Source organism: Rhamphochromis longiceps, linkage group LG15, assembly GCF_057381845.1.
Source record: "Rhamphochromis longiceps isolate RC_006_pf linkage group LG15, R_longiceps_female_GT1.1, whole genome shotgun sequence".
Lineage (NCBI taxonomy): Eukaryota > Metazoa > Chordata > Actinopteri > Cichliformes > Cichlidae > Rhamphochromis > Rhamphochromis longiceps.
This window is the reverse complement of record NC_140571.1, coordinates 14,650,157-14,765,371: the sequence shown is the minus strand read 5'-3', so window position 1 is coordinate 14,765,371 and position 115,215 is coordinate 14,650,157. Positions and strand designations below refer to the sequence as shown.

Here is a 115,215-nt window from a genome sequence, read left to right as displayed (position 1 = left end):
AAGGTTTCTTGTCTAATTCGTCTAATTGCTGCAAGTGCAACCCCCCTGCTGGAACTGCATCATGTGTTTTCTAAAAAAGGGTGAATAATGAACCTTGATGTCTATTCAGGTGAGGACGTGAGGGGGGGGGGGGGGGGGGGGGGGGGGGTAATCTGTTGTTAACATTACACCACAGTGTATTGTTTATGCCTCAGCTGCCACAAATCATTAAAATCATTACACATTATTAAAGGGCAAACTTTGCAGATTGCCACTCTGTTAGTTTCTTCTCATTAGTCTTGACTGACAGCCATGGTATTATGTAATCAGCAGGGCATGCTTCCACACATTCATTCTTTTTTTTTTTTTTTTTCAGTACAGTAATGGACTCACAACATAATCTTTTGTACTTTTGGTTCAAGACTTCAACCCCACTGGGAGCCTGGATTTGGATGAGCAGAGCGAAAGGACAAGTCTAAATGTGTTGTGCCGAACTTCGGTGACGACACACACAGAAGGCGGTTGCGGGTGAGGGTTGGGGGGAGGGCTTCTAGGTCTGTCAACATGCGCCCAAGCCTACACGGAAAGTGGTAAACCAGTGTCAAGGAAAGTAGTAAAACCTGCGGCAGGTAATTACTGTAAATGAAAAACAAATCTCCAGCATGCTTATTGATGAGTGTGGGATGGAAAACCATTACAAGTAAAATCAATCCAATTTAACACTGGTTTGAGACCTGCAGTCAAACAGTGTCAGAATAATACAAATAAAGTTTTATTTGTACAGAATTTTTCAAAACATGACTGTAAAGTGCTTTACAGACCACAAGCCATGTCAGTTTGTGTTGCTGATCTGATTCAGGGCTGCTAACCTATCCCTGCTATCACTGGGAGAGAGGCAGGATATACTTTGGACAGGTCACAGGGCTAAGACAGACAAGCATTCACACTCATACTTACACTTCAGTTAATCTGACATGCTTGTCTTTGCTCTGTGAGAGGAAGCTGGTGATTCCACAGAGGACCCGCACATACATGGGAAACAAAGAGTCTCCAGCAGGGCGATAATTTAAACCTTCTTGATAGATGCATATATGAAAGTTGTGGTCCAGCATCCTGCCCAAGGATATTTTGAGATGCAGACTGGAGGAGCCAGGGACTGAAACACCAGACGTGCAATGAGTAGATTACCTCTCGAGCCCCAACCACCTCTTAGGTCACTTCTTCTTTGGTGACTAGCAGATTGGCACGGTCACCTGTGCTTTGCATGGAAGGCATTTACTGGTCGTGAAGTGAAACCAGTAGTGAAAAAGTGATCATGTGCTTCCAGCTCATCCCTGATCCAATATCTCATTCTTGATGATCAGCATGTTTGATTTAGTGAAGATTTTAGCCTTGCTGACGCAGCCGGTGCCATTTATCCAGGCTTGGGACCAGCAGGGAGAGTACACTGACTTGCTGAATAGAATAATAAATAAAAAATTAGAAATAAAATTAAATACATAGGGCTATAAAGAAAAAGAGAGGGCATAAGAAACGTTTTTATAGAAAAGCTTTTTTGTAAAAATTGCCTTTAATAGCAAATTTTGGGGAAAAGATAACAAAAAGTCTTGAAACATGTAATGCTTCAGTTAATGGTGAGGCCCCTGTAAAGGGTTAAAAGTAGATACTGAGTTTGCTAACCTCAGTCTTCTTGTAAAGCGCGCTCCAGCTGCAAGTCTCTAACAGAAAACGTCTTTAAGGTGGCTTCTGTAAAGAGGTGGGCTGTGGGAACAGTTGGGGGGGGCTCTGACATTGGTTCATGAGGTCTGAGTACATCTATAGTGTAGGCTGGAGTGAGGCCATGTCATTTAGAGCCAGGTGAAGTAGGAGATTTACTTTTGGCAGAGACCAGAGTATTGGGAATAGCCTAAATGTGATAAGATGAAGGCATGGAGGGCATTTACAATGTCTGCTTCAGATAGAAAATATTTCTTTTAACCCTTTTATGACAAGTGATCATTCGTATGTCAAAAACAGAGCTGAGAGTCAAAGATACAAGCAGAGGACAGATATAACCTGCTCATTAGCAGTGTTGGTCAAGTTACTTGAAAAAAGTAATCAGTAACTAATTACTGATTACTTCCCCCAAAAAGTAATCCCATTACTTTACTGATTACTTATTTTCAAAAGTAATCAATTACTTACTTAGTTACATTTTAAAAACACGATTTACAACCTGAAGAGGTGATAAAGCGACATATCTTTCAGCCCAATTCTACTTTTTCTGCATAATCCATCATACAAAATGTAATCAAATGGAAAAGTCTCTTTTTAAAACTTGTTTTATTAGTTTTAATCTTTTAACTTTATGCATCAAGCAAAAATTTAATTATATGCAACATTCTCTGACTGGAAGAAATTTGTTTAATATTTAAACCCATTTTCTGCACATTCCAGCACATAAAATAAAATATATATATTATTGTTTACACTCACTCTTTCAGTAAAACACAGCAGAAAATAAATAAAATCAAAGACTAGCGGTCCTGTTGCTCTATTTTCACCTGTAAAGCAGAAGTGGAGTAGGCGGAGGTTTACCCTGGTGCAGGTGTGCCGCAGGGGTCAGTGGAAGAATCCGCGAGTTTCTCTGTGAGTTTCCCATTACATCGTAGCGCACTCAGTGCTTGCTTGGAAGTTTAGGGGTTTTTTCGCTGTAAAAAGAAGTTTTCTTCCCACGCACAACAGACACTAATGTTTTTGTCACTTTTTATGGAATCAAACTCAAAATAAGGTCAGTACTTCCACGCTTTAAACCATAGGTGTCAAACTCTGGCCCGTGGGCCAAATTTGGCCCGCAGCCTAATTACATTTGGCCCATGAAGCCACACCAAATTACTATTAGAGCTGGCCTACTGGTATTATACAGCTAATATATATATTGTTTAGTATCAAGCTTTGCTTGTTCCATATTCAGTTTTTCAGCAAAACGTGTTTGACTCCATAAGAAAAGATTCATTCTTATATCTGGAGGAATAAATATATTTCAATAAATATTAACGTTCCAGTTTTGAATTTTGGCCCACTGTGTATTTGAGTTTGACACCCCTGAATGCTGCACGCTCATACTCTCTCCGCACTCCATATATTATCCATTGTTGATCTGCACACAGCTGTTGTCAAAAACGTCGCACTCGCTTACGTCACTGTCATGAGACCTCGCGAAAAAAAATATCACGGTTTTAGTAACGCAGCGTTCCTACGGGAAAGTAACGGTAATCTACTTACCGGTTTTGCGATAGTAATCCCTTACTTTACTCGTTACTTGAAAAAAGTAATCGGATTACAAGTAACGCGTTACTGCCCATCTCTGCTCATTAGTGTATAGTCTATTTTTCCAGAGTAAGAAGATCCCACATAGAGAAAAGATCAAGAACACATGGACTATTTTTATTTAACCTGTGGATAAAATATTAATGAAACTGTCTTTTCAATCACAGATATATCAGATTAGGTGTAATAACTCTAATCATGGTGGGGTGGGGCAGTAGTTAGCACTGTTGCCTCACAGCAAGAGGGTCCTGAGTTTGAATCCAACAACTGGCCAGGGGCTTTTTGTGTGGAGGTTGTTGTTCTTCCCATGTTTGTGTGGATTCTTGTTATCTACTCCAGCTTCTGCCCACAGTCCAAAGACATGCACGTAGTGGGTAAGGTTAAATAGTGATTCTAAATTGCCCATAGGTGTGAATATGAGTGCAAATGTTTGTCTGTCTCTCTCTGTGTTAGCCCTGCGTTAGCTTGGTGACCCCTCCACAGTATACCCTGCCTCTCGCCCTATGGCTCCAGCCCCCCGTGCGACGCTGAAATGGATAACATTATCCAATGTTAAATCAACCAGTTGAAGGATTATTTAAGAACAGGTTCATGTTTTCATGTACTGTAACTCTTGCTTCCTTCTTCCACAAGACTTGAAAGGAATTTGTCAATCTGACTGAAATGTCTCAACAACTACAGGATGACAGGCTTTCATAAGACCAACGCTACTAACTGATTCAGATTTTTTCAGATTTTTCCCAAAACAAGTCCAAAAGCCTGCAAAAACTAAAAACACTCCCATGAGCCTCTGCTGTATTCATGTTAAGTGCTGACTAGAAACGCTGCTTGCAACACTGTAAACTGTGGCGATTGCGTGCTGATGTTAGCATTTACCTCAAAGCGGTGCAGCCTCGCGTGCTATATTTTCTGACCTTTTAAAGACAAAAAAAAAACCAAGTGACCAACTGCTGAACAAATGTATCCAGAACGCCGTGCTAGTGACTGTCAGCTTCCTCCACAGTAGAGTTTAAAAACGGACTTTTAAAATGAAGACAACATATTTCTTTCATTGCAACTCAAAAGATTTCTATTGCATAATTGTTTGTTATCAAACCTTTTGATGTTACTAGCAGCATCTTAGTTTGGGGGTTTGGAGATAACCTGAAACAGAGCCACCGTGTTCTTATGTGGAGATCCTTCGACAGATACCCCAATAAAGAAAAAACGAAAGCTATAAACTGAGGTCTACATTTTGGAAGAATTTTGAATCGTGCAAAGAATGTGCAGAGTTGGACTGTCAGAGAGGTACTAATAGAGCCCTGGTTGTTTTTGAGGCTTGTGGCTTGTTGTATTACACAAGTTCTTCCTGTTTTTGTTCGCCATTTGCTAAAAGATTATAGATTAAACAATTGTCTCTTACATATGACACAGGATTCAATGTGAATGCCTACGGCATATGATTGCTGTTGATTTTTGTTTTTCTGTGCTTTCCTATGGAAATGGGTAATAAAAGTACTTGCAGGACACTAATGTCACGGTCCTCCTTTGTTTTGAACTGCCTTCTCCCTTTCTCTCTGTCTTTGTTTTGCTACTTATCTTACCTTTCTTTCTCTATCACTGATTTCGTCCTTGACAAAGAACCCCGCCTGGCCCGCTCTCGCCCCCACAAACCTGCAGATATCAGAGAGCACTTACCTGAGCTCAAACCTGTGGAGAATCTGAGAATCCTCACCTGAGTCTGTGCCAGTTAAAGTCACAAAGAGTTACCTGTATTAACATCGGCCTGAACTTTGTGGTACCTGGAATACCTGTGAAGAAAACAAGAGACTCGCATCCTTTGCATGAATAATAATCTCCTGAATTGTGGCACATGCTTAGCTTTTGTTAACCTGAAAGCATTCATTACAATTATTAAACTTTTTCCAGTGCAGTTTAGTCTCCAAACACTTTGACACCTAATGTTGGTGGGGAACTGTTCAAGCTGAACCCTCCAAAGTGAACATGCACTTCTTGAGTTCTTCCCCTGTGGAAGGAGGCTTCTGTCCATCAGCTTCCTCCTATATCTGTGTTTTATTTTCTGGGTTATTTTCTTCATGCATGCATATTTTTCATGCACAGTTTACATTTTGCACATCCTCACATTTTTACTGAATAGTTCTGTTGTCACATATATATTTCTAACTTTTTTATTTGCACAAGTTGCCTTTATCTGATTTCTATAGTTTGTATATTTGACACTGAATGTCAAAATACTGACACCACTTCTGTGCATGCATGCACTTGCTTGTCAGTATAGCAGATTATGATGATTTTTTTGTGTGTTTTTGTGTGTCTGTCTTGGTGTTCAGTATTCAGCTGGATAAATCAGGCTCACTTTCAATCAGTTTAAATTTGGAAAATTAGACAAGAAAATCAGCTCGTCAAGGAAGGAAAGAGTGTTAACACCGCGTAGAAAGGAGGAAGGAGAGGTGGCATCAGCTCATCTGCAGTCACAGACAAGAGGAACAGCAATTCGCAGAAAAACCAAATCCGCCCATGTGACAGAATCTGGTTTCCTTCAGCTTTAGCATGTGTGCCAGAACACGCTGTTCTCTCAATGAAGCTTGTTAGCGCGTTATGCAACATGTCTAGAAAAGAGAACTCTGGCCAAAGTAGTCACTCTCCTCCTTTCTGTCATTAATTTAGACACTAATGATTGCACTGCAGGGTGATTTAGCAGCAAACAAATGTACAGGCATTTGTGAAGGTCACAGATACACAGACTGGAACTTGTTTAGTTTGTAATTGTTTTTATTGCATTCTTATATTCTTTTTACTTTGTTACTTAAAACTGTTCAACCAGACGTTTTATGGCACCAAAACACTCATTGATAAAGATTACATACATTGCTAGCTTACTTTATGTACAATTCAGCATACAAATACAAAAAAAGATTATCAGAAAAGTGCTTTAATGTAGTGGAAGAAGAAGAAATATGCAAAGTGAATTAGATTCACAAAAAGCAAACAAACAAACACACAAAAATCATAGTGAACATATATTATACTATACGGTAAATATCACCATAACAAACAACACTTGAGACGAAACACAGAAATTCGTAGCATATTTTCTCCACAGCAAACTGTGTTCATAGCTTCATTGTGATAGACTAAATATCTATCATCGTAACTACACCGAAGTTAATACTTGTACTCTTAACAGTACTACTGAGAATGTGCAGCCATAAAGGCGTCACATAGCTGACATTTATCCAAAGTGAAAAAGTGAACGATAAAAACACTGGACTTTGTGCACCAAGCTTGGGTTGCTGCTGGCTTTCAGCTTTGCTCCCAGTAACTCATGCCTGTGAATTATTTCTGTCTACAATATTTGCAGATTGTGACAAAATCCAATCTGCAGAGCAGATATTAAGTCAATCAAACGTAAGACTCCTTTGCATAGGAAAGTTCCTCAAACACAGGCTGGCTGCATCTCCGTGACACGACATCGTGTTGACGCGTCGACACGGACTCCGACATGGCTCTCTGGCGGAAAGGCTGCCGTAGATTGACAATGTCTGATTCCTGGGGAATGCATTCCTGAATTTGGATGCACTGAGGATTAGAGTCATAATTTACAGAGGATGGACGAGACCTGCTCCTCATCTCCTTTACAGTCAATGAGCGATACTGTGGGGGGGGACCCACATTCTGCACCGCCTGTTCGTATGATGGAGGGCTGCAGGGCTGCCTGCTGTCAACATGCTTGAAAACTTCAATCGCAGACAGAGGGCGTGGTCTATCCACAGGCTCGGCCGGTGGATCAGCTTCGCTCTGTAAGTCCTCCTGGAGGGTTTCGCAGGGGAAGGCGTTTTCCTTCTGTGAGTCTCTTTTCTGGCTGTTTCTGCTAAAGGCTCCTAAGCTCCTGGTCCTCATTAAGACTTTAGTGGCAACTCTCATGGACTGAGAGCGCTTCCTTTCTTGTGGTTTGGAAATCTCCTGCTGTCCCTTAACAGCCACTGAAGGCTGGCTGCTGGCGTTTGCCTTCCTCGAGCATCCTGGTGACACCATTGGGGAACTGGTGAAAACAGAGCTCTCTGAATGGTTAGAGGTAGTGCTTTCGAGGGAAGAGCAAGAACAGTCTTTGCCCATGAAGGGCTGCAGATCTCCATTGGAGTTGTTCAATTTTAAGAAAGGCATAGTTGGCCTGGCTACGCTACGGCCTCTGAGCAAGAAGGAGTCATCGGAGATCTGCTTTTTCAGAGGCTGCTCGGCAAAATCTGCCTTTTCTGTGGAGCAGTCCTCGTGGCTCCTGGCGTGGCTGCACAGGCCCTTGAGATCGTCCGAGAGGAGGATGATGGGCTCGGAGCACCGGCGGTTGAATTCTGGCTTTGTGTTGAAGACAGCATCGGACCAAGAAGAGGTTGTCGTGCTGGGGCTGGGTGATGAGGATGAAGAAGTAGAGCCATATTCTGTAGACGTGGACATGATATTCTCTCCCACCTCTGCATCTCCATCTGGGTCTGTGCTATCATACGCAGAGTCCTGATGCTGGGAGGAGACAGAGTCTGTCGAGCAAGGAAAGGAAGACATGATTAGAATCCATTTAATCTCATTTACCTCTGTAAAAAAGGCCCATAAAGGTCTCTCAGCATTATTGGGGGCTTTATTTGCTAATTAATTTACCTTCATCTGTGTCCAGTAAGACTCTGGTATTCTCTCCAAGAATGTCACAGTTCTCAATCAGGAACTGAGTAAGATCTGTCACCTGCAGAGAATCACACAAAGACAAGCAAGCATTAGTAAAATGAATAACAACAACAAAGTCAAGGGATTCTGTAGACAAATTCAGTGCTTCACTTGGTCCAAATACTCGGCTTGTTATTAGCACCTAAGTATGTGCTAGTGCACTCCCACTTATGAAACCGCTTGAGGTTTTTTGCACTGTGAGCCGCGAGGCTTCAAAGCGCTCAAAGTGAGAAAGTAAATTCATATCACATCTTTTTACCTTCTGCATCTTCTCCTTCTGCTCCTCCAGCGAGGTGTCATCCAGCTGCAGCAGCGTGGGGCCGATGCACACCGCCAGATTGTAGGCATCCATCTTGTTGATGTCTGCGCTCTCCAGGATGTGATGGAAGACGCAGATCAGATGCTGCAGGAGGAGTCTGTTCAGCCCGGGGAGATCATCTACCACCCTAGCTCGCGGGTAGCAAAAAAAAAGGAGAAGCAGGAAGGAAAAAAAAACAAAAAACGGTTAGCTTGCCGCTCTCTTTTTTTAGAGTCTCTTCCTTTTTTAAAACAGTAGACAGACTTAAAAAAGAGAAGTGGGCTATGTTCCGGTCAGATTGTATAGCGAACATATGGAATGATTAAAAACTTCCCTCAAAACCACAAAACCAGTCATGAAAAAAAAGAACATAACTGTTTTTTTTAAAGATATAAATTCTTTTTTTGTGTTTTTTGTTTTTTAGACAGGCAGTGCCGAGGCTCATTAGCAGACATCGACTGCTTACTTTGTGATTTCCAGAGTTCTCTGCTGGGTGTCTTCAATGTCCAGAGCTGCCATCCACTTGTCATAATAGTCAGATCTTAGCAGGCTGCCAGGAAGCTCCTTCAGAAAACTCTATAAATAGGAGAAAGGCATTGATTAGGCACATGTATATTAGAGGCTGTGCACTAGCATATTAAATATAATCAAGACCACCTATTTGACAGCTTCCTTGTCAAGCGGTCTAACATATTTAAGGAATTACTGCTGCTTTCTTAGAAACTATAGCAGAGGGTAAAGCAGTAGTAGTGTGGCCGTTGTGGTAGCAGTGGTTAAAATAACCTACAGCCGTAATGCTTCTTTATCAGTGATGTAGAAAGTACTTTAGCGCTAATATTAATCGTGGATTTGCACATACGTGGTAACGCTAATAGTATGCGCAGAACATGTGAAGTGCGAGCGCCTCTCAGTATGCAAACGTACTTTGAGTAGTCCGACGAGCAGAACGACGGGCAGCTCGCCCATGTCCACACTGCCGCCGCTGTTCAGCTGCTCTCTGATGTCTTTCATGCTCTTGATGTTGCACAGCTTTCGAAACACTCCCTCTGTGGAGGGGCCTTTCTTCCTCAGCAGCACCAGCAGCTCCTGATGAAGCAGGACGGGAGAGAAGGAAGATGAGATTATCATATATGAATTAAAAAAAAAACAAAAAAAAACACACCCACAAACACAGCAGCTCTGCATGTGTGTGTGTGTGTTTTTGTCTTGGCTTATTAATGTGCACCGTTTGTGCGTGCACGCATGCTATCATATTGTATTCAATCTTCAAAGCATTAAGAAATCATTTTAAAACACAGGCTGCTAACATCTTGAAACCAATGCACAGAAAGTTCTCAAAGTGAGCTAAGCTACTGATATGACATCAACTCTGACATTTATCAAAGGGCAACTTACTGTGACTGGTTTGGGAAGTGAGCAATCGTCTGGGCATATCTTGTGGAGGGGCTCTCCAAACAGCTGAATCTTGTTTTCTATTTCTGGTCGCTTTTTGCGGCCCTTTGACAGCCTCCTCCTCACCACGTTCCACTTGGTGTCTGTTAGGAGCAGAAATGTTTTATCCATTTAACATTTTATACTCATAAGACACGGCAACAAAGGCAGACGTGCAAAGAGTCAAAGCCCCGAGTGCCAAAAACAAGCTGTACTCGTTCTCTCTTATCAGCGGCTAGATTTCCTCTCGTCTGTGGTTGTTCTCTTTGGTCTCTTCTCTGCACATGGCACATTTAGCGAGGCACTCCCTCCCACCAGAAAAAAAAAACACCGTAAAGAGATTTTCAAACTCACCAGTGGGCTGTCTCTGCCTCTCCTCTTGATTATTCAACTGCTTCGACACAGCGCAGATCTTTGCGTTGCCCTGGTGACAAAATAAAGAAAAAGTGGCATGGTGAGCAACGTGGAAGAGGAACATGAGCATGCAACAGTAGCCAAGGGAGGGGTTGTGGCTTTTTTTGTGTCAAATTGCACGCCTTCTAACACGTGAATGAACAAATGTTAAATTAGTCTTTTAGATGTTCAAAAGACAGATTTCTAATTATTTTCAGCATTCTAATATAATTATTGCATTAATTGTGCAACTTATCAGTATGTTTGCACTTTCTGCATTTAACATACTATGTTTATTATGTAACAACTGTCCACTGAGCGTTAGCGCAGAGGCACAGCTGTTTTTTACCAGCAGGTGTCTATTTTGAACATTTTCTACCATAAGAAGCCAGAAAAACTGGGATTACTTACATCGAGTGGAAACTCAATCAATTCTTCCATGCCACCTCCTGTTAGAGTTTTGGTCTGTGGGAGAAAGAAATGAGTAGTTTTTCTTTAATAACGGCTCTTAAAAATGTTTATGTTTTTTAAAAAGAAATGTGGCGGAGCAGATAGCGAGACTTACTGTGATGTTGCCACTCAACACCTTCATCAGGACGTCTGGAGGAAAAGAAGAAGAACCGGTCCTCGTTTTTGCTTCTTTAATTTTTCTGCAATGACGATGAAACACTTAGAGGAGTGGCACTCACTGACTGTTTATCAAGTCTGAATTTTGAGTTTATAAAGCAGTAAAACAAAAAATAAAATGATGAAGTTATTGTGGTTCAATGGAGCCTCAAGAGATTATTAAAGAAATACAGTTTTACATTGTTACAAATGCTGCCTCGATGTTTGCATAACTTAAGAAGCCGATATGAATATGTGCAGAACAATTACAATAAGTGGCAGAAGTGATCGAAAAATTTCACAATGCTTTTTATGAATGACGATAAATGGGAGAGCGCCTGCGAGAGTTTGCTGATATAAACAATGATCTTGTTCTTACCTGTGAAGAGTATCTAACCAGCGTTCTTTCACCTCAGGCGAGCTGTGGGCAAAATAACGGCATGGTATGAGTTACTAATCCACACAGAGCGACTGAAACAAGCCGGCAGATTACAGTGGGAGGAATGACACGAAGTGCGGCCCTCGCGGTCTTTTAACAGCTCTGTCGGAAAGTGTAACTCAGTCATGGGAACAGGAAGCAACGTCACGGCGGGCCCCGACCAGAGACATCTTCCACTTCCTCATATGCTTGCTGTGGCTTCGTGTCCATCAGTGGAAACACGCCGACGAAACAGACGAGCCTACGTATATACACCTGTGCGCTTTCACCTTTCATGACCTGATTTAATGCCAGGCGCTTTAATTATAAACTGTCTGCGCACAGGCGACGGGAAAGTGTCAACAAACGAGGCCGCGGCCTCTCACGGGATCCACGGTCGACTCGGTGTGAGTGAGCAGGAGTGAAAGTTTCACACACTGAATCATCACTAGAGTCCGAGCATCCAATCAGAGAAACAAATCGTCTCATTTTCAAACAAAACAACTCAAAACCTACTAGTGCATTCATCACTTTCTTGGAATACAGCACCAGCTGTGAAACGGCTCTTGGTTTGATTCTAATAAGTTTGCGAGAAACGTGGGAGTGACTGCCCCAAATGAAGCATTTCTAGACTTTAGTGCCGTTTGGTGCTCTTCATCATAAATTCACTGAAGAGAGAAAAATCTCCTTTGACTCCTTTAACAAAGAAAATGTCTAGACATAAAGCATCTGATGTGTTTTATCTTTATTGTAAAGGCCAGCATTTCCAGATAAAGATCATCTGATGTTAATTCCCTCCCAGCTCCACACTTCCTATTTTATAACCTTTTTGTCTTGTGATGCTACTCTGCGGACTTTCTACTTGCCACTTCCCTATTTCATGAAGGCCACAGATCATCTGACCTTTTACTACATATGCACGAGTGTGCATTTCATAAACTGAATGACCGGCAAAAAAAGCAGTCTGCCGAATAAGAAACAGAAAGCTTATAGTTGCAACAGTGTTTTTATATTGCAATACACTCGTATTTTCTCCTCCGTCAGTGCTTTAACAGATTGTTTGCCTTGATGTCTCTCTGTAATCTTTTCTTGAAGAGCTCATGTGGCCTTTTGGAAATTTTATTCTGGCCCATTTATTACTTTTGGTTTTCATCAAATTTCACTCCATCTACTCACAGCTGTGGTTTACGACATATGCAAATACTGAATTAAGCAAAAAACAGGATAAGCTCCACTGCGCCTGAAAGCTTGCACAGCATGGCAGCACAAAGGTTAAGCTCTGAGAGGTGTGTGTATCTGTTTGCCAAGAGGCAATTTATTTTCAAATAAACTTGCCACACTACCACTGAGCCCTGACTTTAGACCGTAAATATATTTTGTTTTATTAAATTCTCCATATTGCCAACAGCTGTCCTCTTTAAGCTTGTGAAAAAGGCTGTTGTGCTGACTAATAGTAACCAGAAGCCTATACAGTCAATTAAATTAAGTCTGGTCTCTAATCTGATTCTCAGTTCCCACTGTGGCCTTTCGTCAACTCAACTTTGAAACCTCTTTATTGAGATTATCCATCTATTTACTTCTGCTTATCCAATTCAGGATCACGGGGCTCTGTAGCCTTCCCCAGCTGCCACATGGCGAGAGCCAGGTACAGCCTGCAGGGCTAACACAGAAACACAGACAACAATACTCATTCACACCTCCAACTCATTAATCTAACCCCACTAACTGCATGTCTTTGGGCTGTAGGAAGATGTCAGAGTACCCAGAGACAGACATGGTGAAAACATGCAAAGCCCACACAAACAGACCAGATGGAGGATTTGAACCCAGGACCTCCTCGTGGTGTGTCATTGTGCTGCCTTATTTAGATTACATATTTCAATATTAAAGGTTTACCATAAAGAAGGAAGAGCAACAATCAAATGAAGATCCACATGTGAGCTGTGATGTTTAGACACGTGTACCCAGGTATTTGAGTGTACAGTGAATCAGTGACTCAACACTAAATATGCTTGGCCATTTCCATGTGAGTCATTCACTGTGTGTATGAGTTTGTGTGTGCGGGGAGGGGTAGGGGAGCTTCTCACCGGAAACACACCAGACAAAACGTGAGATCCCAGGCCAGGATGAGGGTCAGCCTGAGGTCAATGTCACCAATCAGTCCATCCTCTTCCTCCGGTTCATCCTCGAAACTGTAATGCCAGACGTCCTCAAGACTGACTCTATGCTTCAGTCGGTAGCTGGCAGGCGACCTGTCGAAACGGGAATAAAAATAAAACCAACACTCCTCTAAATAATTTTCATTAATTTGTTTCTAAACGTGTTGTTTTCTCAAGATTACAAAGCAGGTTTCAGTTCCATAATTTTTGGATGAGTGATTGATTTTCTTCCCTCCTGTGAAACCATTGAAAAAATATCTTTTATATGAAATAGCGCATTTCCTCTTTGTGAAAACATTGGCACTGAACACAGAAATAAAAACACGGAGAGAAAAAAAAAGGCCGTAATTTCTCCCGTGACAGCTTGTTTTGAAAGTTGGTCCTTCATGCGAATAATCATTGGTTATTTCTGCGAAATAATCAATGATCTACTCTTGCACCTGAATTGCGGACTGATTGCTGCACTTGGTCAAGCAACAATGGTCACATGCTAAGTGTCAAAAAAAGGGTCAAGATTTCGATTATCCCCCAGTTTATTAAAATAGATACAAGTTTATGACAAATAAGAATCTAAAAAAGAAAAGGTGACTCATAAGAGATTAGAGAGGAATTATTATTTGAAAAAAATAAAAAAAGAAGGAGCTGGGAGGTGTTTCGGTACTAAAACAGAAGGAGAGACGCGATGCACTGATAGAAGTAAACATGGGTGCTGTTTATGTGCACAGCTGTTGTTGTTTTGATTTGGCAGAATTTGGCAGATTTCAGCCAGTACTGTTTGCCCAAAGTCAGTTTCCGTCAACAGTATCTTACTATAAATACACAAAGTGTGTCGTCATAATTTCATCACAATAACACATATTGAAAATTGCCAGCATTTATAGGCAAACTATAGGCATGTAAAGTTATGAAATCCTCTAGAGTACAGACACCTACTTAAATGAGAGATCCATGATGTTAATAAGTTTTCTATGTGGGACTGTGACGTGTTCTTAATTTGGAGTCTGGCGCTTGAGTTTACATTTCTGTTTAAACACAGCCCATCTGTGCACACTCTGCATTAGATTGGTATAGATCTAACAAACAAAAAGAACTTAGAGATTGTTTAAAGGTGTTGTTACATAAGTTATTGTTCTGAGACTGTCCTCCCCATGAAAAGGTTGTTTTTGTGTAAGCTGTTACAATGACCTGATAGCAATGAACATTTGGCCCAAATGTGGTATGCAGTTCTCTTGCGACCCATATGTGGCCTCCACTGATTCTGAGTGAATCTGGATGCACTCTCTCAGCCGCAGGCACACCTTATACAGGTCAGTTATCGGGCGGTTTTTCACATTAGGGCAACATCTGGGCCTCTCAAGTCTTGCTCATGCTACAGCTGAATCAGACGTTCCCCAAACGTGCCTGATATCTGGGTTCACATCTTAAAAGATAAACAAAAGCTGTGTGAACTGGGTAGAGTTACCACCACTGGAATCTAACACAACACAGCTGTGTAACGTGTTTTTAACTGTTTGAAAGGTTGCATTTGACATCAAAATACGATCTCCTCCTGACTATTAAGTGACCAGGTTTTGTGCTGCACCTTAGCCATAGTGGTTCTGAATATGAACCTAACAAGACCACGAGTGAGAAAGTGAAAGTAAACAGCAAAGCGGAGCTAAACTTTGGCCCGAACTCGAAGCGCGGATCAAAAATCAGGTGTGCTCGTGACACCTACACCTCACCATCCACCTACACGCTGCTGAAACGCTGAGATGGGCTGTTTCACATTGTAGGAGAAATGAGAAAAAGTGGCCTCCGACACCTGCTGTGTGCCTGTTTCTTCACAGCAAACTAAAAAACACACACGCAAACACATAATGAATAATAGTAGCACACAATCATCTCTAGATGTAATGATCTCATAGATTTATAGGCTCAAAAAAGGCTGCTATGCTGTATGACAGTGGTGTGCCAGCTGTGTGTCTACAGGAACAGTAGGCAGGTTGTGGTACAGAGATGAGTGTGATGTCCTCCCACTCATTAGGTATAAAACTTCCACCGTGTTTGACAAACAGATCTGATCTGACTAAGCCATGTAAACAGTGATTGCCTGAAGGTGTATTTAAATGCTGTTTACATTTAAAAAAGAAAGGAAACAGAGGTTTACTTATACGGAAAAACAATAACTAGGATGTTTAATGGTGAAGAAAAGGTGCGAGTAAGTGTTCAGAACATCTCAGGGTTTTCAAATTTGAAGAATTTTAAGAGTGATTTGAGCCACACAAGCACTTGTGAGAGTATTGAACCAGCAGCTCTGTTGTTCGCTTCAAAGCTGAAGCGAAGGTTAAAATAACTGTTGAGTTTCCCCTAATGTGACTCCACTCTAAGGGAACCACCCAACTCTCTTCTTCTACTAATTTAAAATAAGAGAAACGACTCATAAACAATGTCTGTTGCTGGGAGATTCCCCATCTCTCCGAGTAGAGTCCAAAAATACACATTTTGTTTTCACTTCCTCTTTCGCTCTCCCATTCCTACTGTACAAACACATGATGATTTTCAACAGAAAGTTGCTAAAACAACACAGTGGCACTTTCCTTAGTTGTGATTTATTTTTAAATCTCCAGTTTTACAAGCAGAAACTATCTGGGTTTCATACACACACTCCTGAAAATATCTGATCATCACAAGCTAAAATGCTGGGGTTTTAGATTAATAATATCTTACTTGAGTTTGGCGAAGACAATCACGTCGCTGAAGAGGAACAGGTGTCTCTCCCTGGTTTTTGAGCCCTCGGTGACCTGAACGCACTCGTCCAGCAGCAGCTCTCCGTTCTCGCTGGCGAGGCCGAGGACAAATGGACTCTGCTCCACAGACACCCAGCAGGGAGCCTCCTCCCTGAGCCAGAGGATACACACCAAAAAAAAGGAGTGGGTGACGGGGAGAACCCACAACCAAACGAGTCTAAATATGGTGATTTCCACATGGAAATGAGACTGATTTTGCATCTGAGAAAGATCAGGTTCATTTAACAGCTGGAGCCTGATGTATGAACAATAATATGACTTTTTCATAGAAGAATAGGCGTATACATGTAAGTCAATCCTGATAAGGTGAAGCACAGGTGAAAAATAAAGTTAGATGTAGTTCAGGATAAATATCAAAAACTCATATATACACTTACCGGCCACTTCATTAGGTACACCGTTCAACTTTCTAATCAGCCAATCCCAGCACCTGACATGGTCAAGATGACCCTGCTGAAGTTGAAGCCAACGACGGGGAAGAAAGATGATTTAAGTGACTTTGAATGTGGCTCTTGTGGTTTTGGTAACTGATGGGCTGGTCTGAGTATTTCAGAAACGGTTAATCTACTGGGATTTCCCCCCCACATAACCATCTCATCAGGGTTTACAGAGAATGGCCCATCAAGTTAAAAGCAGTTTTCTGGAAGAAAAAATCCTTTGTTTCAAATCCTTTTTTGTTTCAAAAAATCTTTGAATCCTTTGCCAGACAGAGGTCAGAGAAGAATAGCCAGAGTGCTTCGAGCTAATAGGAAGGCAACCATAACCCAAATAAATACTCAGTGCAACCAAGATATGCAGAAGAGCGCCTTGACGCAGAGGGGCTACAGCTGCATAAGACCACACTGGGTGCCACTCCAGTCAACTAAGAACAGGAAACTGAGGCTAAATATAAGAAAACTTTGTTTGATGACACCTGATCTCTGTTGAGACATTTAAATGGACGGATCAGAATTTGGCATAAACAACATGAAATTATGTATCAACAGTTCAGGTTGCTGGCGGAAGTATAATGGTGCATTTAGCCACCACAGTGACCAGATCTTAGGACAATAGAACATTTTTGGGATGTGGTTGAAAAGGAAATTCACATCTGGATGTGCAGCTGACAACTCTGCAGTAACTATGTGATGCTGTGTCAATGGAAAATTGTATTTAGTAGTCAGTATAATCTTTTAGTGATATAAGTTTGCATATGGTAGAATACTGCATGTAGTTATTTGTATTAGGAAATATTCAACCAGATATACTTAGATATACTTAAATATTTTCCCTAACATGCTGTCAAGTCAATATGGACCCAAATCACAGAGGAGTGTTTCCAGCACCTCGCTGAATCTGCACTACGAAGGGTTAAAGCAGTTCTCAAAGCAAAATTAAGCCCAACATGGTACTATAAAGGTGTACATAATAAAGTGGCCATTGACTGTATAAGTATATGTATATATTCTTTTTAACTCTTCCAGGCTTCTTGATGAATTTATTTAAAAAAAAAAAAAAGGAACCATGCACAAAGGAATATGCACAACATCGTAAATGTGGCTAAAAAAAAGATGAGTTTCTACTAAAACAGAATCAGACTTAAATTTTATGCATCTGTCTCCAGATGTTTCTGATAAAAATGAATATTAATCACTTCAGGAGAACAAATTTCCATAGAAATGTATAATTCATATGTAACACGCTGCATAAGTTTTTCACCAGAAACGTATGAAAGCCGATGGTTAAGATGTGAATTGGTATGCATGAAACTGCCTTGTCATAAGAGGACATACCAGAAAATGAAGAATGAGTTAGTGAATCCATAACTACCGCTATGTATGTTTAATTTTACTCTTAGGCTACTTGCGATAATAAGTAATTTGAATTCTAAGGAAATACAGCGTAAGTGCAGAAAAAATGGATGATTAGAGCCTGCTGAGCCACCCACCCCTCGTTTTTGAAACTTTTCTGTAGGCACACTGTCTTGTAAATAACACCACAGGGTCACATTACTAATACTTAGTGGACTACGGCATGTTTTTCAAGTGGCATACTTAGAAGCTGATGCTTTAAGAGAGACCTGGCATCATGGCAACAAAAGTCACATACCACATAGGTATATAACATAATAATATCCTAATAATATCCTAAAAACTTAAATTTGTCACTGCTATTGTGTTTTCTGGTTATTTTCCAATATGGGTAACACAATAAACCACTATTTGTCTGATCAATTTCTTCCAAAGCGCTGTTCCTCCTCCAAATATCACAGAGAGCAGAAATGATGATCTAATTCAGAGAATAAATGTCAGATGTGTGCATAACGGCATCGCCAACCCTGCTTGATTGATCTTGGATCAATAAGGTCATCTTATTCTTTACAGACAAGTGGTCTGATATCAACTTACTAACTAAAGTTTGGTTATTTGTTCAGAAATGACATTTACCAACACAACTTAAAACCTGACTCACATATTCTTATCTATGCATAGACGCTGGTTTTCTCTTACTCTTCATAAATACCATCTACCTGGATGGAGGAGTTTGTCACATTTACTTCACTGGACTAACTACTGGTGTTAATTAATGGTAAATGGTAAATGGCCTGTATTTGTATAGCGCTTTACTAGTCCCTAAGGACCTCAAAGTGCTTTACACATCCAGTCATCCACCCATTCACACACACATTCACACACTGCTGATGGTAAGCTACATTGTAGCCACAGCCACCCTGGGGCGCACTGAATTAATGTACAAATAACACAAATATTTGCGGTCAGATAACAAAAAATGAATGTAAAAAGCCAGCATGCTCATGTTGTTGCCTCCCTGTTGTGTCTAGAGTGAGCCTGTGAAGATGACAAGAGAGTAAGAGCAAGTAAGAGTTGTTTGTTCTAAATGCATATGAAACCACATTTAGTGGTTGATCGTCCCACTTGGTCCGGGGGAAGAAATTCAAATTGTTATAGTAGAGGTACTTCCCCTGACTGCTGGAGATGACACATTAACTACGGGCATATAAACTGTGGGAGAAGCTTTGTGTTTGTACTTACAACAGGATAAACCATAGAAGTGCAATAGTAAAAGTGTGTTAACACGAGCATGCCACTGCTTTGTTTGTTTTGTTTTTGTTAAATTTCAAAGATAAGTTTTACAGACTGGGACCACTTTTTTTTCTTAGTAAATATTGATGTAAAATCAGAAGATAAATGCACTTTACCTACTCTTGCTTTGCTAATTAGCCAGGCTACACAGGCAAAAGATAGCTTTGCTTTGTAGCTAGCTGCGCTTGGTTAAAATGAACCTAAATTTGTGTTTTGTGGACTAAAATTGAAGGCACGAGGCTAGATTAGATATTTGTCTACTTGGCACACAGGTCCATAAATGTATTTTGTTGTTTCTAAACATCAAAACTTTGAACAAAGCTAAGCCAGCTGCTCCGCTAAAGCTAACACAGACCTAGCCTGCTAACCAAGCTAGGCGGGCAACACTGTTTTTTTACTGTTCTACTGCTTTTTTTTTTTTAACATATTCTTTATGTTCTAATATTTCCATTCATTACAAAGAAGTCCAAATTTAGCAGCACTGAAGTAAACCATTCACAGTGACCCTGTGAGGTAGATGGTCTAAATCAGGTATAAGAGGTGTAATCATGCCTGTTCAACTGTGCCTTACTAGAAATATCTAATCAAGCCAGTCACATGGTAGCAACTCAGTGCATCTAGGCATGCAGTCATGATCAAGACAACCTGCTGAAGTTCAAAACTGAGCATCAGAATGGGGAGAAAAGACCAAAATGTTGTTGTTTTTTTATGTCACAGGTCACAGGGGTCAGACTGCTTCCAGCTGATAAGAATGCAACAGAATGCAACGGTAACAACTCATAGGTTCTTGAAGAAGATGGGCTACAGCAGTAGAAGATCACACCCACACCAGGTGTTACTGATATTATCTAAGCTAGAAAACTGAGGCTACAATTCACACAGACTCACGAAAACAGGACAACAGAACAGAAATACTCAGCCTAGTCTGATGAGTCTTGGTCTCTCCTGTAACATTCATATCGTAAGGTGAGAATTTGGCATGAACAACAATAAAGCATGGATCCACCTACCTTGGATCAACACCTCAGGCTTCTGCTGCTGGTGTAATGTTGCGGGGGATATTTTCTTGGCACATTTTGGACAACTGAGCAACTGAGTGATGTTTAAACACCACAACCTACCTGATTATTGTTACTGACTGTGTCTGTGCCTTTATGACCACAGTATACCAATATTCTGATAGCTGCTTCACTAGATTACACATTGTGTTACTGAGCATAAGAAGGGCGTCCAACCCACTACGAGCAAAGTGTACCTAATAAAGTGGCCTGTGAGTGTATATAGTGTCAGAAAGACGTGAAAACTGGTCGAAAATGGGAATCTGATACAGTGAATTGAAGGTACTTTTTCTTAGTTAAGCAATAAACTAGAGTATTATTTTGAAATAGTCACGTGGGGGAGGGGTTGGGTTTTTTTGCTTTCATCGCACAGCATTTCTTATTAGCTAACTCAGGAGCCTGGTGTTTAAATATGTTCAGCTTTAAACATCTTTATATTTAATAAGTATAAAACTATTGATTCAGTGTCGTTAGAACTATGATTCACAGCTTTATTTAACACTGTATTTTCACCCCACTACATCATTAACACATATATATGTAGAATCCAATAATAACATAGTGCTTAACTCTGTGAAATAATATAGCTGCATATGTCTGGTTCTGCCTCTTCATGCTGAGGTATACTCTACGTCAGTGGCAGTCCCACCATAGTGAAACTGACACCCACGAAGTCCAGCCCCCTCATGGAAATGCCTGATGTGTGTGTGTGTGTTTGCGTTTGCGCGCTGATTAGTTGAATGTGTGAGAGTGGGATGTGTCTGACATTTCTCTTTCTGCTTTGAAGGGATCGCCCACTGCGTGCTTTGGTGGTCTTCACATGACAACGTCTGACGAGTGTGATCGTTATAAGGTTAAATTTTATAGCCGAATCAAAGCCCACGTGTCTGAAATGCCCAAAGACAAAAAAAAACTGTCAAACTGAGGGTTTGTTGAGAGGAGTAAAAAAAAAAAAGCTTTGCATTGACAACATATTTTAATTATTCAGTTTTCTATGTTTGAGTCTCATCTAAGGCCACGTTTCCATCTATTTAACAACGTTTTCAGAAAACATTTCAGGTTATTTGTCGGCCTAAGCTTACAATGATAAGATAAGCTACGTTATTATTCCAAAGAAATGTCCGCAGGTTGCTAAAACCCCTCAGGATATGAGCTCAGCGTGTTTAAAATAGCAGCTGTAGCCGTGAATTAATTTCTGTTTTAAAAGATTATTTTAAAACTGAGAGATTATTTGGCTTCTTGTACACTCAGCGAGCAGTTATCGCACAGCTTCTAAAATCAGTCATCCAGTGTTATTACTGAAAGAAACTGCTTTACGGGAAACATAGAAAGGACCTTTTGTGGTTCATGAAATTAAACTCAGGGACAGGAGTTAAGATGTTGCTGTAGTAATATCTGGAAGCACGCTGTTTAGTTTCATATTGAACTGATTGCTTGTGCTGTCAAAACAAGGAGGTGCTGGTAATGACCTCCTGTTGATTTATTCAAAAAGGTCAACTTGTTATGGGTGAGAATAACCGGTTCATTAGGTTTCCTTGACAGATCGATATCGTCCACGCTGCTCGCCCCTCACAGCCCGGTCATGGCCGAGGTGAGGAGCCACAGCACATGTGCACGTTGTTGTTTCAAAACCCTGCTGTGTAATTCCCCGTGGGGACATCTGTGTTTGTGGCCTGAACAGAGTAGGCAGCGTGGCCTGCAGGGTGACAAAGCGTGACACGTGGCGGGATGGAGGGGAAGTTAGTTTTTTGCTTGTCTGTATAATAGTGTGAGGCTATTCTCTAATGAAGAGTGTGCTGCCATCTATAGGGTGGAGGCGACAGTGAGGCTACTTCTTCCTGTGATTGCTGTTTTGATTTTTGAATTTTGGACTTGACTAAACATTGGAGCCTGACTCTCTAATTAGATCAAACTGAATCAGACAGCCAAGTGAAAAAGAAAGCTTCACGAGACTCTGTATGTTTCTGTATGACTTTACCAGTTACTTGTTGCTTCAGGTCATTGAGGTTTGCGGGGATTTGTTTTATCTTTTGTTGTAGATTTGCTACTGTGTTTGGGAACATTCTTCTGCTGAATGACCCAATCGCACCCAAGATTTAGCTTTCTGTCACCTAAATCTCACATGTGACTCTAGAATACTTTGGTAGACAGAGGAGTTAATGGCTGACTCAATGATTCATAGCTACTCGGGTCCTGTGGCTGCAAGACAAGCCCAAATCCTCACACTTCCACCACCGTGCTTGATAGCTGGTATGAGGTGTTTGCGTAGACAATACAATACAATTCTCCAAACATGGTGCTCTGCACTCCAGGTTGATTTCTGGGAAGGTTGTAGTGAATGCTCCAGCACACTTGCCATTAATCAGTTAATCAAATGCATTTGATTGCACCTTTACTGGTACTTATCCTCTTAATCGCTATGGAAACAGTACTTTTTTCAATGTTTTGACATTTTTAAGCTAAGTGTTCCATTTCCATCATAAAAACAAATACATAACTGTGCATCAGATAATTAGCCTTACTTGGCGCACACTTCCTTCCCTACGAGTTATGCTGAGCTGTGCAGAGACTGTCGCAGCAGAAAACTGTAAGGCACTGTTGTGCGTACAGCACTATGATCAGAGTGTGTTAAAAATGACTCCAGGCCGTACAAGAAAATAACAGTTGCACATGTGTAAATGCATCTAATAAGAGAGTCTTTTGCACACCTGATAGGGGACCATGGCATCCCCAAAGCCTTCCCAAAGACCAGGGATGGAGCTGAGCGCCGTCTCTGAGCCAAGTGTCTGAGGTGCTGTAAGAAAGCAGAAGTGATAGATAAACAAAACCTTTTGTGTCTGCCGGGAAAATAAAAATCATTAACTCGTATCTGTCAACATTTTGCTGACAAGACACAAGAGACACAGAAGCATTTCAGTCAGGGAAGAAAACCGCAACAGAAGGTTTGCTGATTTGCGAAATTTAATAACGGATACACTTTATATTGGGCCGCAATCAGAGATGGCAGAGATGGCGGAGCTGTGACCGCAGTCAAGCGTATATTTAGACTGAGGAAATAACTTATTCCCTAGTGACCTTCCACCTGCAGACAAACGAGTACAGGAACAGCTTCAAGAAAGGCAGCTTAATCGCTTAAAATAGCTGCTCAGTCAGAGGTTCCATTAAAGTAAATACATTTACCAAGAAAAGAAATGAAAGCAAACAACACAAAGTACTTTCATTTACCAATTTCCACCCTTCAGAGGGTGAATTTTACATTTCACTGCTTAAAGTATTGAGTACTGAACTTAATCCTGCATAATGCTCTGGATTCCAATCAGAAGGTCGTCCCTCTCTGCTCTAACAAGTGAATACATGTGGACAAATAAATGTTTGTAGGGGACAGATAAAGGCTTCTTCTGAAGACTGAAGGATTCAAGTGCCTTAGCACAGAATATACAATGTTCAAATATAAGGAATTGTACGAGATAGCCAAATGTAGGAATGAGTTCCTGTGTGGTTCAGTTGTCATCTATATTGAAGGCCAAACATCTGTGTGCAATAATAAGATTTTTTTTTTTCTCGTGACAAAGGACAACCGAGAGAGGATTTGAAATTCAAGACTACGCTTCCATGAAATTAGTCAGCACCGTGTGCACTGAATACGTCTCACGTGTTTGCATGAAGGAGGGGCCAATGAGAATCTGTGTGGAAAGCGAAGGTAAACTGAAGCCATAACTACACATACGAGCTCTGAAATCTGGGTCAAACACTTCCTCCATCACATATCAGCTTCAGTCTCGGTAGTTTAGGACGCTGATTGCCTGATTGTATTTTCTCACTGCAGTTGGTGTCGAGGTTTTTTGCATCGGGCCGTGTAACGATCTGCAAATAAAAACAAATCTCACGTGAACGCTGAAAACGCTGAAAGAGTTGCTTCAGGTGATAAAATTGTCGACACAAGTCATTGGACACAAATATGAAACACTGATTTGAGTATTAAAAAGGTTTGTTTTATTGCTCTCAAGGCATCGGCGTAACTTTGTGCTGAACATTGGGGGGGTCAAGATCTCTGTCTAAATAAATAAATACATCTGGGTAAATATAACCCCCCTAACCCCCCTGGAAATTACGCCTCTGTCTCAAGGTTTGATTTTATTTTTTAGATTTAAGGCACATTTATTTACAAAGTTCAGATACAAAAAAATATTTATTTTCCTGGGTTATCAAAAACACTTTTGATCATTTTAAATCTATTAATATGACTAGAAAAGTTAGACAACATAACAGCTAGACACTCACTTGCCATTTTATTAGGTACATCTTGGTATTACAGGGTTGGACCTCCCTGTTTGCCTTTAATTCTTCGTGGCACAGGTGCAAGGTGCTAGAAACATTCATGGTGTGTAATGATGGTGGAAGCAGCCATCAGAAGGTAATTACACTGTACTCATAAAAGGATGAACAAGGTCAGCGGCATGCTCAGACAGGCTGCGGTGGTTAAATAATGCCCAGTTAGCATTAAGGAGTTTAAAGTGTACCAAGAAACTGAAACGTTGACTCAAGCCAGGAGGGATCCGTGCTTTCATGTTGTTCGCAGCAAGTTACATTACAAAATGCAAGAAATCAGGGAAGAAATCAGGGCTCATCATACCAGATGGCATTTTTCTGATCTGCTCTTGTCCAGTTTAGTGAGCTCATGTGAACTTCTGCTGTTGTAGCGCATCTGCCTCACAATTTGATGTGCTGTGTGTTCCGAGATGCTCTTCTGCATACCTTGTGAGTTGGTTTGAGTCACTGTTGCCTTCCTATCAGATCAAAGCACTCTGCCCATTCTCCTCTGACATCTGACATCAACCAGAGATTTTCACCTAGTGAACTGTCGCTCACCCGAGAGTTTCTCTTTTTCAGATCATTCTCAGTAAACCCTAGAGATGGTTATGTGGGAAAATCGAAGCTGATCAGCTGTTTCTGAAATATTCAGAGCAGTCCATCTGGATCTGTGTTTGAGGATTTCTCTTTTATTTGCTTGTTTATTCACACATGTATATCTTCCTTAACTTACTTTTCTTTTACTTAGTTGCACTGATGGATGAATAGTCTATTTCTACTATTTCTACCTTTTTCTTGTAAACAGCTTTTCTTTGGGGAGTTTTGAATGCATTTGAAGAGTTTAGAGGAACTTCTGAAGTTGCCTAATAATTGTTGGGTAACACTCCGACGCACTTGGACATTTGTTCATTTGCGTGAAGGAAAACAAACAGTCTCTCTCCATCCTTGTTATGGCTCCTGCGGATGATGATGTTGCGCTCTAATTGCCAGACAAACTGAGAAATTGGATGAAGCAGAGTTGGAGATGAAGGAGAACAACAACACAAAACAAACAAGAGCTGGAACTCTTAACAAAGTGTCTCTCTCTGGCCTCTGTCCCTGCAGCTCGGAGTCCGCCGACTGATGACGGACGCGACGGAGGACACAGAGGCTCATTGTTACCTGAATCCTGGAACCACAAATGCACGCCACTAAGGGACCAAAAGTGTCACCATTAACAAGCTGTAGGTCCCATCTAATGGAGATTTGCTTTGTTTTTAGAGTCTCTGCTGTTGTCTAATAAACACTTTTTTTTATTCTTTTTGGAAAAGCTGATAATATTTCTCTCTCACAGTCAACAAATAGACCAACAGCACCCACCCTCTGAAGTATCTCACGCTCGGCTGTTTTCTTAAACACACTTGTTGGGAAAATCTTCCGTTACCGAACGTTTGATATTTACAGAGGAGGGTCCATGTGGGGCTAATTTCTCTTGATCACAACAATAAGAATAAGAATATCAATGCACTCAATATTCATTCTATTAAGAATTAATAAAGCTTCTTGTTACCAGGGAAACGATAAATTAATGCTTTTTATTACTATGGCTGTAACTTGGCTAGGTTTGGGTATAAAACCAAATAGTTTTGAGTGCCTAAGCCTATCCAGGAGAGATCATAGGTGTCGGTTCCGGAAATATTATTATCACAGTTCAAAGAAACAAGCGTGCATTGCTTAGTAGAGACAGGAAACAAAGCAGTTGCCACAAAAAAATGCGATTTCCTCTGTAAACAGCATTTTGTGTGGTGATGCCTTGTGTATACTCTTGCCACGGCGAGAGTTGAAGTGTAGGTTGGGTTATGGTTAGCCATTTCACAGTAAAGCGGATTCATCTGCTCGGGTTCAGGATAAAGTGAGGGCAAAAATACTCATCAATGGGGGCAACTGCAGTGAGCAGAGAGCCAGCCTGTTGTGATTTGGCGCTGTATAAACAAAACTGAATTCACTTGAATTGTATAAATCAAAACCTCCAAATCCAATGATGTCCTCTATGTTATGGAATTGATTAAAAGGCACTTTTAAAGTGCTTCTGTGTGTTGCCCCGATCTACATAGCACACATGCTGACCTCATATAAGCCAGTTTGCAGGTTTAGACCCTGTGATTGGCTGTTTCAACGTCAAGCCTTAAAAGGGGGTTAACATATTTCTGCTGTGAGGATCTCTCATCTTTGGAAAGACCTGCCTAAATTCACCTTTTGGCCAAATTAGAGACCTCACTGATGCAAATTTGCAGGTTTAGACACTAAGATTGGCCCCTTCTGACTGCTTGTTACCAAACTTTCTTTCATGAAGGTCCATCATCTGTTGACGGACCTGGCTAAGCTGAGCGAGCTGTTAATCGCTTTTTAAACAGAAGAGTTTGAAGTTTAAGGTTTTCATTAGAGATCAAATGTAATTGTTCCCATATTATAAAGCTATTTGGTTTATCTAATTTTGACTTAGATGAAGATCCGGCCAAATCAGTGAATAATCAGTTAACAAACTGCGGTAAACCTGAAAGGCTCGTAGATGTTTTCTTGCAGCTTTTCGTGCTTCTGTTGCATCTGCACTCCGTGGAAGCTCTGAGAGGCTACATCGCTACACCTCTCACTTGCCACACGCCTTTGAACCTCATCTGGAACGACCAATTTTACCTGAACCCTCCCACTCACCCACTTTCTGTCATGTAATCACATTTCAGCAGTCAGTCAGTGTTGTGATGTTGTATTTCCTCTCTGCGTCTTTGATCATAAACCCCTCACAGACGCATAGGAACTGATCAAAATAACTCTTCTTTTTGATATCACAAAATTGTCACGATTATCACCTTTGCGAGTAAATAATGGGCGCATACTTACGGGATGCAGTGAAGCTGCACCATCATCATAGCTTCCTCTCCTCATTGCTCCAATTCCATAATCTGAACCGTCCATCCTGGTGTCTCAGATCCCAGAGGAAGCCCTCGACCCCTCTGTTGTCCTGTGCTGTAGTCTGTGTTGTCAGTTTACAGTTTCCACTTGGCAAAGCAGAGGAGAAGCAGTTTGCGTCCCGGTTTGAGGGCTCTGCTGTGAATGTGGTGGGGGAGCGCATCCACAACAGCTTCTTCTCTAACTGGTGCTAATGAGGGTTTGAACAATGGAGGCCAGGCTGGCACACAGAAGAAGAGCGAGGGGGAGGGGGGGTGTTTGTGGCTGACCTGGGCCTGCAGTGCCACTCTAACCCCCCCTCGCCCCCTTAAAACCTTTTTCCAAGCCACCACTTCCTCCGTCTGATCATCCCAGACTGTCCCGTTACGCTTCAGCGAGGCAGCTTCCTCCCATAATGAGATCGGCCTGCATCCTCTCATGGCCTGCTCGTCCTCATTTCCAGACTAACGAGGGTGAGATACCGTGACAACAGGTTCCTCAGAAAAACAAGGCCTCACAGATCGGTCCCACGTCCCTGTTAAACATATAGAGATGTACTTCTGAATGTTTATAATGAAAATCAAAGCCAATTTTTAGCCAAGTATGTATTTAAGTCTAAAATAATTCCATTCCCAGAGTGAGCGGGCAAACCTAAAGAGTGGTGCAATAAAAAGTAGCCAATCAGAGTCAAGCGGTAGACACACCTCCTGTTCTGCTTCTCACGCAAACCACAAGTTAAAAAATAGATAAATTATCGTGTGATGATGTCACAGTGCAGGAGTAAAAGTTTGTTTTCTGTTCAAAAACGGATGCTTTATTTGAGTTAAAGAACATTTGCCAGTGTGGTTACAGTATGTGTGTCGCAAAGCTTTGAAACAGGAAACAAACAGCAAGTTCCTGTGGAAAGAGCTATTGTTTTATAGCTTCACATATCCATCCTGACCTCCTCCATTACTCTATATCATAAACTGTATGTGAAAGATGGAAGTAGCCGTATTCCTGACTCTCACTTTTCAGGGGGACTTGTGCTTTATAGTATTGTGGCTGTCCCTATCTTGATCTTTTTGAAACAGAACTGATTTTGCCTCGGTTTTGGAGCCAACCATGGAACCCATGCAGCAGGCAAAGCTTTCTTTCCGGCATGGAGATATAGTTGGACACATCAGCGGTGAAGACTATTACTTGGATTAATCTCTGATGCATCCATCGGAGTATGACTGCTAGATAGAAAGCACATCAGCATTTTAAAAAAAAGTGCTTGGGCGAATAAGGCATCTTGTATGAAGTACTGAAGAGTCCTCCAGAGTAGAAAGGCTCTATACAAGAATAAGTTCATTTAAAATCTTTTATTTACACATGGGATCCTGGTTGCTGTCTGGAGGTGTCCCAGTGAAGCAGTTACCCTTCTCCCACTAAAGACATGAGGGATTAAGCAGTGCTGATTACTTAAGAGGTTATACTATCAAGTCCTATAAGCTCAATGAGTCTGTGTGGATAAGAGGAAATCGAAAATAATTTCAAACTTGTGCATCATATTAAGCCCAACATCGCCATGACATTTGTAGCTGTCGCATTGAAATGTAATTATTATGTGATTGCAATGTTGAAAAATTTGGTGTTTAATCTGGATTCATGTTGTGTTGTCGCCACCTACTGGTGGGCCTGAGTGTGGCGCTTTGTGGTGCGCATGCTTTGGGGTGAGGCTCAATTAAGAGCACGTGTCACCAGAGACTGAAGGCTCGAGCCACAAAGAGAATGCTGGCCTGTGTAAAGGGTGGAAATATAGAAAATATGGACTACAATTGCTCATGAATGTTCAGTAGAAAGGCGCACACGGTATGTTGGTGCATTTACTTTGTGTGTATGTTTTATTTGAGTTGTAATTTTTGTTCTGCTGATGTAATATCCGTGTTTTTCATTGATCATTTCACCATAGTTTTTCACGGTGTTTGCTGGTGAAAAGAAGATTAAAATACTGGCTGAACATCAGTTGGAGCATGGCCCTTTATTCTACTTCGAACATGAAAAACCTTCAGGAGCAGTTACAGTGAAAAACGTGGCCTGTTATGGAGCAAGCAGCCAGAGCCCTGCACGCCATTCTTCCAAGACGGCAGCCCACGTGGAAGAGTAGACTGTGAGTTCTTACATCAGCGAAACGTTTGAACTGCATAAAGAGATCTAAGAAAAGGCCAAAAAGAAAATTGTATGGTGTAGATATTGTACATTTGTTCATTTATTGAAAGTTTATTACTGTGCTGTTTGATATTTAAGGTAGTGTACTCTGGGTAAGTTTCCTTTTATTGTTCTAAGTTGTTGGTTCAAAACATTGTAATGGAGCAGAGTACACAAGAAACTCATATCCTTGAGCAAATACTTATAGCCTTAGAAGATGAAAAGGCACAGTTAGAAAAGAAATTAGAAACTGAACTTGAAGATGCAGAAAGAGAAGAAGTTGAAGCACGCATAGGAGAAATTTATGGAGACCTTGAAATACACAAAATAGGGCTGCCTCAGCCATCATCTAAACCTGACGCAGAGGTGAGACGGACAGACCGTCAAAGGCAACTAACAGAAAAAATGCGTGAGTTTAAACAGACAGAGATAACAAGCAAAGAAAGAAAGTTTATGTCAACATATTTAAACTTTAAGGCAGAAATTCAGCTCACTAGGTCCAAACTTAAAGAAGAATGTTCTAAAGCAGAATTAGCTGAAATGATCAAGTCAGTAGAAAAATGTGAGTTAGACCTACAGCAAGATTATGTGGCTTTACGTGCACTGACTACACCATCTCAAGATATGAGAAGAAAGATGGATAGCTGTACTTCAGTTTCTGCTGAGATGATGATACTTCTGAAAAGGCGTTACTGAGATGTTGACAAAGAGTTTGATGCAGGAGCTATAAAAGAATCACTCCTTCAGTTACTCCAAAGAGAAGGTGCAGAATCAATTTATGGCTCAACTGTGTCTAGAGCTGGAAGAAATAGCCAGCACAGCCATAGTCAGCAAGGAAGTCATGTATCTGCAAGGAAAGCAGAGGCAGCAGCACGACTGGCATCAAAGCAAGCTGAAATAAACAGAGAAATGGAAATATCTGCCCGGAGAAAGGAGATATTAGCTCAACAAGAGCAATTGAAAATGTTGGAAAATCAAAGAGATCTTGAGGTCATTCAGGCAGAATACAATGTATATGCTGAAGAGGAATCAAAAATGAATGCTGAAATAAGAAATTGTGAAGTAAGGAGTACTTTGTCTTTCAGCCAGCTTCCTAAACCACTTAGCAGTCCCCCATGCACCCAAGTTCCTCAGAGCACTGCACCTCCTCACTCTGAAGGTAAATTCATCCTGACCTCACAAAGTGTTCACGCCCCTCACTATGATACTCAAGTGGTGCCAAAAGAAAGTGAGCTCTCTCTGGTGCAGGCATTAAAAGAGTCCTTAGTAATGTCTAGACTCCCAGTGCCAGAGCCGTTTACATTTACAGGAGACCCACTTAAATTTGTTGAGTGGAGCACTTGCTTTAAGGCGCTTATCGAGACTAGCTGCACAGATTCAGCCCATAAGCTGTTCTACTTGAAGAAGTACATTGGTGGAGAAGCTCTCTGTGTTTTAGAAGGGACATTTTATCGAAGTGACGAGGAAGCTTACAAACAAGCTTGGGATGCTCTGAACAAACGCTATGGACACCCATTTGTAGTTCAAAGAGCCTTTAGGGGAAAACTAAGCAGTTGGCCAAAGATTGGTCCAAAGGAGTCACTTAAATTGAGAGAGTTTAGTGATTTCCTCATTTCTTGTAAGAATGCTATGCCTCACGTCCAAGGTCTCAAGGTTTTAGATGATTGTGAAGAAAATCAAAAAATATTGCTGAAACTTCCTGACTGGGCCACAACCCGCTGGAATCGTTATGTCACAAAATTACTGGATGAAGAAAAGGCATATCCAGGGTTTGCAGAATTTGCGGACTTTGTGGCTGAAGAGGCGCGTATAGCATGTAATCCTGTTTCTTCTCTGTTTGCCTTAAAAAACACATTTGAAAAACCTGAGAAAGAACAAAAACGTCTGAAGGCCAGTGTCCTGGTGACATCAGCAAATGGGTCTAAAGATGTGAAGAACACAACTCCAGTTCAGAGCCAAAGAAAATCAAAACCCAACCCTTCCTCAACTCAGAACAAACGGAAACTTGAATGTATCTGCTGCAAGCAAAATCATTTTATCTATAAATGTGCAAAGTTTACAGCAATGCCGCTTGAAGAAAAGAAACAGTTTATTAGGGACAACAATATGTGCTTTGCTTGTCTGCGAGTCGGCCACATTTCCAAAAACTGTCGACAGAGAGCAACATGTAATGTCTGCAGACGAAGCCACCCTTCTCCTCTCCATGAAGATCCTCCACTGGGAGATGAACCTGAACCACCATCAGAAGAGGAGAATGCAGCCACCGTATCGTGCAGTGTGAGAGTGGGCAACAATGATTGCACTTCAATGATTGTTCCAGTGTGGCTTTCTTCATCAGCGAAGAATCAAGAGACATTGGTTTATGCTCTGCTAGACACCCAAAGCAGCAACACATTTATTGACCAAGATATTTGTGAAAAGATACAGGCAAGCAGGGAACCAGTGAAGCTAAAGCTGACAACAATGACTGACAGGTGTTCGATTGTACCTAGTCAAAGAGTGGATGGACTGAGGGTAAGAGGGTACAACTCAGAAAAGTACATTGACTTGCCACCAACCTACACTCAAGAGTACATTCCATTGGAGAAACACACTATTCCAACTCGAGAGACAGCAAAGAAGTGGCCCCATCTACTTAGCATTGCAAATGAAATGCCAGATCTCTTGGACTGTCCTATAGCTCTTCTCATCGGTTACGACTGTGCAAGAGCGCTAAAGCCAAGGGAAGTCATACCAGGAAAGGATTATGATCCCTATGCAATAAAAACAGACTTAGGGTGGAGTATCGTGGGAGCCATTAAGCCATGGAAAAGTTCAATGGGAGCAGCAGGGATCTGTCATCGTGTCACAGTAAAGGACGCCTGCTTCTGTGATTAAAGCACTTGAAAATGACTTTCTGGACACAAACCATAAAGAAGGGAGTGTATCTCAAGAGGACATTCAGTTTCTAGAGATGCTGAATGAGAACATTCACTACAATGAGGAAGGCCATTTAGAAATGCCTCTGCCTTTTAGAGAACGCCCACAGCTTCCAAATAACAAGCAGCTTGCAATGTTTCGCTTGAAACGTTTAAAAGGAAAAATGGATAAGAACCCAAAGTACAAGGAAGACTACATCAAGTTCATGAATAGTGTCTTTAAAGATGGTGATGCAGAGGAAGCAGATGGCACATCAGGTAGTAACACATGGTACATTCCGCACCATGGCGTGTATCATCCCAGGAAGCCAGAGAAAATTCGAGTTGTTTTCGATTGCTCTGCTAAACACGAAGGCATCTCTTTAAATGACCACCTACTCACAGGCCCAGACTTGATTAATGCTCTGGCAGGGGTTTTGTGCAGATTTCGAGAGCATCAAATAGCAATTATGTGTGATGTGGAAAAAATGTTTCATCGCTTCCATGTCAACCCAGAGGATCGAGACTTCTTAAGGTTTCTGTGGTGGAAGGACGGGAATACAGATACTGAGCCTAAGGAGTATCGCATGCGAGTGCACATTTTTGGAGCGGCATCATCACCGGGATGTGCTAACTATGGCATGAAGTATCTCGCCAGGGAACAAAAAAAGGACTACCCGCTGGCAGCCAGATTCATTCACAAAAACTTTTATGTGGATGACGGGCTAATCAGCATTGATTCAGTCAGGGAAGCCAAGCAGCTGGTCTGTGAAGCACAAGAGGTCTGTGCAAAAGGGAAACTGCGCTTGCACAAATTTGCATGCAACAACAAGGAGGTCATGAGCATTATCCCAGAAACAGAACGAGCCAGCAAGACCAAAGATGTAAACCTGAACTACTCTGTAATTCAAATGCAAAGTGTGCTGGGAGTAAAGTGGAACATAGAGGCTGACGTGTTCTCATTCAGTGTAGCCCTCAAAGAAAGGCCAGCCACACGCCGAGGAATTCTAGCAACAGTTGCTAGTGTGTATGACCCGTTAGGTTTTCTCTCACCCTACATTTTGACAGGAAAACAAGTACTCCAGGAAATGTGCAAACGCGGAGTGGGATGGGATGATCCTATTCCTCCGGCACTAGAGACCAAATGGAAAGCATGGCTCGGTGACTTGGAGAATCTAAAAAGGATTGAAATACCAAGATGCCTTGTTCCTGAGAACTTTGGCAAGGTCAAAAAAATTGAGCTGCATCATTTTTCGGATGCCAGCAGCAGTGGCTATGGACAATGTTCATACATCAGGATTGTTGCTGATAAGAACGTGCATTGTGCACTGGTCATGGGTAAAGCCAGAGTGGCAACCACAAGAATAATCACTATCCCACGCCTTGAGCTCACTGCAGCTGCAGTTTCTGCAGCTGTAAGTAACTTCCTCAGGTCAGAGCTCGAGCGGAAAATTGACGAGGAGTTTTTCTGGACAGATTCTAAAGTGACGCTTGGATACATAAAAAATGATGCTCGTCGCTTTCATGTCTTTGTGGCAAATCGAGTTCAGAAAATAAGAGACTCTACTGATCCGAAGCAATGGTTTTACATTGAATCTGATCAAAATCCAGCTGATCACGTGTCTAGGGGCCTCAAGGTGGCAGATCTGCTAAGCTCGAATTGGCTCACTGGACCTAAATTCCTATGGGAAAGGGAAATTGTCACAAACCAACATTCCCCTAATCTTCTTGTTGGGGACCCAGAAGTAAAGGTCCTGAAGACAAATGCCCTTGAAGAAAACAGCTTTCTTGAGAGGTTCTCAAGATTTTCCAATTGGGATACAGCTCTTAACGTTGTGGCAAGAATTAAAAGACTTGCAAGGAGAGATAACTCAGGACCCATTAGTGTAAAAGAAAGACAAATGGCCGCTTTTGTACTCCTCCAGGCAGCACAGAGGGAAGTCTTTAAAGAAGAGCTCAAATGGTTCAGTCAAAACTCAGCTGGACTACCAAAAACTCATAAAATGTATCAACTTGATCCTATTTTGGCAGACAACTTGCTTAGGGTTGGAGGAAGGTTGAGAAAGTCCTCAGCATCATTTGCATTGAATCATCCAGTAATCCTTCCAAAGGAAGGCATTGTCACACAACTTGTTCTTGACCACTGTCACAAGAAAACGCAACACCAAGGCCGAGGCCAAACTCTGAACAAACTCAGGGAAAGTGGCTATTGGATCATAGGTGGCAGTAAGGTAGTGGCCAAATACATTAAAGGGTGTGTCAATTGTAGAAAAGTGCGTGGGCCAGCTGAAGAACAACGCATGGCTGACTTGCCATTTGACAGAGTGGATCCTTCGCCCCCATTCACCTACACTGGAGTTGATGTTTTCGGTCCCTTCTACACGAAACAAGGTCGAAAGGAATGGAAGAGGTATGGCCTATTGTTTACGTGTTTAAGCTCGAGAGCCGCGTACATTGAGATGTTGGAGGATCTCTCCACTGACGCATTTATAAACGCTTTAAGATGCTTCATAGCAATCAGAGGCACAGTCAGACAGATTCGTTCTGACCAAGGGACAAATTTTGTCGGAGCTAAGAACGAGTTCAAGAAGGGTCTGTTGGAATTAGACAAGGAGATGATTTCTACTTATCTAGCTAAAAACCAGTGTGACTTTCAAATGAATGTTCCTGAAGCTAGTCACAGAGGAGGCATTTGGGAACGACAGATCCGCACTGTTAGGAATGTCATGAGTTCTGTCCTAGCCCAAGCCACAGGGAGGTTGGATGACACCTCATTGAGAACTTTCTTCTATGAGGCCATGTCAATTTTGAACCATCGTCCACTCACTACTGATACAATCAACGACCCCAACAGTGCTGAGCCTTTGACGCCTAATCATTTGCTCACAATGAAAGAGTCTGTGCCACTTCCGCCTCCTGGTAGATTTGTAAGAGAAGATTTGTACGCCAGGAAGAGGTGGCGGAGGGTGCAATATTTAACAGAGTTGTTCTGGAGCAGGTGGCGCAAGGAATACCTAACCAGCATTAGTTTAAGACAACGATGGCATACTCCTAAACAAAATGTACAGGTTGGAGATGTAGTGATTTTAAAGGAGGACAATATTCCAAGAAATGAGTGGAAATTGGCAAGGGTGGTTGAAGCCAATGAAGATGATGATGGTTTAGTGCGGAAGGTTAAGATCCAAATAGGGCAAAAGGATCTGGGAAAGAAAGGTGAACGTTTGAAACAAGTCTCTTTTCTTGAGAGACCAGTTCAGAAACTAGTGGTACTAGTTAAAGGGTCTAAACTACAGTGAAGTAGTACAAGGGTTAAGAACACAAACATAATATGTGATCTATAAGTTTATTTAAGAAGTGTTTTTTTTTTTGTAACATAAGTTGATGTTTGATTGTCAATTTATTAAAAATTACAGGATTTAATTTTGTTTAACACTTGTAAATAGAAATCCTTTGTAATTTTGGTGGCAGTGTAGCTGTCGCATTGAAATGTAATTATTATGTGATTGCAATGTTGAAAAATTTGGTGTTTAATCTGGATTCATGTTGTGTTGTCGCCACCTACTGGTGGGCCTGAGTGTGGCGCTTTGTGGTGCGCATGCTTTGGGGTGAGGCTCAATTAAGAGCACGTGTCACCAGAGACTGAAGGCTCGAGCCACAAAGAGAATGCTGGCCTGTGTAAAGGGTGGAAATATAGAAAATATGGACTACAATTGCTCATGAATGTTCAGTAGAAAGGCGCACACGGTATGTTGGTGCATTTACTTTGTGTGTATGTTTTATTTGAGTTGTAATTTTTGTTCTGCTGATGTAATATCCGTGTTTTTCATTGATCATTTCACCATAGTTTTTCACGGTGTTTGCTGGTGAAAAGAAGATTAAAATACTGGCTGAACATCAGTTGGAGCATGGCCCTTTATTCTACTTCGAACATGAAAAACCTTCAGGAGCAGTTACAACATTCATGCCCATGATGAGTGTATGTAAACCTCTGACAACAACTCTTTATTTCAACACAATAAATACTCACAAAGCTAATCACCATTTCTCACTGTGCCACTTTTCAAGGCCATAATCAGACAAAGAAATTAGAACAGTTTTGTTCTACTACAAAACATTAAATAAATAAAGACTATATTCTTGCCTTTAATGGTTTCTATAGACGAACGATGAAAAAAAACAACTTTTCCCAGAAAACTTTTGTTTTGCTAGACAAAGAACATGAAGGTTTTGTGATTCAGAAAAATGTTTTTCTTGCTCTCCTTTCACAGCTGTGGCTGTTAACCTGTGGTTTTTGTGGTTGATTGTCGGGCCAATCCCTTTAACTTGAAATCATGCTTGCCAGTGTACTGTGGAGGAGAAAATGTTTTTTCAGCACATAATAAATGTCATTTCTCTGGCAGAGAGAACCACTCACTGTAAAAAGTCCCCCAGCTCAGGTGCTATTTTGATAGAGCTGATGGTATCTCACAGCAGACAGACTAAACATCAGGACATCACGAATGCCTGAAAGTGTCTCGAGATAATTTGAAGATATCATTTCTAATCTGGCCACGTAACCTCACACACTTACTTCCTGCTTTATATTTGAAAAAAAAGATAGACAAACACAAACTAGTCCATAATAGTGAAGTGGAAGAAAAATGATGCTTGGTGTTCAAAAAGTTTTACGAATAACAGGGCTCTCATCCCCTAGCCCTAATTACTGGCGATGTAACACTAACTGAATTCTGTTGGGCTGTTTCTACCACCTTCGCACATCTACAGACTGCAGACTCTGACTTTTTTGCACAATAGCTCCAGTGCAGTCAAATTAGATGCAGGGTGTCTGTGAACAGCAGTTTTCAAGTCTTGCCACAGGTGCTCAACAGGATTTAAGTCGGGCTGTATGTTTAAGGTCAAACCTCCTCCCCATTCTCAAGTCTTTTGCAGCCTTTAATAGGTTTTCTTCCAGGTTTGCCCCGTGTTTACATCCATCCATCTTTCCATCAGCTCTGAGCAGCTTCCCTTTCCCTGCAGGAGAAAAGTGTGCCCACAGCATGATGCTGCCACCACCATGTTTTACAGCTGGGATTGTGTTTTCAAATCAATGTACAGTTTTGCATAAAGGCCCAAAGATTCAATTTTGGTCTCATCTGACCAGGGCACCTTTGCTGTGTCCCCTTCATGGCTTGTGGCAGACTTCTTATGGCTTTCTTTCAACAATGGCCTCTGTCTTGACGCTCTTCTATAACAGCCAGATTTGGGGAGTCCAGATTTTCCCACCTGTCAATCTCTGCAGCTCCTCTAGAGTTAACGTGGGCCTCTTGGCTGCTTCTCTGATTAAAGCTCTTTGATTGGCCTGCCAGTTTACTGTAGGTGGCCTGCCATATCTTAGTGTTAAAAGCTTGAGATATGGTTTTGCACTTTTTTCCTACGTACTGTATGCTAACAGCCCCGTTCACCCAGTTTATTTTTTCATTTTGCCCTCACTCAGCACTGAAATCTCAAACCTTCCTACTATGGGTCACAGACAGAAATCTCTTTATTACACCTGTCCTGCAAGAAAACACAAGCTCCAGAAACTCCAGAATTAATTTATCAGCAGGGAAACATTCACACAAACAAACAAACAGGACCTTTGCCTTTCTGTAAAGATTTTGAGCTGGCCACGATCCTGGAGGACTCTGTTTAGTCCTGTTTGGAAAAGTTTCCATGCAGTTATCAAAAGCTCAGCATGTGGCCAATTCAGAGGAGGCCTCTGTTTTCATGACTGGTTTGATCTTTCCTGTCTGCTGGCAGTGATGGGCTTGTTCTAAGAATGTACTAATTTAGTCCATTTAAAAAGTTTTACAGTTTATTGTTTTTTTTTAAATGGTATAAATTGTGAATACATGTGTAAGAGTATCACATTCGAATCAAATTAAAAGTAATACATGATTGATGATGTGTTTAAATATACTAGTGTGCAAAAATGATTAAACACAGAAACAGAATGTACCAAAAAGAAACAAAAACAGTAGATTGGAGCAAAGACGGGACTATATATGAGCACACTGAGGTGAAATTAAACCAAAACAACACACAGAAAAATAACCATCCATCCATTTTCTTAAATGCTTCAATTGAGGGTCACAGGTGGGCTGGATTCGTACACCCTGGACAGGTCGTCAGTCGTCAGAGATGATAACATTCATACTTAAGGCCACTTTAGAATCACCAATTAACCAAACAAGCCTGCATTTGAAGTACCTGGAGAGAGCCGCGCAGTGGATTCGAACCCACGACCTTGTTGGTGTGAGTCAACAGTGCTAACCACTGCAACAAAGAGCAAATGATTAACACGGAGGTGCGACGACATTTAAACGAAGGCAGAGAGAGAAACATGAAAGCCAACAAATATAAGCAAGTGCATTGCAAAAAGCTATGATAGCTAAGCATTCAAAGCATTTTCTGGTGAGTGTTTGGCGTCATTGTAATATTCCAGATGAAGACCAGCGAGATGCAATTAAGCTCTCCTGCTGATTTGGATGATGAGGGAAACACTGAGCTGCTTTGTGGCTCATCAATGCGGCCTATTGTCAAGAGAGGTTACATCATCGCCAGCACATAAACAAAGACCGGCTACACATCTCACTGCTCATCTTCAAAGAGCTTTGATAGAAACACAGAGTCCAGGATTTTGGTGCTTTGGTACACTAAGACAGAAATGTCGCCCTCTTGGTCACGTTCAGTCCGTTTGTTTTTTCTGTGCATGTGTGTGTAAAGCGCCTTGAGGTGACTTTTGTTGTGATTTGGCGCTATATAAATAAAATTGAATTGAATTGTTTGTGCATGCATGTAACTTCACACACACAAAATCTGTGGGAAACTGTTTGGCGGTCTGCACAAGCATCAAGCGTCAAAGCCTCTGCAAAAAGCTTGATTAGCATACCTGCAAGCTGATCGTGCATGACTTTGATAATTATCTTTTTTTTTTTTTATAGAAGCAGTAACTGTTTTTAGACCATTCTGTGAGACGGGAACTATATAGGGAACAAACTGTAAACAGCAAACAGTTGCTCATTTACACTGGAAGGTCAATGTGTATCCTCTCATAGCTCAGCTTTTGCGCTACAGGAAATAATACATCTGCTGTGCTTCACTATGCTGTGAAATTTCAGTTGTTTAGAGACACATTTACACAAAAATCAAGGCACCACAAGTCATTTGAGGAAGTGCCTCTATAAGCTTTCTAAACCCCAGGAGCTCTAGACAAATCGTTTAGCCACTGATCACCATTTCAGAAGCTATTAAGTTATTAGACAAGCATTAAGACACGAGACGAAGCCTCGCATTTCTGCTCTGTGAGGAAACTTTATTGCTTTGGTTCATGCAGCTGTTGAACCCTCAGACAGCTGCATGGTCTGAATAAAAATGCGAGAATCCTGAGAGATTTTGAAAATAATTACAATGAGAATAGACCGGTGTTGGAGCCTTTTTCTCAGTTAAGATGGATCTGGTCTTGTATTAATGTTTCTCATTAATTTCCAGACACTTCAGCTACACTTAAATGTGAATGAATAAGCATGATAATGAGATAATAAAATGTCAAGGAAGGGTGCGTTTATTTTAAATATGCGACACGAATGGCGTCACTGAAGATCAGAGTTCCCATGTTTAGTATTTAGTTTGCGCTCTTTGGGCTTTAGGTAGGGCTTCTGTGAGGATCAGACTCGGCCTTTGAACCAGTAAATAATCATGTCTGGTTGGAGTTTTTCCATCTCATAACTTCCTAATATTTCTTTGTTGAACTGTTCTTTTGCTAAAGTCATCCCAGCCGTCTTATTCTTTGAGGTTATGGATTTTTCGCTCCTTCACACCAGTTCTTTTTAAAATAGTTGTCAAGGATTTGTGTTGTTCATCTTTAAAGTAAACTTCTCACATGCTCTATTCACAGTTTTGTGGTCCAGTCTTTGTCAACCGATTTGAACAACAATTTTGATTTTTGTACTTCCGATCAATTATTCTGTTGTACTGCAGACGCACAGAGTCAGTCCCTTTTAAATTATTAATGGCACCCAATAATGATTAGTTTTTATAATCAAGGCTTTGTTGTTGTTGTCGTCATTCAGACGTATTATTACATTTCCACACTGATGAAGTGATTTATTTATTTCAGAAGAAAATATTTAACTAAATAAAAAACAATTTAACTGGGTTTCCCCAGTTGTGATGAAATTTCGTGGCACAGTCTGGGCTGACAAATCATCACCGCTTTCCCCAGAAGTTAGCTGTTAGTGTGGCAACATAGGGATTAAAACACTGATGATGAATCATTTATATTAAGACATGCCTAAAAAACCCACAACAATGGCCACTATGCCAAGAAACAATATTTCATAATGAAAAAGAAAAAAACAAAACAAAACAGGTTTTGAGTTGTTTTATAAGTTTATTAAAAATGAAACACTGAAATGTCCAAATTACATAAATGTTCAAAGACTGCAAGTCTCGTTTTAAAAAAATGAAATTCCAGTGTCAAGCTGAATTCCAGTTCGTCTGACGCCTGTGAACAGTCCTCACATGCTTTCTCTCTGAGTCGAAGTATTTGGACACACACTGGTCGAAATACGTTCTCACAGTCTCACGCATAAGTTACAAAATCAGCAAATGCAGTACAGAGCCTGCAAACGTATCACATGCAGGCAAGTTATTGTTTGAAAAAGAGGACAGCGACAAAGATACATTCACTGATTGTGTGTGAGTGTGTGTTCAAAACGTAGTCGTGCAGAACGGGCAGACTGGTCGCAGCTTTTCTCAAGAGCTGCTCATCCAAACAACACGAGTCAAGAAACGAGACAAAATAGCAAAAAAAAAAAAATATCTGTACAGTTTTGATGTGGTTTTTACCTCTTCAGCTTTCTTTACGATCAGTTAAGACCACATAGATGATGACATTTGGTAAAAGTTTCTTACTGTAAAACTTCCCCAACACACACAGAGTGGTGCAGGCTGCGGCCACTGCAGGGGAAACACTGGCAACACAGAATTAGCCCAAATATGTGAACTGCTCATCTCAGTGAACTCAAATGCAACACTACGTGGTACCCTGGCCCACGTGGGTTAGACTAATGGTTGTTGGGATACATGATGAAGTCAGCAATTTCTCAAACATTAGTGAAATGACTCCTAATTAATTTGTTTATATAGAGATAGGCATGGAGGCCCTGGCAGGTTTATTATTGGAGATGGTGGAGGCTTTCTTCGATGTGGAGCCCCAGCAGGTGTACACCAGCCTGTCGTGGTTGTTGCTGCTCTGCAGTACTTTGCGTTTATGTTTGCTTTGAGTTCCACCCTGAGACGAGCCCAATTTATTCTTTTGGCTGGATCCTTGTTCCTGGAGCTGAATATGGATGGGGTTTGGGGCCTGATGGGCTGTGGTAACGTGGACCCCAACTCGGTTTCCTCCCAGCTTGTGGTAGGTTGAGAGAAGCAGCCGGTGGAGCTCCCGCTGGAAAGTCTTGTTGAAGTAGAAGTAGATGAATGGGTTGTAGATGTGGGAGCTTTTGGCGAAGAGGGCGGGAAACACGAAACCCTCCGGAGCCATGTACCGGTGCTCCTTGTGGAAAATGAAAAGGAAGGACACGACAGCGTAGGGAGCCCAGGCAATTACAAAACCCAAACTGATGCAGAAAAACATCTGGAAGGGGAAGCGACAGAGTAAAGAGGGTAAGTTAGTACACTGGAAACTAATCAGAGACCTGATGAATCATCTCTGACACACAAATAACTTGTTTCCTATGAAACGATCCATTTTCAAACAAAGCAAAGATCATGTGGTGCAGCAGACTGAATATTTCATGTCTACACTTTCCTAGTAACGGATCTCGTACGGTCATGTGAATATTGACGTGTTCAGGAAAAAATTATGGCACTAATTCTATTTTTAAAGCGACACGAGTTTCTTTTAAATATAACGATATTTTTGTTATTTTTACCTTCACTTTATCTTTTCCATCTCGTGTGGTTGGAATGAACCCATTTCCGTTCCCTTAAATATTAATAGAAAAAACATAGCAGAGGCAACTCCTCCCTACAACCTCTTGGTCATCTGGGCCTCACACTGTGTTCTGGGCCTCGTGGGCTCTCTCCTGGTACTCTGGATTTCTTGAATTGTTTTTCAAGGTCAGCTTTGACCTCGGGTGCTAATAGTGAAGGTCAAGGTCAAATGCTTAACCAACCTAGGTACTCGTATCCCCCAAGGTTTAGATTGTTGTAAAATACGAAGACAATCGATAAAAAATTGTGAGTAATATAAAGTTGGTTTGTTGTGACCTCGACGGGATTTTCAGCAAATTTAAATCAGCTTGAGCTGTTATTGGTATCTACCATCACAAAGAAATGTGAAATCCTGTGGACAGTAGAGTGCTAACAAACACAAATAGACAAACGGAACTGATTACATCCTCCCTTCCATTCAGAGGAAGAATACATCGATTGATGTGGCTGAAATGTATCTGTGATAAACTGCAGGACAGTCAAACATTCAAAATCAAAGGTTCTACAGACAAAAGACAAGTCAAGTATAAAGTGTGACTCAACTTGGAGAGACAAGAGGCTCAAATGTTTAGTTCTGAGATAACGCTGGAGGCTCTTCTTCCAGCTTCAAAGTCTCTAACAGATACATGTCATTATCAGCTTTGTTCAAAACCCTGTTACATACCAAGATATGCTGTTGCCTTAAAACTCCAAGAAGATCTAAGTTTAGATCCGATCTCCAACCACAATAAAAATGCACAGAGGGCTAAATGAAAGCAATGAGTAATGACTGATGAGTAAAAGATGTGAATGCCTGTACGACCTTCACAATGCATTAGTACTGTGATACCTCTATAACTGATAAAGTCTGATCTAATGCCACGAGGTCAAAGTGAGAATTTTACAGAAAAGGTTCGAAATGATAAAAGCTCCAAAACTTAAAGAAAGATGCTTCATTGCTTTCTTTATTACCTCCTTTAAGATACACTGGACCATCCCATATGAAAGGAAAGGAGATATAACTGGCAACTAGCATGTAAATACTAATTATTAGCCTGTTTTTCATTTAATGCCATACCCTGCTGTTGTAATATTCATGGTTCACACCCAGCCTGGTTTTGCTGCAGGCCTCTTCCTGTCAGGAGGGACTTCTTCCTTCCCACTGTCACCAGCTGCTAATATATTGCAGGGTTTTTACTTTGCAAGATAAAGCATATTGAGATAACTCTATAAAGACAGTTTATTTAACTCTAATTCTTATAAAGTTTTTGCCTTGTGTGCCGAACATAGTTTTACATGTAAATGGAAAAAAAAATCTCTCTAATTTCTCTGGATCATCTGCCTCCATCTCCATCCTGCCTCTAGCATCCTCCTCTGTTACACCTCTGCACATCCTGCATCACTACATTCTTGAATCTTCTCTGTGGTGTTTCTCTTTTCCTCCTGCGTGCCACCTCCTTATTCAATATCCTTTGCTGCATGGTCACTTAATCATTTCCCCAGTGTGAATAGACAACATGAGCTGAGCTCAATATGAAAAGCATCTGGTTTCACTTTATAGGCTAGTATATATTAATTTTTCTTTAAAATTACAGGTGTGGTATTTGAGTGATGTTTTTCACGGGATATTCGGGTTGTTCTCTTTCATATGACCTGACTAGTTTGGTGTAGTTATCTGATGATGAGGTCAAGGATCAGTTATCAGGAAGAGACACGGGTGGTCATTTTTGGCACTATTCGACCACTGATGGAGAATTTCCTGTTGGTGTGCACCCAGCAGCAAATTCGAGCGCTGCCTGGACTGGATTCTCTCAACATTCTCAGTTCATGTGTGTTTGTCAAGTCTGCAGATATAATGTAAAGACTGAAGCTCACCATGGAGAGCCGCTTCTCAGCGCGGCGCAGGTTGTTGCGGATGCCCCTAGCAGACAGCAAGTAGGAGAAGCGGGACACCTTGTAGAGGATCCTGCACTGCGACACCACAATGAGGAGGACGGGAACCAGCGTGAAGCAGGCAAAGGAGCAGATGACATAGAAGGCATCCTTGGCGGAGGTGTGATAACCCTGCCAGGCGATTGTGCAGGACAGTCCGTAAGGCTCGGGGACGTACTCGCCCCAGCCGAACAGAGGGAAGCTGGACCACACTGTAGCAACCAGCCAGATAGCACAGCACAAGAGGCGGATGTTGGTTCCTTTCAGCCACACAGCTACAGCAAGAAGGCAAAAAAAAGGATAGAGACTGCAAGATTGGGGGCATTTGGGACATGAGTTACATGAAACTACTACTCTTAGCATCAAATTCTTATTAACTAACAACAACAGTCCTCACCGTAAGCCAAGCTGTAGCAGGTCTTTAGGTAGCGGATGATGCTGATGGCAGTGATGGTGAACATGCCGCACAAGCCGAAGGTGTAGCAGCCGAAGCCGTAGTAAACGCACGTGATGTTTTCTCCCAGCCAGGCGTGGTGGAAGGAGGACAGGATGGCGAGCGGGTAGAAGCAGATGCAGCTGAGGAAGTCGACAACAGCCAGGTTGACGCACAGCAGCTCCGAGCCCACCATCTTCTTCCTCCTGAGGTAACAGATCACCAGCACCAGCCCATTCCCCATTACAGAGAGCAGAGCTGCACCGGGAAGAAGGTCAGAAGGAAACTGCTGCATTCGTTTAGCATTTGGCCTCTTTGGAAGCAACACTATTTTTATAATTGCTATGACCAAAATGTTAGCAAACATTTAGAAAGTTTTTGAGACAAAGCAAAAAATGTTTACATATTTTATACCTTCAAAAGGGCATCGTTATTACTTTAAAGTGAGCGTATCCCATGGAAAATGTTCCCATCAGATATGCCAATGTCAGTTTTACTTAAATAGCACATTTAATTACAGATAATGTCAATGTTGTTTAATATAAAGATAAAAACATAGGCTCACAATGATGCCTCAAGGCAATTTAAAAAAGCAATATAAAAGTATACATAAAAATAAAATACAACACACTTAAACTCTTAATGCCGAGGGTATCATATTTGATAACTGAGGCTTTCTGACTACATCAGTGCGATTTGTTTTCCCCTGAAAAAACAAAATAAATTCCACAAAACTCACATAAGCAAATACATTTTGATTTTTTCAGCCAAGATTCCTGTTTTGATCACTGTGTTTCAAGGACAACAAATAGGAACAATTTTTTTTGTTCTTGACTTTTTGGAGCAGCAACAAATATTTCCCTCTTATTTTGCGATATCCAGCTGTTAATATGAGTGTTGCTCATTAGTTTGAGAATCACCTGATGTCGGCAGATGTTGTATACTTGTGTGGAAAATCTAAGAAAACCATCTTTAGCAGAATAACCTTCTTATGGGCACTTTGCACTATTTGCCCAGCAGTCTGACATGCTAGGAGTTCATTTTTAGGTCGTACATATCAAAGTGAGAGCCACCATGCAGAATAACTGGATTATTGACGTCTTAGAGGCAAACCGAGCACACATTTATATGAGTGACAACACAATACAGGTTAAATCCTTACTTATAGTTACTGCTATTGCAATGCACACCTTCAGCGCTCCTAGTCAAGTGTAACTAGTTTAATGAGCGACTGAGCCCTGCAGACAAATAAAAGTCAAATATAAGATCTGAGAAGTTCACTGAAAACGAACCAATGGAAAGAAAAAGAAAAAGAAATGATTAAAGTTTAAATACTTTATATTTAGTGGAAATTAAAGCACTTTTTATAACTTAAAGGCGTGAATTAAGCTTATCAAAAAAATAGTCAACAGCATTTTTGTTTTCCAGGTAAAGCAGAAATAGAGAGAACAGATAACTCAGCATACCGATGGAGAAGATGGCCAGTCCCACGCATATGTCAGCAGCTGGGGTCAGTTTGGAGGTGAAGGCGGAGGTGGTCCGGTTTCCATCAGAGGAGTTCAGAGGCATCGGTCGCTGCTGCTGGTGTTGCTGATGCTGCAGTGGCTGAAATCCAGTCCTGTTTGTCAAAGGGAGATGAGGCTGACTTTCTTTTATGCATGGGGTTCTGTCGCCATGGTAACTCAAGTGTGTGATGTCCGTCAAATACACTGAGGATGGGGATCCAGGAGCTCTATAGACAAGGACGTTATAAGGACTTTGGCTTAACTTGCAAATGCCACCACAATATCTCCAAGAGCCTGGGCTTTAACAGCCTAACTAGCTATTTTTCCATTTATTCTAAGGTATTATAGTTTAGTTTATTTTTAATCCTGCAATATTACGATTCCTTAACATTTTGTTGACTTCAACTTAAAACCACATCAGAGAGCCAGAAACTGCAGTTCCTCCAGCGGCCAGTTGAAGCTGGGTCTATAAGAGTCAGACTTCCACATTAAAAACAAAAAACTTAAGAGATTAGATGAACTTTTCACAGCGTGGTACAAAGACTGGTTTTCATTCTTTGTGGCTTATTTCTGCCCTCACAATAACTATAGAGAAGGTGGTGTTTTATAACTGAAGGTGGCATGGCTGCTTTCATTTCCACCTGTAGGTGGATCATCGCAAGCTGTGTTTATGCTGTGGTTCCTTTTGAAGCATTTTTAATGGGAGTTTTTTTTGACTAATATAGACCATCTGGGACATTTATGATTCTTTTTTGGTGAGTGAATATTAAGTGTTTTAGTAGTTTGGTGCATTAGTCACCCTCTCATCCAAATATGACACTTCTGGCCTCAAAAGACCAACATGTCACCATGCAGAGGTCAGAAACTGATAGGTGACGTCTAGAGATCTCAAAAACCTGCGCATGGCTCACACACTGTGAGCCCAATGCACAAAATTGTATTTGCTAAACTTTTCGGAAGATTAAGTGGATTACATGCAAGTGTACACTCCTGAAAGCTGTGTTGCAAAACCTGTTAAAACTAGGACCTGCTGTTTCAGCTGCTAAACGGAGATTCACTTGTGGTTCTTTTCGAGCCACACATTTCTTGGGAGACGTGTCCGTCACCTCATTTTGCACATTTTAATATGTAGACATGGTGAAGATGGCATGCTGAAGTTCAAACTGAGCATCAGAATTGGGAACAAAAGTGATATAAGTGACTTGTATGGTTGTCAGACAGCCTGCCTCAGACAACCATCTTTAGGCTTCACAGAAGATGGCCTAAAAAAATGAAAACATCCAGTGAGCAGCATTTCTCTGGGTGAAGATACCTTGTTGACGTCAGAGGAAAATGGCCAGACTGCTTTGAAGTGAGGAAAACTGAGTAACCCAAATAACCACTCACTCATCCAAGATGTGCAAAAGAGCATCTCTGAATGGACAATACGTCAAGTCTTGATGCAGATGGTGATTGCAGCAGGAGTGACACCCGGTGTGGGTTTCCTGTGTCAAGAAAAGGAAATTGAACTACAGTTCACATGGGCAACACAGAATTGGATAAATGCAAGCATGAAAGCATGGATCCATCAAGCCTTGTATCAACTGTTGATGGCGTAATAGTGGGGGGGGGGGGGGGGGGTTCATTTGCATGTCGGAGGCTACCTGGTTATTGTTGTTGACCCTGTCCACCCCTTTATGACCTCGGTGCAATCATGTTCTGATGCCTGCTTCACAAAGGTTAGAACAAACTTCTGGTGAGCTGATTTCATGAGCCCTTCAAACCAAAAACCAAGTATTTAAAACTTAATGATTCAGATAATTGATCTACATTTGAAAATCCTTAATTTTATGCTAAGTTCCCATGTATTTTCACTCCTGTGCAGCAATGCTGGTATAATAGCACCACATCAGGGCTGGTTCTGGTCCCCGAGCTGCACAATAGGAAGCATAATAATCATCACTGTTGCTTATGGCAGGTCGAGGCACCATCTGCTGACCTCTATGAAGAACTGCAAGAAAGCAAAAAAGTCAAAGGAGGAAAAAAAAAAAAAAGACAACTGGAGGCTTTGAGTAGAAAGATAAAGTAGACTTTATTTAATGGTGAAACCTAAATAAGATCTGTGATTACAAAACAGGCTCCCCATGTAGTTTCTTTCAATGTCACAGAGGCTGGAATGCTGTACTGACAGAAAAGGCATCAGAAAGACTTGACCTAAAATATAAAGCTTGAAAACTACGAGCTTCAGAGAGAGTCGAGAGAAAGAAACCCTCTCACGAGTCGTTCCTACAATCCAATGGCAGTTACAATAGTTTAATGAAGACGTTCAGCAGTTGTCAACATCAGAAACTGGAGAATAAAAGCAATCGTGACTTCATGAAGTCTGTAGAAAAGAGACAGTGAAGAGGCATAGATGGTAAAAGAAAGGGTTTCCTTTGTTGCACTACGTCATAAAGGGCCTCGTTTGGTTAGGACATAAAAATACATGGTAGCACGAAAGCCTTCTGTGCATCAAATGTCTAAGACGCTTGGAAGTCTTTGCACTGACTACACTTTTCTCAGACCACTGAAATGTTACGCTGTACATTAAATCAGAAACCAAGTGGCATTTTCCCTTTAAGTAGCCTCCAAGCTAACATACACATATACACCCACGCGACAAATATACACTCAAGCGCATCCTGCATCCCCATCATGAGCCAGCTGCAAAAAAAAAAGGGAAACATCCAAAAATATTCGGGTTATCAATACACTGGAAAAATATAGCACTGTAGGTCTCTCTCTTTTCATTTTTAAAGGAATAGTTTAGCAGCTTGGGAAATATCAGAGTAAGAGGTGAAGATTGGTTTGAATAAGCAGCCTGAAGCTAATAAAGTTCACCCACCAGCTTCTCCAACTCTAACACCGCAGACGTCTGCATGGATTAAACAAACCACATCTCTTTTTAATTTTTAAGCTTTGGAGGTGCTGTTTGGGTGGATTTTATTTCTCAGGGTAGAGCCAGGCCAGCTGCTTCACATTCACCACATATATTCAACCTCTTCCCCTCGCCTTAAAAAAAGAAACAATGCTGAACTCCTCCTTTAAAACTCCAGTTATTAAGAAAAATATTTCCTTTGTTGAAAAGCTCTTTCTCAATACTTTAGTGTAAAGGATTTTATAAACACAGCTCTGCATTTTTCAAATCGGCATCACCCAGATGAATACAATTTTACCAACACCTGAAACACAAAAATAAGTGTTTAGTCTTATTGTTCATTAAATTCATCGTCTCAGGCAGAGTCATTTACAGAGCGCTCACTCTATATCTGGGATTAATATCTCTATCCATTTTGGCCATCTTTAAAAAAGGAAATGGTTGTGTTCTTTAGCTTTCCTGTATCTTAATGCACACCAAATGTTTACTTTTTGGGTCTGGTCCCAAACACCCCCCCACCCCACCCCACAAAACAAAAAATAATAATTTTTGCCGTTCTCTTAAGTGTTGGCAGCGATGAGGAAAAAGCACATTAAAAATAGACATCTTTAAATAGCTGTTCAGCTCTTCTAAGTGCAGCACAAATCGGAAACATTGAATTCAAGTCATCGTTATCTCCTCCCCCGTCTCCGCGTATCATACAACGAATATACCGAAAAGAAACATTTTCAGTTAAGAAACTAAATGTGAAAGGATAAATCTTTGATCAGACAAATAAACAGTATACTGCAGCCACACTGTAACATCCAAAAATAGTCTGAAGTTGAAATATAGATTTTTTTTTTCTTGCCAAAGAAATGCTGGCGTTCACTCTAAGTAGATTTCATATACTGCTGAGGTGTGATTTGTGTTTTTACGTCTCTGTTGATCCTACCCCGGCAGTCCTGAACGCAGCATCAAACCGTTACAGAGTAAAACACTGACGTCCGGTGTCATTTGGCACATGGGGTGCTCTTGCTGACAGCTGCGGTGGCGTCGGGGTCTTTGTTGTCTGCGGTAACGGCAGCGGCGCTCCTTTCCTGGTCCTCGTGGTTACTGTTACTATTATTGTTGTTGTTGTTGTTTTGGACACTCAGAAGCCCGTGGCTGTTGTTCTGGACCAGCGGCATGTCACCGAGCTTCAGCTCCTCCAGCTTCTTCCACAGCTCTTCTCTCTCCTGCTCCTTCTTCTTTTCCCTGTGAAACCACAGTATTTAAAAACAAAAACTAAGCAAAACACCAGACACCAGTGTTGATATCACCAAACCAATAATTTTCATCACAGTTTTAATCAAAACAACCTATTTTTCCCTAACGAAATAAAAACTAATGCATGAGGACAAAAAAATATGATGAAATTCATAAAAACAAGATGTTCTGGAGAGATGACATCCAATCTGAACTAATTAAGCTGTGTAGTAAGATCAGATGCACACATTTGATCTGACCCTGGGGAATCAGGAGAGGGCTTTGGCTAACAACGTGACAAAACGTGAACACCTGAGAGGAAGTGAAGAGACATAAGGACACATTTCACATCTGATGTCAAGGAAAATAACAGACTAAACTGTGTGTAGCAACGTTCACTGGTAAAAACAAGGTTTTACATTTTATACTTTAGTCAGTTATTATATGTAGTTGACAAAAACTAAAAGAGCATAAATGTCCAAATTATAATTATGATTAAAACTAAATGTCTTGATCCTCTAAATTCGCATTCATTATTACAAGCAGAAATATTGTCAGCCATGCTGGATATAATACTCGTTTTCTTCCTTTTCCTCCACTCTGCTTCTGGTTGCTAAACATTAAATGAATTTGCATGAGGAGGCGTGAGTTTTACTTTGACCTGCCGACACTCGTCTTCTGCTCCCATTCATTAAAACGCCTTCTGCTGTGTCGGCTGTGCATGAAGTGATCTGTTCACGCATGAATGTTTGGCAGTGACTAAACGACAGGTGAATGTTGTGCAATTAATGAATAATCCTGTGGTGGGAAGAACACAGAACTTGGGTGTAACGATAAATGCATAAAACAAACCAAAATGACCATTTCTTCACTATTAAACATTAAAAAAAGAGATGAGATCAGCAAAAACATTCTAAATGATTTCTGAAGTTATGTGTCAGAGGCTGCACAGCATTACTTTAACACTTCAGAGACATTTTTCCTTTAGATAACAGAAACACGACAGGAAAAAGAGTGTTTGAGTCACTCACCGTTGCCGGTCTGCTTTATAGGAGGACGTCAACTCATCGAAAAGTGTGCAGTTCATCTCCATCAGCGTCTTCAGCACATTGTAGACTAGAGCTACGATTGTCCTGCAACACAACAGAGACTGCCATCAGCAACACAGCTGTGAAATGTGCATGAGTGGATGTCATATTTCGCTGTAACTGTGCAGAAAATCTATTTGCTGGTGAATCATTCCCAAACCAGCCAACACTAGTTTTCACACACATTTCTCCATCTCCTAGTGACTTTACATTTTTGTTAGAAACTTCTGTAGTTTTTGTGATGCTCAGACCTTGTTTTAATAAATAACTGGATTACACACACCCTAAAGTTTTGTGTGTGCGTGTCAACAAGTCTCTAAGTGCCAAATGGCAATTGACAACCTGAATCGAGAAGTGCGAGCGCAGCTAATCATAAACAGGAAGGCAAATCAGCTGAATGAATTAGCCATATTAGCTTTAGCTTCACCGCTTTTACAGTGAAAACAGTACAAAGCGATGCAGAAACACGTGTGAGCTACATCCTACTCGTAAATGTGTGTGACAGGTGACTGTTGGCTTCAGGAAAGCTTGAACAATATTCATTGTTTTAAGCTTTCCAAGTTAACCACTCATAATCAAAATCCCTGTAAGCGGGTTATAAGAGCATGCACTGTTCTCAGAGAGGTTTGTAATACTTTGACCTCCAAGATCTATGCTAAATGATGTGTGAGACGTGCCAGACATGATGGTGTCTTTTTGTCTCGCCTGCCATGTGTACATGTCAACACATTCTTAAGAAAAGCTCACGAGAGCAGCCTTAACACAGACACAGCAACAGGTTTCAGTGCACATTTTCATAGATGAGGTTGAAAGCGGTCCTTTGACTTTTATTCATTACATAACAATTGTTTCTAGCGCGCGGCGATCACGGTACATACGGATTCCAGTGTTCTTTGGAGATTCTGTACAGGCTGCCAAACATGATGGGAAGGATCTTGTCGATGTTCTCTTCGATGAGGCTGAGGATGTACTCGTTATTCCAGAAGTAGAGCGCCCGCTCTGCTACCTGCAAACACAGAGAAAGAAGAAAAACTCCAGTTTAAACAATGAAAGCTGACTGGAATTTGGGAGTGTTATGATAATGATGCTCAGAAAGTAGGGGACCAAAGCCCTTTCAGACATGTGCCTCTTGCATAAATCCAGCTTTACATGGGTAATTTCTATGTAGCAGTCATGATAACACGAGAAAAGCTGTTGGTTTATAAGACACTTCAGGCTAAACATAATTCAGTTTTCTTATTTCATTAAGGGTTTTACACCACTTTTACATGTGCACTGCAGCCTATAGGTTGAATCAAAGAACGTAAATGCTCAACACAATTTTATCAGACATTCGATTCATTCATTCAGCAGCAAGGTCTACGCACGGTCTTTGTGAGACAATTAAAGAGAACAGTCTGGTGATTTTCATAGCTTTCAAGTGGCCATTGAGTGTCCTGCTTCCTGCCCTGACTAAACTAAACAGAGCCACGGTTCTCAAAGGAAGCGTTTGTGTGGCTTGTGATAAGTAAAGCATTAACTAATGTACTAGCGGTTCATGTTACACTACAGAAACACAGAACAGACCATCTGAGCATTTCCCTTCAATATTTAACTCCTGTTCTTGCCAACATAATGATCTAAGCCTTCCATTACTGAACAACCACAGCTGGGTTCACAGAATTAACCCGCAGAATTAAAATCACCCTGAAACATCCCTTAGTTACGCTGCTATTGGCTTCGGTTTCCAGGGGATGCAACTACTTTCTGGTATTATAACTAGCTTGTGTTCTTTTGCTCTATGTTCCTCTTTTCACTTTCCCCTCATTCACCAGCCAGTTAAAAGATATTGCTGCCCATAACCCAGTCGGGTGATACAGGAAGTCTTTTCGTGTTAAAGGTTTTTTTCTCCCCACGGTCACTGGGCTGATCATAGGGGGCTACCTGATTGTTAGGGTTTTCCCTTGTAGTGTCTTTAGCTTTCAATAAAAAGAGCTATGAGACAATCGTTGTAGTAAACTGGTGCTACAGAAATAAAACTGAATTAACTGAAATATTAACAGCATCTAACTAATGATTAATAAACTATAAATCAGCAAAATACAAAATTACTAACACAAACCACCACTACCATCAAAAAAAAATATTACAAATATTAAAAATGTTTGATGCACTTTTTCTTTAATGTGCTGGTCCTCAACCCTGAAACAGCACTTCCTGTAGTAAGAACATGTTGGGCACAGATGACCACCTTCTGTACTTCTTATGAGCAACACCACCTTTCGTGTGTGAAAAACAGCTTTAAAGATAAACTTTTATACTGCAATATTTTTAAAAGCATACCTGAAAATGTGGATTGGTCACACATTTGGAGATCTGCTTGAATAGTGGCTCCTGGATCTTTTTGAACTGCGTTGGTTCGATGACATCCAGAATCTCTTCAATTTCGCCAAGAAACATCACCTAATTGGACAGGAGGTGCAGAATATTGAAATGTGGCTGGCAGCATACAGATTTTTAAACGTGTTGTCTATTTGTAGACATGCAGACTACCTCTTTCTGGCTGCAGGTTTTAGGCCAAAACTTCAGCAGACCACGGATCACCTTTGAAAAAGAAACAGAATATTCCTTGAGTTTTTCTCTCTCGTGTCAATTTGAGTGGGCAGCTTTTAGCATCCACAACACATTTCTCTGCAGTGTAGACAAATATAGTGCCTAGTCTTTGTGCTTTCAGTGGGAGAAATGATTAAAGAAAAGAAAAAAGTACCGGCTCGGTAAGCGTAGGATCCTTCTCCAAGAACTGCACCACGCAGTAGGCAAGCTGAGGAGCACAGATAAAAATAAACACAAACAAACCCAAAAATTGCATCAGACAAAGCAGGCATCACACCATTTGAAAATAATATAATTATTTTAATGAATCCACACTGTGTTGAACAAAGCAGTGAATTCTTAAATAAGTATTTTAATTTCCAAGCCACTAGAAGGTGCTGCAGTACAGAGATTACACCATCGCCTTGCTTAATCCTCCTGAGACAAGCAGCTTCATAATTCAGCTATAAACAGTCTAACAGTTTCTGTGCAATGGCACAAATCAAAACCCCCAATAATGTTTCCAGGACATGGTGAAGAGTTTCCTCTACCTGTGCATGAAAAAGAGCCAATCCTTTAGCTGTGTGTAACGGGATGAGCACCTTCATCAGAAACTGCTTGTGCTCGGCTTTCAGAGGCAACGCAAACCCGTTGATGATACTGCAAACATAGAAACAGCAGGACAACGTTAGATTACACACAAAACAGCAGCATGAACTGTGAGAATAGAGCAGAGCATGGCTTTAAAAAGGCCTGAAGAGCCTTTTACCTCAACATTAACAAGTAAAACTAACTCGCAGGTTATTGTAACTACACAAGATAGTGATACGTTTTCTTGTCACTGGTTGGCTGTATTGCACAAACCAATGAGGATTAAAACCCATTGAGACGTCCAAGTGGGCTCAAAAGTTATGACCAGGTCAAATTAATCTCATTCACTACCAACTGAGGGTGTCTGAGTGCTATGACTGCATGGTCAGTATTAACCACGGCCATATTGAGCAGGAAAATATGTGAGCACACCATCACATCATCGTTTTACTAATGTGAGGCCACAACCACACCTTTGCAGTGTGGGAGTCAACCAATAGGATCGCTCCCTCCATGATCACCACCTTCTATCAGGTAATATGCAACATACAATATTTCAAGATCATTTAGCATTTCATGATTATTTCTATGGTTTGTTATGCACAATTAATCAACACGGAGAAAGTGATGTTAACGACTTTGCTAAAATTGTTGAATCAACACATCAGGATCAAGGATTTGGTGGAATTTTAAGTGGTGTCCATGCAGGTTATGTTGTATGTGACATTGATCTTGAGCACAATTTTGATGAAAACCCTTTAGCTGATCACTGTAAGTGTGACTAAACTATGACCAATGGTAGTGGTTATTATGAATTGGGGATCATTTTATGGGTTTAACATCTTATATAACAAAGAAATCTTTCTTAGAAGTTACAATTTCATTCAATTCATAGATCAATAAACGTGTCTGATGATCAGCTTTAGTGTACAGTTACTGTGTAACTTTACATCACACAACATTTTGTCACTCACCTTCCCAGGATCTCTAACAGTTCAGCAACTCCATTGAAGTGTTCGGTTTCATATATGAACCTGGAACAGCAGCAAACACATTGACGATTGAAATTATCAAACACGTCACAACTGTGAAAGCAGAGCACCCTGATCAGAACAATTGATTAGCACCGCTCCCAACGCTCCGCTCCTTTCAAATGCTATCACTCTGATTTGGGATCCAAGTTGGGTAAGTACCATTACACTGATATTTCATGATTCCTAATCAAGAATACAAACAAAATTATACCATCATAGCCTTTATAATTAGCTAATTTATGATTGGAGCCTAAAAATAAACCCACAGAAAACGGGCATCGCCTGCATACTTGCAGCCAAAAGGAAAAAGCTAAATAAGTCTAATCTATGTAGGCAATGAATAATTATCTGGAAAAATCAAACATATTTGGCTTCACACTGGGAGGCTCTTATGTAAGTAAATGATCCATGCATCATTTAGCTCGTCTGTTTCGTAACACATTTCCATCTAGCTGTGCAGACCTGGTATGTACAGACAGAGCCTGACAACTGTGGCACTATTTTTATCCTCTACGGCAGATGGTCAAAGTGGGTGCACCCGTTTTGCCACCTTGCCTGTTGGAAATGACATCAAGTGTCCCCTGTTTCAATCATCTGAAGCTCATTGTCACGCAGCAACAGGAGCAGTAAGGACACAACACACTGCTGCCAGGAGTAAGTGACACCTCCAACTGAACCGTTTTACTTCTCCTGGTGTTTAAGGCCTGGAGTGAATCTGAGTGAAGACTTTAGCTCACTTTGTGCAAGAGGTGGTCAACTGAACAGACCAGAAACACTAAAACTGAAAAGAACTGACTGAATACATTGCTCATCAGTTTTTCAAAAATCTATCAAAAAACTTGCTCAAAACTAAAAATTTTTTACTTTTTTTTTAATATATCCAAATTTGAGCTGACACACTAGACTTCTCTAAGAAGTTAGTCAAACATAACATTCAGCCAATAAAAAGAATGTGCATGTTCAGGAATTAATTGCTGCAATTTGGTATCTTAATTTAAAAAAAAAAAAATTTGCTTTACTATTTTTCTGCTTTTAAAACTAAATAAATAAATAAATAAATAAATAAAACAGCTAATTTAAAAATTCATGGACAACAACAATAATTATATTTTAGCATTAAAAATATAATTTTGATTAAAGAGCTTCTGCATATAGGTAAATTAACCATTACACAACATGATTTTGGTATTTAGAAAATGTTTAATTTAGGGTAGCTGTTGTTTGGTTCTAATAAATTTGTTGTATACCGCTGTAATACTTTTTCAGAAGAATATTTAGTTGATTTTATTGGGGACAGCTTATTCTGTGAGATATAAACCTTAAACCTCTGGTGCAGACGTGGAGAGCTGGAGTAAAGACGGTCAAGTCATTCCTGTTGCACTCCTTTGAAGTCTGCTTAAAGCCTGGGGTGTGCAGCCGGTGAATTGTAATGTAAAGTCATGCTGACGAACCCAGGGGGTTTTCTGTACGGTTGTCCGTATCCTCTCGTTAACAGTCAGATGATGAATTTGCATCACTGACAGAAGTGCAGTACCAAATACACCAAGACTCTCACCTGTTTAACAATCCCCTCAACATATCATGGTGTTAGAGGGGAATACATCACCACATAATGTAGCGCAAAAATGTTCATAGTATGCAAGTACATTTTTTTCATTTGTTCAATTTTCAACTCAATTCCATTTAATTTTATTTGTATAGTGCCAAATCACAACAACAGTTGCCTCAAGGTGCTTTATATTGTAAGGTTAAGACCCTACAATAATACAGAGAAACCCCAACCATGAGATGATCCCCTATGAGCAAGCGCTTTGGCGACAGTGGGAAGGAAAAACTCCCTTTTAATAGGAAGAAATTCAGGCAGAACCAAGCTCAGGGAAGGGAGGCCATCTAGCATCATTTGTTTGGGGATCGGGTGGGAACTTTTTTCATATTTGGTCGAACTTATATAGAAGAACCGTTAAGGAGAGGAGGCCAAAACAATATCTAATGATACCTCAAAACAGGTTTGTATTGGTTTTGTGCCTCTTCTTGTTTTGTTTAGTCAGAAATAAATGAAGATGATCTGATGACCCAATACTACACAAGTAAAGAAACATAATAATTCTTATTCTTGAAACAGTAGAGAAAAATATCAGATCTAAATACGTTGTTTAAATCAGATAACAAAACAAAAAACCCAAAACCCCAAAACAAAATGAAAACAAACTTTAAAGGTTTTGTGTCTTTAAGAGAACCTGCTAAAAGTAAAAACAAACAAACAAAAAAAACCCCCACAATAATCTTGACATTTATTCATTAAAAAAAAAAAATCTCATTAAATGTGAAAGATTTTAGTCTGTTTAGTGACAACCAAAAAATGTAAGTGCTTTTTGGGTTTTTCCATAGGGGTTTACAGTGCAGCTGCTTTCCTGGCCCAACTCACTACAGATCAAATTGGGCTACATGTACTCAGTGAAGTGCTATAAAACACCTGTTCAAATGTATCCATTAACAGCTGTTAAACTTTATCCTTTCTTCTTTTTCTTCTCACTCTTTTTAAATTGTAAATATAACAAAAATTATCGTAAAAAGACAGTACATAATAAGTTATAGATGTTCTTAGGTCTATTTTATATGCCCTTAATTTGCATTATATCCCAAAAGACTTTTTGATACCTTAACTAAATTTAGTGACTGGCTTATCAGGTTGAAACAAAAGCTTAGTCCCCCGAGAAAGTTCTTGTGTAAGACTACATACTTCACGGGAAGCTACTGCCTGTTGGTTTCTGTCCCAGAAGGCCAAGCCTCTAGTCTAACTCAGAGCAACTGGCTAATGACAGGTAAAAACAAATACAGGGAACAGGTGTTTGGATCTAGAGACATTCTGATTACAGGGATTTTCCCAGCTCAAAATGGGCCTCTAGGAGGTGACTACACACATGAATGACCGATGTGCATATATTTAAGATAACTTATTTCTGATCATTAAAACCAACCTCTTGTATGCTTGTGGTTACTGCTTAATTGGCGTGTTTTTTGGTGATTTTCTGCCACGTGTTCTTTAAAACCACATATAAGAAAAAATATGAACTAAGACACGTTTTCTGACTGCTGTTAACTCACCGCAAGAAAATGTTGTTAATCTGCTTCCTGATGAAGGCCCGCAATCCCAGGAACTTTCCATAAATTCGATGCAGGATGGTCTTTAGAAAGTCCCGCTCCCTTGGGTCCTCACTGTCAAACAGCTCCAGCAACTTTAAAGAGAAAGAGAAACACTTGAACACTTAGCACAGTATTATTAGGCCTTCTGAAGGTCGGTTGGTGGTCGTCACTGGTTGGACACAAAAGCGTATATTTTTAAATGCTGTGACGTGCTCCTCTGATTAATAATAGTCACGGTAAGATATAATCAGTCATCTTTTGAGTTTAGTTCATGACGCATTTCATCTCACTATGATACTACTATATGACTCATTCAATACACTGCCTCTGGTGTGCAGTGTGGCTCAATTTTGTATTTCGTAAATATGTAATGCTTTCTTCTTAATACTGAAATGTTGTGAAGATCACACACTGTGATAGCAGTTCTGTGTACCTCTTGGCTGTGTACAGCTTATTTTTGGAGATTTAAAAAATAAATCATTAAACTGGACTTCTTCATTCTGTGTGTGCGCGTGTTTTGTTGAGTGAAGTTCTAGTTCTAGTATGTTACTTAACATTAACTAGCAGAGCTATGTGTGTGCTTGTGCATTGCACCCATACAGATTATTAGTGCTGGACAGTATTTTTAGATTCTAGGGAGCTGTTTATTTCCGTGTATCATTTTTGCCCTACTGAGGAAAGTGAGCTGGGTAATTGTTTCGTTCTTGCTCATCTTAATTTTTGCATCATATGACAAGCTGGAAGTAAGAAAGGCGTTTAGTTAATAAAAGATCCCTCTGGATACACTCCACAGTACTCCTGATGGCCAAAAATAGTGCACGCTTAACTGCATTCAGCAGCACATCGCTACTCAAGGTGGCTAACTTGAAGTCTACCCACTCATCCAAAGATGTTCACTTCTGGTGAAAGAAATCCAACGCTGTCATAGTCAGAATTCTAAAAAAAAAAAAATAAAAATCATATGATGTCGTAGTGGCTATCAACTGGCATACTGCTTATGATTCGGTAATCAACTTGCTATTTCTGTATGTTGTCTGGTGCAGAGCAGCTACTCCCTATCAAAAAAGGGTCAGTTTACAGTCAAACTGCTCACAGAGTAAAGCAGCAGACCCACTCTGTGTAAAGAAAGGGGGAGGTGTATATTCAGGTTATAATTCTTCATGGCTTTCATCACATCAAGTGACTGTTTGACACTGCCACATTGTCTCTTGACACATCTTATTATTAAAAACAGATTAAAGTGACTTACATTCACTGAGCCAGCTGTCACCTTAAATTATGCAAACATATATACATAAGAGACAACACATGAGGTGCTTAACCAGCTACCAACATCTTCTCTAACAAGCACAGAGCATGTGTGAGTGAATTCTCTATCATTTAAACAGATTTGAGAGCCCTGGTGTAAAGCAGCCACTTGCATTAACATGCGATGACTCATTATTACAATACTGTTGAAGGGAGCCAAGCCGATGCCACCGAGTTCAAATGGAGTGTTTTCAGGCTCTGATCAGCTTCGGGACATGGCACTCATCTTCCACTAGCATGTCATCAGCACCTCGGTGACAGAGCTGACATCTATTTTTAACTATATCCAGAAAAAGGGTTTCACATGTTGTTCTTCTGCACGGTGCTGATTCACATTCATTCAGCTCAGAACCAAAAATCTGGCTGTTAAACGGCACAACCACTTTCTCTATGCTGCAAATGAGCAGCTAGCTATTAGGCTTTCCTCTGGTTCATTAGAGCACATCCTGGTCATTCCCATATTTCCCAGTTTGTTTCAAACTGTATAGATCACAATTAAACATGAGATACAACAGACAAACTATGGATCATGAAATGTTTGTTTGGTTTAATTTACTTTGAGTTATTTTGAAATGAAAGCAGCTGGTCAGACCACTTCAGCAGGATGCTGAGAAAACAGGAGGTCTAAAATTCTGAGACTCAGAAATCTTCAATATACTATCACAGTGCCTTCACCAGCTGGTTAATGTACTTAATGCAAGATATTCAACTAATGGATACATTTACACATTATATAGTTTATATTTTGTGTGACATTAAGAATAGTCAAAGTCAAAATTTCGAGGAAAAAAGGTCAAAAAGTGGAGATTAAATTTGTTGTTTTTGAGACTAACTATTACTGATTGATTTTTGCTTTTGGGCCATGCATTGTGCTTTACGTGGGGTGGCTGCTAAAGTGGGGTAACCTCCTCTGCAGCCACACCCCAGTGTTTGGGGGACAATCGGACCAACGGCACATCTAGCTTTCCCCTAATACAGTGGGGCAAAAAAGTATTTAGTCAGCCACCGATTGTGCAAGTTCCCCCACTTAAAATGATGACAGAGGTCAGTAATTTGCACCAGAGGTACACTTCAACTGTGAGAGACAGAATGTGAAAAAAAAATCCATGAATTCACATGGTAGGATTTGTAAAGAATTTATTTGTAAATCAGGGTGGAAAATAAGTATTTGGTCACCTCAAACAAGGAAAATCTCTGGCTCTCACAGACCTGTAACGTCTTCTGTAAGAAGCTTTTCTGTCCCCCACTCGTTACCTGTATGAATGGCACCTGTTTGAACTCATCATCTGTATAAAAGACACCTGTCCACAGCCTCAAACAGTCAGACTCCAAACTCCGCCATGGCCAAGACCAAAGAGCTTTCGAAGGACACCAGGAAAAGTATTGTAGACCTGCACCAGACTGGGAAGAGTGAATCTACAATAGGCAAGCAGCTTGGTGTGAAAAAATCAACTGTGGGAGCAATCATCAGAAAATGGAAGACATACAAGACCACTGATAATCTCCCTCGATCTGGGGCTCCACGCAAGATCTCATCCCGTGGGGTCAAAATGATCATGAGAACGGTGAGCAAAGATCCCAGAACCACACGGGGGGACCTGGTGAATGACCTGCAGAGAGCTGGGACCAAAGTAACAAAGGTCACCATCAGTAACACACTACAACGGCAGGGAATCAAATCCCGCAGTGCCAGACGTGTTCCGCTGCTGAAGCCAGTGCATGTCCAGGCCCGTCTGAAGTTTGCCAGAGAGCACATGGATGATACAGCAGAGGATTGGGAGAATGTCATGTGTCAGATGAAACCAAAGTAGAACTTTTTGGTATAAACTCAACTCGTCGTGTTTGGAGGAAGAAGAATACTGAGTTGCATCCCAAGAACACCATACCTACTGTGAAGCATGGGGGTGGAAACATCATGCTATGGGGCTGTTTTTCTGCCAAGGGGACAGGACGACTGATCCGTGTTAAGGACAGAATGAATGGGGCCATGTATCGTGAGATTTTGAGCCAAAACCTCCTTCCATCAGTGAGAACTTTGAAGATGAAACGAGGCTGGGTCTTCCAACATGACAGTGATCCAAAACACACCGCCCGGGCAACAAAGGAGTGGCTCCGTAAGAAGCATTTGAAAGTCCTGGAGTGGCCTAGCCAGTCTCCAGACCTCAACCCCATAGAAAATCTGTGGCGGGAGTTGAAAGTCCGTGTTGCTCGGCGACAGCCCCAAAACATCACTGCTCTCGAGAAGATCTGCATGGAGGAATGGGCCAAAATACCAGCTACTGTGTGTGCAAACCTGGTAAAGACCTATAGTAAACGTTTGACCTCTGTTATTGCCAACAAAGGTTATGTTACAAAGTATTGAGTTGTATTTTTGTTATTGACCAAATACTTATTTTCCACCCTGATTTACGAATAAATTCTTTACAAATCCTACCATGTGGATTCATGGATTTTTTTTTTCACATTCTGTCTCTCACAGTTGAAGTGTACCTCTGGTGCAAATTACTGACCTCTGTCATCATTTTAGGTGGGGGAACTTGCACAATCGGTGGCTGACTAAATACTTTTTTGCCCCACTGTATGTACAGACTCAGTTGTTTCTGAAGTCATTTCTCTTTTCTGTTGTTCAGGATTTATTTGCTCTGAGTCCAATTTCAACAGCTTTACAGTTTCACATTACCTGGGAAAACAATGCAGACACAGCACCCATGCATAACTGCAAACATGACTCACTACGTTGAGGATTGAGTGGAGTACAAATTTATAAAATATACATAAATCGCAGAAAACCGACACACTAATTCCAAAGTAGCTATCCAAACTATCTGCAAGATGTTGTGCTGATTTCTTTAAAGCAGGACTGCTTCATAGCACCTGCTAGAGTAACAACATTTCTCCATCAAAGTGATGAAGTAACTCAATTTGTCAGGAGTCATTTTCAAAGGTTATCCACCAACACTTTCTAATGTTTACTTTGTGATAAATGTATGTTATGAAAAAATGTTAACTTATGTAACTGTAACTAAATATTTTATTTATAAGCCAAAACCAAAACAGTGATTAGTCGTTTCCATGAAAATACCCCGAGGGGGTCGGAGCAGCAGCAGGGCTGAAACAATAACTTGATTGACAGAAAATGAATCGCTCTGATCTCTCAGCTGAACTTTATTACACCAGATCGACTATCAGTGATGACAAAATGTTATGTGGATGTTAGGGCTGAACGATATATCGCATTTGCGATAATATCGCGACATGATCAAGTGCAATTTTCTAACCGCAAAGGCTGCGATTATACTCTGGACATGTCCAAATTCATGGGCTGCATCCTCCTGAGGCCGCATTTGTAGACCGATTACGTCACAGCGACGTGCCGAAGGCTGTCCAAATTACTACCATATCCCAGAATTCATAGCGCGGCCCAGCCAAACTCCAGTTTCCAGCAATGGCGGCCGCTACTAAGTTTTAAAATTACTCATACTAATCTTTCAGGGTCACAAAATAAACTTTTAACATATTTTCAGGCGAGAAAGTAGTTGTGTAAACATCAAATATCTGCTCGGTTTATCAAGATATCCCATATTTGCAAAAGTGCTTCGACGTTTTCAGAGGCGTCTGCTACCCACCAGCTCGACAGCTAGCCGGGAGCTCGAGGGTTACTGATGCGGCCGAGAACGGCACAACTCCCGGCACATCATTTTCAGATCACCGCGGAGTTTCGCTGCTCGGGTTAAACGTAATATATAAGTCACTTAGACAACCTAAAAATGTTATTGTTGGGCTTTTTTCAGTGTTTTGTTTGTTCGTGAGTAAATCGGTTTGGCTGAGATTAAAGTTATTAGATTAGATAAAAGAAAACTTTATTAATCCCCCGGGTGGGTTCCTCCTTGGTTTTCACACAGCTGACTAAACGTCAAACAGAAAACTTATTAAACAGAAGTATGAGACAGTCGAGAATTTACACCAGTGTCTGGTTATATTTTAGATAGCAAGAAGCAGACGGCCGAGTTCATTAAACTCCACCGAGACAGCGGTGACGCTAATCAGAACTAGCCTTCTGATTCAGAAGGCTAGACCGTCCAATTTCACGCCTTTAAATTTTAAAGGCGTGTTTGTGTGTGTGTTTATACAATTGCTATTATGTTTGCACTTTATGTGTAATGTTACTGACTGCAAAGATCAGTAAGATGTGTGTATTTTTTATTTATTAGTTTTATTTATTTAATATTATTTTTTAATTGAATGACTGTCTAGTAGTTCACAGATGTCGAAAAACTGAGTGTGGTAAAGCCACTGATTTTTTTTATGTATATTTCTGCAATCTGCACATTGTACTGACTTTCATTTTAATGTTTACACCAGGGTTCCTTGTCAGCACTTTATGCTCAGATGTTTGTAAGCTAAAAATAAACTATTGTGTATGTTCAAATATACTGTTGTGATTGAAGAAGTTAAATAAAAATGTCAGTCATCAATTCATGCATCACCTCATGTCATCATAACAGAGGTCTGTCTTCCAGGAAAGAACAGTTTAAAATTAATGTAATATAGTATTGGCCATGCTATATGATGTATTGCTTGTCTTTGTTTAATAATACAGAAGACAAAGACCTTAAAAAATAATCGCATATCGCATCGCAATCGCAATATTGGGGCAAAAAAATCGCAATTAGATTATTTTCCATAATCGTTCAGCCCTAGTGGATGTGAACATTGGAGGTTTTTTTAAATGAAATGAAAGCATGCTATTCAGACATATTGTTTGTGCCTTAGGTAATATAAATATTTAACAATGACAGGGTGACACTGGATAAAGTCATCGGGAGTATTTTTTCCACAAATAAGGGAGGTCTATGTCAGATTTAATTTCATTAACCACTGAATATGTAAAGGAATATATGACAATATTATGAGTCTGCATAGATGACAACCATGGAAACCAGTTATTACTGAATTTAGAGTACATGTTAAAAAACTGGGCCCCTCTGATAGACCTGTCCAGGTATGCTGAGACAACATGAACAGAGACGTACTGTACATGCAAGATGAGTTAAAAACTGACTGCAATGACTTTCAAGTGAAACAACAGCTTTCTATTTGCGTATAAAACCTCAGGCACTCACTGACACTGACCGGACAATGTCACATTAACGGCTCAGCTGTACTGCATGAGAATGACACGGCACTCTGTGTTAGCAGATGTGACTTCAGTTTTTGGGCGTTTTGGAGGTCCTTATTGATTGTCAAATAAATAGCAATGCATAGCTGCTAACAGGGATATCATATTATTGCACCATGCTCATACTTGTGGTTTCTCTCACTTCTTTAATTAGTGCCTCCTCTCCTCTGGCCATCTGCCTCCTGCCTGTGACCCGTGGTGAGAGGACTCTTCAAACAATTAGTCCATCTGTATTCACAAGCTGTTTTGGTTATTTAAGATGACCACACTTTAGTGTGCGATTCAAAACATCAAGTCACATTGTCACATGAGATTTTAATCAAAGGTAGCGCCAAATATAAATTAAAAACAATATTATCAACACTTTTAGATCTGGGATCATAAATGCAGCTGTAGTTGAACGATAAAAAATTATTTATGATGTAGCTGTGCCAAATGTCACAATGAACTGACACCACTGTAGCATGAAGCTCCAGATATTCTGTTAAAATATCTGTTGAAATGACTCCTCCAGTCAGGAGGCAGTTGCAAGCCCAATTCCCCCCAAAAACTAAAACTAAAACTATTTCATGTATGTCACGTTTGCAAATCCTATTGTTTTTACTAACTACCTGGTTATTGTTTGCATTTACAGTTGGGACATTACATGAGATCGTTTTATTTTAGGGCTTTTTTCTGAGTATTGTTTACTCTTCTTCAGGATTTGGTGGTTTTGCAGAACTCTCACTTTCAGTTTTGGTACACTTGCACTATTTTGACATCTAAGAGGGAGTTCTGCTTTCCATTTTTAGCAACCTCTAACTGGTTACATACCATGCTGTAGGTGTTGGTTGATTGCCACAAAGCACTTGTATTTAATTCTGACTGACTTCGTGTTTGCCAGATGACGATGAAAACTTTAAAAGTTAGATGAAGATGATGACCCTGCAAATGCACTTTCTTCAAACATGTCTCAGTTTTTCCACCTTCAGTCGACTGCAGAAATGCTGTGGCATGGCTCCTTGGGTTAACCACCTTACTTTGCTCTGCTACATCAGGCTGAGGAATTACTTTGTCAGTTAACTACTATAAATCTAGCCATGTTAAATGAACAGTTCTTAACATCTTATTATATATTGTTTCCAATATGCAAAATGCTGAGAATATTACAAAATTTACGCCTTCCTTCTTTCTAATTTCAACAATTTGCAAGCATTTAAACAGGGCCGAGTTGTACCCATTTTTTTTGACCTGAGTGGTTTTTGTCATTCTGGTCAAAGCACAAAAGCAATGAGGAAATACGACAGATACTATCAAACTCCTCATAAATAAGCTATGAATGTAACCATCTATCAAGTCACTGAACTGCAAGCCACGAACAATGGTCTGGTTACATTCTGGACATGCTGCAAATCGATTACAGGAGTCACACAGAGAAACAGCCATATAGTCTTACATATAGTCTTACATAAAACCAATTTACGATCACCAATTAACCTACCCACCATGACTGAATTATGACAGAACACTGTAAACCCCGCAAGTACAGGGAAAACATGTAAACATGAAACAGAAAAGCCCAAACCAACATACTGAAACACCATACCACCGGGGCAAGAAGATCGGCAGAATTCAGTCATAAGGAACTGCACTCCCCAAATTTTCCAACCACAAGCTAACAGTTAGCTTTACATGCATTTCTTTTTATCAGTTTGTTTTTCCCCCTCACTCTAAACTGCTGTGTTTCGTTTTCTGTATAGTCCACACCCATTTTAACGGGGGAAATGGGTGTGGACGTTCAGTGATGCAATAATAGAAACATGAAATATTAATAGAGTGCAAATTAACTGCAGGGTTTATTTTAGGTAGGTATGTAACTAAGGTGTAACGACTAAGTTACGGCAAAGTACAAAGGAAAAAAGTTTTATCAGTATAAGACACAATAAGAAGAATTTTTCCTTGTGTGGTGTTGGAAGCTCATGATTTTGATCATGCGTTTCCTTCCAGAGAGAAAATATTCTTGACCAAAACTAGTGAACCTCTATCTCTTCCTCTAGCTATCCAAGCCTCTTCTGTGTTTTATGAGCACCTTAGAAGTATCTTTGAATACTCAGTCTCATGCTGTGTGTGTATTATGCTAAGGGCTAACAAAGCCTTGCCTTTACTACCACCCATACATCCATCCCACACTCTATGCTTCAACCACAGTACGCTTTCCTTAAGAGTAAACAACTGGCAGCTATTTAAAGCTCACAAACGACACACTCGCATCATGGAAAGTCAGAGCAGGCACCTCGGATGTGCCCCAGCCAGCATTCCAGACCTTGTGGTTCCTTTTAGTTGCTGCTTCACAAGAAGTGAAACATTCCTGCAGTAGGTGGGTACAGATCCAGGACACATGGAGACGAGCTGCAACATATTAACAGTCTGATTCATCTACAGAGAGCACTGAAACCTGTGAACTCCCAAAACACATCACAATGGGCTTTAATGACTCGTGTTATATTTAATCACGCACACAAACTCCAGTAAGATGAGACACCACCTGTAACAATTAGCAGAATCTGTAAATGGTTGCAAGAATTACCTGATCAATAGTTTTTGTCACATTCAAGCAAAAACAGCAAAAATTATAAGTGTCCATTCTTCCTCCCTCTCCACCTCTTTTTGCAGCGAGGTGCTCTCAAACATTCCCAGAGAAATGCTGTCCTGGATTTGCCCTGGAGTCTCATACCTCTCACCTGAGCAGAGATCAGGTACCCAACCTACCCTACCTCTAGACTGAGCGCATCAAAGGAAGTTCATTTCGAATTATAACGTGAATATGCTAAATAACAAAGCAAATAAATAATTATCAAGGACCAAACTATTGCTAAAAGACTTAAAACACAATGGCACTTTCATTTTTTCTAATATGTGCTGGTCAATAATATACAAGCGGAGAGAAATCAGTGAACTCTATATAAACAATATCAGAAAAATGTTCATCAAGAAAGGTTACCATCATTTTTTTGTGAACTGCTAAAGCTGCAAATGTTGTGTTGTAGCAATGCTCCACACATAATGTTCACAAAGGTTTATGTTATCTTGTCTGGTTTTAATTTATTGACCTAAACACACAATTTCTTATTTCTTTGAAATCCCTATAACCTGGTCGTGGTATGGTAATTTAGAAACTGCTTATTTACATCATCATCATCATTATTATGAAAGTTGTCTGAAGTGTTCTTTGGAGGGGACACATACCTAAAAATAATCAAAGGCCTTTAATATTACAACTACACTAATGAAAACAGTGGTTGGAGACTGCTCCTTTTCCTCTAGTGTTGCCAACTCTTGAACCACTTTAGACGTTGTTGCTTTGGAAATGATTTCTTTGAAGACATCTTGCTTTAAAAAAAGGTCTGCAGGCCAGTTTCCATCTGTAATGGGACTTTTTTGTGTCAAAATGGCAGTAACACAGAGTCAGTGTGCTATCAGTCTTCCACTGAATGGAGCCAAGTTAGCAATTGGATTCAATTGAAGCCTGAAAGCATCTGCAGTCAGTCTAAGTTGGACAATGAAGGTTTGGAGACAGGTTTCCTCCCATCAGGTAACCTATGAAATCACATCAAAGCAGCAGGTCTCCACAACTACTTGCAATCAGTAAAATAAATAAAAAGAATAATTCAATGCACCTTCTTTTCAACAAACAAAAACCCACCTGCAGAACAAACTTCTGATCAATATATCTCTTTGCAATGCTGGGTTGGAAGTCTGGATTCTCCAAGAAGCGCAGAAGAAACTCATAGACCAGCTGGAATATCAAGAAAAATTCCAATTTAAATAGGAATATGCATTTTGCAGAGGTTGTGACATAAAAGTATTAAATCAGAGTGGTTCAAATCAGAGAGTGAAACACAAGATCCTTACTTGTATGTGAGGCCATGCAGCTTCCAGAGTGGGCTCATCCTCTTCTGGGTCAAAATCCGGATTGTCACTTGGTGGGAGAACCCGGAAAATATTGGTGCAGATCTGCATGGGAAAGGGAGAGATTCATTAACTTAAAACCAAACCAAATGAAAGTCGAGGGTTTAACTTTTAAGGAGTACATGGAATACAATGCAGCAGAAGAACACAACATTATTCACACGTGTTCTTTACTTCTAAGCTTCTCACAGTGCGACCTGGATTTTCTGGCTTCTCTCAGCTTTTTATGTCTACAGGTTTTTTTCTCGTCTCCATTTTCCCACAAAGTTTTGTTGTGTTTAACCAACGATGCATTTAGTTCCCTGATACTAGCTACCTTATTCAAAATCTGTTACTATAATTGGCTTTCACTAATGCTAATTCTCACACCCCGCCTTGTTTTCTTTTATTTATTTATTTTTTTCAATCGAACATTGTAAAGTAGTGCAAATGATCATCATGTCCTCATAGTGTGACAAAGCTCTTATTGAGTTTAGGTACAGATATTTTGTATAAATATCAAACAACTGATGCTACCTGGTGAACCAAAATAAACTCTATAGTCCACTGCTGTATGGCCTGATTGGAGAGATGAGATCTTAGTGATAAGATCAGGCCAGCTAAAACAGCAGTAGAGAAAGGCATTCAGGTAGGTTTGTGTATTTTGTTGATTGTTTAACATGATTATTTTTTAACTGAAATATCATGGAATTATTCAATGAAATCCTTAATCTATCAATATAATTAAAAACCAAGTGAAGGTGCTGGCCAACACAGGGAACGTCAATGTTTTTGAACACGAAGCCTGTCTCGCTGGTCTGCCCCCTATGCAGGTGCAGGCAAGAGATGAAATGAGAGCTCAGGCTCAGAATAACAGTTAAATATTCCTTCACGGGATCAGAGTTGGAAACCTTGTGAGTTTTATTTCCTCTACATCAATGCTGTGTGTTAAATCTACACTGCAGGTATGTTTTAATTGAAACCCTAATTTTGCCTCTTTTGTAAAATTTGCCACTTGCACAGACTACCTTGTGAGCTCTACACAGAATGATGCAGAAGTATAAATTAAGCTTTAGTCGTCTTGTCTGCACTGAATAGTGTTTGATTGGAGCTTTTTTTGGGGGGGGGGGGGGGGGGAGCTTTGCTGTAAAGGATAAGGGTATGCTTGGTTATAACGCAAGAGCAAGAAGAAGCTTTGTAGTAAAAATGAATAAAAAGGCAACCGTTTTATCCTCATTTCTTTATTCTCCATACTTGTACTTCTGCTGCCAATACAGGACAGCACCTGCAAAAAGCCGCTGCCAATTCTGCATGAGGTGCAACCCCTTATTAAAATTCTATAGCAGAGACAATCACCGGTAGACAGGTCACCGTCACCTTGTTATTTTTAGCAAGAGTAAATTTGAGAGTGACACACAGGGCAGCAGGGTGCTGGAAAAGCTACCATTATGTGATTGGATGCACACTGTCACGCTGAAGTGATAAAGACAACATCAAATTAACTATTGGCAGCTGGAAAATCCAACTGACACTAATGGGAAAGGAAGGCAGCAAAGAAATTTAAAACCAGACAGTAGCCCAAATTCTGACAAGCTCAGTAATCCACTGAAAACTTTCTATCCAAATGCAGTTATTACATTTACACAGCAAGTCGGAACATTACTGACATCTTACTAGAACATATAATTAAGGTTTGTTACACAATGCTATCAAATAACCAGATTCTACATGGATTTGAAACTACAATCTATAAGCCTTGCTCTGTTTCTGGGACTCTGTCATAGTCCCAGAAGAACTATAGTAAAGTTACAGCACTTTGATTGGTTGTGAAAACTGCAATTATGCTTACACAAGTTTTCCATTTCATACCTCAAGAGGAATGAAGAGTTGTAATTATGTAGTAATTATTGATCTACAGATTGCAAAAATGAACTGATACTGATGTTTAAAAAGAATTAAAATTCTAATGCTAATTTTTTTACAGTGCACTTCTTCCTCAATAACAACTATATCTGACCTTTTATTTATTTATTTTTAAGTCTTTTTGGCTTTTATAATTTTGCCACCACAAAATTAATGTCACCTTACACATAGGCATCGACCCCTGACCGATATCAGACCCATCCAAAGCAGCAGTTCTGCACAAGTGTCTTAAACTAAGATGTGCAAGATGATCCCACCCTGCTTCAATAATGTTGAGGTCCGGGCTCTGGGGAGGCCAAACATTGACTCATAGGGCTCCACTGTGTTTTTCTATCCAGGTATGCTTTTAGTGCACTGGGATCACTGTAATGCTGAGAAATGAAGCCATTGCCAACCAGATGCTTCCCAGATGGTACTGCATGTTGTATCACAGTGACCTCCTCAGTACATTATTGATTATGATTTATTTGGACTCAAGTTTCGACTTACCACTAGATAAGACCAGTTTCTCATGATTTTCAGGCCAGTTCTTGTGCAAATTGAGATACGTCAGCCTTTTGCTTTGCATCTGTGGTAGATAATTTTTGGGCCTGCCACTTCTTGTCCTGTACTCGTCCATTCCCCCAAAAAATTTAAAAGGAAAACCTGCACACCATGCCTATATCTGTCAAGTTTTCTGCCTGATAAACTGCATCATCTTTGGCATTTATCATTGATTCCACCAAATAAATGGCCTGTAATAAAAACAAAATTTGTTTTTGTGATAAGCTGCTAGTAACAAAGTGCCTAAATATATCATTTAAAATTGGTTCTTTGCCAAGTTGTCTGTTGTGTGCAGACACAAAACCTTTTCCTTGAGTTAAGTGCCCTTTTTATGCTTGAATGATTTATATTTAAGTGCTTTAAAAAAAAAAAAAACATTCCTCTGAAAATGGTCAGGTACAAGGACTGAAAATGAGTGAATGTCCAAAATAAAAAACTAAAAAGCACATAGGAAAAAAGTGTTGATTATGTGTAGCAGAGATGTACATTTTCTGTGGTTATATGCCGTTTTGATTCTTGTGAATGCAGATTTTCCTTGTGATCCCTTGAGGAAAGTTATAAGGCAGGAACGCTGAGATGGACAAAATTAACAGTTTCTCTCAGAGTGAAATGATTGCTGCCAAAATTCCCATCTGTCACTGTCAAAAACCTCACTTGATGCATTTTTTATAGGTCAGCGTCTTTGTGGAAAAACATTCACTTTTTATTTCGTGCATGTGAAGCTCCCTTCCGTGACTTGCTCGGCTGTCTCAGAGTTGCCTTTGGTTTTAAAGCCCCTTAAAACATTTCTAAATAAAAAAACACAATGGACATGACCAGATTATAGTCTAAAGCTTCAAGCACATATGCCCAAGAACATGAACAAATGATGATTGCTCTTGCAACAGTACAATCTCTTTCAATTCGATTTATAGCCAAAATGTATACTTTGTTTTGTCCATGGAGAAACAGCCTGAAAGCAATCTAAATTACTCAACTTGGACAAGCAAACAAAACTCTGGACAGCCAGTAAACTCTCCACCCCACTTCTAAGAGATGAAATATTGTTGTTTATTTGTCAGAAATTTTGTAGCCTAAGACAGTGGCTCAAATACCTATCAGATTACATGTGTCCTGTTTGGTGAAGGGGTATAGGAACAACACTTTTTAAAACAGATTTTATCGAACCTACTTTACGATAAAGAAAGGGCTTAAAAAATGCTGAACATCTTTTATATTGGATTAATGCCGATTTAATCTATGGAGGTTTTTACAGGATTTGTGTCGGCTGAATCTCAGGCCAAGTCTCTCTGAGCTTATACAGAGTTGGTGGGAGTGTCCACTGAGCATGGTAACCTTCAATAACAATGCTTAGGTTACTGTGACATCCAGATGATCCAGCTTTGATTTCATTACTATTTTAGTCTAATTTCACTATTAGCTGAAAGGAATGTATGACGTTCAATCTGGTGATGCCACAGCCCATCCCCTTCAAGGATGAATGAGCCCTTCAGCTCGCCACTGTTCCTGTACTGTGCTGGTATTTGCCTGTGTGTCCTTCCTGTTTCATTAAAAGAAGTCTGATAGTGTTGTGCAGCTGCTTCTGTGAAGATGAAAACACCACCTGGCAATTGAAACTCCTTTACATTAAGCATCTTGTGCATTCTTTAGCCAAATGCTGACAAAATATTGGTAGCCTGAAAATGTTATACTTCTTCAGTTGGAGATTCAGGTTGATTGTTCTTAGGAACAGTAAGAAACAAAAACATTCACTATCTGCCAGACCCAAAGTATCCAGTGTATTTTGGTTTCTAAGCTAAACAGGAAAAAAAAAAAAGAAGATTATGTTTCCCTGTTCACCGACTCATAATATGGCCTGTCAAATTTCAGAAAATAGAGAAAGATGTCCATCACTTGTTCCAAGAGGTAACATGCAAAACCATATTTGGGGTCATTTGCACAGGAACCAGAAATACTCAAATTTAATATACTGGACCTAGCAAGTTTTAGCAAAACCTAGAAAATCTAGGTAATCTGTTTTTAAGCCATCTGGAAAAGAATAACTTTCTGTTCAACAACTAGAAGTTAAAGAACGGATAGCATATCTATATTAAGTGAGGACGTGCTTCCAGCTCCTAACTACTCTGGTTTATTAAGGCTGTTGTGTTTTTAACATGTTTTAATGCTCTGTATATTGTTCTATTTAATCTGAACAAGCACCTAAAAAAAGAAAAAAAGAAAAAAAAAGGGAATGGTCACCGTTGGCCTCTCTCGGTTTTTATTACCACTATTCATTTTAATGCTCAGTTTTAAAACCTTACGAGGTAACGACAGCCCAGCCCATGCAGCAGTATGTTGATGGTAAACCTTATATTGTGGATGGCCTATCTTTGGTCCGGTTACAGCATCCTGCCATGCGATTGCTTTTGTCTCTAACCTTCAGGAAACCATCACGTTAACTTTTATCAAGTGGGAAAAAAAAGTTACCGTTCATCCTCTAGCTTCACTGTGTTTATGTTATGCTAACCATAGCTGTGTAGCTAGGCACCACATAGCACATCATTATATACCAACTAGCCCAACTGCAGCAAAACTAAAAAAGTCACTGCTGTTATTTTTGTCTTCAATTATGTCGGAAGAGAAAGCAGAGCTGTACGTTAGAATTTTTTCAGAAATCTCTCAATCAGAACATAGTATATCATGTTTGGGTAGAAACTAGTGAACCAACTTCCTGCTAACTTCTAACTCTGTTAAATGTAATAAATTCTGTTTTTGTGGATGCCTGGATGTTAAACTTAATTGTTACACCTGGTAGAGCTGCAATGCTGATCATTTTATTAAAGATGAAAGAATTTAGACAGTTTTTAACTCTCAGTGTTGCTGCAGTGTTTGCTTGACTTTGGGACCTGAAGAGGAGTTTGGACCCGGAAACGGCCAAGGACGTCAGACTTAAAAGACTAGATAAAGAAGAGACTCATTCAGGTGGTGGCTTATTGTCACGTCTCCAACCTCATTCTTGCAACGAGCCAATTGGCTTCATTGTCTTTGCTGCTCCACTTCTGCACACATAAAGACCACTAAAACACTTCTCCAAAAAATAAATAAATAAAAAATTCAAAGCTGAGCTGTTTACAGCCAATAGCAAATACATAAAACTTAGTGATTCTATAGTGACTCCAAATGATTAAACATGGAGGTACCCACGGTTGATCCTCAGTGCAAATACAGCAGCATCCAAAAGTAGCTTTAAATACATACAACACTACATGCATTTCCATCCATTAAAAGACACAGACGCTGTGTTATTTAGTCAAATTCACAAAAGAACACAATAATGGTGGATTAATCTGTAAGAGGAACATTACACAACATATCGCCACCTACTCAGGTTTTTCCAGCAATCCTGAATAATTAGGTACAGGCACATCACATAACCTTATACTTATACCTTCTGCATGATAATTACATGCAACACAGCACATCCAGGTGAGCAATAAACTTTCCCAAGGGGGCACAATTAGGGCTCAACTATAACAGCTACTCTTCTCAGTAGCAGTTTAATATTGACCAGAATTGAGTTCCGCTTGTAGATGTGACCCTCCACAACATCCCTTTTTCTCATGTAGCCTCTTGTGGAAATGAATTTCCACTTATTAAGTACATAAAGATTTACAGCTTCAGGTCTGACCAGATCCGAGGATGCATCACTTGTTTTTAGGTAACTTTCCAGATGCCTGTAAAATATAGTATCCTATAGTAGGGTTTCTGCCAGTGTAAATTATAAGGTCCCACTGGACTCTCAAACATGACTTTGATATATTTGTATAATTTAGAAAAAACGTTACAACCTTCAAGTCAGCAGATCTATCTTGTTGCTTGTACACATGTAATGTATTTTTTTATTTAAACATTCAAAAATGGTAGAAAAAAATAAAGTTAAAAAAAAAAAAAAAAACATTTAAGGGACCCAGAAAATATGATATGGCTTAATACCATTGTGTCTATTCAGCTGAAATCAGTCCACTTATGTCTACTTCAATTAGATTAAATATGACAGATGAAGGATGAAACTTGTGCATCTGACTTCCTCATCGGTCCTCTAGCAGAAACACTGATCTGTAGACTATGCTGAAGTTGATAAGATAGATAAATGACCTCTATTAACTTTTCTTGGTTGGAGACAGATCATTGACTGAGCTGAAATCAGATGACAGCCAAATGCCCACAACATTCAAGATTAATGAACAAGGAATAATCTGAACCACTGGTAGTAAGGTATTTAACATCTCAGAAGAGCCATAACTTCATTGGCTATTCTTTGTCCTGATTCACACCGTCTATGTAACATATTTCACCACGCAAGCAGCAGGCATGCTTATTTAATTCCCCAAGTCACCACACAATATTGAAAAATAACTACAGTTGGACAAAACAAGACAAAATACTGTAGGAGGATGGCAAATATGGGAGGCGAGTGAGAAATTTTCACGCAGGGGAAAATGAAGCATGTGAAAGTGACGTAGGAGGAAAAAAAAAAAGAAGCTGTTCTTAAGTGACGGTGGTGCAGCTGAAACCAGCGTAGGCTCGCTGATGATGGGAAGCTGGGTCAGTCTTAGGGTGAGCGCAGTAGCAACCAACACCTAGCAACACACAGGATGAGAGAGGGGGAGGAGGATGTGGCAAAAGTGCAAGCACTGAATGCAGTGAATGAAAAATGTAGGAGATCAAGGGAATAAAAGGGGAGTTATCTCATTTTCAGCTAAACCTGCAGTCTTTCCATATGACAAACTAATGAAAACTGTCTGACAGAGGTGAAGTAACACTAATTATAGAGCTGTCAGAAAAGGCAAAAACCACCTTTCACTCAGATGAGAAATCTTCCTGTTGTACTCCTGTGATCAAAGCAGTCCTCTCTGCAGCAGAATCACTGCCATCACTTTAAACACTCACCTCTTCATTATCATGTGACGCCAAGCATGGAGTATGCAGGAGAGCTATTATCAAACCAGTTTTCTGATAGTGCCGCTGCTATTTGTCTAACCTCTTTCAGAAGCCTGTCTGTACAGACAGCTGTGAACTAGGCTTACCCTTTAAGCTCAACCCATGTTTCTCTATTATAAGCAGCACTGACAAATGAGATTATAAAGAAATGACAATGCCAGGAGTGTTTAAAGTAACAAACCTGATAACCTGCTGGTGAGGGCAGGTTATCAGGTTGGCAGAGATCCAACCTTGAAAGAAAGCATCCCCCTTTTGTAAGAATTTATCCAATTCAAGGTTACAGTCTCATAGTCCTACAATGGCTTGTTTTTTTATTTATTTATTACATTTTCTGGTCCCTCAACTCGGTCCGGTTCCTAAAGGAGCTGAGCAGAGGTTTGTTCACCTTCTGGGTGGAGCCCAGACTTCCACACTGCAGCCTGACCACCTGTTACTTATCACCCTCATTAATAACCTACATTTATGGACCTGTTTGTGCACCCAGTCTCTGCCCGATTGTCTGTCTGGAAATCACACTTACCTATGTTACTCATGCAAACTTGTCGATTCCCTGCGCTAACTCCTTTGTCTCCCTGCTTCCTTAGGTGAAGTGTGGACCATTTACCAGAATCAGCTACCCATTTTGGTCGAGCTGGTCCACTTCTCACTTCTGCAAGCACCTTTAGCGGGTTCACCTTCTCAACTCACCTGCCTGCTCCGATGTTCTCTGCTCTTGCGGAAGAACAAAGTAGTGGCCTCTCCCTCAGGATTTCTCCCTCAGCTTTTTAATGCTTCTTTTCCACTAGCACCTACTCGTCTCAAATTAACTCAACTCTACTCTTTTTTTAGGGTTTTTCATTAAATGGTAGTACCTGGTACATTTTTGTTGCCTATTCGGCCAGGGTTCCAAGGGAGCTGAGTCAAGCTGAAAATGTTAAGTCAAAAGACTGCATACCACTGATTTGGCCAGGGACTGACCTCATTGGATGAGTCATGGGAGCAACTTCTCTACAAGAATCAAACCCGCCACATTTGAAACTCGGCATAAATAATTACGTATTCCTATTTTCAGTTTCTACTATAGAAGTATCTACTGAACAATTGTCTAGGCCATGAGCTAACTACTGTAATTTTTCACATTTGTCATGTGGGAAAAATTTGCATATTGTTGAAACTCAATTTCTTTTTCTCATAGTAAGATTTGTCAGGGATTAAATGCATACTTTAAATGTGTCATTACACTGATAAAAAGCAGAGTTAGACTGGTCTGGCCCAGTTAAAATCAAAGTGGGCTGTATGCCTCAATGTCCTACATTGTTTTGTTGTATTTGTGCTGCATACAAATGAGGTCACGGGAACTTTGGACAGCCTTGCTATAACGACCCCACTGACAATGTAGTTGTACTCAACTGAAATGAAACACTACCGAAGCAGAGTTAAGTTAAAATGAGTTCAGGTAACCTGAACCCTCTGCACTCACACTGAATACACCTTGTGAAAAATCATGGGAAATAACTCCTCGAGTCTCCCAGAATACTGGCTCTCTCCTCCTCCGTGGTCTGCCCCAGTTCCCCAGAGTCATCTTAAAGTCATCTCTCAGTTTATATTTAAACCTGTTGATACGCTCTTCTTGACTCGTGCATTTGAGTCTACCATTAACTACTGGTCTACATGGCCCATGACATACAGGGGAGGCTGGGCGCAGCTGTCACTGATTGATTGGTGTCTTACTAACCATGTTTCTACAAACTAAAACGCTAAACAAATTGCATCAGCGTTGACATTTACTGCTATGAAACGGTCATCACTACATTTTGATTTGAGTTGTTGTTTTTTTTGTTTTTTTAAATTGCTCTCCCCGCTTTTCATTCAAACACTTTTCACACATCATGATTGAAAAAGTGCAAAAGCATATTTTGCACGCATCGGATCAAAGCATATTTTAATGAGCAGGCAAATAACTAATAACTTGTATATAAATTATAAATTAACCACAACAGCTATTGCTTTTTAATGGCTTAATATGATTTATTATGATGACTCTAGGAGTGAAATTATAACACATTCTTTTGTTTTGTTTTTATTACTTTGAATTAATATGAAGCAATCTCTCATGCCAGGCCGAGGCAGATGGCAAAATAACCATCTAAAAAGCTTTTATTTACCACGAAACTGTGGATATTTGCCATGTGTGCATGCATATGCGTTTAGCTAGTCAACTGTGCCCTCCCTAGAGACATGGAGCAACATGGAGGCAAGACAGGTGGCGCAAAGATGGTGTTAAGCAAGTAGATCACAACTTGCCATTACTGTGAGAGCATTAAAAGTTTAACCACAAAAATCTGAAAGTCAGCGTAATATTTCTCTTTTAATGGTGAGGAAGCTTGAAGTTTGTGTGCTGTGCAGTTGTAAACAAGTTTTGCTTTTTTGGCTTCTTTTTCTGTTTTAGTTTCAAAAATAGAACAGAACATAAACTCTATGTGTTTAAAGACACATTGGGGTTTGGCAATGCATTTCATATTTCTATCAACTGAATTATGATGACAAGAAAGAAAGACACCAAAGGAAAAAGAAAATATGAAAAAGAAAAGAAAAGGGTCACCCAGACAGAACCAGGTCACTGCACCCCAGCCACCGCAAACCTATGTCTATATTTTTGTTCTAGATCACCCACAACAGCATAAAGAGGAGTGGCCCACAGACCGGCTGTACTTCTGACACTGCCTCCATCTGACAACAGACACTCTCTGCAGGTAGAGAGGCAGTCCATGGACTGCCAATGGACTTCCCACGTGCTACTACCGCTAAACCATTAACTGAGTAATTGCACTGTTAAAAACACCTTAAGAGTTACAAATTTCACATAAATCAAACCCTAAATCAGTAGCTTTAAAGCATGACATGAACTGCTGCCCACATTAGTAAGTAGACTCCTCGACTCAGCTGTGCCTGTGCTCACGGGTATCCATCATGATGATCTGCAGTGTGGAGTGAATCACTGCAGCAGTGACTGTTGTGTTTCTAAATGCTGCACATGACTCATTACTGTACTGTGGGAGGAAATCGGGCTGCTCAGGCCACCGGCTGCAACCACAAGTCTATACCATGATAAAACCTAGTATGTCCAGCTCACTATTCTTACCTTTGAATCATACAGTGGGGCAAAAACGTATTTAGTCAGCCACCGATTGTGCAAGTTCCCCCACTTAAAATGATGACAGAGGTCAGTAATTTGCACCAGAGGTACACTTCAACTGTGAGAGACAGAATGTGAAAAAAAAAAAAATCCATGAATCCACATGGTAGGATTTGTAAAAAATTTATTCATAAATTAGGGTGGAAAATAAGTATTTGGTCACCTCAAACAAGGAAAATCTCTGGCTCTCACAGACCTGTAACGTCCTCTGTAAGAAGCTTTTCTGTCCCCCACTCGTTACCTGTATGAATGGCACCTGTTTGAACTCATCATCTGTATAAAAGACACCTGTCCACAGCCTCAAACAGTCAGACTCCAAACTCCGCCATGGCCAAGACCAAAGAGCTTTCGAAGGACACCAGGAAAAGTATTGTAGACCTGCACCAGACTGGGAAGAGTGAATCTACAATAGGCAAGCAGCTTGGTGTGAAAAAAATCAATTGTGGGAGCAATCATCAGAAAATGGAAGACATACAAGACCACTGATAATCTCCCTCGATCTGGGGCTCCACGCAAGATCTCATCCCGTGGGGTCAAAATGATCATGAGAACGGTGAGCAAAGATCCCAGAACCACACGGGGGGACCTGGTGAATGACCTGCAGAGAGCTGGGACCAAAGTAACAAAGGTCACCATCAGTAACACACTACAACGGCAGGGAATCGAATCCCGCAGTGCCAGACGTGTTCCGCTGCTGAAGCCAGTGCATGTCCAGGCCCGTCTGAAGTTTGCCAGAGAGCACATGGATGATACAGCAGAGGATTGGGAGAATGTCATGTGGTCAGATGAAACCAAAGTAGAACTTTTTGGTATAAACTCAACTCGTCGTGTTTGGAGGAAGAAGAATACTGAGTTGCATCCCAAGAACACCATACCTACTGTGAAGCATGGGGGTGGAAACATCATGCTATGGGGCTGTTTTTCTGCCAAGGGGACAGGACGACTGATCCGTGTTAAGGACAGAATGAATGGGGCCATGTATCGTGAGATTTTGAGCCAAAACCTCCTTCCATCAGTGAGAACTTTGAAGATGAAACGAGGCTGGGTCTTCCAACATGACAATGATCCAAAACACACCGCCCGGGCAACAAAGGAGTGGCTCCGTAAGAAGCATTTGAAAGTCCTGGAGTGGCCTAGCCAGTCTCCAGACCTCAACCCCATAGAAAATCTGTGGCGGGAGTTGAAAGTCCGTGTTGCTCGGCGACAGCCCCAAAACATCACTGCTCTCGAGAAGATCTGCATGGAGGAATGGGCCAAAATACCAGCTACTGTGTGTGCAAACCTGGTAAAGACCTATAGTAAACGTTTGACCTCTGTTATTGCCAACAAAGGTTATGTTACAAAGTATTGAGTTGTATTTTTGTTATTGACCAAATACTTATTTTCCACCCTGATTTACGAATAAATTCTTTACAAATCCTACCATGTGGATTCATGGATTTTTTTTCACATTCTGTCTCTCACAGTTGAAGTGTACCTCTGGTGCAAATTACTGACCTCTGTCATCATTTTAGGTGGGGAACTTGCACAATCGGTGGCTGACTAAATACTTTTTTGCCCCACTGTATGATATTTTGAGTATTACTCTCTTATCTTTGCATGCTCCAAGTGCTGGCTCACAGGGGGTCGTGTGATTGTTCTAGTTTCTTCTAATATAGTAAGGTCTTTACAATAAAATATTAAGCACCTTGAGCTGACTGTTGGTATGGTAGTGGGGCAATAAATAAAACTGAATTAAACTGAATCTCTGAGAGCAGTCACACCAGACAAGGAACAGAAGCACATATCTTATCTTAAACCCAGAGTGAAAACTAGCACATTCCAAAGAATGTTTTCATCTTCCATGACTACCAAAAAATACCTTCAGCAAGTTGGATTTAGTCTAGTGAAACTACGCAAACTTTTGTTTTAAAATCAACTGCCCCAAAATAACAGCAACATGCTGAGACTTATGTTAGGTAGGTGATAAAGGAGCTTTGCCCTATCTAGTATATTCACACCAATCGTGACTATGTGCATAGTTTCCTCCCTGAGGACCATCTAGAACCCGGGGAGGGAACAAAACAAAAAAACAAAAAACAAACAAACTATACCATACTTACACATTTAGCAATTCATGCTGCAATTTAAATGATGCAACAAAGTTCCTGACTGCGGAAATGCAAATGTGCAAAATTAAACCCTAAAATGAGAAACACTTCTACCCTTAAAGTAAATAAAATCTGAATTCTTAAAAAACAAAGAAATGTATGGGCTGTATTCAAACATTAAGTGTTATACAGCTACCTTTTCTGTAGTTCATCACAGAAGAGGTTTGTTTATACACAGTGAGAAGTGCCGGAAGGGTTGAATGTTTGCTTTGAGGAAATCAGGGGCTGGGCTGAGACAACCCACAGGCCAGTTCTAGTCCTCGAGCCGTATTTTTCCCATATGTGTTCTACTTTAACAAACACTGCTCAACTTGTATTCAGAGGAAGGTGAAAGAGCCTGAGAGCAGGGAAGAGGAAAGGGCAGAGAGTAAGAAAACTTTAAATAAATCAAATAATATTGTGCTCTTTCTGTGTTTACAATATGGCCTTTGTGCTTAAAATGGAAAAGGGTTTTGCATGAGGACAGGAGCATGCACCTCGTGCGTTGCTGGCACGCCTGTCTAGACACAAGATCAGCCTTCATTTTTAATCCTGCTCAAGTGTACAGGATGTTACACCGGGACACAGATGAGCCATCTATTCTATTAAATAATTAGCAGGTGGGGATTAATTGCGGCTGTTGTTTAGGGAATTGCATGAGGTTGTTTGAAATGCATATGTGCAACCTCACCATGTTCGTGATCTCCGGGTATGCTGGCTCCACCAGAACGCCCCTGTTGGTCGAAACGTAATCCACAAGCTCGTTAAGTGTGGCCCTCTTGATCTCCTTGCTTTTCAGGTCAGTGACTGAGTCCAGGAAGTCAAAGAGCATGCAGCACTGTTGGAGTTTCTGGGTGAACAGTTCTTGCTGCTCTGTGGACGGGGCATCTGAAATCACACAAAAGGAGGAAATACATTGATTCACTGCTGATATAGTCTACAAAGTGTTATTTTATTCCCCATTGAAACAAGTTATAGATAAGAGTCAATTTGGGATAATGATGTAAATGGTGTGAGTTGTTTGTGTGACAGGACATCTGCCTAGGCTGATTTTTGTTCTCGGCAATTCAAAACAATACAGTATGAGTAGTACACAGCTTCTCTGCTGATCAGACGGACAATACAACAAATGTATTTGCCATGCAGAGGCAACCTAGTCATCATTATCAGATATCCCTAACTCAGCTCTGACTGTGTGAACAAAAGCTCCACCCACATGAGGCAGTGGATGAGCTGACAAAGGCCATGTATCAGATCAATTTCAAAATAATCTTTATTTAAGTCATGCAAAGCTCTAGTAGAGTCCATGTGAGCAGTACCAGAATAAAACAGATCTACATCCTCCATGTGTATAAATATTCAATATATATGTTGCACTGATTTATTGATCACCAGAAAACTTTTGTAAATCGATTAACTTTAAGCCATATTTTTATGCAACTACTGCAACCTATGCTGACACCAGAAATCCTGAAATGAAGAGGGTTCTTATTATGTGATTCATACAGTGGCCATGAGAAGTCAAACTGACTGCAATTTAACAAAACACAGACAAATAGAAAGAAAAAGAAGAAGAAAAGAAGACCCTCCCCCCCCCAAAAAAAAAACTCTAAGAAAGGAAGAAAGAAAATAAGAATTTGGGCTGTGCGATATGACAAAAATCTCCCAATATAAGACATCTATTGTCCCGATAACGATATAAATCACAAAAATGTAAGATTTTCTGTAAATTCTGTGAATCTCGGGCAGCTCGACTTGCGTGAAGTGTTTCCAGCTGGGCGTCGTGTACCTGGAGTAGAGTGTTTTAACCGATGCATGAAACAATACATTTTTAGACATAAGTTGTAATGGCCGCAGTTTTCTTTGTGAGTATTTATTACACAGCGTGCTGCGGGGAAAAGTCTCAACAGGATCTTGAGCTTTATTCTGAAAGGTTTATGTGGAAAATAAACAAGCGGTCTGTAGTGTGGTTATATTAAATATAAGAGAAAGAGAGAACTTTAAGAAATTAATATAGCCACTACAGTGACCATTAAAACGGTGAAAAAATATTGGCGTAAAGTTTATTTTTGCTGCACTTCTAATGTGTTTCATTCAATTTCTATTGTGTTTTGTGTGCTCTTATAGAGCTTTTCCATTTGCTGTTATGTTGCTAAGTTGCAGTGCATATGCCCTCAGGGCCACTGTAATATCTTATCATATTTGATAGACAGAACAGTTGAAATAATAAATTACCAAATCATTAAAACTATAAAATTGCAGCCTTAAAACACGCAAACACATTTGTGGTCTCTCAGTCTGTTGCTACAGAATCTTTTAAACAGAATGAGCAGCCAGGGTGAGAGACTGTGTTATTGAGTGATATTACATAACTGAACAGGCAATACCCCCATGAAATGGTGAGACATGTGGAGATCTCACAGTGAGGCAGAGCCAAAAAATTCACAATGACTTTGACACGTAGTGAAAATTTTCCAGCAGCGTTGACGAGGTACTTATACAACTGAACTCTGCTGGCCAGACCACTGGCTGCTGTTCAGAGTGAATTCAATATGGAAGTGTAACTGTACCAATGCTTACTTGTTAATAACGACTTTGCCTTAATGCCAATTTTCCAAAGTATCAGATCGCAAAGGATTCCATACAGAAAGGGCAGACAGAATACCAAACTGGAACAAGAAAGGTAAAAGGGCCATGATGCCCCCTGCAGCCTAAATGTGCTGTGGTTAAAATGACCCATGGATAGCTCCCATTTCCTCCCAGTGAATGGTAGACATGTGTGAGCCTGGGTGCCATCACACTGGGCAGTCATGCTAGATTTAAACACACAGTATTATCTAGGGAGTGAGGAGCACAGAGTTAAGCCTCCAAGAACGAGCAATACAGCTTATGTACAAAATAAATACGGTAAAGTACGTTTCTCAGTTTCCCCACTGCAAATATTTTATTTGTCAAGTAATGACGCGTGGGGCTATTGTACTGATATACAACAGCAGTTACCTGATGCTCCTAAGACTTAGGAAGTAAATGATACAGTACTTTCAAGAACAAAATAAAGAGTTTGCATGTCAGCTGAGTCAAAGTAATCTGGCCTGACTTAAATGACGTATGCACCACTTTATACAGAGGTGTCTGGATGTTAACCTGGAAGTAAAGACAGCTGATGACTAGAAGTGATAGCAACTTGTACAGATATGGTGTTCAGTGGTCACTAAGCCTCAAAGTACCAAACATTTTTGCTTTTTTGTTCCTTTTTGTTTGTGTACATCCACCAACAGAAAAAGAAACACTCATAGGGAAGCAACAGACTGATACTGAGGACCACTGCATTTGAGGCCAGCCAGCAAGACAACCTGCAGTGAAAATATGAGATTGGAATAATCAGGGCTAACTGGTTCCCAGCAACTGTCATTTCAGCTTAAAAGGATAGTAAATCATTGTCTTGGAGGGATTAAAAAGAAAGAAAGAACAGAAGGAAGGAAGGAAGGAAGGAAGGAAGGAAGGAAGGAAGGAAGGAAGGAAGAACACTAGCCTCTGGACTAGTGCAGACCTTTAAAGCAACTTAAAAATTATATTCACTGGGGTTGAGGCAGTTTATCTTGGATAAACAGTGTGTGTGTGTGTTCGTGTGTATGTGTGTGTGTGTTCGTGTGTATGTGTGTGTGTGTTCGTGTGTGTGTGTGTGTGTGGGGGGGGGGGGGGGGGGGGGGGGTATCATTCAACTTGTTTCTATTGTTAATGATCACAGGGTTTGTGGGCTGTGAAGTTTTATTTCCCCCAACCAAACTGGAACATCCCAAACAAGTTTAAGAACCAGTGGGTTGAGGTTAGGTGACTGACTTCATTGTTTTTAAACTGCTTTTGGGGGTCAGTGCTTATTATTCTGAAGCAGCACACAATCATTTTTAGAGCATTTCACTGAATCTGAGCAGAAAGTACAGCTATCATCAATAAACACCAGTCACCAAGTTCCACTGGCAGCTATAATCCCTCCAGCATCACACTGCCTCCACCATGTTTCACAGATGATGGGATATGCATGGGATAATGAGCCCTTGCCTTCCTTCTCTATACGCTTCTCTTCTTCCCATCATTGCTGCAGCTTCAGTGTCACCCATACAAGTCATCCATTTATCTATCAATATGAAACAAAGGTATTTGCTAAACGCACCTCTGTTCCTTTGAGTCTAAAGTTAAACGTTCTTCAGTGCATTATTAATATTTTTCTCTCTAAAGCACAATTCATTTATGATTTTTCATGGTCATGCAGAAAATGACAAAGCTCTCTGCCACTGCTTGACGGAAACAGAAACCCTTCATTGTCTGTTTTCACATACTCAGAATATGTTTCATGTAAGAGATTGCAAAAAAAAAATTCATCTCTTTAGAGGGAATTGTCTTTATTCTCCCAAGACCAAGGATGGCTGGGCCTACTAGATACAGTCTGACACTGTGGATGCTATCCCCAATGTGGAGCTATTTTTGCCTTTCGCATACAGATGCATTAGTGCACAAATTCCTTAGGGTGCTTACCAAGGAAGGAAATATTTCCATTAGAACCAAGGAGCCATGAACGAGAACAAAGAACATGAAAGCATCTGCGAGATCAGACAGAAATACCAAATTAATCAAGCTGCCAAAGATGCAAAGTTTAAAGCAGCAAACACTCCTTTTATTCTTAAAGATAAAACAGGACTCTTGTTGTATATCGAGTGACTTTAGTATAGCCAATGGTAGTCACTTTTTTTTTTTTTTTTAAACACTAATCCTACACAACTTTAGAAAATCACTTACACTGTCTTGATGTAATTTAAACGGCATACATGAGTCACAAAGTGAATCTGGGCTTGAAAAGAAAAACAGATATATAATTATTCCTTAGAGTCAATTTTGGTAGCTCAGTAAAAAATTCATAAATGGCTTTAACTGTGTCTCGGCTGATCTCTGCAGGCACTGAACTATTGAATCTTCTGAGTATGAATGCCTCTACTGAGTGAATTTTGATGGCTGAACAAAAAGAGCCCTGAATTATAGGTTTAACTATTCATTACTGACCTTTTTGAACATCTTCAAAAAGACAGAGGGCCTTTAAATTACAGAGAAAGGAATCATGATTACTCAGCATTACACAGCAGTTAAGAATAGATGTCATTATTTGAGAAAATACGTTTAAAAATAAATAAATAATAATATTTAAATCCAGAGATTAATTCCAAAAATATACTGATGATTGGTTTGCTGAAAACTCTAATACTGAAGTAAGACAGCATGTCATATGCTCTACATTTAGCAACACCAGACTAAATGTTGCCGACCGCTGTCATGAAGAAACCACATGTTGCACAAAACTGTTAGTAACAGTATTTTCTGGGCTCCATTTTACATTGGTCAAATTTCTTAAAGCTTCTGTAGACAGACAAATACCACAAAAAAAAAGAAAAGAAAACAAATCTGAAGGATTTGTCACTGTTCAAGCGTTTTTGAGCATCAGACTTAGAGAAACAAAGCAAGTTTGGTCAGGAATGTGTCATTGTTATTAACAAACTCTACAATTACATCAGTTTTTGCAGTAGTAGTATTATTTGCAGAAGTATTTGCAGCAGTGACTTTCTTAAAAGCAGCAGTTTTGGGTTGTGACCAGTGTAATGTATTTTCAGTATCATCTTAAAGACACTTAAATGTTCTGCATGAACAACTCAGGCTGTTTCACAGAAACACTGTGCACTGTGGAAGAAGAATAAAGACCAGATTTGATGACAAAACAGGAAATATGATCTCAGCTCCACAACCACACAACTGCAGAGTCTAAACACGGCATGAATTATTCAATTACCCACGAACAGATGAGCCACAAATTAAAGAAGAAAAAAAAAACTTAATGAAGAAACACTAGAAATGAACATGCTACCATATGGAGTAGAGGTGTTCACTGAATAGCTCGACAAGAATGAAAAGTCATAAAAAAAATATTCCAAATAGTGCCCACGTTTTACTTTTAATGTCAAAAACCTTCTCCACTATGCACATAGACTAAACATGTTTAGACCTTTTGCATTCATAACATTAAACTTAACTGTCCTTTTACCAAAAAACAAAAAAGACACCATAAAATGTTAGGGTGTGCGTGCACAGAGAGTCAACACACAGTCATGGTTTTACAGAAAGCTATGGTAAAAGGAGATGAAGAGCTGAAGTGGAAGCATTGTACAATTAATTGCACAGATTGTACAAGTTCAATATTCAATAAGAGAAGCATCCGTTCCAGCAGAGTACATAATTACATGCACCCAGTGATTTATGAGCATGAGGGCTCTCATTAATATGCACACAGGGCAAATATCTTGTGTTCCCTCATATCCACAGAAACTAAACCAGCCCACACCAATCAAAAGCACGCACGAACTAAGCCCCTGCATCCAGCAGGATATCTGGGTCCACATTAGTTTGCAATTTTTTTCCTGCTTCAATTAGTGTGGATTTGTGTTAACTACATCCAAGGTACGCTACACCCCACCTCTGGTAATATGATCCAAATATATCTATAACTTCTCAGGGAACCTGCTAAACAATAAACAAACAATGTCAATAACATCACCTTCCTTGTGGGGGGCCAACCTGTTTAAATTATGTTCAACTATCAAACCACTTTCATAATCCTGTAGGTTAGAGCTGAATAGAACATGTCAGTTGGGTCTTCATTTGGAGTTTCGGTGAAAGAGGACAACAATTTAAACACGAGGACTATTGTCAAAACCTAATCATTCAGATTGAATTAGTTTAATTGCCCCACCCTGCAGGAAGTTGTTAAGATGTTTACAGATAAGAAATGATGATGGGTATCAGTTTGTCCAAGGCCCTTGGTTGCACACAACAGCTCTCCAGTGACCACCTATTAGATATGAGAAGACCTGATTTATCACAAAGGCAAATCCTGCTTAAATATGGTCATGATATCCAAGGATCTCTGAGCAGAGCACCTAAAAGTAAAATTCTGCTATCACTTCTTAGGATTAATCAATGCGAAAACATTTTTGAACCAAAGTTGGAACTCATCAGCCAAATTCAGTCCTACGTAGGTCAGCCTCTGATATTAGCCAGACACAAAAGACTGCGCAAATCTTGATGCCAACTGCAACATGCAGGATGGCTGGTTTTATCACAGTGGGCAGTTTTCACAGAATTTTAAAATATCATCTGAATATCATTGATGCTGGAACACAAAGAAACAATGTACTGAGATTACTGCAGTTACACAATCAGTTTCCATTTTAGCATCCCGTGTTTCATTGCCCCAATGAGTGTTTTGTTGTGCCCTTGATGAACAGTGCTCTGCAACAAAGGGCAACAGTCCAACGGGAAAGCACAAAAGCAGTATTCAGAGGGAACAAACAGGGAGGATTTTGGCATTGGATATAAAGTTAAAATAGAATTTAACACTATTGAAGGTGATTTTATTAACAACACGCTGCTGACATAGCTATAAAAAGCTGTAACAGCTGAACTCAAGTGTTTAACCTCTATTTACATTTTGATGAATACCACTGTGCAGCTACAGCACTTAGTGTCCTCTCTCAAATCCCCCCCAAAAAAAGAACTTAGTGCCTCACAGTACTCTCATGCACACTATGAGGGAATGCATCACGTCCCTGCTTTGATATTAAGGCTTGCGTAGTGGTTTATTCAGGCTCAGTGTTTGGCTCTAAACAGCCAAACCATTAACTAATAACTTAAATAAAGGTTAGGTTTCCCTTTCTTCTGGGATAAAGATGTTTAATTGTGCTGTGGAAATGTTATGAAGCTGATGATGAACAGCCTGAGATGGGGAACTTCAACAATGTATTTTTTTCATTAGCAAAGCCCAACTGAGTTAGGAAGAAAGACCGAAAGAACGTATCATCACTCCTGCAACACGTTGAAGAACAAGAAACACACATGGCAATGGCAGTGAGCGAAAAACGCTCTCAGCTGTGGTTACACTTGTCAAAATTTGATACAATATTTGTAGTGCAAAAAATGCAAAACAGGCCAACACATCTAATCTGAGGAAACAAGGTCAAACACAAAACATCTAAAAGCTGAAGAGTAGGAAAACATCTCTGTCCCTAGTTTCTCCAAATCTTTGTACATTTCCTCAGATCCATTTAAACAGTTTCAGCCACTTCCCTTCAGGAATTTCCTGACATATGTGAGTCCTCATTAATGCTATGATTTTGATTCCTTATATTGAGATGATGATTGTTATTCTGTCACTGATAGGTTCAAAAACTGGCAAAAGAGTAGCCTGAAAGGCACAGCAGGTATCCACGGTGCTGAACAGGCTGGTTCACTTTAGTTGTGCTATGTCGACACGGCATGTAGGTGCATTTCTAGGTAGGGTTATACCATAGAGTTTAGAGGGGTCTGCAGTTACAATGCAGCAACGACAGATTTCTCACTGAAGCATAACACCCCAAAAGATGTTGAACCCATGCATGATGATGACTTTTAGTGAGACATCAAACAGATATCACACTTATTTCATGGTGCTGGTTAACATTTTAACTTTGCATTTTCACTAGCATTAGTAATTTAAGGTCTCATAGTGGTTTCGCCACCAACCCCTGATGGTAAAGGCCCACCCCTCTTTTCACACCTTGGCTGTTAATGATGAAACATTAATAGTAGGTCAAGGGCTATCTCCAAAGGGGACACATCCACTAGAGTTTAAATACCTGGGACTGTCCACCTTACGTTTTTAGAAAAAAAAGGAGCCTCTTTGATGAGAGGTGAAATGTCTTTACAAACCTAAAGAAGCCGATTACATTTCTTTTTCAACCACTTGAGATGAGCATTTATTTTATTTTATTTTTATTTTTTTACACGGACTGAAATGAAATTTCTTGCTAGAATACTGTTTATGTTAAACAAACACATTACACAACATGTATGTCTGAAACCTTAGTATGTGATCATGCTGCTTAATATTATAGCATTCAAATAATGTGGCAGTGACGTCAATGTCAGAGACATTGTAGAAAGCAACCAAACAGCTGGTGCAGTTTGCAAGATGTAAATATGTAACAAAAATATTTCAATTGAGACTTGGACTAATTTTGTATCATAAAATTTAGAGCTAATTACTTCAAAATTAGTAATGGTACTGTTGGGTACTTAAATCCATGTTTAGGTACCAGTTCAGAAATGGAAACTACCCAACACAAGTCAGCATATCTCACTAGACGCAACTGTGACAAACACGTGCACAATTTAAAACAAAACAAAAAAAAAATTAATGGACTTAAACATTAAAAAAAACCAAAAAAAAAACATTTGATTATTAATCATTTATCTATTATTTGTGGTAGGCTGGGGGTACAGTATTTGTCAGTAAGACGATGTAATTCATTTTTAAGGCCAACATACAGGAAAAAGACCAAAATTTAAACCTTACTCTTGCCCAGTGGTCCAGACTGAACATATGAGCGGGGCAGTTCTGTGCCCCAGGCAGCATGTGTGACAGGCACACTATAAGGACACATCGCCATTGTCAACATGGAACAATCATCATGATGGTACAAACACTGGGAGTCCCCAAATATATTTACATCAACTCCTTAAGAACCCTTTACACTAATACTTGGGCTTTTGATGCCCATCAACACTTCACAGAAATAAAGCTTAGTGGAAAGACACCAAAACAAACTGAGGCAAGGCATGCAGGTCAGGTGACCTCTGAAGTGACAGATTAGTCCTCAAGTTCTATCCTGAGACCCTAGATGTGAAATTATCTTGGCAATGCTCCAGAAGCCCATTTGAACCTAGACATAGGTTTTTTTGTTGTTGTTGTTGTTTTTTTTTTAAAAAAACATACAAATTAATATTTTTCCCCAGCAGTCCATGTCTTACAGCTTAACATTTGATGATAAAGTTATTTTTAGTTAAATAAAGAAGGGGAAAAAAAAAAATCTTCTTAGGATTAAGACTGGTGTGGTAAAATTACCAATTGATAACACAAACTGAACTGACATAACCTTTAGGCCCCTGAAAGCTCTCTGCCAATCCAGCTAGAGAATGTTCTGTACTCCATGTAACCTGGGACGCTCCACCAAAAAAGACATCTCACTTATATGAGTAGTAATAATAATTTCTACTCATGCATATTTCATTTTACATGGGATGCTTTCTGGGGGTTGAGACTGCTTTAAAAAAAAAAATCCTCCTTTCATGACAGGTTTTTTAAAGAATTTCAGTCTAAGAATTGTTCAGAGAACCAGCTAATAATTCACAGTTGGAAGAGACAGTAAAAGCTTTTGAGTCTGCACATCTGCAGGTGCTCATTTATAATGAGCCCAGCATTAACTTTTACTGCTTAGGACTGCATTCCTGCCCATTATACAAGTACACAGTCTTTACAATGAAGATAAAATAAAGGGAAAGACATAAGAAGGCCTTCTATTCAATACACTAAAATATATTACTTTGAGTTTCATTTGCTTGAACATGTGCAGAATGTGAAATATGTGGGGAGGGGAAAACAAAAAACAAAGACCAAAGAACAGAAGTGAGAGTTAACTGAAGTCTGTTAATGCATGACAGGAGTGATGCCAGGTAGGTCACACTGCTGTTGCTGAACTGGTTGGATAGGATAGTACTGTACTGAAAGTACAATGCGATTTAAGAACAAGCCACCACATTTGTTTAGACTGCACATTAACATAATGTGGGCATAAATATGACCTCATGGCAGCCACAAGGCAGCTGAAGGAATCTCAGGAATAGTTTTAACTTAAACTACAAACATGAGTAATGCAGAAAAATTTATCCTCACACTATTAATGTTTTTTCTGCAAGTACTTAATAAGGAGGGCTGAAATTTGGTGCATTTTAATTCAAAGCATTTTTGATTCCTCATAATTTCATAAATTCAGCAGGTGAGGGTGAGGTAGGAAATTTTCACAGGACACCTGCAGAAAAAAGACCTGTAGTATTGTTTTTTTGAACAACAGGTGGATAGTAGCTACTTGTTAAATAAGCATGTTTTCCTATGTGTGATTAATTGGATTTTACAGACCGTGCCTGAAAGAACTCAATAATAAACAAAGTAAACAAACAAACAAACAAACAAACAAACAAGAAAGCCTCTTCTCTTAAAAACAAAAACAAAACAAACCCCTGCACTACAGTTTAGGGTTTGCAGAATTGCATCTGAACAAACAACAAAACATCTGGAACGATGGCCTTCCCACAGATGAGATCAAAGTGGAGATGCCTGCCCATGTGTCACAGGACCACATTTGATGAAAACCAAGCACAGCATATCAGCACAAATACCTCATACCAACTATCAGCATGGAGGTAGAAGGGTGATGCTTTGGGCTTGTTTTTCCAGCTACAGGACCTGTGATCAAAGAGAAAGAGGGAAAAAGCAACATGCCTCAGAGTCAAAGGAATGGATAATGGTGCAAATCTAGCCACCAGGGTAAGCTTTATTCATTATATACTAATGATTTTCACTCAGTGTGCTGTATTAAGGAAAATGACCTTGGGAAAGTCACATGATAAGTAAGTAGATGTGAAGTTTCCCCCTTTTAGTAATTACGGTCCAAACAAAGTCTCTAATAAACAAGTACAATATACTGGCATAAGTGATCAAACACTAAAGTGTAATCAAGCAGAACAATCAGAACAGCACAGGAAGCTGAATGCTCTGTCACCAGAAGAATGCTAGTAAGTAACAGCTGAGGCTAACGGGTCTGTTTACAAAATGTATGCAGGTTAATCAGCCATCATTCAGTTATTTGAGATCGTGCTGAGCTAGACTGTGAAAGTTGGCTGCTGAATTCTGTTTGTATTTGTATTTATGAATGCAACTTTTATTGGTTGTCGACTTCAGGTCCAAACCAGTAAAATAAACTATTTAACAAGTTCTGTTTATCAGTTTATTACAAGTACATTAAATACTAAAACCAGTGCCCAATGTTGATTTAAAATTGAGACAAGAACTAAAACTGCTATGGCAGAAAGCCAGAACTCCTCTGTCCACAAATGAGAAGTTTGGTTCTATTTTAATCTTTACACTGCCGCACCATTTCCAGCCCGTAACGGACAAAGTGCCTTCTTACTACCTCTTCATGACCTCTGGGTTATTCTGAAATTTGAGCATGTACTACAGCTGCTGAGAAAGCTGAATGTCAGATGATCTGGCTGAAGGAGGTTAGGGCTGTGCACAGAGAAAGGGTGAACAAAACAGGCAGCGTATTCCCTTTTCTGCCTCAGCTGCTAAACTACAACACAACTTGGTGTTCTTTCATGTCACTCTAAAGGGCCCCAGTTACAGTTGCTTTTAAGACAATGAGAAGCTAACACAATATGCTAGAGTGTGTGATGTTTTCAGGAGGGGAGGTGTGCACTACTGGTTCTGACTAGTGGAAATGTTCTGTGTGGTTTAGAGGGAGCTCCCTGGATAGAGCGTGCAGGAGGAAGCACGTTTACAACCAGTGAATGCAGAATCTGCACACTCTTTGCACATCAATTCAAACCACAATCACAGATTTTTCAGTGGGGAACTGGTAGATTTAAACCTACCCAATGTCTGATAGACCTGCATCAGACATCTGCATTCTCACAAATGCAGTGTATAACTTTTCACAAGCCTTCAAGTACCTTTTTTAAAAAATAAAACTTGCCTTTGATTACTATACACAGTCATGTAAAAAGAAGTAAGTTTAATTGAGTTTCTACTAGAGCTGGGCGATAGAACGATAACGATATGTATCGCCAGGGCTCTAGAGTGCGACCAATTTGGTCGCAAATGCGACCAAATTTTTCAGTGGTGCGACTAAAAATAAATATTTGGTCGCACAGGTGCGACCAACTGTTCCGGTAACAAAAAAAAAATCTCTGTAACTCTCCGTGTGGTCAACAACAGACACACATTATGCCCCTATCGTGGACTAAACCAATCAGAGATAGTCAGGGGCGGGACCTCTCTGATTGGCCGTGGTCCAGTTGAAAGTGCAGGTGGAAGAGAGAGGTGAGTAGCTTGAATAAAGCGATATCAATTCATTAACGGATTCCACACAAAGACCTAAACACGGAGCGGACCCAACACATCAGAATCAGCTTCGTCTTTCTCGGCTTTCTCACCCGACGGCCTGAACACGGACACGCTGTCGGAGCTTAGCGATTCTTCGGGTCCGCGCTGTGTTTACGTCTTTTTGCGCTGATTCTGAGCTGCAGGTTTTGCCTCTCTCCAACCAAAATTCACCAAGCCTGCAGCAAAAGAAGCAGCAAACTGCGCTTCACATTTGATCAATGTCGTCATGAATTCCCTCTGACTTTTGCTGTTTTGCTTCCACCACGATAAAAATCACACTTCCTGCACAGCTCTCTCTCTCTCTCTGTACTTCAGGAACAGTTTCCCGTCTCAAATCTGTTTTCTGCATTATTCATTCGCTTATTACCCACCAGTCTAGCGTTGTTTACAGCGCTTTTTCTTTTTTCACTTAAATGACCTCGGACAAGAAAGCCTAATTTCTGCTGTTCAATACTGAAGAAATTTAAATTTCTTAAAATTATGCAAAATTGCAGAATATTTTTAAGGTTATCTGCTATAAAAAGCCAGACCAGGAAAATCTCCTTCATGTTTTCCTGTGTTTTATTCTCAGTTACTTTCACACAAAGGCATCTGTTGTGATTTTCACAATTCTGATGAAGTCTCATGTGTATCAGTACTGATAAATGATCAGAATTATAATATTTCTGACTGTCTGAGGCTAAATTGAATCAAATCAGGACTTTGAGAACCGGAATTGAATGGATTATAGAAATCAGTGATGATACTCAGCCCTAGTGAGCAGCCTAGGCCTGAGAGAAGTGGATGTAGCTGTGGGTAATAAGAAAAGATGAAAAGAACTATTGATAACTTTTTTGTTAAGTTAAGGCCTGATCTGTCTGAAATTCATAGCCAGTGCTCTGACACGGTGCCATCAATATTTGAATGCTGAAAAAGCACAGTGTATCCAGAAAACACATTATATGCTGCAGTAAATGCACTGCCCAAGTGTCCCCTCTCCCCACGGCCTTTCAGCAGCAGACAGCAGCAAACAGGTCGTCAGAGGAGGCCAAGATGATGATTAAGTTTTTAACATTTTCTACAATATTGACAAAGCACTTTAAGCACAAGTTTGTTAGTTAATAATTTAGAAATTAATATTGTCTGTATGGACTCCCCCCCCCAAAGAAAGTGCACATGTAAAACTGCGGTGTTAAGCGATGCGGTTGAAAAATTTGAGTGCGCCTAACTTTTGTGCCGGTACGCCTAAATTTTTAAAGTTAGGCGTACCGGTGCGCCCATGTCAAAAAGTTAGTCTAGAGCCCTGATCGCGATATAACTTTTACTCGATAGAGAAATTAAGCTATCGCGATAGACCTCGCCGCTCTTGTCCTCTTAAAATACAAAAATAAAAAATAAAAAAAATAAAATAAAAAGGTCAGCCAATCCAAACTAAGTAGCGCAGAGCCGAACCAATCACAGCCGCAGCGTCACGTCGCGTGACTTGTTACGTACAGCACAAGTGCCAAGCCGCACGTGTGTTTGTTTGGGAAGCAGCCAGCAGGTAATGGAGGAAATGAGTGTGCCGACTAGAAAAATCAACCGAGCGTGACCGAAGAGAAAACAGATGATGGTTCCAATGCCGGAGAGATTGTCGAACGGAAGAGCCATAGAAGTTCCGTAGTGTGAAGGTATTTCGGCTATTTCAAGTCTGACAAAAAACAGAGTAGCGTGCACTGTAAATTGTGCCGAAAGCAAGTCTGGAAATACAATAAACTGGTGCATGCGTCACACTGTGCGCCACGTTATTGTTTCGGTGAAATGAATTTCTACAATACTGTTAATTCTACTCTCTGCAGTGTTTAAATGCTTACATATACACACAGTTACTGTCCCTCCACACATACGACTCGGTTCTGCTTCTATGCCCCAGCTTTGTTTACTATTTCCCACCGAGGCTTCTAGACTTCTGATTGGCCAACATTTCTGCACGGTTAGGAATCTAGCGCCACCTGCTGCTTTGGCATGTTCATAGCAGCGTTTTCCTTCATTTCTGCCTTTATGTGTGGACGGGATTATTTTTTAAAACGAAAACGGAAAATCTCTGTTTTCAAAAATGCCCATGTACGTGTGGACGTAGCCTCAGTCTCTGACTGGAAGCGCTAATTCGTCATTCGGCTTTTGTCAGACTAAAGTAACTGTTAAAACTGTTTGAAAAGCTAAGCTATACAACAAGGAGAGATTGAGAATTTCCTTTTAGTTCTCAGTTTATTTGATATTGACAAAAGTTAGTCAGTTTTGTCTGTTCTTCTGTAAAACAAACTAAGATTTATTTTTAGAATTAATATTTTGTTTCTAAGTGGAATTGACAATTTAGTCTGTTTCGTTTGTTCTATTTTGAAACTTAAACGCTTTAGCGGCTGCCTTTTGTGTAGTTTGCAATATTTGCCTTTATTTATCTGAAAAAGTCTCATGTTCCTTAAGTACATCTACCCTGTTGAACTTATTATGGGAAATAAATATTTAAATAAAAACAAGCTGCTGATTATTTCACATTTTACTTGTGAGCAACGGCACATTTAAATCTTACAAATTCTTACAAGTTATTTGGCTTATATCGTGATAGATATCGTTATCGCCTGAAATGAAAAAAACATATAGTGATATGAAAAAATCTCATATCGCCCAGCTCTAGTTTCTACAGTGGATTTTCTTATGTGCTCAGTTTAGTTTCTACTGGATGCTTATTTTTATTTTAATAATACAGACTTGTTTGGGGGGCTTTACCGATTACAGATAACAAAACAAGCATAACACTTAAGACTCAGTCTCATTTACAGTAAATATAAGCGCCAATACCTTTTTGTTTGATGCACTGACAAATATGTCAGAACATTTTTTTTCCCTTTTAGTTTCCGTACTGGGTCTGCAGCTTTCCTTTAGTTTTACTTCTCTTTTTTCCCAAAATATATATATTTTTCAATATATGGTTTCCATATATGGTTATAATATGATTTCTAATTTTTTTTTTATATTTTTATTTATAATAGAGAAGGGTATTTGTCTGTAGTAAAATTTGGGAAGTTCAGATCAAATATTACAATAAATACTTTTTTTTTTTTTTTAAACTTCATCATATGTTGAAACCCACTTCTCGGGAAATAATTTAACCAAAGCCGTCTGATGCTGGTTGTGTTGACAAATTTGACCAAAACTTACATTTCCTGTACCATTTTTAAGTTAGATTAACTAAAACATACATAAACTAACTTAACTTACTAAAGTAAGTTGAAATTCTATTTTTTGTTGTTGTGGTTAAAGTTAATAGCTTTGACACAGACTCATATAAATTGCATATTTAACACCCATTCCGAATGTTATCTATGCATGGTATTTAGCACAATATTGCACATCACATGTTGAAATAAAAACAATAAAACAATGAAATCCTAACCTACCAGAGGCAACAATTATAGCAACAACTGACACCTCAGCCAAACACAAAGATTTGTCCCTGTGTTTCCTAGGAAATTATTTATCGATTTGTTATCCGCTGGCAGATATGATGGAAACTGCCTGTGTGGGACAACTGTCAATCGATGGGGGTTAACAGAGTCCACTCCCCCCCTGTTTAATGTAACATTTACATGAACATCCAATCCAACATCTTAATATTTGCTGATGTTTAGAAAAAAAAGGTTTGGGAAAATGTCTGAGATTGTTGACGCTACAGGAGGTTTTACAAGATTTTATCCTACACATTTATTCACTGTGAACTGTGGATAAAGATCAAACCACATTTTATCAATACTGAACAAAGAAATCTCGATCATTGCGAAGGTCTCACCCATCCACTTCTACCAACTATTTGGGTGCAAGTTGTGGGTGCAGCAATCTAAGCGCGGACACCCAGACCTCGCTCTCCCTAACCACCTCCTCTAGGGACACGAAACTATTCCTAAGCCAGCTGAGAGATGTACAGTCTTAGCTGTTTCCTGGGTCTGTCCCAAGATGTCAAACACCTCATCTATGATCCATCCTGGTCAGATGCCTGTACCATCTCAATGGACTCCTTTGATTGTGGAGGAGTAGCTGATCTCTACTATTACTCTGGCCTGCTAACAAATGACCAAGCTCCTCGCCTTATCTATAAGAGCCCAGACATCCTTCAGAGGAAGCTCATTTTCTGTGCTAGTATCCTAAGCTAGAGGAGAGGAAAACATATGGACACAACCTTATAATAAACTAAGGGTCAATTACAGCACAGAACATTTAATACTTAAAAGCTACTATAATTTAGCGCATGCTTTAAAAAAAAAAAAAAAGAAAGAAAATAGTCTGGGTACAGCCCATTTGCCTCAATTACACACATTTTCCTCACTTAAACAAAGTTTAGCATCTTATGATGGGTTCGCCAAAGTGAAGTTTTCACACACTGCAATTACAAATTCAAAGCTTATGCAAAGATGCAGCACTGTGTCACAAAAGTCTATCAGCTGAGAGTCTTCCATAAAATGTTGATTTTCAAGACAATGACAATCAGACAAGGACAAGCTTACTGATGCTGTTTTCTTCCATTTCTCCATTTTTAAAAATGTTTTTAAAGACATTAAAAAAAAAACAAAAAAAACAGGAGCGCTGGGAAAATCTGAAAATATGTTACTACAACTTGTTGCCAGCTATCAGCTGCACTCTTCCTCCTTCTGTTTGCTCTTCTGAACAAACAGTTCTCAAAGATCCTCCAAGCAACTGTACTCTCATAAATAAAGCTAGGCAAAACTTTGCTTCCCATTTGGTGTGAACAAACCTTTAGTCACTTCCATTAAAGATACAAAACAAGACAAAAGGAAACAATTAGGCCTGTGCAATGTGAGGCAAATCTGTAATATGGGATAACAGTTGTTCAGTACTGCAATGATGAACCGATCAGCTATACAATTCCTATAACTTTTAGCTTTAAAAAGGTCTTTTGCAATTTGTTTATTGTGCAAAATACAATTTAGAGAAGATTAGACTGATGAATATTTTCACAGATAAAAAGTCTGTCTCCTTCTGCTGGCTTTTTGTGATGCCAGCACATATGGATGAGCTGCAAATTTGATTTTAGAGCCATGTAGGATGACTTCTGGTTTCACATTTTAACCAAACATGTACTGTGGAAAAAGCTAATTTCCAGGGCTGATAAATGAAACAATAAAAAAAAAAACTATACATTCATCTTCTTTTAAAATAATACAGCAGACAGAAAGTGAGAAACAGATGCACAGCGCAACAGATTTTTCCATGTAGGAACAAGCCATGGACCACTGTGACTGTGCCACATTTAGGTTGCTGACAGAAAGACCCACACCACCCAAACGTAAAGTCAGATCTAGTTAGGAACCAAGGCTCAGCTGAAAATTTCACTCCAAGGACAGAAATATCAACCTAAATGTAGCAGCATGTATTTGGAAAGTAAAACATTTCCCTGGCTTGCTCTCAAGGCTTCTGGCTGCCATGGCAACAATGTTGGTCTGTGAATGACTCATCTTTTCAGTGTCTATCACACAACAGGAGCTGTAAGCACTCCAGCCTCTCCACTGCAGGAGGGAAGAAGCATCTTTGCAGGCTACTATCTTTTAGCACCTGATAAAGCTGGCTGCAAAAATTTCCATTCTTAGAGTTACTCCAGAAACCAGAAATAGTGCAGATAAAACCATTGTGACTCATTAAAAGTAGGTGCAGTTTGTGCAAAATGATGTAAGGATTTCTATGTTGTGCCAATTAAAAAATTTTTTTTCTGCAAGTTAACACTGTACTTGTGATTTTTGGCTTTCAGGCAACTGAATAAACCAACACTCTTATCCAATTAAAGATAGTTCGAGGTTGACTGGCAAAAATGATAATTTCATAAACACCTCAATGTACAGTATACTGACAGCTCTTCTAGTGTACTGAGCCTATATGTAACCACAACACAGACTCTGTTCTGTAAATGAATCATGACTCACACAACTGAGTGCTACCAGGCAACAGATGGCTAATCAATAAGTGTAAACATGCTAGAAAAATTGTGGTTACTCTTGCAAACTTCCCCAAGTTGCACGTATGAGCAGACATGGGAGTGTTTGGGTGATATTTATTAATCTGGCAATGATGCCTTAATATGCACGGGTAGTACTTAAAGTGCTCAGAAGACTACTACTCTTTGATCTGATCTGGAAATTTGCTGCAAGGAGAAGGGTCACTCACAAAGGATGTGGATGACTTTAAAATATATAAAAAGTATAAAAACAAACAAACAAACAAAAAACAAAGTAAAAATTTATGCAAATATTTTGTCCTAAATATATATATATATATATATATATATATTCAACATTATGCACTCCACACTGTATATAAATGCCACTTGTTTTGCACATATTCAACTCTGTATATTTTATATATTTTATTATTATTTTATTTTTTTACTATTTAATTTGTAAAAATGTGTATACACACACACACACACACACACACACACACACACAGGAAAATATTTAGTATACACATCCAGAAATGCATACACTATTATATAATATATAATAGTGTATGCATTTCTGGATGGATATATTTATTAGTTTCAGGTTGGCCATTCTTGTATTTTGCTCGTTTGTGTTGTTGTGTTTGCACATCTCTGTTGCTTGTGGGGCTCGCACACAAGAATTTCACTCGCATGTGCTGTGCCAGTGTGCCTGCACATGTGATGTGACAATAAAAAGTGATTTGATTTGTGATTTGATTTGATATATTTTCCTGTTGTTTCTGGTTCCGACTGACAAACTAAAGGACAAGCATGCTCCGTGGCAAACAGGCAGTAAGCATCCCCTGAAAAATCTTCCTTTCTGATACTTGATGTTTTATTCAGTCTCACCCAAACCAAGTCCATGAACTCAGTGGGGAGTGGGCCATTTTCCTACAAATTTTGGAACTTAGGACCTAAAATCCTTTTTTAAGACCACAGGTTATTGCCCTGTCATGCTCATCAAAAGAGGGAGCTTTGAGGCACAGTGTTGGTTTCACATTTTAGATCTAACGGCTATGCCCATCTTCTAGAATGTCTATGTGAGTGGTATTTGTGCAGCTTGTTATAGCACGATGTCACAAAAGTAGTCAAATGTATTTCCTAGTAAAAAATTGAACTGTACTCTTGTTTGAAGTGCTAGAACCTGCAGCCAGTAGAGAACTGATTCATGTGCTGCCATGCCGAGCTCACAGAGGGCAAGACCACCACCTGAAATCAAAGTCTGTCTAAAAGCCCCTGGAGAGACAAGCAAATATAATGCTCCATAATTTGCCTGTGACAACATACTTGGAAATTAAAATGTTTGCATGCATTATTTAGACTGCTTCTACCTACTTTCAACCACACATACACACACATGCAGAGATGCCCCAAAGAGAAATACTGTAATTGGTTAGTCTCAGAGTCACATGGTGCTGCACTGACGAAGTATATACACAATATTAGCAAAACGGCTGATGGTTTTAAATACAATTATTGACAAGCTGTTAACATAAGCATTAAATATACTGGCATTATATTTCACAAGTTCAATAATTCCTGATTTCTGTAGCAATACGATTTTTTTAAGATCCCGCAGCATTTGCATATGAATGTATTTCCATCTAAACATCATTGCTTTGTTTCCCTTAGCTGTTACATTTATCAGCTTTTTTGTACTCTTTTATACTGACCCACTTAAATAAAAAAGGTAACTTCATACTTTGAGTAGATCGTGTGCTTAAGTCCTTCCCAATAAATAATTGAAACACTAACGCTTATTAGAAAGGAAAAGTGTGCTTGTAGAAACTCTTTATACTCATTTTCCTACAAAATACAAATAGAAATAAGATTTTGGGGGGAGGCAAAGCAGGGCACAATAACCCAAATGAGCAGGTCAAACATCTGCAAACCCATTACGGAAAAAAAAAAAAAAAAAAAAAAAAAAGAATTAAAAAAAAAGATTTTCTCATCTATCTGCCAGCAGTTGCCACAAACATGAGGTACAAATCACCCTCCAGCTTTCAGTGGAAGAACGCTGGATAATTTGCCTGTCACTTCCACCCTTGTCAAACCAGCATCTGTCATGTTGTTTCAAGTCAGTTTGTGCACATTGCTGTGGTGCAGTGCTCAAATCCTTCCCAAAGCCCCCATCTTTTTGATCATCTGCTTTCCAGATGCACCATAACAATAAAATATATTTTCAAAATCTACAAAGCCTTTTTTGCTGTTGTATAACTATAGTCAGCATTAATACCAACACATTTTATTGCCAGCATTTAAGAAGTTGCATCATGTTGAAAAGTTGCAACTACTTGATCAGGCAAGTCTGCTCCTTCCTTTAGTATCGACAAAAAATGATCATTTGATATGACTTGCTGAAGTTATAAGTGAAAGAAACTTGACAATTAAAATCCTGTCATCAGTTCTTTGATCACAACAGTGATAATTTCTCATATCACCATTATAAAGCTCATTAACTCGTCATTAACTGTCTGTATTTATATAAGTCAGACAATTTCCTGCACAAAGTAAATGTACACATTGTTATGGATGAAACTCACTCTGCAACCAAGTGTGTGTATGCAAGTAGGATTTGTTTTACCTGCCGGTTAAAGGTAAACAACCAACAAGTAGGGCTGGGCCATAATATAGTGTTCACTGTTTTTTGTAAAACATGCAAGCAGGGCGTTGTTATTGCCGTATTTGTCGCACTAAGGTGTTCATAAATCTGGGAGTAATCTGGGTCCAAAAACTCAGTCCGCTTCAGGTCCCAAAGTCAAAACGAACACTGCAGCACACTGAGAGTTAAAAACTGTCTAAATTCTTTCATCTTTAATAAAACAATCAGCATTGCTGCTTTACCAAGTGTAATAATTAAGTTTAACATCCAGGGATCCATGAAAACAGAATTTATTACATTTAAGTTAAATGTAATAAATTCTGTTTCCTGCTAACTTCTAACTCCGTTAAATGATTTAACGGAGTTAGAAGTTAGCAGGAAGTTAGCTCGCTAGTTTCGCTAGTTACCTAAGCATGATATAGCATGTTCTGACTGAGAGATTTCTGATAAAAATATAAACTTACAGCTCTGCTATCACTTCCAATATAAATGAAGATAGAAAATTAAACAGCAGTGATGTTTGTAGGGTTACTGAAGTTGGGCTAGGTGGTATATACCGTAATGATGTGCTACGTCAGCGGTCCCCAACCCCCGGGCTTCGGACCGGTACCGGTCCGTAAGTCGTTTGGTACCGGGCCACGAGAGTTGAGGCTCAGGTGTGAAATGTATGGTTTTCAGGGTTTTTAATCGGTTTTGAGCGTTATTTTGTTATCGTTTTTATCTTTAACTCGGTTTTCCTGGGTCTTTTCACGTGTGTTATGAATAAATCTTCTTTTTTACGGTACCGGTACTAGTTTTATTTTGTTGTATTTATCCGCAACACCTTAAAGGCCGGTCCGTGAAAATATTGTCGGGCATGAACCGGTCCGTGGCGCGAAAAAGGTTGGGGACCGCTGTGCTACGTGATCGCTAGTGACATAGCTTTGTTAGCATAACATAAACAGTGAAGCTAACACTTTTCCACTCGATAAAAGTTAACGTGAGGGTTCCTGATGGTTAGAGACAAATGCAATCGCATGGCAGGATGCTGTAAACAGACCAAACTTCAGTCAGGAGAACAACTGAGATAATCCATCCACAATACGAAGTTAGTCATTAATATACTGCAACAACATGGTAATAGAGCAGCTGTGACAGAATACAGCATTAATGAATCAATGGTACAGAAGTGCAGGAAGCAAGAAGAATGAGTTGAATAAAGTTTGATTTATCTGACTGCTTTGTTTCGCTTAATGTGCCTTATAATCCCGTGCACCTTATGGTCCGAAATACACGTATGACTTTTTTTATTTGTTTCTATCATATATACAAATTAGATGCACACTAATCACATATATGATTCCAATCTGTAAATCCAATGAGCATATCCTGACATGCTACCAAACAATATGATACTATACAGGATAACTCGCCGGGTTGTTGATAATATGGGTTTACCACAAGCTTTTGACACAGAAGAAATCATGGATAAAAGCTCAGCTTGGTATCAAAATGTAGGTAAAACAACTAGCCCTTGTTATATGCTAGGGCTGCACGATTTTGCATAAAATGAGAATCATGATTTTTTGGCTTAGAATTGAAATCACGATTCTCTCACGATTTTCTTTTCCAGTATAAATATTTATTGCACTTATTAACTGCACATCAACTTCGTAACAGTTGAAACTGAACATAAAAACAATAAATAAACATAAAAACAACAAATGTCTCACGTTTTGTTGTTGCCGCAAAATGTTGTACTGCTTGAAATTTCGTCTCCACCGTTGCTCGACACTGCGTGTATAGAGCAGGTAGTGCAACAATAGAAAAATAGTTGGGGGACGGCACTGTGTAGCGTTTGTCTAGGCCGGGTGTTGATCATTTTCCTAAATCCCTCGTTTTGCACAGTGTTGATGGGAGCCATATCTTTGGTCAGGTAAGTAATAGCCTCCGTAATTTCTTTGAGTTCGACGTGTATAGGGAAGCGCTGTATAAGGTTCCCGTTATTGGTGTTTGGGTGGTTGACCGGAACGGATTTTCTCCTGTCACTTTCTCGTCATCCCTGACGTGCTCTCCGTTGTTTTTTCCCTGCTAATTTTAACATCACACGGCACAGCTTCTGTGTCACGTGGTATAAGGCTCCGCCCTTGTCATTTGTTGAGCAGGAAGAGTGAGCGCTTTTTTTCATGCAGAGTACGTCCCGGATCAAAATGTGGTACAATCGTCGTCGTAGGTTTTTTTTTTTGTTTTGTTTTGTTTTTTAAATCGTTGTCATTTGGAAATGAGATCGCACATAAGTATGAATCGAGATCGCGATTTTCTAACGATTAATCGTGCAGCCCTATTATATGCTATAACTTGTTTTGATCAGCTTCTAAACTACATGGTACTATAGCCCAAGAACGTTTACCCAAAATGCAGTTTTTCAAGTTTGCTTCAGTGAAACCTCAGGAAACAGAGCAAACATCCATGTTACCAGTGCTTGCTTCTGTTACCCTGTGTCACAGATATTACATCGGTCCATTGGCACTGCTATATATTGACTTCAGATTGTGAGACTTGAAGTTAATGTAAAATTAATTTTCTTGCAATTTGTAAATGTAAATGTATTTTTAGTTGCAAGAATTTCACATGTCTACTCCTTGTATATAAAGACTTTTAAATCAGACCTATGTATTTTGAGGACCTGTAGTTTCCATATTATAAAAAGGTAAAACTTTGGTATATTTAGTAAAGCCTTAAATTTACCATACAATATAAATACACACCTAATTCTGAAGGGGTCAGGTGAGAACACTTCCTAAAAAACAACATTGCAAAGTCTACACAAGTACAACTGGTAGGCATGTAACATAACAAACACAACCAGGCCTCCACCCCACATGCCTGTCTCCACCTAAAACACACAAACAACAGACTCCAGGAGGTTTTATACCAGCCTCCCGTGTTTCAACCAAGCAGTGTCACATTTCGCTTGATGATCACATTTTGCTGTCTTGCATTATCTCCTGCGCAGTCAGAGGCTGTGCTTACTGGCTGTCACTGACATGAGAATGAGACAAGTACAAAACAAACGTCATGGCATGTAACAGGTGGTTCTTGCTTTCTCTGGTCCTTTCAGCCTTGTGAAGCATCACAGGAGACAAACTGCAGCACTGAGCTTTAAATATTGAGCTTGGTTCAGTAAAGTATGGGAGTGTGTATGGGACTCCCTGCCTCATCCTTATTTGTTAAGTATTGCAGCAATTCTGCCTCTAGCAAAAGAGTTATATTTCAGTATGTTTGGACTAGGAATCCCTTTACAATAGCTCACTATGTAAACTTCTCAGTGTGAAAAGAAAAAAGATTACAGCTTTGACAAAGTTGTCTTCTCTATTAAGAGCCTGTACCATTAACAACATACAGGAGACAACAGAAGCAAACATTTTATGGCTTAGCGGTGTCAAAGGTGTCCAAAAACTATGCTCCAATATTAATTTTAAAACATGCATAATAAAACCACTCAAATATGCATTTCCCCTCATCAGGTCTAATCACAGGGGAGCTTTTAGATACAAGCTGCAACCATTAAGCTCACATATACAGTATAATTAGTTTCTGTTAACTGTTATTTACACACAAAACAGCCTGGAAGAGTTGGTGCCATTAGACAACTGTTATGGCTCACTAACATTTACCTTTACTTGTTCAGCCAATATCCACCCACTTACGTCCACTCATTAAGCTACGCTAAATCATTCACCCGTCTCCTTGCACTGATAGCTGTGTGTCTGAAGCAGAGCTGCACCTAGCCCTATGCCACATAGCTGGTCTGACTTTGACAACACAATATTGCTCACAGATAAGTTGGGTCTTACAACTTTTCAGGTGGTTATCCAGATTCCCTTTCTGTGTCCTTTGGGTGACAGTCACTGGTTGTGGGAGGAAGTTGATTCTTAATTTTCTCAAGTAAATTTTAAATTACTGATTTCATAATCAAAACTAAAATATTTACTGACAACCACACAGTCTGTAGTGCCAAACTGCTGTCACTTTTTTGTTGGGTTGCACAGAGATATCAAGTCAATATCTGTATGGGCCAGGAACATCCTTGCTTACCAATTGGTATATCAAATAAGATGGTATTTACCTTAACAATCCTTGGGAAATATTCATGCTCTCTTTATAAATGGCACAGACAATTCAAAACTTACCACAGCCTACACTTCTCTCCAACCAGATTATTCAAAAGCACTTCACCGCTGTGTGTGAAATGTCCAACTGAGCAATGAAATCCATCTCATCAGTTTGTGCAGTGTAACAGATTACAGATTTTGGGGGGTTCATGTATTTGAGCTACTTATCAAGGCGTTTACCAGGGTGCTTCCTTTTGCTCCTCTTACAGCACTGTTTGGGGTGGTTGATTTGAATAGCGTGAAGTGTCGTTGTGAAGCTCAGGCTTTATAGACAATGTTAGCAAGAAAAATTGTGCTACAATCTTAAAAGTCTGAGATACATCCAACTTACCAGTTTGGTGGCTGAAGGAATTAGAAAATGCGCTACACCCGTGTCAAACAAAGCAGGTCTCCTTCAGAAAATCTGGCTACCAGTCATCAGCTTGATTGAAAAACTGAATCTTTATTGCTTTTATAAATTACAATATAAAATGTCCTACTGTAATATCGACCCCTGCAACACAAAATAATAAAGTTAATTTAGTCTGTTTTTAAGCTTCTGGTATTATTCTTTTTCATATTTTTAAGAATTTGAAAACTTATAAACAGATATTTTAAATTATTATATTTGTTTATCAAATGGGCAGAGATAACAGGAAAAAAAAACCCATAAAATTCTGTTAAGTCAGGCAAGACAAACTCTTACCCATCAAAGGCCAATTCTGAGGCAAGGGTGACCGTGGCTCAGAATGGGCCAGAATGGGTTGGGAAGCGCATCTGTAACCGGAAGGTCGCCAGTTCGATCCCTGGGCTCTCTGTCCTGGTCATTGTGTCCCTGGGCAAGACACTTTACCCCACCGCCTACTGGTGTTGGCCAGAGGGGCCGATGGCACGATATGGCAGCCTCTCTTCTGTCAGTCTGCCCCAGGGCAGCTGTGGCTACGACTGTAGCTTGCCTCCACCAGTGTGTGAATGTGAGAGTGAATGAATAGTGGAATTGCAAAGCGCTATATAAATGCAATCAATTATCATTATTATTATTATTATTATTATTATTATTATTATTATTATTATTGTGAACCAGCTGCCTACAAGCTTGAAAATGCAATGCATGAAGGTAACTGGACTTCTTTAGGTTTTTGAGGACAAAAGGGTTATTGACCCACTATTGATCATGTCAGTCAACGTGATGCTCAGAATCAACTCCAAAGGGGATAGTCCCCACTAGGGTTTAATTACCCAGGACTCGTTGTTTTAGAACTGAAGAAGCCTCTTGGATGGAAGCCGAAACCTCTTCAGAAACCTAAAGAAGTCGAGATGCCTTCTTTTTCAAACCCTCAAGACTACCGTGGCCTGGTTTACTGAGACCCTACACAGACCGTGCTTGCCAAAAAATAAAATAAAACGGTAGAGTGATGAAGAGCTGTACTGGCTGGACTTTAAAAAAAGGAAACTATTTTTTGTGTGTGTACAAGACAAGGAATAAACACTAAAATCGTGACAAATCAAAAACTTATATCAAAGCCAAATTGAATTTTCCAATCAGTGCATCAGGTGTAGAGACACTGATCCTTCAAAACACCTTGACGCAAATACATAAATCCTTCTTAGCCACTAGAACAACATGGCTCTGGGGATGTGCATTTGTCATTACACAACATCCAGCAAGGACAAAACAAAAAACAAAACAATGGGTCAAGAGATGTTAATACAACTACTGACAAAACTGTCCAAGAATACAAAACCAATGTAACATACTTTGGCACAGAGCCTTTTCAAACACCCTTTGGTCAACTCTTACAAGCTGCTTGCAAGTGTTAATAGGTGTGCATTATTTTTTGGCAGGTTTCTGAATACAGGCCAGCTTTAAAATGTGTAATGCATTTCTGGCTGCATGCACAGTGTACCTGCAGTGGATCCGGCAGTGTACACACACACAGCGGTCATGACAGGCAGACTATTTTAAGCGGCGGACCCCTTCATCCTCTTACCTTTGAGCTGCGGCAGCGGGGAGAGCTCGACCGGAGCGGTGTGAGTGCGATACTGAGAGGAGCCCTGGGATTTTCTCTGCTTCTGTGCCTTCCTCATGGACTTCCTCGTAAACCCATCCACTTTCTCTGATGCGGAGATGGCCGACATTTTGATGCATAAAATAAAAAAAATAAAAAAAACTACCTTGACACTTTTTGCACTGTATCTCCTAGGTCATACGAAAAGCTTCCTTCCCCTTTTCACATCAGAAGGTTTGTGTTATTTTTGTATGATCCAACATGGTCGGTCGGTACGGAGGTTAAGCTGTGCCCAAAGACTGCATCATTATCTTGCTCTATGAAATACGGAGGAGGGGGATAGTCTTCAAAATACGAAAAAATACGAATTTAGTCACACGACACCGCCCACACTACACAGCACGGAGCGACCAACACGACAAGAATAAGCTCCTAAATTTCTGACATTATTTTTACTGCTGCATTGTGATCGAAAAACGTCTACCTGTTGCAAAACATAAGAGAGGCATTGCCGGATTGAAGCTGTCTACAGTAGACCTAAGCTGACAGTTAGCTAGCCTGCTAAAATTAGCTGACGGTTACAACAATTTGCACCGCTGCTGAGGGGGGGAAAAGTTACCAAAGAAAGTTGCCCCGTTAATTTTTTGCAGCTCTTCGGTAAAACACACAGTCCGCGTCTTCGAGCACTGGTTTAATCCTAGACAGAATTCTGCTGAGTGTGTTTTTGAGAGAAAAAAATTTATCCGCGATCGATGAAGTTAAATTTCGCTCGTCGACTCATTTAGCGCTTGAAAGTTAGCCTCATCCACCTAAGAGAAACTTCACCTTTCGCCACACTTCCGAATGAATAGTGTGAGACTGTTTCGCTAGCACGACCTCGATAAAGACCGAGTATTGTCAAAAACAGCAAATTACTGGATGTCGAGCTGAGGCAGGCAGCCGTAAACACTCCCAGCGAAGCCGCTCCGTCACTGTGTGTCTGTGAGCTTGACTGCGGAGCGCTGACGGGGGCACGTCACTGATTGACGTTGCTAACAGCCAATCAGAGGCGAAAATTTCAAAAAACTAGAACTTTTTAAACCAATCGAGCCGCGCAGAAAGCGGGACTTGAACATGTGACATGTGAAAACAAATAGGTGATGCGGTACAGGCAGTAGCGTTAAACAAAAACTGACACACGTCTCGTAGCAATACATTTAAAATAATAATAAGATAATATAATAAGAGTTCCATTTGTCGCCGTGTGTTTCTTTGCGCTTTTTAAAGAAGTACCCCACTTATACTTTCAGTTTTTAGCCACAGATTGTTTTAGGATTTAAAAAAGAGATCCTGGGATATTGCATTTGGAAAAACTCCGATAACAAAGAGACTGAAGAAGTCACTTGGATGAGTGACGAAACGTTTCTCCCACCGAAAACTTATTAAAATATTTAAGTGTATATTTGAGCCTGTATGTACGCTCCTGACCCCCGAGAGAAAATCCAAAATAAATTCAACCATGTGCACCCTGGTCATTAAAGATGTATGCTGTTCAGTCATTCCACCCTGGAAAACTGATAATAACTGTATGTTATTCAGGAATTCACACACGCTTTGGCCCTGCCTGTATCACTCTCTAACTCAGGGGTGTCAAACTCAAATACACAGTGGGCCAAAATTCAAAACTGGAACAAAGTCGCGGGCTAACATTAATATTTATTGGAAAAAAAATCTTCCTCCAGATATAAGAATGAATCTTTTCTTATGGACTCAAATAAGTTTTGCTGGAAAACTGAATATAGAACAAGCAAAGCTTAATACTAAACAATATATATATTAGCTGTATAATACCAGTAGGCCTGCTCTAATAGTAATTTGGTATGGCTTCACGGGCCAATTGTAATTAGGCTGAGGGCCAAATTTGGCCCACGGGCCAGAGTTTGACAGCTATGCCCTAACTCAATGCCTTCCGCATTACATGCTGTATGTGTTTATAAAATACAGGTATAAAGCCTAAAATAAGGGCCTTTCCACAGGAAATTGGGTTTCTATTTTAGTACATTTACTTTGTCTGTAATAGAGACAAGAAGAAAGCTTTATTTTTATCACTACACTTACATCAAAAGTAACACAAAAGAAATCTAGAATAATGTATTGTAAAATCCTAAATTATGAAAGAGAGTGCCATAGAGCTAAGTCCTGAAACCTTTGGCCAAATTCTAAATATGGATTGTATAAAGATGTTAATAATTAACATCTTTAATGTTAATTATTGTCATTTATCTTTATCTATTTAGATCAATCTTGTAGTAGATTTTTACCATTTTCTTTCCCTATTAATTATTTGCTATTATAATGGAAACGGAACAGTAAGTGTTAACAAGTTTTTCATTAGACAGGAGTCTATGCAGTCCCTCACTGTTTCCACGGGAATTTAGAGGGTAAGTAGTGCTACCAATCAAATGCACTTCATAAAGCGAAGCATTTAGAATTACCAACATCTTCCCAAGAGTGGACGTCCCAGCAAAGTCACCCCAAGGTCAGACTCTACAATGCTCAAGAAAACTACACATTCACCTAGAGCTACATCTCAGGTCTCAGTCAGCATGCTAAATGTTAAAGTTCATGGCAGTACAATTAGTGCTACCATACCAGGAGAAAACATTGTAGCAGAGCTTAGGGTTGCAAAATTACATCTGAACAAACTTCAAGCCTTTTGGAAAATGTCTTCTGGATGGACAAGACCAAAGTGCAGAGGTTTGTCCATAATGCACAGCATCATGTTTTGAGAAAAGCAAACACGCCATATCAGGACAAACATCTCCTACCAACTATCAATGGCCATGGCGGAGTGGGGGGTGATTTGGGCTTGTTTTGCAACCACAGGACCTGGGTACCTTGAAGTCATTGGGTCAACCACAAACTCCTTTGTAAATCAAAGTATTATAGAGTCAAGTGTGAAGCCATCTGTCTCACTGCTAACGTTTTGCCAAAATTGTGATATGTAACAGGAGCACAGCGGCAGTCAAAGTCTAGACCTCAATCCAACTGAAATGCTGTGCATAAACTTTGCCCACAAACCTCAATGAACTGAAATGACACAGTTAAGAAGAGCGTGCAAAAATTCCTCCACAGTGGTCTGAGACTGAAAGTCATACAGAAGTCAAATATTTAAGTAACTACCATCAAATACCAGTATACCATCTTTTTTCTTTAATAACTTACTGTCCATTTTCTCACCTATCATGCTTTTATGTTGGGTTTGTGTGCTCTTCAGTTCAGCTGCATTTATAATCAGAGGAAGTCACTTCATTGAAAGTCTTTACCACAGCTGCTGTAATAAGTTACCATCACACATACATGTTAAAAACAACCCTTCTGCCTCTCTGGGGCAGAGGCAGTGATTGTCAATTTTTCTGGCATTGTCTTCCAACCATTTCTATAGTTGGAATACAAAATGAAAAAAAAATAAGTAAAAAAATTAAAACTGTCCAAATGGAACAAAATAGCTGTAAAACACTAATCACACGAATCTGCAGGGAGCTAAAGAAAAGTGTGAGATGATAGAGATTTAATCTTTTAGGTTTGAATGTTTTTCAGTCTTTAGATTTTCTCTTTTAATTACCTCGACTAAAACTCTCACCACTTCCCCATCAGACCCTCTCTGTCCCTCACATACACACAAATACACACACAGGCAGAAAACTGTTTAATAAAATTTGACTACAGCTAGATTTATCAATTAAATACAAATAAATCAAGCATCATTCATTGGTTCTTCTGTACATATAGACAAGTCAAAAATTTGCTCAGTAAGGAAAAAATCTATTGCAAACCACGTGTGCAACTCCGATATGAAGGAGCAAACTCGTACACGGAAAACACGTGACTTCGATGGCTGGCTTACAAATGTTATAGAGCTGATCTGTGAGCAGCTTACAGTGCGGTTCATAAAAAGGTTTAACAAAATGAACCAAATAACTAGATTTTTTTTAATTGTTCTGTGAACAAATGCTTTTCTCTGCACTTGAGGATCAACTTTTTAAAATCTAATCAGCCTTTTAAATGTGGAGTCTTCGATTTAATGCTGAAGCATCTTTAGAAGTACTCATGTTCGCAACTTTAGTCGCCAGCCAGAAATTCTGCACAGCACCAGAAATTTCTGTAGGAGGCGGAAAAAAGAAAAAAGAAAAGAACATATTTAAATATAAAATTGAAAGCAGTCCCTGGATGTCAAATCCAAACCATCAAATGTTCAGTGACTGATCTCTTCTGATCTCAGTAATCAGTGATCTTAAGAGGCTTATAGTTTTTGGGTGCCACTTAAAAACCACCTTGAATAAAACCCTCTTAAAGAAAAGCACCAAGTTTGGTACAACCAGGTCAATCCAAAGGCCTTTTTGTGAAATACATGGAGATTTTCTTCATGGCTGGAGGGGTGCACACATTCTGGAAAACAGAAATGAAAAAAAAACAAAGGATCATCTTAAAAGCTAAAACAACATGCATGGATGCCACATTTAATTAAAATATAATCACCCAGACATATCAGTGCCAATGCCTACAGTATGTAAGGACTGTCAAACTCATTTTACATCGTGTGCTACATATAGCCCACTTTGATAACTAAATATTTCATCCCTGTCTTTAAGACTAAGAAAAATGACCATTGCGTTGCAGTTTTTCTATGGAATAAACATATATTAAGAAAAAAAAACAAAAACAAAAAAAACAGGTGTTCAATTGTTTTTCTATTACTTAACTACTTTTAGGTTGAGTAATAGTAATAGTTGATTTAGTATGAATTGCTACGGGGGAGCTCTTTATCAATAGGAAAAGCTTTAAAACCTCTAAAAATACAGATAAGAGTTTAAAATCCATGCACTCATTCACTTTTTAAAGCCTTTCGGTGTCGCCAGACAGGACTCTGTGCTGGGACGATTTCTGTCCCCGGACCTTATTTTTGACACCCCTGCTGTATGTGCCAATATGGGTTCCTTTTCCTTAAAGAATATTTTGCTGAAAATCTCCTTGAATCATTTAAGGAATGGCATCATATCTGCTTTGACTCCACCATCTACAGCAGCTGTAGCAGGAGGAGCTGACGGGCACCTGCGGTTTAAAATCTCCACCTCATCGGCTGCCAATTGTGTTTCAGTATAACTGAACTACATATAACACCACCCTTGCATCACAGCACCAAACTTGAGGATAATTTCAGATGAGAATGTTAATCCACTCCCAAACCTGTGAGTTTTATACTTACTGGTGATGCTGGTGTCTTGCTTTCT

At 39.9% G+C, this 115,215-nt stretch overlaps 4 protein-coding genes across 5 annotated transcripts in view; all 4 read right to left on the bottom strand.

The window, feature by feature from the left end:
* Positions 1-6,073: 6,073 nt before the first annotated feature.
* Positions 6,074-28,024, bottom strand: tagapb (T cell activation RhoGTPase activating protein b). Of its 2 annotated transcripts, XM_085382789.1 has the most exons (14): positions 27,425-28,024; positions 22,945-23,030; positions 16,016-16,186; positions 13,235-13,399; positions 11,109-11,150; positions 10,689-10,773; positions 10,535-10,588; positions 10,085-10,154; positions 9,695-9,834; positions 9,224-9,385; positions 8,766-8,875; positions 8,261-8,447; positions 7,939-8,020; positions 6,074-7,820 (listed from the first exon to the last, which is right to left on the bottom strand). In XM_085382789.1, exons 1-14 carry the CDS (start codon positions 27,497-27,499, stop codon positions 6,691-6,693), a joined length of 2,559 nt encoding a protein of 852 aa, XP_085238915.1. In that variant the 5' UTR covers positions 27,500-28,024; the 3' UTR covers positions 6,074-6,690. The 2 variants fall into 2 exon arrangements, with proteins under 2 accessions (XP_085238915.1, XP_085238914.1); XM_085382788.1 differs by lacking the exons at positions 22,945-23,030; positions 27,425-28,024 and having other exon boundaries at positions 16,016-18,162.
* Positions 28,025-40,949: 12,925 nt separating this feature from the next.
* On the bottom strand, positions 40,950-46,489 carry opn8c (opsin 8, group member c). The gene is made up of 4 exons (XM_085382329.1): positions 46,369-46,489; positions 44,867-45,160; positions 44,413-44,744; positions 40,950-42,199 (listed from the first exon to the last, which is right to left on the bottom strand). The coding sequence occupies exons 1-4, from the start codon at positions 46,469-46,471 to the stop codon at positions 41,702-41,704; spliced, it is 1,227 nt and encodes a 408-aa protein (XP_085238455.1). The 5' UTR covers positions 46,472-46,489; the 3' UTR covers positions 40,950-41,701.
* A 1,970-nt stretch (positions 46,490-48,459) lies between these two features.
* Positions 48,460-110,929, bottom strand: ppp2r5a (protein phosphatase 2, regulatory subunit B', alpha isoform). The gene is made up of 13 exons (XM_085383061.1): positions 109,928-110,929; positions 82,814-83,010; positions 69,337-69,438; positions 69,128-69,220; positions 58,920-59,050; positions 55,755-55,814; positions 54,741-54,849; positions 54,365-54,418; positions 54,151-54,201; positions 53,941-54,060; positions 52,497-52,624; positions 51,562-51,663; positions 48,460-50,539 (listed from the first exon to the last, which is right to left on the bottom strand). The coding sequence occupies exons 1-13, from the start codon at positions 110,073-110,075 to the stop codon at positions 50,296-50,298; spliced, it is 1,539 nt and encodes a 512-aa protein (XP_085239187.1). The 5' UTR covers positions 110,076-110,929; the 3' UTR covers positions 48,460-50,295.
* A 2,674-nt stretch (positions 110,930-113,603) lies between these two features.
* Positions 113,604-115,215, bottom strand: part of LOC146652405 (denticleless protein homolog) — a 6,977-nt gene continuing 5,365 nt past the window's right edge. Inside the window, exons 14-15 of the mRNA XM_085383060.1 lie at positions 115,191-115,215; positions 113,604-114,373 (exon numbers count right to left, since the gene is read on the bottom strand). The exon at positions 115,191-115,215 is cut by the window's right edge and continues 634 nt beyond it. Of these exons, the coding sequence (XP_085239186.1) occupies positions 114,308-114,373; positions 115,191-115,215 (91 nt within the window). The 3' untranslated portion in view covers positions 113,604-114,307. The remainder of the gene's footprint in view (positions 114,374-115,190) is intronic.

Coding starts and splice junctions, on each gene's coding strand:
- tagapb (XM_085382788.1), bottom strand. CDS start 16,362: ATGAAAAAGTCATATTATTGTTCATACATCAGGCTCCAGCTGTTAAAT. Junction 10,774..11,108: donor TGGTTAGATACTCTTCACAG/GTAAGAACAAGA, acceptor TCGTCATTGCAG/AAAAATTAAAGAAGCAAAAA. Junction 7,821..7,938: donor CTTACTGGACACAGATGAAG/GTAAATTAATTA, acceptor CTTGCTCGACAG/ACTCTGTCTCCTCCCAGCAT.
- opn8c (XM_085382329.1), bottom strand. CDS start 46,471: ATGCCTCTGAACTCCTCTGATGGAAACCGGACCACCTCCGCCTTCACC. Junction 45,161..46,368: donor ACTGGCCATCTTCTCCATCG/GTATGCTGAGTT, acceptor TTCCCGGTGCAG/CTCTGCTCTCTGTAATGGGG. Junction 42,200..44,412: donor CTGAGAAGCGGCTCTCCATG/GTGAGCTTCAGT, acceptor TTCCCCTTCCAG/ATGTTTTTCTGCATCAGTTT.
- ppp2r5a (XM_085383061.1), bottom strand. CDS start 110,075: ATGTCGGCCATCTCCGCATCAGAGAAAGTGGATGGGTTTACGAGGAAG. Junction 54,850..55,754: donor CTGTTAGAGATCCTGGGAAG/GTGAGTGACAAA, acceptor CTATGTTTGCAG/TATCATCAACGGGTTTGCGT. Junction 52,625..53,940: donor TGACCAATCCACATTTTCAG/GTATGCTTTTAA, acceptor CTGTGTTTGCAG/GTAGCAGAGCGGGCGCTCTA.